The 144,179-nt window shown below is 39.3% G+C and overlaps 7 protein-coding genes across 10 annotated transcripts in view; 5 read left to right on the top strand and 2 right to left on the bottom strand.

The window, feature by feature from the left end:
* The window catches only part of LOC107186282 (putative homeodomain transcription factor), a 4,939-nt gene extending 650 nt beyond the window's left edge, over nt 1-4,289 (top strand). The window contains exons 3-16 of the mRNA XM_015574114.1: nt 1-112; nt 183-369; nt 437-573; nt 651-744; nt 818-1,012; nt 1,248-1,312; nt 1,967-2,136; nt 2,329-2,465; nt 2,592-2,901; nt 3,047-3,275; nt 3,359-3,454; nt 3,527-3,670; nt 3,762-3,857; nt 4,140-4,289. The exon at nt 1-112 is cut by the window's left edge and continues 100 nt beyond it. Of these exons, the coding sequence (XP_015429600.1) occupies nt 1-112; nt 183-369; nt 437-573; nt 651-744; nt 818-1,012; nt 1,248-1,312; nt 1,967-2,136; nt 2,329-2,465; nt 2,592-2,901; nt 3,047-3,275; nt 3,359-3,454; nt 3,527-3,670; nt 3,762-3,857; nt 4,140-4,289 (2,122 nt within the window). The remainder of the gene's footprint in view (nt 113-182; nt 370-436; nt 574-650; nt 745-817; nt 1,013-1,247; nt 1,313-1,966; nt 2,137-2,328; nt 2,466-2,591; nt 2,902-3,046; nt 3,276-3,358; nt 3,455-3,526; nt 3,671-3,761; nt 3,858-4,139) is intronic.
* A 1,606-nt stretch (nt 4,290-5,895) lies between these two features.
* On the top strand, nt 5,896-10,831 carry LOC107186210. The gene is made up of 14 exons (XM_015574031.1): nt 5,896-6,044; nt 6,145-6,405; nt 6,489-6,777; nt 6,856-7,100; nt 7,181-7,311; nt 7,386-7,486; nt 7,562-7,702; nt 7,780-7,925; nt 8,371-8,787; nt 9,031-9,119; nt 9,197-9,333; nt 9,463-9,510; nt 9,662-10,219; nt 10,623-10,831. The coding sequence occupies exons 2-14, from the start codon at nt 6,187-6,189 to the stop codon at nt 10,829-10,831; spliced, it is 2,730 nt and encodes a 909-aa protein (XP_015429517.1). The 5' UTR covers nt 5,896-6,044; nt 6,145-6,186.
* A 1,505-nt stretch (nt 10,832-12,336) lies between these two features.
* Nucleotides 12,337-22,489, top strand: LOC107186208. Its single transcript, XM_015574030.1, has 10 exons — nt 12,337-12,409; nt 14,785-14,943; nt 15,536-15,700; nt 16,220-16,390; nt 17,514-17,622; nt 18,001-18,157; nt 19,520-19,655; nt 19,985-20,158; nt 21,439-21,816; nt 22,215-22,489. The coding sequence occupies exons 1-10, from the start codon at nt 12,337-12,339 to the stop codon at nt 22,487-22,489; spliced, it is 1,797 nt and encodes a 598-aa protein (XP_015429516.1).
* A 12,296-nt stretch (nt 22,490-34,785) lies between these two features.
* Nucleotides 34,786-45,461, bottom strand: LOC107186300. Its single transcript, XM_015574133.1, has 3 exons — nt 44,570-45,461; nt 37,070-37,230; nt 34,786-34,972 (listed from the first exon to the last, which is right to left on the bottom strand). The coding sequence occupies exons 1-3, from the start codon at nt 45,459-45,461 to the stop codon at nt 34,913-34,915; spliced, it is 1,113 nt and encodes a 370-aa protein (XP_015429619.1). The 3' UTR covers nt 34,786-34,912.
* Nucleotides 45,462-77,321: 31,860 nt separating this feature from the next.
* LOC107186307 (apolipophorins) lies at nt 77,322-111,572 on the top strand. The gene is made up of 26 exons (XM_015574139.1): nt 77,322-77,495; nt 91,946-91,972; nt 92,082-92,266; nt 92,489-92,671; nt 93,016-97,569; nt 98,353-98,859; nt 99,058-99,244; nt 99,507-99,723; nt 100,385-100,677; nt 100,959-101,153; nt 101,515-101,741; nt 102,143-102,635; nt 102,735-102,919; nt 103,280-103,500; nt 103,604-104,060; nt 104,525-104,769; nt 105,740-105,983; nt 106,356-106,592; nt 107,189-107,322; nt 107,649-107,806; nt 108,037-108,220; nt 108,595-108,733; nt 108,908-109,123; nt 109,525-109,770; nt 110,338-110,544; nt 110,814-111,572. Exons 1-26 carry the CDS (start codon nt 77,420-77,422, stop codon nt 110,841-110,843), a joined length of 10,047 nt encoding a protein of 3,348 aa, XP_015429625.1. The 5' UTR covers nt 77,322-77,419; the 3' UTR covers nt 110,844-111,572.
* Nucleotides 111,573-117,616: 6,044 nt separating this feature from the next.
* LOC107186318 (BTB/POZ domain-containing protein 7) lies at nt 117,617-139,498 on the bottom strand. The gene is made up of 12 exons (XM_015574159.1): nt 139,369-139,498; nt 137,091-137,185; nt 136,196-136,453; nt 135,627-136,009; nt 134,513-135,063; nt 134,231-134,394; nt 133,776-134,160; nt 133,542-133,694; nt 133,301-133,457; nt 133,037-133,215; nt 118,658-118,870; nt 117,617-117,931 (listed from the first exon to the last, which is right to left on the bottom strand). The coding sequence occupies exons 3-12, from the start codon at nt 136,432-136,434 to the stop codon at nt 117,644-117,646; spliced, it is 2,712 nt and encodes a 903-aa protein (XP_015429645.1). The 5' UTR covers nt 136,435-136,453; nt 137,091-137,185; nt 139,369-139,498; the 3' UTR covers nt 117,617-117,643.
* On the top strand, nt 119,517-131,881 carry LOC107186316. Of its 4 annotated transcripts, none has more exons than XM_015574156.1 (2): nt 119,517-119,574; nt 130,569-131,881. In XM_015574156.1, exon 2 carries the CDS (start codon nt 130,576-130,578, stop codon nt 131,809-131,811), a length of 1,236 nt encoding a protein of 411 aa, XP_015429642.1. In that variant the 5' UTR covers nt 119,517-119,574; nt 130,569-130,575; the 3' UTR covers nt 131,812-131,881. The 4 variants fall into 4 exon arrangements, with proteins under 4 accessions (XP_015429642.1, XP_015429641.1, XP_015429643.1 ...); XM_015574155.1 differs by lacking the exon at nt 119,517-119,574 and adding an exon at nt 119,704-119,787; XM_015574157.1 differs by lacking the exon at nt 119,517-119,574 and adding an exon at nt 123,661-123,720.
* Nucleotides 139,499-144,179: the final 4,681 nt, after the last annotated feature.

Genomic DNA, 144,179 nt, shown 5'->3' with positions numbered 1-144,179 from the left:
GATGCAACAGACTAGTTCAAAAATTTTTACATTATTTTTACTACTGTATAGTTTACAGTTGATCAATATGTGTATATATTTTTATCAGATAACAAAGAATAATGAAAGTGATGTATGAAATCATTTTGTTTATACAAGAACTGTGTATAAACATTTAATAAACAAGATTCATTTCATTGCAGATAGTGACAATGTCAGAAGTATTAATACCTACTATTATGATGTTTATTTTGTGCATTGTTCATTCCCATATTGTATCAACTCATTCTGGTCCAACAATAACTGATGGACATAGCAAACAGAGAGTATTTCGGCGTTCTAGACACACGAGATGTAGATTGGGAAAATCAAGAACAAGACAAAGTTTACGTAAGTTTTGTTTTTTTGAGATCATAAAACTTTCTGAATAGTTAGTAATTTGTTATATGTTTCATAGGTTTGCATGAAGATTCCAAATCATCTCAAGATACTGCTTCTGAGAAAGCTAGTACATTAAGTGGAGAAGTATTAACTTCTGTGCGATTTGCTAAGAAAGTTGAAATTGAAAATTCTGTGCCTGTTAGTCAGTCTAAGGTAATTGTAATTCATTAATTCAAAATTACGCAAGTCTCAGACTCTCAAGTTATTTATACAATAGTTTATTTTGATAGGAATTCATAAATGCTCAAGTATCCAGTAATAAAGAGCTAATGATTGCAAATCCTATTCCTGCGAATGAAGCTTCAACTAGTCATATTCAATCAAGTTAGTCCATTATAATACTGTACATATATTTTTAATCTTAATCATACGTTTATAGTTACATGTATCTTTATAGATGATGTTCCAGATGTAAGAAATGTGCATCTAGATGATGATGGATTTGAAAGTTTAAATGGAAATGTATCAAGCGATAATGATAAAGGAGTTGCACGAGCTTTAGTAGACAAGCTTCAACAGAAGAGAGGTCCATTACACGAAAGTAATGATGATTCTGCTGGTCGACAAATATTATTGCAACCTAAATTTTCAGGTTTGACATGCAATAATTTTTATTCAAATATTAGAAGTCATAAAATATATTATATTTTATTGTAGAGTAATATGTATTTATATTTCAATAATATTTCAATAATATTTTTAATTAAAACTGTAGGATTAATTTTTTTATTTATGATATATATTTGCTTTGAACTGCTAACATTAATCTTTGTTGAAAAGGTAAAATGATGAATTAGCTAAATCATTGTGTTCCACTTTGTACGCAGCACTTGAGTTACCCAAGCTGGAAGACAGTTCTTTGAAAAGTGAAGGAGAAGGTTTCAGTAAAATGGTAAGTAGTTCAAGTTCCATTAAAATGTTATTTCTTCTACCATGACCATTAAATTGCATAAGGAAAGTATAAAAGATTGCACGTATTACTTTATGGATGACTTGTAAAAATCTTATTTAATATATTATACATTGAGATAAGTTAAATTACACCAATTTTAAATTTATGCACCATAATTTATAATTTCTGTTATGTACAACAGTAATTGTAATTTGAATCAGAAGTGTGTAAGTAATCTCGAAACATATCAATGTACGACTATTTGAATAAACTTATAACAATTGAATAACTTTCTGAAATAATTCATACACATATCCCTAATTTTTGTGTAATTTTTTAAGCGGTTTTATATACATATTCAACGTTCACGGATTACTCTTATGAAACCCGCGGTCAGGTTTGCGACGCAGAAAACGATGTAAGCTTCACGTGAAAAATTATTTTTTTTTTTACTACATAACAAGTATTTATATTTTGCGAAATACTTTCAAAATGTTTGTTCATTAAAGAATTCTGAATTTTTTTTATAATGTTATATTTCATCATGTGGGGTAATTAAGTAAGTTTCATAAATACTTATTCACTTTCTAAAAAAACACATCACACGCATATGCTAAGATGCAGTTGAAAAATTTTGAGAATTACTTTTTAAAGGACCAGGAGCACTCTCCTATGGTAATTGGATCAAGAGATGGTCGACAGCAGTGTGAAAGTGAGGAAGAGGGAGAATGCGAAGAAGCTGCTACAAATCATTTAACAGAAGCTACAACATCTGCTACCGAATGGATGGGAGTGACTACAAATAGCGATGAATGTAGCTATAGGTACAATATTAGACATTATTCTATTTAGAATCAATTTCTTGCCATTTGGAAGTCAGATTTTTATTTCACACCGAATGTCCATTATCTTCCGTATAATGAAATTATATAGGCAGTAGTAATATCACAATACAATCAACTTGTATCACTTATATATTGAATGGAATGAATCTCTATGAATGAACATTTTTGCAGTTCAGAACTTGAGGAGTCTGATTTGCATAGTGAGACTAACAAAAATTATGGAGAATTTGTAGAGCATCCCTTTTCATGGGAGTTCGAATTACCGCCTTCCATAATGCTTAGTTCTAGTTGCGCTTCTTATGATCGTGGTAATGTATACAACAATAATAAATCGCAAATTATCACTTTTAATTTGTACTTATCTCGTTAACGCAGAATAACGAACTCTTTGTTCTCGGTTGTTATTCTAATAGTACTCAAATTTCTAATTTCAGTTTCGTGTACTATATGGACAAGGCGTGATATAAAAAAAGCTGAACTATCAGTCTTAGACATTAGTTCAGCGATTATTGGTAGAGTAGAGTCCATGCCTGAGAGTTTGAATTATTTTTATGGAGGGCTAATGCTCAGCGTAGCATTATCGTTAATACCATCCATTAACCGACTGAGTGATCATGTGGGAATGGATAATAGTAGTAATGTAACTAGTTCCTTGATACCAAATGATTTGACTTCTGTCAATTTGGATACATACAGTGATATTTTATGTAAAGTGATAGACTTGACATTTGGAATAACTCCCTGGTAAGTGCGTCTTCCTTATTGAATGATAAAATTCTAGTTTACGATATAATACATAAAATAATGCTAATATAAATTAAGAAAGCATTTGCTATGATAGCAATAATGTTTTATTCAGGAAATTGATAAATGGTTAACTTGATTTCAGGGAACGAATTGTAGTGCTTATATCAGCATTCGAGAGGCTCATATTGTCTTCAATATTATTTTTCTTATTAGCAGTCGCAGAACGTACTTATAAACAGAGGCTCTTATATGCCAAATTGTTTTCACATCTGACGTCTTCGAGACGTGCACGAAAATCGGATTTACCACACTTCCGGTTGAATAAAGTGCGAAACATTAAATTGTGGTTGAGCGTTAGGTCCTATTTAAAAGTAGGTTAACAACATTATATTATCATTTTTTTAAATGTATTGTACATGTAATTGATTGAAACAAATATTATTGTCCATTACAGAGGAGAGGTCCACAACGTTCTGTGGACGTAATAGTATCAGCAGTATTTATAGTTACATTATTATTGTTGTCGTTTGTGAGTTTGGAGTTAATTAAGGTAAAAAGTAAATGAAAGATTAAAGAGTAGTAATATGAGAAGAAGAACATTATAAATATTACAAATTTGCAGGATCTAGAAAGTTTGCATTCCCGATATAACGTCGAAGCATTATTTTGGAGCTTTTCTCTTGGGATATTTATATTACGTTTTATGACGCTGGGCACGAAAATTAACAAAAAATATAGAAATCTCTCCGTCTTAATAACTGAACAGGTAATTACGGTAATGCAAATATCATGTTAAAAATGTGCAACATACTATTTATATTTTATAAATCAAAGTATGTTTTCATTGCTGTGTTTAGATAAATTTATATTTACAAATAGAACAAAAACCGCATAAAAAAGATGAGCTTATGGTAGCGAATAATGTACTCAAATTGGCAGCTGATTTGATAAAGGTAATGCAACTAATTAGTTTTTTATTATCGAGTATTAGGCTGCGGGTGTTTATGCAAATTCAGATTGTTATAGATTAATTTATAAAAATAAAAACTAAATCGAAATTTACGTCATCGATTAATCATTTTGTAATTAAACAATAAAAATAAAACCTGTGTTTATTAAAACGTTCACTTAACTGAATTCTACTCAATTGCATTTACTGTAAGTGCATAACATCCGTAACCTACTGAGAATGTTCGTGAATATTTTCAGAGTCAGGTTATTAATATTATTTACAGGAACTCGAAAGTCCATTTAAAATTTCTGGTTTATCCGCCAATCCGTATCTGTATACAATCACAAAGGTAGTACTATTATCTGCTCTTTCAGGAGTGCTTTCAGAATTACTTGGGTTTAAACTCAAGTTACATAAGATAAAAATCAAATAAGAAAAAGGTGATACTATATTAAATATTACTTTTCGTGTAACTACCTCAGAAATGTTAAATAATTAACAAAGAGAATTCGATTACGTTATCGAATATTCAAAGGTTCTATAATATCGTTCAATGTGAACCAATAAATGAATGTTTAATTTTGTAATAGCTTACCTCATTATGTTATATAGCACTGTTATTTCTTCTAATTGTTAGAGGCTTTATGTTTTAGTTAGAAATTTCACGCATTATAGTGAAAAATGGAACTAGTAAATTATTTTATCATAGTAAGAAGTAATATTATTTTTATTGGGTAATATCATTTTAACAATCCCATGTTATTTCATTATCTCTAAAATATTAGAAATAAGTGACAGTTTCAATGTCAACATACATTTCACAAGTGAGAAAAATTAGTAAGAAAATGTAGATTCTTATTATTTTTTAAATATTAAAATATATTGTACTAGTAGGAACATCTAGAAATGACTGTAAATGATTATGAATCAATTAGATATTTAATTCTTGGTGCTCTGTACAGTTGTAATGTTTAAATACTGTGCGATTGTTACAGTGTAAATACTTATACAGTAAACAGTGCTTTGAATCAAATACACAAAGTATATAAGAGCTGATAGTTATAAGTGTGTACACATATGAATCATTGAAAAGTTACGAATGTTACAAATTGCATGTAAATTACAACAATTTTGATAAGCTAAATTCTCCTAATACACTTGCTAATAAAAATTGAAAACTGTGTGCAATACTTGTGATTATCTTTTAGATGGGTTCAAACAATTTCTATACAAATAGAGTATTATAAAATATATGAGAATAGTACCTGTGCAAGAATTCACATAACTATATCTAAGTTATTTTTAACATGACTTTAAGTGTACCCGTGTGTGTTAATAAATTGAAAAATTAATGAAATATACATTTATTTGTAATGCAAACTAATGTCATTTTTATTAGAGGTAATTATTAAAGTGTGAGTATATGTAAATATATACAAATCATATTTTCATAGAGTATTTTATACAAATCATATTCATGATTTTAGTACTCTGAAATACGAAATCAGATTTAGTGAGTGAAATAGTTCTGAAAACGAAAGAAATATGAACGAAATATAAGTAGTCTTTTTGTTAAGAATGTAAACAACATTTCGTTTTACATTAATTTGTCAGGTTCCATTCTAGCTTACTTCAGGGTAGGTTCACTTAGGTTCACTCCTATAAGAGAACCAAGCGAATGCAAGTGTAAGATAGTGTAAGGGAACTGTTAGTGTTATATAGATCTATTAGACCGCCATTGAACCCATGAACCTAGGAATTAGAAGACGGAGAATAAGGTCCCATTCTTATGTCCATGACTGAACCATAAGACTGTAGTGTCCTCGCTTCGTGGCAAAATTCGAAAGTACACTTGGCGTCTTTAAGGGATCGCCCTCACCACGTTTTAAAAACAGGTTTCTGTCATGCAACTACATAATCCAATATGATTTTCATGCATGTCGAATGAACCGCTAAATTTTCGTAGCAAATATGTATGAATATGTATGCAATGTAAAGAGCAACATTGCGCTTTCTTATCAGAATATTATATTATTTTTACGTTATCGATGAAAATCAAATACTACAGAAATCATCGGTAGAGAATAAAATTGTTTATTGTCAAGATCTGTCATACTACTGAATTGTTGTATTGTCAGAATCTGTCATACTACTGAATTGTAAGATTTGTGGTGACCGCGAATGGCAGGTAGGTGTATTCTCAGATTGTAAATATTAATATGAATTATGTGAATGATGTGATTATTAAAAAATGAAAAAATAAGTTAATAGAAAAGTTTCATTTCCAGTTAACTTAACATATTTATATTGAGCAGTGTAATTGCATCAACATGTTTAAGCGAATAGAAACTAACAGAGAAAATGAGTATTCTGTGCCAGCTAAACGGCCAAAATATGATACGAAAAAAGTGACTGTGGCTGGTGTTCCTACAAATAATAAACAGACAACGAATAAAAAGTTAGGAAAGTCTGATGATGTATGGGGTGATGATTTTTTAGAAGAAGATATAGAAGAGATGGATTTCGTTGCAACTCAAGCTTGTTTACAGGTTTTATTTTGTTTCTTAGATGTATGGACTTAATTTTACTGTGCTATCCTTAATTAATGATTCTATCCTTTCATCATTTTTAGGAAGAAGTTGCTTTAACTCAACCATATACAGAACAAAATGTATCGTTTATGCAAAGATTCAATAGCCTGCCATCTACAAGTAAATGTATTTCTAATGGGAATGTCACAAACAAAACGGCAAAGCCTTCTATATATATGACACAATGTAATAATCAAAGAAGAGAAGTGGAAAGAACAATGGAAACAAGCAACATAGTGTCTGTTGATTACAAGGACTTTGAAGATAAATTAATAAATAAACAAGTTTATAATTCAACATTTAAGTTGCAGGAAAATGTAGTTTTCCCAGGTAAAGATGTAAGATATTACTTCTTAAGGGACTATACAAATTGTCAATATTAATTTAATGTATAATCTGTAATTACAGAATCAAAATACATACAGGAATTGGAAAAATTGAAATTTGAAAATAAAAAATTATTAAACGATTTTATCACCAAAGACGGAGAAGCTGTTTTTTTACGTAATCAATTGCAACAGACTCAGTTAAGAGCGAAGACCGATAAATTGGAGAAGACCCGATTTATCGAGGAACAAGAAAATCGTCACAGAACAGAAATGAATAGCATTTGCAAAGAAAAAGAACAGTTAAAGACCCAACTTGAATTACAAGTCAGTATTCTTTTACTTTCTCAATATAATGATCTTTGAAATTTTGCCCAATTTGTTACAATTCTATTTTTGTCCAACAGACATTCGAAGTAGGCAATCTAATGGAGCGTTGTAAATTATTAGAGACTGGAAATGTTAAATTAAAAGAACCACATACTGTAAATGTAAATTTTTCTATGAATAAAAGCAGATTTAATTCACCTATGAATAGGTAACTGATAAAAGTATTTAAGAAGATTAATTTTCAATTTTGAAGTTTTCATGTAATGACATTATTAATTCCAGGACATCAATTTCAACAGTGAAATCAGTGAAAGTAAGGGAAACTTGTATTCAAGCAACTATACGTGACAGAAATAGTTATTTCCTCAAAACTTGGAGTCCATGTAAGGAGACAGCAATTAAACAAAATATTGGCTTGTGGAATGTTAAAATACTAAGTGTATACATATTTTTTGCAGATTATCCTTTTGCAAACATTCCCAAGTTAATATATGACACGCCACAGCAAGAGAAATCCATAGTCGACATTCAAGTAATAGAAAAAACTGGACGAAGAAATTTGCCAATTTTGCAGGAAGAAAATACATTTCGAATATTTGGTAAGAATTTAATATACTTAAAGCTGTACTGCATTTTTGCAAACAATTCTGTTGATATTTTACATTTTCCGTTACAGAAAACCCGGAACTGGTGAAACCCGTAACAACCATGATAGACGACAAGCGATTAACGGTGGAATTTATTTTACCAGAAATAGCAGCCCTTCAGCGTAAGACGGACTCTGAGCTTGAGTCAGAAAATTCGATATGGACAATGAATAAAGTGAGTCATTCTATTTTCTGCAAGTATTGATCGATTTCTTTGTAACTGGTTCAGTATTCTGGTCTACAGTCGTTTTCTGTGACTTTCCGTTCACGTCATATTGGTTATCATACCCTAACAGAACACATTATAAACATTTAGAGTGTTAACATTTTAATTAACACGTTCACCGCGAAGCTTATTTCGACTGAGTTTCCTCCCTTCACGCCGATTGTATTATTTGACATTTGAATTTGTGTTACGCAACGGTCATCGGTGGACCGGCACGGCGTGAACGGAATGTTTTTTGTCGGTCACCGGTGACCGACCACGCGGTGGTGAATCTATTAATGAAATAGCATGAAGTACAACTTAAGCAAATACTGTTATTATATAAGTAGAATTAATCGTGGACCACCGAGCATAGAACGTGTTAAAAGTATTAATATTAATTATTATGTTTTAGTTGGTTTCTACCGCGAGGGAGTTGATCTTGAACATGATCATTGTTCTCCGGACAATTTTCCAAGCCATGAGAAACGACGATATTCGCGATATGAATGATATTTATTTTTCTGACCTGTATTCGAATTCTGATCTCAATGGGAAATGCGTGTGCGACTCTAATGCGTGGCACGAGTGCGAGCGTGGTGTCGAGACCAGAAGAGTATTTGGCGTGATTTCGTACGTGACCCTCGAATCGACATACCTTAGCAAATACATCGCCGGAAAAACGCCGTTGCTCACCGAAACGGATGAAAGTTATAAAATTTATTCACGTCAGATGGTTCGTTATAATATGTGGCCAGAAAAGGGTCAGGACTTTGAGATGCTTAAGATGATCTTGCAGTTCGTCATTTTAGTTGGATCCACGGTAATCGTAGTTTTCTAAAGTTTTCCAAACTATAGGTCACGCAGAACAATTCGGCAATCTCTAGATAGACAATGAAGGATTTTTCAGTAAACTTCCGGTTAATATTTACGAATTACTAATTGGTATTACCTGTATAGAAACCTTATAAACCATTTATTAATGTTTTTCGAAAATGTCTCATCATTTTGAACAGCGTATACAGATTTAATCGCTGCGATAGTTTTGTTAACATTAGAGTTTTATTCCTTTCAGAGAAGAGCCCATCAATTTAGCGGTCTTATGTGTGCAATCATGATGATTATATGTAATGTCCATAAAAAAGTTGAATATTGTTCTTTGGGGTAGGTGAGAAATGTTTTTTTTTTTGTAAGTGAATTACTTTAGAATTTACGGTTTCACATCGTATCTTATGTTCCAGGATGGATTATATTTATCAGATATTTATAGAAATAGTGTTTTCAAGACCTTTACCGTATTGTTATTCGTTACTCAGTGATATGATGATGATATTTATAAAGACTGTGACGTATTTGAAAAAGCTTTGTGTTAATTCGCGTACGTAATTTTTCGTGCTAATAGAAATCATTTGTAAGAATCTTGTAATTTCGGTATAGGTTTAAATGTTCTTTAATGTTTTTACTGTTTCGTATGAAATCGTATCGAACCAAAGTGTCATTTTTACAGAGTCGATGGCGGTAAACAATTGGAAAGGCTCGCTACATTTTACACCAGGTATAAACAGTCTTTCATCATCACAAACATATTTCTAATTACTAATTAGACATTGGTTTTACAAGAAATCAAACTATTGAATGGCTTTAACAACTTTTATGTGCATTTTGAATTTATAGTTATACTTGAAAATGTATGTATTTAATTTCAGATGCTTGCCCATTACAAATTTTCTTGGCACAGATGGAGAACCACCGTTTCGACACAATAGTTGCCGTAGATATTACAAACGCGTTGTTACAGTTCGTACAACACATATTGCAAACGGATGTGATTCCCATAAGGTCCGAGACCTTGGTGTCTTGTAACTGTTGCATGAAGTTGCTACGATTCACCATCAAAGCTCTGTCTAAGTGCGCAGAGGTGAATCTGAGCGCCATTGGCGACTTCGATACGGAGCATTTTCCTTTGAAACAGAAGGACTATTGTCACTTTAAGAGCATTTGTTTGAAACATTCAACCTTGCCCGTACGAACAAACAGAAAGTGCATACGCGAGATTTATCAAGATCAATTTTCAGACGTAAATACTTTGGCAATAGTGAAGAGGAGACAGATGAAGATACTGAAGGACGGGATTCGATTTCTCGCTCATCTGGCTATATGCGATCCCGATTTTGTTATACGATTGTCAGATATCGAAGACTCCTTTCATCTGTTTATGAGGAACATAAGTAATTTCGACGACTTTGTCCTCCACGAGAATGAACGTAAGTGTGTACACGCGTCTGTGTCACAGGGCCTGATTATACTAATTTTAAAACATCCATACTGATAAGCTCATTCAATTTCTTTTTCCTTCTTCGGCCTCGTGCCACGATACGAGCTTTAAATTTGTTTCACTTTATCGGGCCGTCGGGAATTTTTACATTTCCGCCTGGGGCATTCGTTCGGTGTCGTCATCGGTTTAGTCTAGCCGGACGAATGCTTTGTGGAAATTACTGAATTTTAGTTAAAAACAAAAGAGAATTTGGTTAGCATACGATATAGTTGGTAAAGTAGTTCGGATACTGTTCAATTACTTTAATTACTTTCAATTAATGTTAACTAAAATTTTTGCGAATTTTTTTTAATTGATTATTCCGATTTGATTGTGTTGCTTTTTTTGTATAGAAGAGGCTATGAATCGAATAAAGCAAACGTTCATATTCGAAAAAACATCGCAATCCGAGATTGATGGTTTCAATAGGAGCAATACAAAGCAACTGGACATATTGTCGAATTTTGAAAAGAGATCTATTCAGCCAGCTTCCACAAGCCCTAAGAGGAAAGACATTCATAATAAATTTTTGACCACTATCAAATCCCTGTATGAACAGTAATCCCTGTATCTCCAGAATGGAAATATCTCATTATTAAGATATACTGAAAAGCTAACTATACTGTAAGATAAATTATTCCAAAACGGAAGAGTAACCAGTATATCTGAATTATGATGCCATAATACTCTGTAAATAGTATTTTGTAATGCAATCGACAAGTGTTACCAAACGTCATTTTATAATACAAATAAAACACCCTTCTAATACTTTCACGTGAATGTTCAATTTAGTATTATGTCCTCCACAATTAATTCCATCCAGAAACCGTACATCCAAGTATATAACTGCAATTCCGTGCAAGATCTCAATAATTATTCCCGAGACCCATTTTTTCTATGGATCCAAAAGTTCCTAAAGATCTTTTCTCGATGATTCCTTCAAAGACCCTCCTTTTGAATTCGAGAGTTCCCCAAGGAAGACCTCAAGTTAAAAACTGTGATGACGTTCCTACGAAACACAAATTCACATTTTACCTCACCGAATCTATCGAACAAACAAATAACAATGAAGTTGATCAGTGATATATAAACGTATCTCGAAGGATTTTTGAAAATTTTAAAAATATTTCAAATATAGTATTTATATATACTATTGTGTCAGCTGACGTTGCCTGCAAAATCCAAGCCAAATGCGGAAACAGATGGCTATGATTTTTTAGACAACGTTTGTCATTATTTGCCGGGAATTTCCTCGAAACTTGTACACAACTAATTATCAGGGAATCCACGGGGCAATAAATTGAACAGCAAGTGTTCCGAAAGGACGACTAGGGTCACGAAATCTACACGACAATTCCGGCCAAGAACAGACCAGAAGAATAAAAACGTGAGATCTATCAGAAATCGGCGAATTATGCAAGGACATTTTACGGTGACAGACCAACGGCTGCAACAGATCGAACCCTGGCGCCTTCCAGTCGTATATTTCGTTTCTCTCTTTTTCTATCCTTTTCTCTCGAGGGATTCATTTATCATCGGCGCAAAATGCAATTTGTAGGAATTCTCCTCAAGGCCTGACCAGTGTTCGACGCCGATAACTGGTGGGGACCGGAAGCAGATAGAAGGCTATCTGTGTCGGAGCGCGTCGACGGAAGCGATGTTCCCGCCTTTCGTCCCAACCGGAATAACCTCGAAACACGGCACCATCCCCGTCCCATTCATAGATGCAGAACGATCTCGAGCTGATTTGTACTTTTTATTCGTCGTTCGTGCCGGTTAAGCTTGTCTTCTCTTGCGTTCCATCCGGGCCATTTACTTGGAGAATCGGTTAGCCGTGGAAAAATCAACGTTACTCGCGTGTGTGCCATCTTTCATCGGTTCCGGACACGGTGTTTAACATGCGCGCGTAAAAGTTTCAAACTCGAGGGGGAGAGAGAGACAAAAGCATTCCCGCGAGAAGAAGAAAATCGTATTTTTTTTCTTCGTTCATCGAGTTATGGTGTCGACAGTGAATTAGTTACTAGAAGGTCTGGAAAACGATCAAAGGGACCGTTTAACATCCTCAGGATGAAGATATCCGCCTCGGCGCCGCTTCTTCTGCTGGCGTTCATCGCCCAGTCAGCCACCTCCCCGTTGCCGAGTAAGTGTACGTTGCGTTTTATTCAAATCCCTTCGGACCCACGGCCTGGCAAACGGAAATAAAAAGAACACGAAACTTCGTCAATCAGAGAAGCGAAAGATGATGGATTTCGTTCTACATATCGTCGGTTTAGTTCTTAAGGGGGTATTCTCGTGTGATAGGCCCGAAACAAAACAACAAATTTTTTTTTTACGTAAATCAGAAGTACAACGTGCTAAAAATATGCTCACAAAATTTGAAAGTTGAATTTCAAAAAAACAAAGCAGTTACGACATATCTTTGGAAGCGCTTTTCTCGAATCCTTGTTTTCGAAATTGGCGTACACGATAAGTCAAAAGCTAATTGAGTGACGAATTTTAGTTCATTTTTCATTCAAACGCTATAACTCTTCCAATTTTTCAAGTTTCTTTCTTTGAGTTTGGTTCAGTTCCACCGTTAACTATTTAACTTTAAGAAAATTTGCTGTTTTCTGTAATCAGATGTCTATGACAAGGTGCTATAGTGTACGCCAATAGGGGATACATCGTCGAATCGGATAACAAGCTGCTATATTAATTAATAAAGTGTAAAAACTATCGATATTAAAAGATATTTTCTACAACTGTAAGATGTTCCCTTTCATTCTAAAAAATGTTTAATCCCTTACTAGCAGTAGTTTTCTTACATAAAATTTATGAATATCAGTTACTTTTAGAGCTGTCACACGAGAATTCTCCTTTAAGAGTTCTATCTCCACTAGTTTCTAAACTAAGAAAACGGAGTTTAAAGTTTACGCAGATTCATAGAACCAGGAAATGTACTGAAATAATCAAACGCACTGTAATATCATGTACCGAATAGTTATTTGTTACAATATTCAACAAAATTTTATGTTATTATCAATAAAATTTTTGGTAAATATTTAGAATAGGGGAGGCAGCTCCGATGACCTTGACCTTGACATATGTTGTCAAGGTCACCCTCCTCAGTGACCCTCAGAAGGTTTTAGCAGTCGGCGGAGCCCCACCCCCGCGCATACAAACAGTTAAAAAAAAGCAGATATGTTAATAATAAAATGTTTATACTATTTAGGTGAGATTTAAATTTTGGAGTTAGTCATACACGTTATATTGTGAAATTTAATTGTTAATAATTTTTTAATAAATAAAGAACGACTGTTAAAATTTTCTCATGGTCACTCAGGAAGGTGAGATTTACAATATATGTCAAGGTCAAGGTCATTCAATACTCAAAATAAGGAGCCCTTCAATACTCAAAATAACTGCTACATTTTGCAGACTTCTTTTGTTTATACCGTTTTAATAAAAAACGAGCGACGGCTAAAACTTTCTGAAGGTTACTGAGTTAAGTTAAATTTTCAACAAAATTTCGTTAATCAATTTACGTACGTTTGATTGGTCCAAAGAATACAAATTTATCATAATATAAAGAAAAGTCAACCTAGGAAACAACAAATACTCTTTTAAGTCCTAACTCTGAAACTTTCAAAGTTTTTTTTTAATGGTTATATCTTCAAATACCAACAACAATTAAAACTTTATGTTCATAATAAGGTAAAGTTTTCTTAAATATTGTAACAAATAGCTATTCACTAGATGATATTATAGTGTATTTGATTATTTCACTACTTTCCTGCTGCTATAATATTAAACTTCGTAAACTTTACACTCAGTTATCTCAGTTACGCGAATTGTGGCTTCGTTTCGGAGTCATTAATTGTTTAAAATACTGGCGACATACGATATGTTGATACACGAGTTCGATCGACGACCTAGTTGAACTTACTGAATGAAAGAAAATCAATCAACTGTGTATCCCAATTACTCTACACATTTTGTTACCAAAGGGTGTGGGCCTGTAAATAAATTACTATTATTATTATTAAGAAATGAAAGAAACCAACTTGTGAAATCGTTGAAGAACAAGACTCTTAAGTAGAATAACCCGTCGCGCATCAGACGTAGTTCACGCGTACATCGGCCGTACTTTTTCAACGATTAATGACCTTGAAATGAAGCCGCGAACGTAATTTCATCATTCTTGATATTCTTTCTAGTTCAGCGTGTAGAATCCAACCTGTTAATGTGCCCGATATTTTTATTAACCCCCATATTGTCCCCTTCATTTTCCCGACATAATTTGTCTCGCAGTATCAAATTGACAAAGCTGTGAAATATTAGTACAATGCAGAAAAAAGAAGTTAAATTTTCAAATTCTTTCAAATAAAAATCACGGAATCTCGGCTAAACTTTTAGAGAAAAATACATCCTCCTATAATCGTATTTTCTTGAAATACTCCCACGCGTTTAACAACGAACAAACGTCAAAACCCATGTAATTGCGTGATTTGTGAAAACTTCTTTGTTTCTTGAAAGGGAGCTGTCCCGTGGTGAGGCTGCCGAATGGAAGGGTTCGAGCGAGGGCCAGAGGGAGGATCATAAGGTTCAGTTGCTACGACGGGTTCATTCTCGTGGGCAACAAGTATTCCACTTGCATTCGAGGCCAGTGGGATACACCTACGCCGATATGCGTCAGTAAGCACGAATTTCTAATCACGCCTGATTAAACAAACGATTGGAACAATGTTTCGGCAGTTCCGAAAGAGTTAAACTTCCTAGAGGGTACGCAAACGAAACACAATTAAGGGGCTTATGTTAATTATGGCAAATTACAAATTCTGATACAGAAAGTGACAGAATGTATTGATACTTCCAACGTTTTTTATGCGAAACTAAATACACTTTAATAAACTACAGAAAAAAGTGTAAAGTTATCATTGTTTTTAGAAAAAATGTAATATTTCCCAAAATGCATAATTTACCAAGGTATTTCTAGATGGTATACGTAAACATTCTTTGGTACTACTAGGGTTCATAATTCCGTATAAGTCACTGATCTGCAGTGATCTCCCCCCCCCGGGGGGGGGGGGGGGGGGGGGGCTCCCCTTTTGAAACCAAACAAAACAGGGTAAACAGAAACTAAGCAGAGGCTCGGCTTCGTGCAAAAAAACAAATTTAGAAGGGGCTGAAAATCTCTCCGCCTTGCCATGAATGCTCCGAAGCAAACCCCAGTATGTAGCACTTATCGAGATATTACTGCAATTTTAATTGGAACCCGTTTAAACAGACGCCGAATGCCAACCGCCGCCCACATCACCACATGCGTTAATGGCGCCGAAGTATAACGGCGCAATAATACAGTATTTTTGCGAGCCTGGCTACGCGTTGATCGGCTCAGCGGAGATTTACTGCGACGGAAGACAGTGGAACGGCACACCGCCCCATTGCCGAGGTGAATTTACTATATTTTTTTTTTACCTTTTAATCTTGTTCATCGCGGTATATGAACTGAAAATCGATGCGACAAAATTACTGACTTGAAAACTCGCATTGAGCAAAAACGTATTCATATCGGTCGTAAGTACATTAAAAACTTATGTAAATCGTTATCAAAGCGTATGACGAAAGTTTTACAGAACATGGGAGGACAGACAAGATATTAAAATAATTTTTATATGCTATCATTTTGTTGTACCGATTTTCAGTTATTTTGTTATATACTTAAATAATCGGACTCCTTTCAATTTTTGATACTAATACAGTGTGCTGTATGTGTAATATAGTTCTATATACACAAATATAGATAAATTTATTACGTAAAAATGTCTAAAACATTAAGTTTACACAGGTGTGCTATCTTTTCGTCACAAACTGTAAAATAAATTTTTCAAGTGTCACACATTTTTTATTAACACCCTGGTAGTATTATTGGCTTTGATAGTTAATGAATACTATGCGTTTTCAATCGCAGATACCACCGCGGAGACGCCGATTCAATGCGATTTCGAGAAGCCAGATCTCTGCTGGTGGGAGCAGGATCCCAAGCACGATTTCGATTGGCGACGACACAATTTCGAGACGCCTAGCTCTCATATAGGAACCGGACCTACCCACGATCACACTTTGGGACCGGAAAACGACGGTATATTCATTCTGTCGAATTTATATTTCGAACTTTTATAATTCATTGGAATTCAATTATTATAGCGAATACACAACAGTTGCTGTAAGTAGAGAAAACTGTTAATAGTCAGACACAGTTGGTACCGAGTGAGCGCGAAAAATGTCATTAAACGCTTTCGAAATGTTAAAATGTTTTCTGAAATATTTATATGTCGTGTAATATAGACAAAAATGCAAAAAGAAATATTTTTTCGTAATAGTTAAATAACTTGGGAATGAAAAAGTTGACCTGAAATACATATTTCATTTACCAAAACAGCATTTTTCATTTAAAATGTCATTTTAATATTTTATTACTTCTAATCGCTTCTTAATACTGTTATTATTTTAAATGCTAGGCGCCTACAACAGTAAGTGATCCACCATTTTCCTTGTAATGAACTGATAATAGACTGTTCCAATTCAAAACAACCGTTTGCCTGTTTCCTCTGTAAAAATGATAGCGTTTCGTCTTGAGTAACACGAGCGCACAAGTATACGGAAACATTATACGCTTCTGATTTCTTCGAGAACAGTTATTGAACCGAATTGCTATTAAATTTCACATCTATTGTTACGATGATATTCAAGAACAATTACAGATTTCGTAAAGATAATCCAATCCAGGATATAAAATTACGAACGAAGGGAATATTGTTCCCTTCGTTTTCTGTCGAAGAAAAATCACTACAAACAAAGCAACGTCGTCAGGACTATCCGATTTACCGTACTGTTATTTATTTGTGTTATTATTGAAATAACTAATAATAAAAATAACTTAGTCTATAAATTAAATAACAGAGTCTGCTGGCCGAGCTCTCGTGCTTTGATTGGTCGGGGTTTTTTTGGTAATATCTCGTTAACAAAGCCTTGGATAACATTTTTTCAAAGAAAAAAGTTGTTTCAAATCATCCCAAGAACCCCTCACTTCCGGGAGTCGAAGCTATTTTGGGACACCTGTACATGGAACTGTGAGGTTCGTCTGGGCCAATTATACCCGAGAAATCTGCTAACGAGACGGATTTCTTATGTCTCTGTTCGCCTCGGACAATCAATTGTTTTATTGGGCGTGAAATCACCAATGTTACTTCTTTTTTTTCCAGGATATTATTTGTATATCGAGGCGTCCGGCCGATTGGGGAACGACACGGCAAGAATAATTTCTCCCATATACAAGGCGTCGTACACGGAAGCAGGCTGCTTCTCCTTTTGGTAGTTATGATTCTTTGTTTATTTAATTGATAATTGAAGATATGGCCGATTTCACAAACTCACATCTGTGTACCGTAGTTCACAAGAATATGAAGTATACAGGGTGGACCAAAGATGAGGTTGAAATATCACGGAAGAAGGAAGTTCAACACTATTTTATTGGAGTTCAATTTACATTTAAAAAAAAGACAAAAGTAAAATAGGTTGAAACAAATATTGATACAAGTGTATCATGCAAATCGAAACTTAGAATACGAATCTGTGGGACACATTCTTCCTACGAAGAGAACTGTTAAAATTCGAAAAAAAAAAATTAAAAAAACGCGTGAATACGGTGATTTCGTTTGAATAACTTTTTCCATGGGGTTTGTCACATAGGTACCATATGTACGGAGCGGCAATGGGCATTCTGAACATCTATTTCAAGCTGGAGATGGAGAACACGTCTCGACTGATGTTTACCAAAGAGGGCAATCAGGGGAATAAATGGTTGCACGGTACATTCAATCTTCCGCGATCCGAAAAGAATTTTCAGGTAATGAATTCAAATATAACAAGAACGATTCACTGTCGACACTTCTTTTAGTTGAATAAAGGTGGGCTTAACCGACAAATGAATTCGGACACAGATGTCTTTTCTGTTTGTCTGTTGTTACGCCAACGTTACGGAAGTTCCGTTCTAGCAGTGTGTTTACTATTAATCCGACGCTGACTTTCATAAAAGTTACACTTACGTATTGGAAAATGTAAAACACACACGATTAATCGCAATCGTGCAATCCAAGATATTACTAATAGATGCAAAATCTCGAAATTCATTTCTGACTGTAAAAGATACTAAATATTCACGAACCATTTTTAGAATACATTTCTCATTCAGCAAATACTGTTCATAGCAAATGAATCGCTAATGTTCTTTCAACCGGTATTGTGTCAGTATTGTATTATTAGAAATACCTTCTCAAGAGCATCAAAGAACTGCGAGCATTTAAGATGAACATACACAGCCTAAAATAAACAGTACAGGTGAGGCGCGCGTTTAAAGTCTTTGTCTTTGAATCTGATCAATTCGGCTGGTAATTCAATTGATTCCGTTCGATATAAATATGCCTTGCCACTAAAGGACATTCTAAATATATTCTTGCGGCCAATTTAAATGCATCCTCTGACGCCTATGCTTAGGATCCCTTGACGTCCCAAAATGGGAATTCTATTCGAGGTATAGATTTCAATACACGTTTATATTTAGATACAAACCATATCCCAAAGTAGTCGGATTCCTATATTAAATATATGATTGGCGCCATTAAAGCCTATATTTAAGATTCGAACGTGGCCCGTCAACCCTTTAATTTGTGGAATTACAGTGTTTCGATCGAAATGGTATATCTTCCTGCGACGGGCACGGGTTAATTCTATCAACAAGAATTTTCTAATAATAGAACGATACATACGCTACAAACAATTTATAGTTTCATCGAAACGGAACTCAAAGACTGTACATTCGATAATAATTCGCAACTCGAATTCGTCGCACTCATCGAAACATTACTGTACTTCTAACATCTTTGTGTATGAAAATTTGACAATTTTGTTTTTCACTAATGATTCGGTAATGTCTAATTTAAACGGAAATGGTCCCTACAATGGGAACCATGAAGTTTCACGATTCTATCACAGTACGGCGACCGGTTCTGTAACTTTTCATTTAAACGAAAACTGGCAATTTTTCGAACTTTCTACTTCGAACAATTTAATCCACGAAATTTCACAGGTCTGTCGCATCGTGATTTCCGATCACAAGTGGCACACTTGAAATCCTGTTTCATGGTCCTAACGTTTTCGTATAGAAAATCTCGCCTCATTAATTAAATGTTGATTTCACCGAACGTTTCAGATCATAATCGAAGGCATTCGCGGGAGCAGCTACGTAAGCGACATCGCGATCGACGATGTGGCCATTCTGCAGGGTGACAAATGCCAGAATACGAGCAAATCGGAGAACGAGACCGTGACTACCGAGGGCTACGATGGTAATTAAAAATCCAGTTAATCCTTTAATTAAACGCAAAACAATTTTCGATCGCTCGTGCTAAATAAACCGTACGATCTGCTAAATCTTGATTTCGGCCCACTGCACAGTGGTCAGTTTGAACATCATATACAGGGTGTCCCAAATTAGATTTAAATTCTCGAAAGGGGTGATTTCTGGGCTGATTTGAAACAACTTTCTCGAAGGGAAAGTTCTTCTTCTCCAGGAATCGTCCCTTTCAAGTACTTACAACTATTTTGGGACACCCTGCACACGCGTCCTAGGTATTTACTTGCACAGTGACTGAATTGTTTTTTGTCGATTTTACAGACCAGGTGGAGCACGTGAACGCGCAGCAATCATGTCGCGGAAGATGCAAGAATGCCGTCACGTTCAACGTTACAACCTCACCGTTACCACCGCTGTCCGACACGTGTCTGTGCACTATCGACTGCGCCGAACACTCGATTTGCTGCCCGGATTACGCTGAATACTGTGTCTTAGGTGAATCCTCCGTAACAAGCTGGTCGTCCCCCCGTTACCATCGAATATTACCATCGTGGATTACGCGAAACGTCGGGATAGCAGACGTCCACGATCAATAAAGGAGGAACGCCGTGTCCTCTTTATTGACGGACGCGTAAACGTTCTTTTGTTCTCATCACGGCGAACAAATGTTCCCTCGTGGCGCGTGCTCTTTTTTGTATTAATCCACGGACCACATTTTTGCCCCGAGTCTAGTTTGACCCACGTTTTCGAGAGAGCTTCCAGCGTATATGGACAAATAATTGATATATTTCAAAAATGTAAAAACAGGCTCATAGTACATCGAAAACACTACGACGCAATTACCTAATATAATGCATAATATAATGGTTTGATAAAATAGACATAAAGGTCTCTAGTTTTATTGGCATATGATTAAAAAAATTTTGCGGATATTTTCTTAGGTCGTTATATAAATGATGAAACTGTCTAAGTTCACGTCTTTTAGTATTAATGGAATGCAGACAATATTCGCGTTTAGAAATAATAATTATTGTTTAAAATCATTCATGGTTCATCTTTGCGAAACCTTAAACGACTGAAATTGTACCATTATCACAGCTCCGCTATAAACAAATCAAGAATTATTGTCGCTTCGATCGACGTTCTTATAGCTTCCATCACAGTTCCAACATAAACGTACCCTTAGTCATAGATAGAATGCGGTATTTATGCAATTATGGCCTATAGAGCTCTGTAAAATGCAATGAACGACAAAACTTTCGTCAGATGCAACTAGTTTTTCATGTTCTCTTTAATCCAACAAGATAGTTAAGTAAATAAAAAATTTCTACCTTTGTTTCTGTCATGAATTGCTTTATAAAATGTCAGTTTGCATAAAAATCCGCAATCTAGTTATAGGGAAACGGAACGACCAAATATCTCTGTTGAGATCAAAAGTAGCTGGAATATGTTCAAAGATGCTACAGTAAATTCTCGATGAGTGTTCTTGGAATTCTGAAGCCAATAATATTTGTTTTAGTCGCATATGGCTATTAGTTTATGAAATATTTAATGTTCAGTGCCGAGGAGCCTTTCAACACTCATCGAGGATTTACTGTATTGTTCAAGGTGGAGGGGGCAAAGGTGGTGGTGTAAAGGAACTTTTTCGTCGATGTTACTTTCAAGGTTATTCCGAGGATGATCGATGTTCTCGTAAATGGCATCGTGTAGTATTAACTTCCATAGCGTGATTGTTGAAATTCACATTAATACGAACATCATACGGACCGTTTCAGCTTTCACGGAAGAGCAAACCACAGAGGCCGTGGATGCTACCACCGCGATCCGCGATGCGGTTTCCGTGCTGCCAGCAAAGAAGGGCAATAACGTGACCGATATCGCGACCATACGACCGGCGGACGGCAAAGGTATTTCCATATACCCGAAAGATGAAATCGATCCAATCACCGTGAGACCATGGACGACCACCTCACTCAGCCCGATCACGAACTCAACTGGCCCGAAAACCGAGGGACCATTGAATACCACACGACGGCCGATCACGATCGTTCCAACCGTGAAATCTACCCCCCAGCCGAAAGAGACACCATTTTTGGGGACCACTAGCGCTACCAGGGGTCACGTGCCATTGGACGAGCAATCTGATATACATGGTGAGTTATTCAACGGTAGCCTAAAAGGTTAAACAGTTCAATCACGGTAGTGAATCTAATAGAATAACGTAACAATTTTTACAATTAACCCTGATCTAATAAGGGAACATATTTAATGAAACTTATACGGGCGATAGTTCTCCGAGAAATATTTGAGACATATTTTTTTTTCACCGGTCATCGTATATGTCAACGGGATGACAGCAGTCCCCAATGTTAAGGGATGAAAATATATTTTTTTTTGAATATCTCGAAAACCAGAGGGAGTAGGAAGAAGTTTTTGCTTTTAAACTGTGTGCTTTTGAATGGACAATTTAGTTACGTAAAAAAAATTGAAGAAAAAAATATTTCTTCGATAATTTATACCAAATAAAATTTCACACCTGATTTTATTGTAGATCCAAACGCGAGGCACGGAGACTCTGAGAAAGTGCACCGCGGCGCGTCTACCGCGAAGTTCAGCATGCCTGGTATCATAGGTGCCGTCGTCGGGATTCTGACGGGTGTCACGATTACGCTGATGGTCGCGATCATCATCGTTAGACGGCGGAAAACGTACAAACGCGGAACAAACGGATCTGCGCTCTCAGAGGACAGCGACGTTCGGTTCTTGACGTCCGACGAGATCTTGGACTTCACGTTGGCCAGACCGAGCGAGAACGACGACACGTAGGCGACACACATACACACAATTTAACGGATTGTCCTCGTTGGGTGCCCATTCAACCTAGAGGTGCGATTATCGATAAACTGATTGATAAATGTCGATACTACCGAATTGTTATCGATGTTTCGATATATCGATAATAATAATATAATATATAATATTTATTTATAAACGGGTTATGAACCCTTTGGTACAATATACAAGTATACAGAAGGAGTCTAGAGGACAAACGGAAAGATTAGATGCGTAAGATATACCAGAGCTTACAAAGACTTATAGTGACTGTACGGGGAGTTTATCAAAAATTAACAAAAATAGTATGGGACTGTATGAAGAATTATAAAAATAGGCAACAAAACAAAATGGAAAATATTTGCTGAAGTATTTACAAGAGTATACAGAAAGTTGTGATTATGGCGAGGGAAATGCGTAGTTATCGAAATAGGAACAAATAACGGAATAGAAAATAGAAACAGAGAAGGAAGTATATAAGAATAGATAATGATAATGTATCGATAGTTGCACCTCTACTTCAATCTGTTATTAAGGTCCGTTTACACGTTCAAAGAATTCGCGGAAATGAACTGAGTTGTTGTATGTATTTCTATTGGAGGCTCGTTTACACATACAAATAATTTGCGCAAACTTACATGTAATAATATACAAGTCAGTTCGCGCAAATTACTTGAATGTGTAAACAGGCCTTTAACTGAGGAAAGGGTGGAGGGGAGGCGGTGGGATAGGTGGGGTGGGGGGACGATGACACGGGGAACACTTTCTTGGCAAAATTTTTCTTGAAATATTATTTTTGTGTCGCGGTTGGATCCCGAAAGAATTTCTGTTCGTGACCGATGTTTTTACACTTGGGACACATGAAAAACCGTTCGAAAGTTTGTTCGTCTTCTCGAAACCACATTTTTGTAGAAGGCTGCAAAACTTTACGTACTAATCACAACTTCAAGCTGTTAACAGAACGGAAAACAGATTCCCGGGAGTAAACGTTCGTTAGAAGTATTATAACGTTGTTTAACAAAGAAATAATCCTGTATGATACAGAGACAATTGTGAAAATGATACAAATGAATATGTAAGAAAAAAACATGTAATGAATATCCAACAATTTATTGCCATAGAAGTTATCAACGGAATTAAATGTAAGAACCTTACACTGGGAGATAGAATTTGAAATAAATGTTCGATATAAAGTATTGAAAAGATCCTCTTGAAGCATTCCTCTTTTGTTCCAAAACCAACCACTACTGCAAATGCTACGTATAATGGCTTCGATTGTATACTGAATTAAATTGTGTGGTACACAATCAGAAATGGGAAAACTCTCGAGTAGGGAAGAAAACAAAGGCCATCTTGAAATCCCAGAAGCACCTAGAATCTCTGATTATCGTAAAATGTTCCCATCGAAACAAAGAAAGGTAAAACTTACGTTTACATTATTTACCTCGCATTAACAAATGATTAAAAAAAATTATTTACATGGTTGGATTCCACATTCAAAAATACACAATTAAAAAAAATCTGATGTAGACACCATTAGTCGTTTAGAAGAAAATTCGATGTCTAAGATTTAGCCGTTTCATCCCACTATGGGGCGGAAGTTAATTCAACCAGACCGATCGATAATTAGCCTAAAATAGCAGCTGTGATATTAAAATAAACATTTCCACCCCGTTTCAAACCCCTAAATTTCGGGTTACGTTTCGAGACGGATAACCCTGTACCACTGAGGTGCATGTGTCGGATCGATAAACACGTGCCCTTATCGCAGTTTCCCTGGTTTCACTTTAATCTTGATCTGTGATCCCCCGGATTTACTTCGAACGTGTATTCAAGGTATACGGCCGGCTCGAGGGACGCGTTTAATTAACGATTATACGTTTTCGCTTCCGCGAAACCGATCCGTGTCCAACGGAGCGTGAATTAACAGATTGTCAACTATGTGGTTATTAGGGAAAAATACTGCGTGTCACGTGTCTTCATTTTCTGATGTACTATCATTTTACCACTTTTTGTTATAATAACACCCCCAAAACAATGAGCACGTTTCTACTTGAAGGTGGTATACCTGAGACTGATCCTATTTGAGAAGTGGAAATTTGTATTTAGTGCGAAATGCCTCTGTTTACCTTTCTCACTGAAATAGTACGTTTAATAATAACTTCTTTTACAAACGGCGACCCCCAGCTAAAATCTTCACAACATTTCTCAGGACGATGAGCTTGAAAATATATTGAAAAATCATTGAAATCGGAGATGGCTCCCTTATTGTAAATATTTACTAAAAATTTTGTTAAATATTGTAATAAATAACTATTCAGTAGATGATATTGTAGTGTGTTTGATTATTTTACTACTTTTATGCATCTATAATATTAAACTTCGTAAACTTTGAACTCGGTTTTCGCGGTTGAGAAACTAGTGGAGATAGAACAATTAAGAATTAGAACGACGATATGTAAAATATGTTACGGGGGTAATTACGTACGGGCAGTGGGCCGGATATACTTCTGTGAGTAACTGTGTACTCGTTTAATCAACCTTGGCCTTCATTCTCGAAATATCCCCTGCTACCCCGTAATTTAATTACACTCGTCACATTGAGTCAGGGTTTTTGCTGGTCGAATACAACCCCGATGAACACAATTACGGGATCGTTCAACCCCCTCACCCTCCCACGTCCACTGTTCCGGTTAATTTGACCCGAAAATCGAATGTGTCTGACCTTTAACCCTCCGGAGGTCGCAGTCCTAAAGGTTCCGTGGGAAGTCACGGTGTATCCTAAAGATACAATAATTGATGTTCTATATTTTCAGACAAAAAAAATATCAGACATCTTGAACCTTCTGTACGCAATTCAATAATATAGTTTTCATTGACACTTTCACTTTCAAACTAATCTTTCGCGTTTATCTGTCAGATCAACTGTGACTTCCGGAGGGTTAATTATGCTGTTTATTATGAAAACTGGTAAAATCCATTTGACGTCGACTGCTTGGGCGTGTATTGTAATTCCAGTTGTATCCGTATTATAATAGAAACAATAAATAACTAAGTAAAGATAATAACAAAAACATTTTGGTGCTAAGTCCTGACAGGCACCTGTTTTGTCCCTGTCCCACCTATGTGATCGTCACTTCTCATCTATAGTTATATTACTTATATGTTACTTATTTAGATTGTAATAAATACATTCTACAAAAATGAACGACAATAGGTATCATATTAGAACAATAAAACATCTGGGCTATGGTGATCGATTTTCCTCCGAGACGAAGCGAATGTGTTAAGTGAGTAGAAATTGGGACATTTAACTTACGTGTCGGGTGTCGAGGTTTACCCTGAATTACCAACTTCTCTCCACACTTACATTACACAGCCAGCAGAAAATAACCATTTCGATTGTCAGGTTTGGTCGAGTTTCGAGTCGTCCGTGTCCGATTCGTGTCACTAGCTGGCTCTAAGTAATCCTGTTTCTTCGCCGATTGGACCTTTCACCGAGGCTCTCTCGCTCTTCGTCTCTTCTCTATAGCGACTTTCCACGGTTGGATTCGTGTTGGGGGATATCGCCCTCGAAAGCTCTTCGGGGTTGCACAGTTGCGGACGGAGGTCATCACGCTGAGCAGAATTTCAGAACACTGTGGAGTCCGTACATCGTTTTGGGGCCGTTACCTGAGGAGGGTCGCTTCGAGACCTATTGTAGGGGGGTTAAAGAGGGACCACAGGGGATCGTAAGGGGAAAAATTATCGTGGGGAAATAAATTGGACGTATTTTATTAGAAGGGAAGTTGGTGAACGGTCTTATGAAAAATGGTTCTTTCATTATACTCTGCGATTTATCGACGTGCTGAGTCAGACGGTGAAGATTAAAAAGTCTCGATGTCGGTTTGATGAAACAAGCATCGTACATTTATTCAAGAAGCATGAAGAAAAGAAACAGCCAATTGTTTATAGCCAGTTCTGTCGAGATTCGACGTCGTTCGGTCGCAGAAGAAACAGGAAACCGGCCGCGGCGTACAGCGACGCAGAATGTTTTAAAGTGTGAGCATGTGTGTGTACGTGTGTGTATGTGTATGTACGTGATACATCGTCTAAAAATATATCTTCGAAGCTGGTGCCAATAAAAATGGTACTTAGCTTGGCTTATTTCCTCTGTACAACTGTCTTAATCTGGAATCTGGCTCTGAAATTAAGGCTAGTCGTCGTAATTCGAAAGAAGATTGTTTTGTAATAAAGGTGCATTGTTCTCGATCGCGAGGCATTTTTGCGTGTGCGACATTTATGCGATCGAGGGGTTCGTAATAAAAACAGACCACCTTTAAAAAAAAAAAACAGCTACCATCTCTGGAAAACGAACAAAAAAGGTCTTTCTACTCTCTCGAATATGTATTTTCAATTTCATCGCTATTATCACGTTCGTTTCTTGATCTCCGGTTAATAAGTTAACAGGGCGGAACGGCTGTCGACGTTTTTGGCACCAGGAACGGTGATCGATTGAGATTCTTAAAGAGTGTTTCTTCGTTTTAATAGAAACCTTAAGAGAAAAGTTGTGACGCGTCAAGCGATTATTAAATTGTATTAATAAAGGATCGTTTTTCGTTATGCACCCCTCGATTATCTCTTTGATTTATATTTTATGCTTTGCTCTTCCGCTCCGTTACACATCATTCCGCCATTGTCACGTTACTGCTCAACCGGCCGCCAATTTTTCAGTTAACGCAACTTACTGTGAAGAAACTGAAAAAAAAAGTACGAAAAAGTCTGACTAAACATAAATGAAATAATCATGTTTGTGGTAATCAATTTTCTTCAAGTTAATAAGTCAATGGTTTTGAACTTACATCTGTGTGGTCGTGGCGTCAATTTACTTTGTCTTTCTATTGTTTATCGATTGGAAATTCTACGCCAAAAAGAAAAGTTGAAACCGTAGCAATGGAATTTATTCATACTAGGCTTCGTTGTCGACCGAATCGACGACGATAAACCGGTGAATACAGAGTAGGGCAAATTCGTTATCTAGGTAAAGAGTTTCGAATAACGAATAAAAGATAAAAGAAGTCTTTTTGCAACTTAAATAAAATAATATTTCTTCTCGAATGAGTAAACGCTTGGTAAACAATTCTTTCATCTCATTAATTGTTTCTAACATCGGGATAACGATCTTAGATATATGATGCTTTTCACTATGTATTACTTGAATAAAAGACTGAACAACTCTGGGTGAATATTCTTTGCCTCGCGTTTCTGGCCATTATCGGTCACTTCTACTTACGGGAATGTTCAAAAGAATTGCTAGCCAATTGCGATACTTCTCCTTTTTCCCGTAGTTACAATGGCTCGTGAGTTTGAACTAATCCAGAAGACGCCTATTTTCCAGCTATTTTACGTCTAACGCGTCTTTAAGCCGTCTTCAAGGCGTCATGTGCTATCTGGCCTTAGATTTAAAAAGAGATGCCAAGTCCTCCGAAAGCTATCTATCTCTTTCTAAACTTAGGACGCCTGTTTTCAGAGAGATGGGCAGTCCATTCTTGTGTTTCTACGGTTTCAACTAAAATAAAACGGTTGAAAGCGTTTGTTTTGCGAACCCACGATTATCGAGCCACGGTTCGTCGAGAAACGTTACACGGTGATATACTGGAAAATTTCACGTGACAAGTCACCCTTATGGGGAAAACAGTGCGGGTGGAACGCAGCCGGTTAAGCGTTAACAATGATAACAATCATATCGAAGCGTTCGCGCACACTAAACAACAATAATAGTCTAAAAACACGTGTCGCTGTGCATTCCTGACGAAAGGCTCGCAGGGCGTCGTTCAATGGATATTAAAAATATTCTGTTCCGATGAAAAATACATGTACATCACGTAGATTTTTTTGTTCCCCTCCCCGCTGGAACTGAAAAGCGTCTACACTAGGCTTGGGAATTAACTGTTCTTTTCGGCCGATTTTCAGAAGCAACGCTCCCGTATCAATAGGTTTCCACATCATCCATGGAGTACTATTATCGATGCATTTTTTTTTGTCCGTAGTATTCCCCTTAGGCCTATTCCACTATTTCGCATGATAATCTTTTCTGCCACCCAATTGGTGACAAATCGTGTGAAAAAATAAATTTGGAAAATGCTTTTAAATTTCATTGTCAAAATTTTAATCAAAATACCAATCGCAGCGCGTAGCCATCTCGGTAACAAAGCCTCGGATAACATTTTTTCTAAGGAAAAACATGTTCCAAATCACCTCACCAGTAACCCATTTCAGGAACCTGCGACATTTTTGTTACACCCTCTAAATGTCTATAGCCCCAAACGTTTGGCGGGTGAAAGGAGTTTTTTCTGAAAATCGGCCGAAAAGAACAGTTAATTCTCAAGCGTGGTCTACAGGAACGGATCGGGCGTACTTGACGGAATTGTCGAACTGGTTCCACGATTGGATCCTCGAACGGGATCGTTCTTCGATCACTCACTCGGACGTCCCGTTCGATCGGATCCAGTTTGAGCAAGATATTCGAATCGAGACGTGCTGGGAGGATCGTGTCTTGGCCATCGGTCCTCGACCACGAAACGAAAACTTCACGATACAACACACATTCTGGACAGTTTGGTTAATACTGAAATTGACCTTTGGGTGTGGGATGGGAGGGGGATGGGGTATGATTCTTTCGCTTGACGTGTTCGCAAGTCTCGTCCCAGTTCTCGATCTTCTAACACGTATTGCGTAGTTGAGCCTCGTCGGTGTCCGCCAATTTATTTATCGTCTTTCTTTTTTCTTGTATACCTGAACATTTATTTCTAGCGGATAATTTATTAATCCTAGATTTGTTTTATTTTAATCGCAAAACCTTACGGTCTATATATGTATGTATATATGTATATATATATATATATACATATACATACACACTTATATATACAGTAACGCACAAGTTTGTTCACGGAAGTCTGCCACTTCCAATTGAAAATTACGAAAAAACTTATCACCGAAAAGATGATAAAAGTAACGATGGGGAGAATATATAAATAGAAAAATTACGTAAAAGCTTTTACATCTAATTGTTATTTCAGAGGTCTGTGAACGAATATGTGAGTCACTGTATATAGACGAAACAAGATTATCCAAACCAGCTGAAGGCTGCGCACGCGCACATACTAACATTCTCGCGTACAGCGTGCGTTTTCCATTCGTTGCGCTCAACAAAAAAAAAGAACAAGCAAATACACGGCAGTACAGCGAACCCGGGTTCTCACGCCCCGAGGCGTATCGATCATCGAGAGTCTGAACGTTCAGTCGAGAGGCTCGTCCTCGTTCGGGTGCTTGGAACCTCGGATTCGTCGAGTTTAGCTGATTGAGAGACACACACACACACACATATACACACTACCTTGGAGCGGGATACGTTGAAACTGCGGATCGTGAAGAATTCGATTGTCTATCAAGGTTTATGTAAATGGCCACTTGTACTACTATCACATAGCATGGGACGTGGAAAAAGAAATTATCGTTACATTACAGCGAGATCCATTCCACTTTGTGATCTCTAAAACGAGAAATGAAAATAACTACCTACAGGGTTCGAAGCACGAGTTCACCGACTGTGAAACGAAGTTACTAGAGTTCAAGCGACGCGAGAGCCCGGTCCAAGGTAGAGGTTCTCCGATAAAAAGAAACGACCGCCACGAGAGACCGGGAAACAATAATCTCCGCTCGGAAGTCTCTACTCTCGTAGTCCAAGCACCCATCAAGTGGCGAGAGAGAGAGAAGGGAGGAGGGAGAGGGAGGGGTGGCTCTCTCGACTTTCCACTTCGTTCCGAGCAATTTGCAGGAAACAAAAAAGGGCACGGTGTCTGCTCGAGACACCGTCAAACATTTACCGCTAAAGCTAATATTTATTTTAACCAGGAGGAGAAAGAAGGAACGACGGAGAAGAACAAGGGCTCGGGGAACGCGACGATTCAGCGACGGCGGTGGTGATCTTGGAACGGTGACCAAGGACGGTAGGAGAACTGGGGCCTACCTTACGCTTAATTGCCTCGTTAACGCTTTTCAATTACATTCCGAATCGCTGTATCCAGTGTCTTTATTGCTGGACACCTTGGTGACCATTTCTAAACGTGAATTCCCCGGCACGCTTAAACTCGAGATGCAATTTCGCTTGGGGGAAATTAACCGCGGGGAGACCTAGCTGGCGTCACTGGTGTCCCCAACCGAAGTGGCACAACAAGATAGCGGCCATCACGACAATATGGCGGTCGTTTCGACGGTTTCGCGTGGCACGGAGACCAGCCTGGTCCCCCGAGTAACATAAAACGAGCGGCTCGTTCTCAGTCTTCGATAGTCTTGTAAGCAGCGTTATATCGTGCCGTACGAAAATAAATGCGTCGTATGTGAGTTTAGTCAGGGTCGCGGGAATCGCTCGATTGTTTCAGAAATCGCGGCTGAACGTACACTAGCGGCGCCGTTTTGGGAAACTGGTGACACCACTACTGGTGAAGCGCCGCTGGTTGGCCCGGCTTTGAACGCCGTTTGCGAACGTTACACCCTTGAACGTCCCATTTTGAAACCTCGGTACACACACCCTTAATTTGTACTTTAACAATGAGGATTCCTGGTTGATCCTGGTCCAACGCGTTTACGTGCCGCCGTTTCAAAGGACCGACACTAGTTCGACACCGTGGACATACATTAACCCTTAGTAGGCAAACATATTTTTCGACACTCCGTGGGTTAACTGGGTCGTTTATGTGAAAATTCTATTTCTTTTTTTTTTTACTGTGTTAAGCTTTCGGGAAATCTGAAAACATTTTTGTATACATTTGTGTGACGAAGAGAACGAACGAGACACATCGAGACCGAGTAAGATAACGCGAATCGCAGCGATTACAATGTAACCATTGGCCGGTGGGAGCGTCGCAGGCGGGCTCGCGCAGTCGAATCGAGTGGAAAGAAATGTTTTCTCTTTCTGTTTTTCACTTGCTTGTATTTTTCTATGTCGGAACACTACAAAGGCAAGCTGCCGAGGTTCGAGCTACGAGCAAAAAAACAGATTGACGAGGTGCTGACAACTGTCCGTGCTCACCGTAAGTGTGACTCTGCGGAACCGACGCATTCACACTTATCAGGACATTACTGCACTTATCAAAGTCTCTGCTACGTGGTAAAATTGTTGGTTAAGTCAAGTATTAAAGATTTTTGTCGATAAAAAGAAAAATTCGGAGCAAAGCTCGGGAAAAATGGAAAGTCGCTTGGGTCGTCAACGACCCATATTGCCTACGGAGGGTTAATGGGGACACGGTTTCTTGCTTCTCTATCAAGAATTACGCACTCGACGAACGCTCTGTAACGTTTGTAAAGTATGGTGGCGATAGAGAAGAGTGGAAACCGTTTGGGGGTTGTAGTACTTACTGAAATAAAGAAAGAACGTCTCAATATGAACTTGAAGAATTCCAGACTTGGGAGAAATTGTTTCTTGGGGGTACTGTCTTCGGATGTATAAGTCTTTTGGTTCGTTATATTGATACTAATGAATTGGATTACAGACAAATTGCTTCCGACACCGTCGGGATTAATTTGTACTACACTCTTCCAAATGTCTCCACCCTGTGTCTAGATCACTACATAACGCACAGCTGAGCGTTGAAATTGTTTTCTTTTCTTCTTTTAAACTACGGAACTTGTCGATAAAGACACTCTTGCTTGTTAAAGGTTGACGATCCTCGACATGTTTCAGGTACCAGTGAAATTGACGATAGGTTTTGTGTTTCTTTTTGTATCATAATTCTATATTTACTATGTCTAATTCAGCGATATCGTTTGATCATGTTCCGGTTCTCCTTCCCATAAAGGTTTCAGATATAATTCTTTTCCTGAACATGCGTTCGATACAGCGAATCAATCGTTCGCTTTCCGATTCGGTAATCAGTCCACTAGCGACACACTTCTGACATTGAATCTTTAAAGAAGCTTCAATCTTAAACGTTTACCGTAACGATTTACTTTAGAATTGTAAAACACCTTGTTTAATCATGTATATTGTCATCCTCCTTGCTATTTACGATTTAAAAAAATCAATTATCATCCATTGTCTCCTATATTGAGTCGAGAGTAATTTACAATGTTTCGTCGGAATATTCCACATCGACAAAAATAAATCGACAAACCGTCTGAAAGGAGGACTTTAAAAAACGAATTTTTCTGAAACGTAACTAATGCATCCTGTGTATAAACATTGAAATTTCGAAAACAATAACATGGAAACACGGTGCGTAACAACTAATATATATTCTCTTTTGTTTCTATTCGTAATAACCACACGCTACGAAACTTTCGTGAACAAACCACCGTGTGTAAACTGTCCTCTATAAGCTTTCGAAATGGACAGAAACAATTAGTGTTTTATTAACTGTGCTTCAACGACGGCCATTCGAAAACACATTCGAATCCCTACCGCCAATCAACCAAGATGAACACGAAAGCTTACGAGACAACCTTTGTATCTTCCGTATTGCAAGGAATTCTCGAATCCCTTAACGATATTAAACTATGCAGGAAGCTGTCACTGATTCGCTCCTCGTAACGTCACACAATGGGGCGAAGAATCAAAATTTAGCAGTTCAAACGATCGAAAAAAATTTGTTTTATTTAAAAAAAAAAACTTAACCCCCTGCGTTATTGTTTGCCTCATACGCTTTCGTATTATCAAACTCGGCGAAAAATCGTGAAAAAATCTCGAAAAATTGCATTACCTTCGTGAAGATCCCGAGAATACGAACGTCATCGAATAGGATCCATGAAAATTGATAAAAATTATATCCTTCAAAATTTTTAATCGCTTGCGCCATAAGATCGGCTGGTAATTTTTGATTCTTGACCACGTGTGGCGTCACACACACTCTCTCCCTCTTTTTTTTCCATCCAGATGATGGTATGTTTCGTTTGTTTCCCGTGCGGTTTCGATGTCAGCATGAAACGCGTTGGAACGAGTGCACAGCGGTAATAAATTCGCGCACGTTCGGAGGATCGACCGTTTTTTTTTCAGGCTGAGTGCTGGCTCGAGAGACGATTCATCATTACATTCCCCTGAGTTTGTTTTCAACATCGCTCCCTAATTCTTTCTATCTCTCTTCATTCTCTCTATTTTTCTCTCACTCTGTCTTTATGTATTTACTGTTACGTGGGAGAGAGGGAAAACTTGTTTGCAAAATAGACGACGCGGGAGAAAATAGGGGAGAATGCGAGCTTGGTGTGTCCGTCTTCTCGTCGGCGAATCTTCTTCTTGCAAGCGTTGGACCATCGAAGTGGAAATTTTTTTATAATTTCCTCATTGGAGAAATGTGATCTCCAGTTGCGATTGCGTGCATCAGCAAAAGGATCTTGGAACGTCGAGGCTTCCTTTTTGCGAGATGACATTCAATGTCCTTGAATTATTTCGACGGTTTTCCATTCGTGGATCGAATGCTCGAGGCTTCTCGAGTCCAGATAGTTGTGTCTGTGTCGAACAGAGGAGCTTCGAACGTATATTTTTGTTTAAATACGGTTTCCTTTAGCAGGGCTGCAGTTCCCTGATGTTTCAAGATTATATTTCTTAGGAGTTAGTTTCAAGGTTATATTATATTCCTTGGAGGTACCAAGGTTACTCAGTGGCTCGAAAAGATTTTTATCTGTGTGTGATTTGGAATCGTAAATGAGGAAAATTGAAACATACTTTAAGATTATCCTGCAACTTAAGAATATCCGGGGACGTAACAAAAAATAATGGATTTCCAATGTTCGAAATCGGTAAGAGAAGTTTTGCTTGGAAATCACAAAGGTAAAGAAAACCTACGATATTTCCGGGAGAATTTGAAATAAAAGTTACTAATTTGAATCCCGAAATCCGTAATTTCTTTTTACGTTCAGAACCCCTGTGTCCGTCGTCGCTATATTTCTAAGTGTATATTGATTATTCGTATAATCGTGTTACCACATAAATAATACGAATGGCATTCATATTTTTCCAATTCTTCTATTTCTCTCTCTCCCTCTCTCTCTCAGGCTTGTCGCTTGCAAGAAGAATGCTCGCCAGAAATGAAATGAGCTTTCGTTTTCTTCGTATATGTATAGAGTTCTCTCTTCGTATGTGTGTGTGTACATGAGATCTCGTGTACACGCATTCATACACGGGAATATGTCATATATTATATTTATATTTATATTTGTATTTATATTTATATTTATATTTATATTTATATCTATATTTATATGTATATATACATATATGTCGGTATATATATGTATATACATATATGTGTGTGTGTGTAGCCGTCATATATATATCGGTATATACATATATATATACATATATCGGTGAACGTATAAAGAAGTAAACTCGTCAGACTTATGATCTTATGCATAGGTCAGAGGTTCATCGTCAACAAAAGAGAATTAGCGTCCTCTTGCCCATCGCAAAATTGCGTCCGCCAATACGTCAAGGTGAGCTTTCGTCTGAAACAGATAGAACAATATTTTCTCATTGTTCGTTACGGGTGAAATCATCGGGAGTATTATTATTATAAGACCTAACGTGTCAACAATGATATTCAAATTGTTAAAAAAAATTCTTACACGACGAGAAACCTTGATTATTGGACAACACAATCAAACTTTAAAACATAGAATATATTGTACCAGTTTTTTGAAATAAGACTTTCTTTAAAATCACTCATTTGTTACTCTTGTCCCTTGTCTTTCCTCTTACTTGGAGTCTGGACGTCTCGTATCGTCATTACGTTATTTTCGCGCGAGAGGTTGAAGGGAAAAAAAATAGAAAAAGAAAACAAAGAAACCTCTCTTCTTCCGCCGGTTAAATTAAGCAGACGAGGCTCTTTTCAGAGATTTACGGCTCTTGCCAGACGCGCGGCGTCGGCGGCGTCGGCGGCGTCGGCGGCGTCGGCGGCGTCGGCTGGTTGCGTGAATTGAGATTTTTTCAGAGAGCTCGCGAGGGTTCGCTCCCTGTCGCTTTGTCGAGCAGGGTTGAAAAGAACGCGGGAAGGGGATGATTGCTAGGGGAAAATTAACGCCATAGTAATGATCGGGAGTGTTTCCTTCTTTTCAGAACTCCACTCGGAGAGGATAATCGTGGTTTTAGTGTACGATAAGTTGGGGTAATTTTAACTCACGGTCAGGGTAACATTGTTCCAAACTCAGAAAATTATCACTTTCGATAACTGCAGTTCTTTCGCAGGTATCTTTACGTTGAAATACCGTTTCACGTGAAAATCAGCTTGATTTAATAATTTCCAGAGGTGCAAAGTGATAATTTCCTGACTTTGGAAGGAAGTTACCTTGACTGATTGTGAGTCGATGTTACCTTAACTAACGGTATCGCTTGAAAACACCGCATTAACCCCTTAATGTAAACTTTTTGTTGTATCTTGTTATTTTGAAATAATTTTAAATTTCCCAGATATAAAAGGAGTTTTATTCTTAGGGCAAGTGTAACATGCACTTTAAATCTGAAATATTAATAGAAATGAAACAGTATAATAATTATTAATATAATAATAATAATAATTCATAATTATATTAGAAATAAAAAATATAAATAAATATAATAATAATTATTATTATTGGACGAGCAAAGCGTGTTGTTAATAGGCCACTTGCACTTTTGTGATGAGTACTACTCTTTTCACCTTTGACATTAAGAAATAATATTTCGCCCGTGTATACTATACCACCTGTAGATGTGCAGAATCTATAAATAGGCTCACCCCTTTAAACATAAATTAACCCCTAAATTTCTCACTAGCAACTATGCTTTCCCCGTTCATCTGTAATTTGATCTGGAAAACTATATCGTCTGAACTGGCTGTAACACTGTATCCAAAACGTCACTTTCGCTTTCCGACTAGGGCTGTTGATACCCGGTTACCTGGGTACTCGATCAAGGTGGTTTCCACAAACTTTTAATACTCACAAATTTAGTTAAAAATTAAACAGAACATTCTTAAAAGCTTCAACTTCTGAAAAATTAAAAAAAATTTTTAAGAGAAGAAAAAATTTTCTTTTTCTACTTATTTGTAAATTTGTTTCCATTTAAGTATTTTCAAGTAGTTTAAAATATTAATCATTCGAATCAAATTGGTAGGATTGATAAAAATTATAAAGCGCCATATGGAATCCCAGTTAGATACGATAAGCTACCTTAATCCGTTTATTCGAGTGCTATCTGTTATTCGTATAATACGGGTAATTGACGAAGTACAGTTAAACAAAACATAATAATTAATTAATTAATCATAACGATTTAATCATAATGAAGTGGGAGGTTCAGAACGGGGCCCCCTGGAACATGGGACCTGGTGCTACTAGGAGTACCTGGGTAACCAGTTACCCGGTAAAAATCAAGAGTCCTATTTTAGAATCGAGAAATAAGAAAGTAAGTGGGTCTGCGAATAGCTTGCCTGGGTGTGTGTGGGTGTCTGTGTGTCACACGGGAATTGCAACGGATTACAGGATCTCAGGTTGATTGAGCGACAGCCGAGATGCTGCGACTCGAAATAGATCACCTACTGGGTAAGGGATTGATTAGAGACTTACGGTTTTGTAAAACATGCAGGCCTGCCTGTCCTCATCCTCGCCTGTCGGGCAGTCGATGAAACCGTCGCACAAGGCGTGATCGTCGATGCAATGATATCTGCCTACTCTGTCCGCGGTGGGACAGGCGAACCTCTCCATTCCGTCGTCCGAGATCGGACATTCTGCAAGAAGAAAACGAAATTAAGAGAGAAAAAAAAAAATTATGGGTTTGTCCACACTAGTTACATTTTCAGTGATTTCCATCCATTTTTTATCTTTTTCCCTAGCGTTCCTCCTTCCCTTGTCCCCCCAACCCCTCATTTTATGATCCCTGACGTGGTCGTCGACGCTGGTTGCTGTTGTAACATTATTTCCGTCATCGGTAGGTACGTATAATATTTCTATTACATTGTTCATGCTTATCGATCGCTACTATTTTTATGCGAAATCGACGCGGCCCCCGAAGGATCACCGACGACGTCTCTTCACGCGAAATTCCCGGCGAGGTTGGCCGTTTGAAGAGCCGCAGCAGCGTGGCGCGCGTGCGGAATACAAACCCATCACATATGGGAGAATACCAAGGCTATGTAGTATTGATGCTTTCGTTTTATCGATTTTATAAAGCATTTTTTAGTACGCGCCGTTTCATAATCGCGTTAACACGTTCACTGCCATCAGGTGGTCACCGGCGACGTCGGAAGTAATTCAACTTTCACAATAAAATGAATTTGATTATAAAAAAAAACTGTAACAAATAAATATTGATATATTGTAACATAGGCTGTTAATCATCGGATTGTTCGGAAAGTTGGTAACGTTTTTAACCCTTTAACGCCCAAATCCTTGAAGTGGAACCTTGGTGTAAGCGGGCTAAAAATGAACGAATCTTTGGGAATTTCTTGTGAAGAAATTATTAAACAAATCTCTTTGAAACTTTCAGATTACAATTTAATAGAAGTCTTACGATGGCTCGAATATTCGAGTCGTTCGAGTATTTCAAATAATTCGCAATTTTTTTAAACAATTCGTCGATTTCACGTAGTCCAGGAAATTCAAACGCCTGACATTCGATCAGCTCAGCTTGCAACTTACGGGTAGTCGCGCACCTCTAGTGAACAGTCACGTTTTCGTGATCCGAAAAAGGTTGAGTCGCTGCGTTGAATCGACGCGAATCTGATCGCGTGTCGAATAACAAGATAAACAAAATCACTCGAATACCACGGGCAGTTTTTAGTTTCGTTCCGTCTTCGAACGGAGTGTGTGTTGCTCTGATATTCGAGACAATAAGGGGGATGTGCTCATTGGCGTAACCAGGGGGGGGGGCGTGGCAAAAATATTAACACATCGATTACCACAGTGAAAAAGGCTGTACGTAGTCAGACATATTTTATTTTGTTTTTAAACTCATAAATCGTTGAAAATGTATGGGTTTTGTTAATAGAGGTTGTTGGTCGTGTAGCAAATTATACTGCAATATTATATATTACGCAAAAATTTGATAAGTCTGGGGAGAGAGGGGGGGGGGTAAAATCCAATTTTTTTTCTTGTAGGGTGAGCCAAAGCCACTTTTTTCCGTCCAGGAAAGATAGTGCCCCCCTTGGATACGCCAATGGGTGTGCTAACGGAGCACGTGCACACGGAAATTTGCATTGATTCAAGTCGGCCGATCGTTTCGTAACAAAAGCTTTTGTTCGTCTTCGGGACGATGATCGAACAAAAGACCCGAGCAAGGGAACCGCGTCTTCGACCATCTCGTAAACGTGTTTTCGTGTACGTGCGTGTGGAGCGGGAAATCGACAAATGAAGTACATAGTCTGGATCGGTAATGGTCATTCTTCGGTCTTACTCGATTGAAATTGTCTCGTGTCTTTGACATTAGGTATACACATTTTTCAAATATTTTTCGAGATATCGCGCTTACAAATTTACTAATTTTTTGTGGCACTTGAGGCGCTAACAAGACCACCTCTGATGTTTCCTATTCGAGCAGGTTTTTTTTTGCGTTGAAAATCAGTAAATTTGTAAGCATTATATCTCGAAAACTATTCGAAAATCGGGATATAGATACAAGGTTACTGAATTTGTCTTAAAACACATTATCATGTGATCTAAAAAGAATATATATAATTTCATTAAAAAATCAAATTTGACCTTTAGATCTCACAAAATAATGTCAAAAAAAATCGCCACAGCCTGTTAATTAGCCCTCTCGTGCCATTCAATTTCATCTAAACAAAAACAGGTGAAACCATACATTTCGAACTATTGTTATCGTAAATAATCAAAGGAATTCAAAGGGTTTTTATTAAAGAAAAATTATTTTATCAAATTTTCCAAAACTTAAATGTGTCCGTCCTTCCGTGAGATAATTTCACTCTTTTTAATGTAGTCGCGACGTCCCGTGAATCAGGAATCATCGATCAATGTCTATTAGAAATAAAATGTTGCAGAATCGTTCGTGAAAGGGTAATCGGCCATTCTGTCGGTTTTCCCCGTGTTAATTATGTAATGGCAACGTGTTTGCCATCTTACGACACTGTTATGAGACCGACGAAATGTTGCGAACCGATTCGAACTGATATCACATGGAACACGGAACAGGGAAGAAAGTCAGTCGAGCCTGCATGTAAATAACTCTGTCAATCGGACAGTAAGATAATAGAATGGAAGCTTTCGTTTTCGTTTTATGGCACTGGATCGGACGAGCCAATAATAAATGATGAACATTCGACACGTGAGTGTATTGCGATAATTGAGATTTTAATACCCTAAAATAATAACTAAATTTTCACCGAGAAATTGTCGATCTTTGAACTGTTATAACTTTGCGATGAAGAAAAATCGTACAATAATTTGCCTCGGGTTATTTTGAAGGGCAAAGCCTCTACCTTTCATCTCTTATGTTGATTTTCCATCGATGATACTTCTACTCTAGGCACCGGGTGGGGAAATCAACGTGGTTTTTTCCCCGAAAATTATATCTACAAAAACTGGGGATGACCTTGGAAACTCTAGAAAAAGGAATAGTTGACGAACAATTGGGTACAATCATCTTAAAGCTCTCCTTGAATCATGTTACACTAGCTGAACAAATTTTCCATCGAACAACTAGCAGTAGAATAATCTAAGCTAATCACGTTTCACCCTGTGTGTAACTAACATAAATCTAAAAAATGTATCTTTTAAATTTTCATTACAATCTCAAATAAAATAAAGTTGCTTGTAGCCACCTTTATAATTTTCGTCCCGATTCCAACCAATTGCAACTTTTTCAACAATCTTTTTTTACACTTCATTTAGTAAACTAATCCCTTCAAAAGGGTGTGCGAATTTATTATTATTACCCACCGTGTGTCTGCGTTCTGTTGCGTAATCCTACAGTGAATCATTTCTCTATATTGGAGCAATTATCCTTTTCGGACGTTTACCGTTCATCCCTGTACGAATACCTCTGTCCTTCGCCGTGGTTGCTGCGTTTCACCCTGGTCATCTATTTACATAATGGGACCCGGTGACCTTGATCACGGAACGTTGAGTTTCCTAATTTTCCCCGCAGCCGATCCGCCAGAAGGAGGATATTCGAACATAAATTTCGATCACGTAATGACACGAGGTCACAGGTTTCGTGCGCGAGCCGCAACAGGTGCGAGCATTGTCGAACCGATGATAATACCACGGTAAGTGCCATTATTTCAACACCTCGAGTCGATTACGCCCCCTGTAACCTCGACTGGGCGAACAAGTCAACTGGAATCGAGGCGTCGTCCCCGCCCCCTGCCTTCGTTATACAGCTTTCCCTTTCGGCGGTGCAATCAGAACTGTAGGTACCATTCACGAAACGCGATTATCTACCGAATAATAATCGAGGAAATATTTAATTTTAAATGTAAAATTGTTCAGAGCCAAACAATCGAGCTATTTGGCTATACTTTGGCAGCTATACCCCCTATTTCTGATTTTGTTTTCGATTTTGTATCGGTATTATCGATCAACGTGTACATAGGATATTCCGCACTGGAAGGTTCGCGAATTTTATTTCATTATGCTGCCGCTTATCTGCACGTTATCCTTCGTATCGACACATCGTTCTAGCCTAGCCTTGCATGCTCTCTATATTTATCTGCGTCCGTCGAGCACGCAGTTTATCCCAATCGCTGTACTTTTCCGGGTTTCAAAAAAACGTCTCTCCTAATTAGGCTTCTAATTAAAAATATGTAATCCCACGACAAACACACGGGTCCCCAAGGTTGGGATGTATTCTTCCACTTTTTTTCTAATTACTGTCCATCCTGTCAGGAAGAGGTTCCCCTCGACAGAACAAGAAAAAGAAAACATGAAGGGATGAGTCAATGAAATGAAACATATGAGGCTGTGGTTATTAATACACCGTGACTCATCCACACCGATTCCCCCTCGGTTTTATTTGAATATTATATAATTATTTCACGAATATTATATAATTATTTCATCTTGCACGCCGTACAGTGGGACAAATAGCCTATCTAGGTGGATGACACCCTTTAATTCGATGAACTCGTAATTAAATCATTTTTTTCGAAATATAGATTTTATATGATAGTTAATAAATAAATAACAATCAAACATTTGTATTGAAATAAAAAGATATTCTAGTTCTGAATGTTTCGCATTAAAATAGATAAAATGAGGATTGTAATATAAGAGAAACAATGGAATTACCGTTCTTAAATATATATGTATTATAAATATTTTTGTCGCACAAAATAAGATCGAAGACTTTCACAGCTATAAGTAAAAGACGCGTGTCCCCTAAACCATTAGAATCATGTTTGACAAAAGGATAACCCAATTTACTGGCCAGTTCAAGACCTTCACTCAAGATCTTTCATCAACAATTGTTTCTTAGAATGTGAGTCGATCGTGTTTTATCGCACCAGATTGTGTAAAAAGAGACTGAAATTTTTTTTCTAATTCTTGTTAAATCAAAATCGTGTACAAAAAAAGTTTGTGTGAAAACAGAATTGTGTGTATTGAAAAATGCGCGAAGAAAGAAAAGGAATTTTCGACTTTGGTTTTCTTTTACCGTTACCCTAATCCGACGACCTCTTCGAACGTCGACACTTCATTTATCGGCCGATCACAGACCGAGCTCGACGGATCTGCGGCGACCGTTTCCTAAAGGTCACCCGAGCAAAATTAATCTCGTGACCCCGGGGCTGCTTATCATTCTTGGTTCCGTTTCTTCTGGGAAAAAAAAAGGAAATAGTCTGGTTGCAACGCCAAGGGCTGTGAGAGAAAGAGGGAGCGAGAGAGACCTCCGCGATTAAATTGTCATTTCCTGGTAATCCGTCCAGGAATCAGCGGGGTGTGCCATCGCGATCGCCTAACCCGATAAATGTCATTAAACAAGACGGGGCTAAGTACTTACACCCGCCACTTGAAAAAAGAAAAATCGATACGTGGCGAACATATTCATTTTTAAGTCGTTTTTCTTTTTTTTTACCAAAAAATGAAGCAGGATAGCAGATATTAGCAGCTAAATTTCTCCTAACGTTGATTAAACCCTATCGTTCCCAAATTATTTAAAAATTACCGAAGAAATATTTTTTTCTATTTTTGGCAAATTATCTATGCGTCTATTAACTACGCGTTCACCTATCAAAAAACTATGCACATCAAATTGCTCCTTGATACCACGCGAGGTTTGGTCTGGCACATTTTTTTCGATGACTAATAACAGCCAAGATATTGAGGTAGCCTGTTTTAGGTGCCTCACCCTGTGTAGCATTAGGAACCTGTATACAATCATCTTACAAAACCCCGTTAAAATCGAAGTCGGACAGTTGGGGTCCTTCTTTTGTCAGACCACAGTCCCATGGAACTGCGTTCCATGAGTATATCGAGGACGGGGTAGGGGTAGGGATTGGGGGTGGATCGACGGGGGTGAGGTTCGAAACTGGTGGGGGGCGAGAAGCGTGTGTTGATGCTGGTCATGGACGAGGGAGACGCCACGAAAACGTTTGTATACATGTATACACGCGCGTGTTCATGGAACAGGTGAGAGACGTCAGCTTTAAAATTAGTCCGGTGGGAGGGGCGAGTGGACAAGAAGCACCGATTATTTTCCGCGATTCGCCCCGGGGGCCCAGAAATTCCGAGCGAGTCGAGGGAAAATGGCGGTTACCGGTTCCGGGGGATGCCAGCGGGCGAGCTCTCCCTCCCCTCCAACGCTCGTAAACCCTCGAGTGACGATTGTTCTGTGTTTTGTATGTGCATACTATGTACGACTGCGCAATTAAATGAAAATAAGTTTAGTTCGCTCGGAGAGAACGCTAGCTTTCGCGTGAACACGGAAATTTCCGTTGAACGATATGATACAGAGGCGTTGAAACTGTTACGATGGAATAGAATAGCGTGTGTTTTTGCTTTGAGGAGGTATTATTTATCTTTGGTCGCTGGTTTTTTTTGCTGGTATATTTTTTTCCATCATGTTTCAGAGGAATGGAATCGTGGAACGATGTCGGGTGAATGGGAATCGAAATCGACGTGATTTTGATGACGGGTCTTTCGATGGGATGAATCGGATTTTTAACTTTCCTGTGTGAACCTCTTGAGTCTTTTATGGCACAAGTAACATTTCGGATACAAATAATTCCCAAAACGGAAAGGATTGTTACTAAAAGTATTTTCTAACAGTGAACTGTAAGAAGTATTGTATCCTGTTGTAGACACCTTGGGAAGTATCCCTGAATTTTTTGAGATTTTTTGGGAGCTTGTGGGATACAAAAATAGGTTTAGATATATAATTTCCGGGGGGTGATGGAAGCAGTAAAAATAATGTGGAGCACGGAGAGTTAAATAAGAGTGACTGCTCTGAAAGAAGTATAATTCGAATGCAAAATAAGTCTTGAATGATATTTTATGGAACGCTTTAGGAGAATTTAAGTGCTCTGAAAAATATAATTTGTATGTAAAACCAGTTTTACCATCTTGCCTGTGACATTTAATTTAAAGTTATAGGTTAATATGCTCTGATATTTGAACGTTATAATTCAATATATATTGCGTACTTCCATCAAGGTAATTGAATTGAATTAAAACTTTGGGAAGTTCATCGCGAAGTCCAGTCTTTGTTACAAAATAGAACTAGCGGCAGAATCTCATTAATTTTGCTCACAAATTGGCCCACAAATTCTGAGATGACCCTCGATCAACGCAATCACGAAGATTTTGAAAAGGCGTCTAAAAGACTCCATGTCGCCCCTAATTGAGTAATAAATTCTAAAATCATCCTCGACGAACGCTACCACAAAGATTTCAAAAAGCAGCCAAAAACACTCCATGCAGCCTTCCACATGGGGCACAAATTCCAACGTCGCCCAGCGACGCAGCACTATCACAAAGACTTAAAAGAGAACAATTCTAAAATCCTTATCCACCCGTACTTACCCCGAGAACCCACCCACCCCTAAAGAACGTGGCGATACCGACCGCTTCAAGGATTCGAAAAGCGTCAAACCGAATGAAGCTTTATTCACTCACCGATTTGCGGCACGTCGTATTGTATGCTTCCCCTTGTAGACCTGAGCATCAGCTGAGAAGCGACGCTGATGCCGTTCCCGAGGGGCGACGGTGGTTGAGCTTGATGCGGTGCGGACTCGCCGGTATGATCGACGGTACGACGTCCGCCGACAGCTGGGATCTGGCTCCTCTTGCCGGGCACCTTGTTGGCGCCCTCCAAAACGTACGGTCTGACTGCGAAACCGGGTTTCTGATAGTCACGTGGCCTTTCGCCCCTGGTCAGATCGGCCTTCGGGCTCGCAGCATGGTTGTTCAGATGTTTCGGTTCGTACGGATCGTCGTAACTGAATTGTCTAGTGTCGTGGCCGGTCCTGCGACCGGTCTCGTCGTCGCACACACGGATCGGTAGGCTGACCGTGTTCCTCGAGTGTCTGCAATCGATACGCAGCTTCTTCCCTCGCTGCTGCTGATGCTTCGGTTGATGATCCTCGTGCGGGAACTGTTCGCCAGCTTGTATTGCGGCGGCGGTGGCAGCGGTCACGTAATCCGAGTACAGCGAGTTCAGCATCGACGGGGACAGAGCGAAGAATACCGTTTGCAGTTCACGGGGTTCCTTGATCATGTCGTCGATCAATATACCGGAAGGGGTCCACGAGGAGATTCGGGGCTCGTCGTTCAATAGCAGCCAGTTCGACAGATCGTCCCGTTGCGTCGCCTCCGGCGGATATATCCGAAAATGCAACAGGTTATTGCCGACGATCGAGCCGAGTTCGTTCTTCTTTCTGATCCCGGCCCCGTGCCGGTAGTCCTGATCCTGCGCACCCTGCATGATGATCACCGGACGATTCCCCACGGCCAGATCCAGGCCGTGTCCCACGTACGTGAGCAGCCAGAACATGCACACTGCCATCATATAGGAACGACGACGACGACGACGGGGGATCGACACGACGAGAGCACCGAAGACCACCACAACTACTACCATACGTGGCCTCTTCTGACCACCTGTTTTCCCGGTTTGTCCCCTCTTCTGTCCCCTACACGCGTTCCACTTCGCTGCCAAGTCGAAAGGCACAAACTTCTGTGCTTAGGCCGATGTTTCGTTAGTACAGCGGGAGAGGGGGGCGGGGGAGGGGGTCAGGGGTGGTGGTAGGGGTGGGGAGGGAAGGGTAAGGGAGGGCGAGAGAGTAGGTTGGGGGAAGGGAGTGAGGTGCGTTCGAAGGTAAAAAAAAATACCGCGTACGACGATGCGATGATCGGACGATCAATATCGATACCGTCCCTCGGGCTTCCGTCACATGAAACACGCGATTCTTTTAAAGGCGTTCCGTTACGTTCTCGTCCTCCTCCTCCTCTTACTCCTCTACTCCTCCTCTTTCATTCAAACTTGGTCGCGACGATTGCTGCTTAACCGGATACCGCCCTAGCCTCGCATCTCGACCACGCGCGACACACGTTTTGTGTATCCGGAAACGTTATAAGAGGCTTCGACGGACCGTCGTCCCGGGGGTCTCTTGGCCCTGAAATCAGGTCTGGGTTAGTAAAGGTTGTCGCACGGCACGAAGACTGTGTCATAAGTGCGGTGGAGATGTCAATGGTGCTGCGTGCGTCGTGGATGCTTCAAGGGTGCTCGACAGGTGTGCAGGTAACAAATGATACTCGGATCGACCGGGCACGGCGATTACGTGCTCGTGATCGAACGATCTTTCGCCTGGCACGCCGGGTCACACGATCACCAATCGTCATTCCAGTCGTTCCTCGCATGACGACGACACTCGGTTGCGCCCGATCGTGCCCACGTGGAGAACCACCTTTATCATTCGACGGCTGTTAGGTCCACCAGAATGAGGTTCCTATCCACGGAGGCTCAGAAGCTGGTGTGTGCGTTGTGACAGGCGGTGCGGTTCTACGTGCGATGGACACGGCGTGCAACGGTGACATCGAACTCACCGAACGACTTTAGTGCGCGGAAAAGTGGCTATGTAGGACGAGAGAGATCAACAGGTGCCCGAAAAATTGTGCAAAACCGTGCTCTCGTAGGGCGAGGAGGGACAGCAGGGTGGAGTGGAAGAAATTAATCAGGCTGTGGACAGACGGACTGTGTAATCAAGGGTCGTGAGGGTGCGTCGCGAACACGAAAATATATTAGGGTATGTAGGAGAGAACGAGACAGTACACATCGATATACAGAGGTGGAATAGAAGGCTGGTGAACACGAGACGTCAAGGCTTGTGCATAAAGAAGATATACAATACTTGTGAAAGTTAATCGACGTAGAGAGAGGTGCAGAGCCACGGTGACATTACATCTGTTACGTGCGCGTATGGTACGGAATATATCATACTTGCTTCAGTGTCCGGTCGCCGCGAGACCTTCCCTAGTCCTCTGTCCACGTTCCAACCGTCGGCACCTTACTCGTGCGACACCACCGATCACAGTGACAACTCGCCCCCGTTCAAACCCTCTGTTCCGAGCCGCACATGATCCTCAAAGAGCCCAGTTAGGACAACGAATATACCTCGACCGGCTTCGATGGTACCCTGTCTACAGCCGGCAGAGATCCACTGTGTGTGTGTGTGTGTTTTTTTTCAGGTTCGGTTGGTTTGTACAACTTCTCTACTGTCACTTCCTGACTCACACGACCAGAGTAGGAACCTGACCGGACCCGGACGGGGTTTGGGCGGATGATTAGAAAAAGAAACCTCGTCGTTTTTTCCCGATCACACGAACACAAAATGGTGCGGACGATCGGTTAGCACGTCCCTGACAGTCGGGTCTTCAAGATGCCTGTCATGCAGTCGATGATGATGATGACGCCCGGTGTCGTACTTCTAGTTAAGAGTAGGCTATACGACGGTTCACGCCGCGGACTGATGAACGTTCGGGGGCTGGACGGTGCGCGTCGATTGACGCCGGATTAAAGCCCTGTTCCAGGCGTGTTCGTTCGAGAGGGTGGTGGTGGTTTCGTCGGCTAGGAACATATACACACGCACACCTTACGTAGTCGCGTTATACCGCTGTTCTGCCCTCTTGTCGGCCGCGTACTCTCGGCATGCTCGACCGCGAACGATACCGGATGGTACACACACGGACAGAGACAAGCACACCGACTACAGGCGACGAGCTACTGCTGCTGCTTTCTTCTCTATTACATTCGCCGGGTCTCTGTTGTTTGTTCCTCCTCCGGCTTTCCGTGTTCGGCGGTCAAACACACACGCACACACGGGGCACAACCACAGATTGGAAAGCGACGAAATCGAACCGTACGGCGATCGTAGCTGTCGGTGGAAATGAAAGGAGGTGTTGCGGCCGTGGATGTTGCTTTGTTGGCCGAAGGTCGAGGGATGGAGGATCGAAGGGTTGGGACGGTGGGTTAGTTTAGCGAGTGAGCTGGCTGGCGCCCTCACGAGAACTAACTCCCACGCTGCGCGACAACAGTCACCCGGTTTAATATACCGCGCATCCTTACCCCTCTCCCTCCCCGTTCCCCTCCCTCTCGTTTTACCCAGACGCGTTTCCTTCGCGTCTCAACCCCCATCCCCCGGACCACGACTCCTGGCTAACCCGGCCCCGGCCACCCCCTGCAACGCCACACGCTTCCGTTCCGCATCGAATAGCGCGCGCCACGCAAGCATCGACAACATTGCACGTTTTGCGATGCATTTTCTGGCTTTTTCTTCTTCTTCTTCTTCTTCTTCTCTTCTGTTATAATATTTCCTGTTCAGTATCCACGTGTATTCAGGAGGTGGATTGGGGCAACGGGTGTAGGGGTGGTTATTATCGGAGGGGTTGGATCGATCTGTGATTTTGATCATGTATACCGGTGCGGTGGCCGCCAGAGAGCTTCCGTATTTTTGCCATATTGAACAACCACCGGTCTATTTGGCTGCTGGTAATCAAAAGAAATTCCGGTTCAGTTGTATGTCGAGAGAGGTTAATGTTGTGTATTATTTCTTCGTTTTTCGTTTTATTTTTTGTAGCTGATTGTTCCACATTTTGATCGGTGAATTTTAGGGGAGAATTTATCTCCGTTCGAGTGACGTAGAAATGTTGATCTGTTAATACCCAGTACCTTAAATCATTAGTTCAAAATTATGAGAGTGATAAAAATGGTGTATCTTGTTATTTTGAGGTCCAAAATATCGATATTTTTGGACACGTATTTGTTCGAATAATACATAATGAATATTACGATACAATTTACGTTACAAAAAGTTAACAATCGGCGATTTCAATTATTGCCTTCTATTGCGTATAGTTCGAAGTAATTGACTGATAGAGTTTTCGTAAATTTAATAAATGAGTTTCTTACTTGAAAAACATTTTCCAAGTAAAATTTTACGACAATATCGATATTCAATTTTTTAAATCATATTGTAGGAACAGAACTGAGGTATAAGTGGCGAGAGCTTTCTCGATACATTGTACATTCGACGGATGTCTGCCAGAGACATACGTCATATTTTCTCCAATTTAAAATATTAAATGTACTTCCGTTATTTTTCTACTGCATATACATAAATATAGCATTACGAACACACTGTCTCTTAAAATTATTCTATGTTGTTATGTCCTGTACAATACAACAGTCGAACCTGCTTTTTTTAAAATTGTTACAAATTTCCATCGTTTTACAATTTGTCGAAAATTTTATAATTTTTCTGTCTATGCATGTATGTATATGTATACATATATGTACAATATTGAACTATTACTGTTATTACGAATAAATAGAGCAAGGATGTTCTCACAAGGACCTTCAACGACCACATAGTGTACAGTACCGGATAAAAACTGTGACAACACGAGGATAAAATGTCTTCGATATACAATTTCTGTTGCATTTTCTGTATCAATTAACGAACATGAACCTCTTTGAACGTTATTTTCCTTACATAATTTCCATAAAATCCATACTCGTTCGTTAAGTAGGCGTCTGTAGACTTTCGTTGTGCATTATGACAAGAACTTCGGAAATGAGCATTTTTGAATCAGTCATTGCTTCTTTATAAAATTTATACAAACAATTGCATGTTTTTTTAAAATCACCAGCAAGGAATATCGTGACATACACACCAAGTGTCCTGTTGCCGAGTGGTTCGCAGTCTAAGTGTTAATCACAGTAAATCCTCGATGTGTGTTCGAAGGTTCCTCGGCACTGACAAAAAGGAGTTCCCAGGTGTAACGCTAACTTTTTAACGAGGTTTAGCACAGTGTTAGAGCTTGTAATTTTGAAGCCAATGATATTTGTTTCAGTCGCATATGGCCATTAATTTATGAAATAATTAATGTTCAGTGCCGAGGAGCCTTCGAACATTCATCGAGGATTTAAAATTTTAAAACGAAATTAATCTTTAACGAATTATTACGGTCAAGTTGTTAGAATTTCGTCCGGTATCTCCATGTGACTGCAATCGATGAAGGAACTGCAACGATTCGCTGAAAAAAAAGTCTTTACGCATGATTCGGATTGCTCCTCAAGGAATCAACTCTATCTTGTCTGCCCACAATACGACCTACACCGTTCGTATTCCATGGGAAAATACCAGATCGACTGTCCATTTTACAGTGGAATTTTAACCACCACCTCCACCTCTTCTTCCTCCTCTTCCTCCTCCTTCTCTTCCTCCACACGAACTGTACACAGAAGGATAAATTAACGAACCTTGGTGGATCGCAATCTTTTTCTATTCTTGCCGACCAACAATAACTTTCCCGATCACACGTACCTATCGTCGATTTCGTCGACGGAAACGAAGGACTGATCACAGTGAAGCGATCTTTAAATGATAAATTACAATTATTAAATTACTCCAACGATTCATTTCATGATACATTATGTAGTGCATATAATTTTTTTGTAGGTGGAGGCTTTTCTGTAAATTGACGAATATACCTTTACATAAATCACTGGAGCTGCAAGTGACGAAAATGATACGTTTCAACTTATAGAATAAGATTTCCTTGAGAAATAAAATTTTCTGTTAATTTTTCTATTTAATTTCGTATTTTTGTTGGTACATCTGATATTTAGATGTTCGGTCGTTACCTGAGACCTCCTGTATACTGGATGTTCCACCTAACGTTAGAATCTTCAATATCCCACTTGTCTTTGAATACTATAAGTAAATATTTTTCTCAATGTCATATTTTTTGGATTGTCCAGATCAAGGCCAATCCAATTACCTATAATAGTGTGACTTTCATGTGACCTTGAGAACGAAAAATCCACAAATGTATACGAATAGATTTAAATAATAAAATAACTGCGATAGAGGGATTAGTGCAAAAATGTATCGAAGTTGATGGACATTATTCTTTCGATGAACAGTTTTCTGCAAATCAAAAGCAACCAAGATACTAAACGTGTGCACGTTAGGTGGTACACCCTGTATATGTGTAATACATTTAACACCCTCGACACCTGACAGAATAATTTCCATAATGCGAAACGTGCGTTCTCGACGAACCCTCCCTGCTGCGATCGAACGCGTACTCGATCGGAAGGCAGATTTGTATTGAAAATTATTACGTTATGTACGGTTCATCGTGAATTCATCTCCCGGCAATACAGCATTCAATCCGCCCCTTATAATTTATTCCGCGATAAATTGGAACGCGCATTCCGGGCAGAAATTACCTTTTGGCAGCGAATTATCGTCGTGTCCAATTTGGATTAGTTCGTTCGAACTCGCGCGACAGGCAATATTTTAATGGCAAAATAGACGGTGAAATATACCTGACCTGTTGGAGGAGATGCAGTAGATCATCATCAAGAGGGAGAAGCATGACTCTATCCTGAGACAGCCGCGCTCAATGCTCAAGGATGTGAAGAGGAGGAACGCTGTCTGTAAGCTCAACAAGGCGCTACATGGCCTATGTCAGGCGGGTAGACGATGGCATATGGAGTTGGACAGTGTGCTGCGGGACATCAGACGGACTCCCAGAAGTCTATATGGATCCGAGGAAGCTGACCTTCATCCTCGTGTATGTCGACGACATCTTGATCATTTCCAACGACCAGGAGAAGGAGGATTAGATCAAGAAGAGACTTGCCAGATTTTTCAAAATAAAAGACCCCGGCCCGGCAAGATATTGTCTGGACTTTGACATTCGACTGGACGGAGAGAGCCTTCATCTCTCCCAGCGGGGTTATATCCATGGGATTCTGAAGCGTTTCGGGATGAACGATTGCAAGCCCGTCGACACTTCGCTAGTTGTTAGCGCTAAACTGACGAGGAGTCAGGTCGAGGAGGTTGACGAAGGTGGCACGACTGTCCCTTCAGAGAGCTGGTCGGTGCCCCGATGGACGCCACCAAAGGAACACGCCATGTGGACGGTGTGTGTACGCTTTGTCAGTTTAACTCCTGCTATAAGAAGAGACACTGGATGGCCGCCAAACGCGTGCTGCGATACCTCCAGGGAACACTCGACTCATAAGCTGGTCTTCGGGGAGGATGATCTATCGTTGCGCGGCTTCAACGATGCCGACTGGGGGAATTGTCTCGTCGACAGGCGCTCTTACACCGGGTCGCTATTCATTCTCTGTGGAGGTGTGGTGACTTGGGAGTTGCGCAAGCAGCGAATCGTTGTCCTATCATCAACGTAGGTGGAATACATGGCGATCTGCGATGTCGCCAAGGAGGCCATATACTTGGTTGGCTTCCTACGGGAGCTTGGGTGCTTCGACCTCGCCAGGATTGTCCTTTACAATCACAATCAAGGCGCTGGGCAGCTTGCGGAAAATCCCATTTTCCACTCAAGGTCGAATCAAATCGACTTCGGCCATCAATTCATTCGCCAGGTGCTGCGGGATCATCCGGTGGATCTCCAATACTTGTCGACGGAGAAGATGGTTGCAGATGTCCTCAGATTGCTGGGGATGAGACACTTCGAATGCGTTAGGAGTCTTCGACTCTCGCAGAGCCGTTCGTGGGGGCATGTTGAGGGGGTGTGTTAAAAATGCTGCAACATGTGCTTGCTACATAGGTGGCGCCGTGGGGGCGCTGGTGACGGACCACGTCCATGATTTTTCGGCCGTTGGCAGGCATGTCTATTCAAACTGTTTGATTCGTTTTCTTGTCCTTCTGCCTGTTAGATTCTAGCATTTTCATTCATAGTAATGGAGGTTACACTAAGTATTAATATAGAAATAGCGAAAAGAAATGGTTAATTTCAACTTTACTTATGTAAAAGCGTTTGTTTTCGGTTGAAATGTTATGTTTGTTCTTTTTGTAAAATAAATGTTAAATTTATTTTTGAAATTGATGTGTACGCTTCCTTTAATTAATCCTAAAATCTTACCATATATATATCCTGTCATTGGTATGGAATAATAATAAGAATTCATCAAAACGTATGGTGACTATAGAAATTTTAGCCGGTGTATTTCTCATGGGATCCACCGCTTCATTCGAAAAGAAAAGCACTCGACGAAAAATTACCACGAAGATGGCGAAAAACGCGCAACTTTACAATTTTCTATTCTTCCAATTACATAAATAACATCCTACAATTAAATAATTGTAACACATTTATCAAGCTCCACGACGGGTACACCGTTTTTCACGACATGGAACGTGTGTTAAACAACAAGAAACATCGCCTACAGGTTTCACCTAATCCCGATCCGGCACTTCTTCTTCGAACAATTAATTCCAGAATAGAGAACAAGGGGGGGGTGGAGGGGTAGGATAGGGGTGAGGCATCCGGAATATCCGAGGAAGGTCCGGATCCCAATAAGTTTTCCAGGATTTCAGGATTATTCTAGGGTAAAAGGACCTTACACGGACAAGGATACATACAAGTTTTTTGTTCGGTGTCTCGGTTATCGATTCGGTGCGGCAAGAACTACCCCTCGAACGCTCCGTCTTTGACCCCGAAGAGATATCCGTTTTCACCGGGGAAACAGGCTCCAGCGACGACGACAGGCGTCATCATCATCGTAGGATCCCCTCCAGCCCCCACCCCCTGCTACCGTTTCCTGGATCGCTTGTGCGGGAACGGAAACAAATTTTAAGATTAACAAGAGTGGCCCTGGCAGTTCTCGATCGCGTCATTACAGCCCGGTGGGCGTTTTATGGGAATCGTAATACCTTCGAGCGAGCCACCCTTACGCTTGTCAAGGGCGTTTGGGTGGGTGGGGGAGGTGGCGCATGCACAGGTGAACGTCACGCGCCCACCAGCTCCCCTTCCCTTTCAACCACCATAGGTGTGGAAGAGGTTGGTCGCGAGGAGAAACGTGGATCCGCTAATTAACCGCGGCTGCGACATTTAACCCTTTTGTTGCGGCTGTAAAAGCTGGCGATGCTTCTGTACGTTTCGATATTAAATTATTAAATATGTGTTGCGAAGACTGGTGAACCAATCTGTAAGTGTCACTGTGCAGTAAGGTAAATTGTTGGAATAACACAACTCTAACATGATAATAATGTATTTTTTTAATGTTAAATATTGAGGAAACAAATTTTTTTTATTGAACGTACAAATGATGATAATTATAATATAGTAATAGTATTTTTTAATGGTATGCTATACTTTCCGTCTCTAGTGGAACAGCGAATGTTTCAAACGATTTCAACGATCTATCGTACTGGGTCAGTGGATACAAAGTAATGGAGCAACAGGAGAATTCTAGTGTTATAGAAGGTTCCGGAAGTGGTCTCCGTTTACATCGACGCAACATTGCGATTATCGAATTTCTAAAGCCACTCATGATGCAAAAATCGTTTGTTTTACTCGTTTATTTAACGATTTGAATGACCTTGTAGGGAAGGGTAGGTAGGTTTGGGTCGTGAGAGGTTGGGTCAATTAATATATTTCCATCCTTGTTACGCATACCTTATTCGCATTGCAATTGTTCGCTATTGCAGTAGTAGGAGTATTCATAACTTAAACGAGAAGTTTGTACATTGCGAATTTAGTCTTGTGCAAGTATAAGTGTATTTTCATAGCAAGTTTAATACAAATTGCTAACCGAAATAAATCGTTGCTCATAGGCGTAGCCAGGGGGGTGGCAGAGGGCCACTTGCCTGGACGGAAAAAAGTGGCTTTTGTCCCACCCTACAAAAAAAAGTGGCTTTTGTCCCACCCTACAAAAAAAATTGGATTTTGTCCCCCGCCCTCTCCCTACCCAGAGTTACAAAATTTTTGCGTGATATTTAATATTGCAGTATAATTTGAAACACGACCAACAGTCTCTATTAACAAAACGCATACATTTTCAACGATTTATGACTTTAAAAATAAAATAAAGTGTGTCTGGCTACGTATAGTGTTTTTCACTGGGGAAGTCGATGTGTTAATATTTTTGCCCCTTCCATTCTAAATCATCCTATAAACTCCTCATTTCCGGGAGTTGAAGCTACTTTGGGAGACCCTGTATACATGTTGTTTGCAGTTCGAGTGTTAATTTCGGAGTTACAATTATATTCCGACCATGCGGAACAAGTTGCTGGTAGTTACGAAGCTTCAAATCAATGCCTCGAATTATACCGGTGTATAACCGGCGTATCTGACGAGATGCTCGAGTTAATTAATAACCGTGGCGCGGGATTAATGACGGTCGATAATTTCCTGATTTCGGGAGGAACTTAATCGGGATCGATGCGCATGTCCCCGGAAGTGTCCGCCTTGTCAACGGTAATTTCTGGACATTGAATCAGACATGCGCCGCTGAATAACCGAAGGTCAACGCGAATGTTCCATTGGTTTGTTCGTCGAATCGCAATTTGTATATTTTTTATCCCACTGACGTGACTGAAAGCGTACCAGCACGCCACGTGGTTTATCTGGCATTTTCTGGCACTGCTTTGTTTAAAATATTCACTTCTTCCTCATTTATAGGGGTTGCTTAGAAATAATAACAACACTGTTCAACAAATTTTAACTTTTCTCCTACCTCATAACCGTTTATACGTGTTTCTGATAGATCCTTATGAGATGAATACAAATCTGCAAACCGTTTTTCCTGAATTTACCCTATTACAGAAAGGGATTCCATTTTCAGGAGAACTGAATAATAAAATACCTGAAAATCGTTTTTCTTTTTCGTTTCTGTAACGATCAAAACCGGATTACAGCATCTAAATCGATTAAATACAATACAATTGTATAACGATGGAAAAGTGACAGAATAAAGAGCTAATCGATTGTAATACGTTTCGTTAATTAATTACCGAGCGGAGAACTCAATCACCGATTACTAATTCCCGGTCTCTTCATGAATTTAATCGAGATTAATGAGAACGTCGGTTCCATTGACGCTGGAATATAATTAATTATGGCCGCCGCGTGAATATTAATAACTGGAGTGTTGAAAATTCGGTACAACATGTGGGTGTACTTTAAAATGGATCCTACCACACTCGAGTGTTAAGGTTCACCGTTCACTCTGTCACATACTTTGTCAATCGTTTCAAATGGGTTTTTCGAGACCTCCAAACGTTCGTCGAAACTTTCAAGGTTCTAGAAACCTCCGAGGATTTTCATGAGGTATAAAATGTTTTCGAAGCTTCCCACGGATTTTCAAGGTTTTTGAATCCTTCAGGGACTTTTGAAACCTATAAACTTTTCAAAATCTTATGGATTTTCATTGTTGTTAGAAGTTCGAAGTTGGAAATTATTAGAACTTTCTCAGATGAACGGGAAATCCTATACACTCGTGCTCATAACTGTTAGGACAGTTATCGAATATATAGTGAATATTACAAGGCATTACGAAATTGCTGAATGTCTGAAATAAATATTGTTTAGGTGATACTAAAGCTCGGTGGATAACGCTTACGCTATTGTAAAATAATAAACGTGGTCTGTAATATAGCATTCTTACGAAACAGTACTTTCGGGTCGAAACTTCGAGGGGTGGTTTCACCCCTTAAAGTCACGTCTCAGCTGATAAAAAAAATACGTATCCCTTATTTTTGACTGCTTAACAGACATACGAAGTTTCATCAAAATCGGAGGGGGACACTTCCGTGTCATCCCTTGTGAGTGAGGGTTGCTGCGAAATGGCACGCTTTAACAAGTGGCATCGTTTTGCGCATGTCCACCTCCACGTGACCCTGACGTCAGATTGCACAATTCCACGCGTACGGTGCGAGAGAGGTATTCAATAACCGATGTGGCTCTGCGTTCACCTTGCAACAAGTACAGGGTGTATAAAATGAAAAAGAACCTGTCCGTTATCCCCGATCCAACTCAATGACCGTGGATGGACGAAGATATCTGGTACAGGACGTATTGTTAAATTAATTTTGCTAACACAAAATTTTGGAAAATCGAAAGGAAAAATATATTTTTACCCTCCTTCGTCTTCCAATCACATTTCACAACCAACTACCCACTAGAGAAAAAGATGTTTCTCGCGAAAGATTGATTGTTAAGTTGCACATAAGCGGTAAGTATCCGTAAATGAATACCAGTGAATGAACATTATGTATAAAAACGTGTGAATGAAGTTATTAAAATAAGCAAATGTTTAAGTATTGATTACTTTGAATTGTTTCACATTGAAAAAATTTTCGTGCCATTGATTAGAAATGTTTATTCACTGGTGAAATCTGTATTTGTTCTTCATAATTTAATTAATTAGATTTTTCCAATTTTTTAAACTGAAATCTATAGGTTATAAAATGGTATAGATATTAAAAAATCTAATTTTCACGTGCGAAATATTTATTAATATTTAACGTTTACCCTAATTCGATTTAAATTGCAACGATTGTTTTATATTTCAGTTCTTGTGTTCCTGTTCAAATCTCGAAAATTAGCACGAATCGTGTATTCTTACTCTTTTTCAGCCTTCATGCATATTTTACAAGCACATACCACGAGAAACAAAACAAAAACAATATTTCTCACGAGAGATTTATTGTTAAATTGCATACACAAGCATATACATTCAGAAATTTAATTTGACACCTTGATTTAGATTGCAATGATTGTCTGCGTTACATTTCGAATGTTGTTGGGTTATGAACGAGCCGCGTGTCTGACATATGAGAGGCCAATTCCACTGCGTGTGACGAACCCGTTTATTTTCGCCCGGTTCGCGTTTACACGATCGCGCACGATACGATAGTTTAATCTCGAGAATATGAAATTAACAATCACCCTCGACGAAACGAGTGTACGAACCGTCATGAAAAAACGGTCCTCATTCGTTTTACGTTCTGTTTATTTTTCTTTATTTTCTCGTCGCCACCGTTCACAGAATAACGTGGATTTGTAATTATTAGACTGCGAATTTTATGCATTTATAGCATATAGAAGTATATGAAATATAATAAACGTCAAAACTTGCACCGAGTTTCGTCATATAAATATTTCAGTTTATGTAAAATTGAAACTTTTGATACATAAACAAACATTTAAAAAAATTAATTTATCGTAGTTTATTATTTTTGTCCATATTGAAACAGGTGAATTAATATTTTTCAATTTTTCTTCCCAAAAAGGTGCTCGCTCTCAGTTTTGAGTGTACGATCTAAGTAGTTAACACCGTACTTACAAATACTATTCACCATAATAGTAAGTAGAAGCGGAATGCAATGATCAGACGTGCTAGCCCAGTCCTATTCAATTGCCCTCGTATGTACCAATCTAGCAGATATTCAAAGTCGATTTTCTCGAAAACTAAGCCGTAAATAAAAAAATTTTATTCCATATTTTGTTCTTAATCTTTCGTTAGGAATCACCTCGTACTCAATTGTACATGTTATTTGGTCGCACCCTGTATACAAGAAGCGACAGACCCCCGTCGGTCGCGCGTATCTTTCGAAGAGAGAAAGAAAAAAAAGTAGGAAGAGGTCTGTCTCTTTCTCTCTCTCTTTCTCCGACGGGGCCGATCGAGCAACGTGCACAGGGCCACAGAGAGCCAGGGGCTACAGAGCAGCAACGGCCGCCGATCGATTCAGCTTCCAGAATATTTCGCGGAGAAGCGGCGTCACGACCATAATCCACGAGGGCGTCATTATGCACGGAAACCGTACACCCCCCGACGGAGCTAGCTAGCCTCCTCGTCCCGACACTTTCCGTGCAACAGATTACACCACGCTTACCGGTCGGGGGTATATATCGAGTGCGATGTGCACCGTCCTTGGTTGCGACGGCTGGCTGGCCACGATACACAATGAAATACTATCCCTCTGTGGAACAGATGCAGTACATACAGTGAAAGTCGAAAGTGTCTGTACACTTTGAAAGTATGGGATTTATTCAGATTTATTTCTCTCAATTTACAAGGGAAGGACCCTTGGATTTTCAATATTTCTAATTATATGTGTGAAATATTAACCGTAGTTACTTGGTAGTTTTGAAGGTATTATTAATTAAAGTTACATAACTAGTTATACAGAGGGTAACAAAAGTGTTGTGGGTTCCTGAAATGGGTCACTCGTCGGGTGATTTGGCATAAATTATCCCTTAGCAAAAATTTTATCCAAGGCTTTGTTAACGAGATATTAATGAAAAACACCGACCAATCAGAGCGCGAGTCTACCGGTCGAGCCTTGATTGGTCGGGTTTTTTTTGTTAATATCTCGTTAAGAAAGCGTCGTAGAACACTTTTACTAAGGGAAAACTTGTTCCATATCAGCTCACGAGTGACCCATTGCAGGAACCCACAACACTTTTGTTACATCCTATATGTCTAATGATATGTGTCAAGTATGCACTCTAAAAATAAATAAAAAATGAATAAAAATGTGTCTGTTTAATATGGATCTTTTCGAATTCAAAATAACAAGATACAACATATATGTATATCAGTCTCATAATTGTGAAATAACGATCTAGGGGTCTGGGCGTTCAAAGGTTAAACGTTGTTTGTGTAGAGACACACGTACACACCACTATACGTCAATACGTATAACTCTATACAGTGAAACCGTTGCTAAAACATTATCAGCATGTATGTTGAAAACTATTTCTTCATGGCATATGGCTCATTTTAAACTTTTTCTTTTCTAAAAAAAACAGAACATTTCTACGTAAAACAAAAAATTTAAAATTAATCTTCACTGTTATAAACAATCTTGTGGCAAGCTTCGTAGAGATTCAGTATTTTAGTAAATTCACCCCCCGAGGCCATAGGAGAAATATAATATTTAATAATATTGTTTTTATACATTTCATGGTATGTCTTCTCTATTTCGATACACGAAGGGCAGGTTGTTTCGCGATCTATTCGCAGAATGAGTATTGGAGGGGGCCTGAAAGGAAGAACGTACGTGATCCACGATGATTTATGGAACGCGCACGTGGGTTATCCTGTTCACGAGGAAACGATTAATGAAACGCATCGTGATATCAAAGAGAGTTTCCAGTTTCTTTTTTTTTTAACGAGATTCCCGGTGCCCACGCGACGAGCCACCGTCAGGGCGTGGTTCTGTGTTCGGGGGCCGTTTTTTCAGCCCTGCGTGGTTCCAGCTGCGCCCCGATACACACGCCACCCAGTTGTACGGGGTGTTGGATAAAAGTGTGGTACACTTTCACAGGATGAAATGCATATTGGGTTGAACGGAAAACGGATGAACTCTTAAATGTCAAAGATCGATGACGCACGATGGTTGATTTCGCCGAAATCCTTTCCCAAAAGTGAAGAAATTTTTTTTCTTTATTTAAAACAGCTATGTATTGTATTTCATTTAAGAATTATAATCCTTTTATTTCAGTATGGCAAGTAGCTATCTGTGTGCTACATTATTGTGATCTAAGATTCTATATAATGCACATTTTCAATCATTTTTTCATTAAATTGTACATACCCGGTCTTGTTAGGGGGAAATCGTCCCCCAATGATCTTCCAGAGAATCGGTTTCGCACTTTTCTATTGGTGACTATAAAATCCGTGTATTACGTCGCGATAAAGAATTACTAAGGGTAAAAGCGTGGAGAGAAAACATTTCGACGGTATCCCTTGGATCCCTCTTCTGCGGTAAACTTTCCTTCAAATTTTCAAGTTTCCCTTTCTGTCTTCCCTTCCCGACTCCGAAACACCCCGCCCCCTCTGCATTATTGTGGTAATAATGAGTAATAGTCTTAGTGAAACTGGGCGCGGACGAAATACACTACCGGCCAAAAGTATGGGGCCAGGTGTGATAATTAAAGGAAGAGAAATAATATTATGCTGCAAAGATTTGATAAAAGTAAGGTGCTAAAATTGATTTGTGTAAATATAGGGTGGTTCAATAAGAATTAGCACTGCATATCTTCGTTGCTTTTAGAGATATGAAACAACTTTATTAACAAATGTTGTTCAGTACAGACAGGGCATAATTTTTCATACGTGACAGTGATCATTTTTCTGTAGATGAAGGAGTTTCGGAAATTTCAATGTTACCTCTACTTTTTTAAACGAAATCATATTTTTTTACGCATGAATTGATACCATTGGACAGTCTCCATAAAGAAGTATTAACCTATGTACGTCGCAAAAATGCTTAGTTTAGGATTTAGGTCATCGAAAGGCGTACGATCGTCTTGTACATACTAATATTACAATCTTATTCTTCACATGATAACTTGCTACGATTCTCATCATAATTCCAATAGAAAAGGCGTTAAAGAGCAAGTAAATATTTATTATGTCTTTGCAAGTCTAACGTTGCAGATTAAACGCCCTACATCTCAATTTAGTTGCTAGTAACTAAGTTGATAATGTAATCGTCTTTCCATGACCTATCTCTTAAATTAATAATTTTGCGACATACATAGATTAATACTTTTTTATAGAGAGAATGTCGAGCTGCAACAACTAATGTATAAAAAAAATATACAATTTCATTTAAAAAAAGTTATGGTGACCTTGAAATCTCCGAAACTCCTCCAGCTGTAAGCAAATTATTAACTTATGTAAATAAAACTTTTGTAAATGAAATTCTGAAGCCAATGATATGTTTCAGCTGCATATGGTCATTAATTTATAAAATATTTAATGTTCAAGGCCGAGGACGCTTTGAACACTCATCGAGGATTTATTGTATATTATACTGATTCTGTAACTGTTTTTTATTTTTATATCGTAACAGATTAATCAGTTACTATTCCACCAATCATGAACTCTGGTCCCATACTTTTGGCCGGTAGTGTACATACATCTGGGACGTTCACAAGCGAAGAGAGAGGGGGCCATTTTTTTCATTTCGAACGCGTGCCCGCGGTGTTCGTAACACGTAGATAATTTTTACTTTAGCAAATGAAATACCACAGCCGCCCCGCTGTCGGATCTTAAATCATCGCTTAAGCTGACAACCTTTACTTCCGTAATGGAGCGTCACGTAACGCATGCGTGTTACCACAAGAGATTGCAGGTCGGAATGAGAGCGATCGTGGAGCCGATGATGCACGGGGTGGAAGTAAGGAAGCTCTACTCGTTTTCCCTGTCACTCGGAATTACCGAGGCCCGTGTTTGCTTTGAATTTTCGCCAGCGAATAAAGCGAGGCACGATTTATGAAACATACCTCAGCGTTGTCTAGATCGTCGAACAGGAAGCTTCTCTGCCGGAGGCGTTGTTCGCTTCTGGAACGAGTGTTTCAATGATGTCTTTGAATTATTAAAATTCAACCTCATCGGAATGCTCGTTCCAAATTATTCAGTAATTCAAAATCATCCAGAATGTTCTTTAGAAATGATTTAATAGCTTAAATTTATCCGGAATGTTCGTTCCACAAATCCATAAATATCTATACTTTCCTCTTTACTTAACACTACAACTACCGTACCCGTCAAAATGACGAATTTCAGATATTTTATTTTACAATTACTAGAGATACTTTCATCGGAATTTATGTTAACCTCTAAGTTCTCATGTTTATACCTCAATTATTTATGTTCAACATACGTGTAAAACGGATGAAATAAACATGATTTAAACAAGTTCCTATGTTAAAATGGCCTACGACGAAAAGCAAGGACGACACAAAGAAATTTATAAAACTTCATTTTTCTCATATGTCTGAATATGCCAGTTAGGACAATTAAGCTAAGCAGGGTAGTATAGAACGAGCACACATTCACGTTGATCCGGTCTCAACAAAGAACGTTCTGGTTCTGATGGAGGTAATCGGATCTATCGCGTCCAGACACGAGCTTCGCGGTAATAAACCCGCTAGAAAATCCGCCGGAAAGCGCAGAAAATCCGCCTGCGTCTGTGACCGTTCCGGAACAGGAAAAAAAAAGAAGAAAAAAGAAAGCAGAGAAAAAAGGTCGGAAAGGAGCTTGCGTTTCAAGGTGTAGGAAATAGACTACTCGGAAAAGGTATTCCAGGGATTCATCGAAGGATACTCGGTTAATTCTCGGTCGGAGGACCTTGGAGCTTTCCTTATCTTCCACAAATATCCCGGATGAGCAGGTGGAGTCCTCGCGATCGTAGTTCCAAAGGACGACGGAACATCCTTACGGGCAGTTCTCTCTTGTTTTCGCGGCGATTCTCCGTAAATTGAAACCAGTCTAGAATGTCCTGGAACGTGTTCTATTCGAGATCGTTTTTAACCAGTGTGTGACTTGCCAGCAACCATCGTTACAGTGATAAATAGATCCGGTCCGTGTTCTCCCATTACGTATAATCCTTTCGATGTTGCTTAACTCTAGGATGCATAACGAGGGTATTTAACGCTATAACTACCGACGATAAACATATATCTATTTTGATGGGTCAATAAACGTGACAAGCTTTCGAAAATTCACGAATTTTTAAATTGACTAATTTCTTCACTTTCATGTCGTAATGAAAATTGCAAAAGGCTTCTACATACTATTATCTAGTTATTGCCGCAGGATTTTTCTTCTAAACATTGTAGTTTATTTTTTATAAATCAACGAACATTGTTTTTTTTGTAAGTTCATAAAAATCCCGTATTTTTCGATCGTTTTGATTGGAGACTACCTTTAACACGTCTGCGTTCTGTGATAATGCGAATAAGAAATTCGTGAAATTATATTCCTCGCAGAACACACACACGTTTGTCAGTTTCATTGTTACCCGTAACGTTGAAAATCAATTTCTTCCAACGCTGTGCCGCGAGCTGAAAACAAACTCAATTTTCCGTGTGTTTGACGAGCCTTCGCCACGCGGTTTTGCCCGCACACCATGGGGATAAATGATCGAGTTGGTCCACGGGGCACGTCCTTTAATGGTAAAGTTCGTTCCGATTTCGACGAGAGATTCTCGGGGATTACATCGACCCCTTTCATATCAGACGTATTTCGTTTATTGCGTCAGAAGACTTCAGCGCGATCCCCCTTAGACTTTTATTACCTCAGACGCCGATTTGACTTTGTGTGAGTAGTTATGCCAAACAGAGCAGATACTTGGTGAACAATAGTAATTATCGCGAAACAACAAGACTCTGATCCCCCGAGTCTATCGAAACCGAAGCAGGTGTCACACGAAAAAGCTGATCGCAGCAGTAAAGGTGGGAGGCTGGCCGGTAACGATCGACTTCTACGGTCGTCGAATTTTTAAATTATTCCACGTAGCTGTTTAAAGTAGTGCTCGATACCATACTTCTCTTACACGTTATAAAGACACACGGTATGGTGTGGTGTGGCCTCGTAATTCTTATGCAGTGGCGGATAAAAGACAGTTAAAAAAATCGGCTTGACTATACAGGGTGTCCACGTGTATCGTTTTCTCTGCCCACATTGAGTATATGAGGTTGGTTTGTTCTGTATTTTGTGTTGAGGTCTCATTTAGGTTCAATGGTGTATATAATTTATCAGCTCCAGTTTTTGTACGATGTAGTGACGTGCTGTTTTCCTTACTGTGAAAATAGCTCTGAAGGTTCTGGATTGTTTTTCGTGTAGTTCAGAATTATTAACATTGTTATTACAGCTTAAATAGTGTTTCTTTCAGTGATACGTTAAACTGCGTTCCAGTCAAAGGATTAATTTTGATTCGATCTCGATTCGATTTCAATGCGATTTCGATTCGATTACAATGCGATTTCGATTCGGTTTCAATGCCAGTTTGATACGAGTCCGATTCGATTTCCATTCGATTTCGATTCGATTTCGATACGATTTCGATTCGTCGACGTCCGGACGTTCCATGCAACGGCGGAGATATACTCCGGAAGGAAATTTTCCGAGCTTCAACAATAGTAATAAACAAGCGGCACACGTGTACCGATAAATGACGACCGACCGTAACGCTCATTGATAAACGCCACCCTCGCTTTGTAACAGTACTCTCTCTCTCTCTCTCCTCCTCTTACGTTCGATTACATTAACCCCGTTCCCATATACAGGGTGTAACCGTTAATCATGGTAGAACCAAAAGGGGGGTGATTGCACATTGAGTTTTCCATAAATAATTCGGAAAATACACTCCTTTTCAGAGTGTACCACTGTCTTGACAACCTTTGGAATAAATACAAGTTCAATGAAAATACAAATTCAACGAAATTTATAACTATAGTGCGAATTGTATGCATTTATAGCCAAAGAAGTATGTGAATAAAGGATAAAAATTCGATCTAATTTAATAAATTGTTCAGTTTAATTTTTTCCATTAAAAATCCTGGGAGATGAAAGAATTTTCTGTTTATATAAATCATTTCGTAAAATCACATTCTGTTTTTTTCATTGCATAGAATCCTTAATAGGAAAGCCTCTTGTCCTTTAGTCTGTCGTTGGAAAAAGTCTTGGAATAAAATCCTCCTGTTTCTACTCCTCCGTTTCCGCGGATACTCAACAGGTGGAGAAACGTTCTCCTTGCACAGCGCTATTTCAACGTATGTACATACAGCTGTGTGAAACGGCTATTCCATTCCAGTGTGGTTCAATATACAAAAAGCTCAGAAATTTCTCTCCCTCAGCGTTTAAATTGTTTTTGGTAACCTTCTGGAAACCCTGTTAGATTGTACGATAACACGGATTTCACAGATCGACAGGATCTTATTGTTAGTCTAGTCGGTTACTGGGGATCGACACTGACAAGGAACGTCGTTCAAGTGTTCTAGCAGGATAAGTATGATTAATCGGCCCCTGTGCCAATTTTTATTTTAGATATTTGCTACAAATTTAACATAATAGTTAATGAGAAGTTTACAAAATAATTTTTAATACGTACTTACTATCTGGGAGCTATAGGGAATATAATCTATCTTTTTCTGGAGAAACATTGTTGCTCAACACACTTTCAGACGTGGCATACTTGGTTCGCTTTTATTTTAACTGCGATACATAAGAAATTAAAATTTTAGGGTGTTTTTATAAGAATGCCACGCAGTGTACTTCTATACCAAACGGCACTAAAATCGGTGTGTTACACTTGAATCATGTCCCTTGTGAGCCTTCCATTTACATTCCTACTATGGCCACGGATAACTCTAGAACCATTTTACACGTTCTCTGTTCGAATCTGCAATCCAAATGCAGCTTGATAGTCAGTTTTCTGGCACGTGTATATGGGGAACATTTAATATTTCACGTAAATATTCGGATCACGTATGGTCGATTACGTCACTGCTCGATATCGTTTGCGCAGATTTATGTGGGCGGTGACGTCAGTCACAGATGTATCGTGATCCGAATACCGTATTCGAATACTCCCGCCACATCGTGTAACGTTGCTGGACTGTTTAAAAAAAGGGTGACCACAAATGTGTAAAACATTTTATGATCGGGTTAGTCTCTTTCGAACTGGTGTAGAAATCGTCTGGGAGAGTACGATACACGACCGATACCTTCGACGAATGGCTAACAATTAGAGATGGGGTGCAAAATCACCAACAGTGATTTATCACAACTGTGATCATGATTTTTTTATGTTGAGTGAATTTGCTCACTGTGGTCGTAACACCTGATCCTTGAAAAGGAAAATATTTTTAATACGATTTGAAAATGAATTCTACATTACTATTTGCGTTTTTAAAAATAAGTAAAAAAAATGGAGTTCAATACAGATGAGTGTCACATTGTAAAATTTCCCAGAAGCAGTAGTCCCCCCATTTTTTGAAGAGGTTAATTAATCCGTGAACGGTGCGCGCACGACACCGTCGTGATAGTTAATCAAGTATAAACGAAAAAAAAGGGGGGGTGGGTATTATATTGCACAGGTTTAACGCTGTGAACAACAGACGAGGGCGATGAAAACTGTCGGCGTTCCCGGATGTTATTCGATCAATATAAATTGCTGACTGGAAATGTCGCGACACATTACCTAAAGTTCAATGATTCACCGCGATACCGTCCACATGTGACCTCCCTTTTTCTCTCTCTCTCTCTCTGTCTCTTTTTTCCCCTCACATCTCTCGTTTAAACAGAGACGGCCGCGAACATACCGGGGAGAATGATGTTCCGCGAAATAACAGGGGAATTAAGCCGCGGTTACGTTTGACAATAGAAAAGCTTCATGGGGATTAACGCCGAGACTGTGAATAAAACGCATTAAATTCAATTATACATATACTCGTTCAGTTGGTTCATGTCGATAAAAAGTACTGTATATTCCATTCAGAAATAGACACTAGTATAAAAAATGGGGAATTTTCTTCTTTTTTTTCCTTTGTCTTAAAGTATTTACAAACAGTACCTTCTACGGAATTATAAGCGAATTTGTTGACATTGTGGCGTGTGAAGTAAATTATAGTGTTCATAGTAAATCGGAAATTTGAAAAGTATAAATAATAAAATTGAAATGTGAACGGGGCTCATTTGGAATTTAAGAAATATCGACAGGATTCGTTGGTAAATGGTCGAATTTGTGAACCGGTGTGGTAGAATTTGTAAAACTGTAATATGCAAAAGATCCGTGAATTATTTTCGGTAGTTCGAAATATACATCAATCAAGCTTTTTCAGGGAATTTGTTATGCCATTTCTTCTGTTGATAGATATATAGCTCAATTTTTCAGTAAATACTAAGGAAATAACATATAATAAGATATATACGTTGAATTTTTAATAAATAATAATTCTGCATATACAACAAATTTTTTAATTTTCTCTCTTATTTAAGAGCTCAAAGGTATTTAACCTTCCATCATCTATTAAAAGCATATGGTTGCCAGGAGCCGATAATTGCAGTTGATGCATCACGTAATCACTATTTAAAAAAAAAACGAAAAAAAGGAAACGAGCGAACAAAAATTACAGTGAAATCGATATTTATGAAACGAGAATCATGGACTTCGTTCGTTTTAACTTCTGAGTCATTTGTTTATACACCACGCGTTTATCGATAGTAAAAGGACTCCGATTAAATTAGACTAGTGAACACATTCTTGTTTTGTTTAGTGGCTACTTATCGAATCGACTCGATGCATGTATTTGCGTCCTAATTGGTGCTACGAAGACAACACGGCAAAAGCTACATTGAAATAGAGCAAAAATTATTTTCCTATCTATACTAGGTTCGGTTCAAATAACATCTTTATTGCTCTCACAATTTATTGAATAGTCAAAATTTGTTTGTTCGGAATATTAGATATATCGTGAAAAAATGTAAATAAATAGAGTATTATTAAAATATTATGAAACTCTATTATACTTCTCCAAAATGGAAATTGAACGATTCCATCAATTAATATAATATGACGATTTTAAGTACACTTCACAGGTGTTTCAAGTTAACCATTTTAAAGAACGATTATCTAGTGAATTTGTATCTCCTATAAATTGTATTGTTACGCACGATCAAGAAAGGGTCTTTGAATTATTCGATGAAATGAATTATATAATATTGTGAAATTCTGCATAATTTGCCCGGGAACTTGTCGCGGTGCAATAACTTCCTCTGATTACGGTTGAAAAAATGTCGACCGATAAGAATTTTTCAGAAAGTAGCACGTCGTGCAGCAACATTTCTAGAAGTTTTACACGGAAGTTGCTTATTGCTCGCAGATTTCAGCGCGTGATATAGCCATATCAAGTGCTTTGCATTTAACAAAATTGTAATGGACGATATTGTGTATTAGACAATATTGTGCAGGTTGCGTATATGTTCAGGCAAATAACAAAACTTCTATCGGCAATTTCCTTTGTTGATAATATTGTCACAATGAAACGATTGTTTAACGCTCGTTACTAAAGAGTTCCAAGGCTATCTGCAAATTGCCAAGTTTAATTCTTTATCGTGTATAAGAATACAATTTCTAGGAGATACAAATTTACATTTTTAGTTCTTTAAACTGGTTAACTTGAAAAATATTAACTGGTGGATTAGTTAAATTTCTATTTGGCAAAAGTATGAAAGAATTTTATAATATTTTAATAATACTGGAACCGAACCTAAATACATATCTGATATCTATAGGTAAATGTAAGTAAGAACCCATTTATGTTATTCATATCGGATACATATTTTTTAATAGTTTCGTTAAGACTGACCGTAAAAATATCTTCGTTAGAAGCAGAAGAGATTAAGCACGAATAACTGCATTAGGTCATTAATTATTTTGTCGCTATCAGTTATTACCTAACCGTTTCGTAATATTTGCTACAATGTTTATAACGATTCGTAACCTGCAGCAGATAACGTGCTAGAGAAAGAAATACACGCAGAGTGGTAATTCTGCGAAGAATGACAGCGCAGAAGTGTGACACTCGTCGATGACCGACGATATCTTAACTTTTAAGTAAAGATAACGAGAAAGTTTGCAGTAAACGCAAAACACAGCCTCGATTTCATTCAATGTCCCCCACTCGATTAATTTCTCATTATTAAGTGGAATGTTAATGTTCAATAATTTATATGATCGATTCCAGGCAAACAACTGCAATCAATCAAGTCAATTAAGACGATTCTTTAAAGTAAGTAACGTCGTTCCAACGCGTCGAAATAATAAAACGAGCTCCCAGTTCTTAATAGAGCCATTACATTAGCGATGAATGTCATCGAGAACTGACAGAAAGCCATAAACTAAATGAAATCAAGCAGTCTCACTAAGAAAATTTCGTATTCAACCATCATTCATATTCTCATCCCAAACTGTATCATGCCATTCTCCTACAACGAAAAATAGCCTTTCATTTTTTGATAATGCAATTTGAAATAATGAAAAATACCACCAATAGTGGAGAGATAGCGTTATTAAAAGTATTAAAACACTTTCCACGGATCCCTTCAAACTGTCTCATGCTGTTTCTTTGTCTCGAAGTAATAAACATGAGCTCTAAATTTTCTCATAATGCAATTACAACGAAAAATGTCTTCAAGAATTGACATGAAGCATAAATAACCGACGTGAAAGTATCTCATAATGAAAATCGAGTATTCCCAACACTCCTTACAATACCTTCAAACAGTAACATACCATTTCTCTGTGTCAAACTACTGAATACGAACCCCACTGATACTGCAATTACAGCAACGAAAAATGTCGTCAAGTATTAATAGAAAGCACAAGTACGTAACAGAAGTGAAGCAACCTTATAAGAAAGTCGCGTATTCATTCAAACAGTTTCATACCGTTCCTCCGCGTCTAAATCGGTAAAACACACTCGCAAAGAAACCTGCACGGTCGTTCATACGGTACTCTAACACCGCCCACGGATCACCGTAAACTGTTTCAAAGGTGTCTTCATCCCCGTGAAAACAATCACCACGCCTGTCCTCGTCACCGCCCAACATCCTCAAGGACGCCCACGCATTTTCTTTCGCCTTTTAAAGCCCGGTCGTCGCAAGGATAACTAGGTTCCACGCGTCCTGTCCACCTGCGAGTAACCAAAGGTATACGTATACAAAGGGGCTGTTTGTTTGTTGTCCCCTTGAAAATGTGTCAGCGTACGGGGGCCCCAGCAACGCGATTTCCAACGATACAACACCGACGATATGTACTTCCTTTGATCTCCGGGGACAAGCGCGCCTAGCCCGTCGCGGAAATCCGGAAAACGTGCTCCACAACACACCCCACGAAGAAGGACACGGCCCAGGGGCTAGTGCTGCTGCTCTCGTCCAGGATCGATCCTCGAGATTGAATAACCACGACCAGGATACATAACCGCCATCGAAACATCCCTGATATGAAAACTTTCTTCTCGTTTTTAATCCTTCTTCGATTTTCTTCTGCCTCTTTTTTCTTCCTTAATTTTCCTTCGATTTTCTCCTAGCTCTTTTTCTTTCTTAATCCTTCTTCGATTTCCTTTTGCCTCCTTTTTCTTTCTTAATTTCTCTTCGATTTTCTTCTGCCTCTTTTTTCTTTTTTTAATTTTTCTTAAATTTTCTTTTTTAACACACTGGGTGTCGCGCCGATATTACATGACTTCCCCGAGGGGCCGGTATGAATTATATTACTATGCATGCATAATATTTAGGTACACGTATTGTATGTATAAATAAAACTATTTTTATATGTTTTATGGTGTATTAATTTCTTCATACCATTGTAGTAACACAACCTGAAGTAGAAGCTCGTCTATTGTTGTAGGGGATGATACTTTGTTTTTGTTAATAATTTTGAAAACAAAATATCGTGTTATTGACTTCAGTGCATCGAAATCGGTATGCAGGCCAAACTTCTAAATAATAATCTACCTAAACTTTTTTACAAACGGCGACCCTCAACTGAAACCTTCGCAACACTACTCAGGGTGATGACCTTGACTACATATAGAAAAATCACCGAAATCGGAGGTGGCTGGTTTATTGTAAATACTTATCGATCTATTTTCAATTTCCTTTTACCTTTCACTTTCCTTTTTGATCTTTCTTCGAGTTCCTTCTTCTTCTTCTTCAATGATATTCCTCGGTGGGAAAACGTTTCCCGCGGTTTCGTCTACGAACGAACGGATTCACGATTGGTGAATACTGGACTCTCAACTCCAATATTTTTCTCTATTATTTTTCCGCCGGAGCAACGGTCACGGTGTTATCAGTTCCGAGCCGCGTGGATACATGAGTCGAACCGTAAACGGCCTGGCTGACGAGCTTTGATTGGATTTTCAGCGAGCCTCCCGACATACGGGGAGACTTTTTGAAGTCGATGTTCTCCTTTATTCGGGGAAAGGGATGAGGGCAGTTTTATTGGGGTTGATTCGAGCATGTACGAGTAGTTCTGTGGTTACGGACAGGAATTGAAGAGTGGAGGTAGGAAACACTGAACGTGCCAAAAAATTCTATACAGCACTATTCATAAAGTCACACAAAAATCACCCAGTTTTTAAGCAACTACGTATCCTAGACGAAAAATTGATCGTTTTTCATAATGTTGTAGGAAAAAGACATTGGTGTAGGTCAGGACAAATTTAAACTTTAACTTTTTAACGCCCAGACCCTTAAATCGTTATTTTAAAATTATGAAACTGATATATGTATATGTTGTATCTTGTTATTTTGAAGTCGAAAATATCGATATTGAACAGATCTATCTTTTTTCTTCGTTATTATTGAAGGGGAAACATGAATTTCTGAACTAAAAACGTGGAGATCAACTTCACATATCAGTGAACACAACCTATTATCTATACGTTATAATTACCAACACGCTATACTAATTTACCGAATGCTCATGTAACCAGATTGCAAATTGCAAACAAGAGAATGAAGAAGAAAAAACGTGCAACGTGCACGCGGTCGAGACAATATTCCAACCGAGATGGGTCGTGTGCGCGTCACAAAGTGTGGCATACAATCCATTTCCGGTAGGGGGCCCCATCCGGTAGCCGGAATATGTTAATAACGCGTCAACCGGCAAAAGAATGCACAGATTATATACATGGTGTTGTTCTTCGAGCGGTCGAAAAAAAACAAGAAAAAAATGGAAGAAAAACCAGCTGACTCGATACGCGTTCCAATCGGTGAATTGTTGTATCGGTGAACAACCGTCACTTTTAGACTACGTGCCACGCAAAGGAAGTGACAATAGAGCAGATCTGGGCATATTTGAAATGAAAGTAAGAAATAATTATTTGAAATAATTAATGTGGGAACTTTATTTCCTAATACTGTTATTTGAAAAATAACATATAACAAGATGTATGTGTTGAATTTTTCATAAACAATTATACTGCATATCCAAAAAATTGTTCACTTTTTCCTCTTATTTAACAGCTCAAGGGTATGTAAGCACTTAATGCCCCAGGATTATATTCAGATAGTTAAAGAACTCAAAATCCAAAAGTGAAATTTTTGCACGGTTTGTCCCACTGTACGGTGCTGGGGATAGCAGAGTCGCCATTTTGAATTTTCAGTGTCGAGCAGGAAGGATGCAAAAGATAAGGACTCGTGAAGAATTCGTTCGCGTTCTTGCGTTTCCTCGCCATTTAAAGTCGGTGTTAAATTCCGCGCTGGCGATGATTAATCCTCTGACCCGACAATTTTCCATTCAAATCCCATATCTGCGTTGCCGAATTATCGGCCGGACACGTGTTTACGTTAAAGATTACCCACACACAAACACATACATATAATAAAGATTACCCCCAGCTCGTAATCTCGTTTCCTAGAAGATCGAGAGCGCACGCGTAATTGATCTACAGCCGATTCCCTACTAGTTAGACGTTTGAATCTGAATTTCGAAGCGATTCGAAGTGTTTCCAATAGCGTGAAATTCATTCGAATCATTGACGAGCATGATTCAATACCCGAAACTCATGAAAATTTTGATAAGTCTTGAATCTTGAGGCTTTAAGGGGTCATGGCCACTGTGAAGCTTTAAAAAATTGCCAACTTTTGGGCATTTTTTTTCAGCAAACAAAATATTCAACATAAATGAAGTGTTGTCTATTTATTAATACACTTATTGGGAGTAATAAAAAAATTCGATAAGCCCTGAAAGTCTTGGAAATCTTGATAGTTCTCAATCTCTTGAATGTTTCGATATAGGTTTTGAAAGCTGGGCGAGCATTCAGTATCTCACAAAATTAGTTCTGAATGCTTTGAATGCTTCTGCAAGATATCGAATTTGTATGCACGCCAAGTTTTCAAGATTTATCGAAATTTTCGAGATTTTGCAAAACACCCAAGGCTTTCAGAACCTATCGAATCTTTAAGACTAATCGAGACTCAAGATTCAAGACTTATCATCACTTCAAAGAGTTTTATGTAACGAATCAAGGTTCGAAATTATTCGAATTTTTCGCCTGATGTATGCACAGTCAGTCAAAAAAGTCATCGCACATCTTTTAAAACAGAACGACTTTTTTAAAAGTTGACCAAGTGACTTGAGCTTTTTTGTGAAGTTAGAAGACTTTACTAAATGATGTGTCACAACATTTTTTTAATAATTTTCAGTTGGTTGGAATTGCGAAGAAAATATTAAAGATTAAGACTGTGGGCACATATTCGAAGCGATTCGAAATGCTTTCGAGCCCACCACTACCCACACGAGCCCTCGAGACTCTCGGACTTCAATCGAAAAAATCGGTGCCGGAATAACGGAACGTCCGCGAACATGCGCAAACATTTTCAATATCTGCACGGGATGATTGTTTATTAGAAACACGGGGGTTATCGGAGGCGCACGTTCGTCGTATTTACAAGGTATTTTTGGATTCATGTCACGCACTTCGTCGATCTCGGGTCGAATAATCGTTTAGAACGAGGTTTCGGTGATTTTCACTCGATCCTTATTTCACTTCAAAATTATTTTAACGATCACAAAGAAATAGATTTTTTTTGTATTTCCATCTGCCACATAACATATACTGCCATCTTTAATTAAAATGTCCAGTCTAACAAATTATGGTAATTATTCACAATAAGGGAGCCACCTCCGATTTCAATGACCTAGAAATGTGCTGTTCCCATATTTTGAATAATTATCCAAATTGTCGTTTTTCAAGATTCTTCGAAATATTTGGAACGCCATATGCTTTCCACTTTTTAGTTAAAGTCAGAATGTCCTGTGTGCTTTGTAGGGCTCTAGAAACAGCAAACGTTGCGGTCATAACTGGGAAATTCAAATAAATTTAAAAGATTTACTTATTTTGTGTTTTAGTGAATTCTAATTTTCTAAATTGTAATGCACGTGAATATAATTAACTTTACATATAAGAATATTGAGTATTGACTATACACGGGAAAACTGAACACGCAGACACGTATACTCATACTACTTACCAAAATATATTTTTTAATTATAATATAATGGCGAATGATAATTGGAAATGTCGTTGAAATTCATAGATATAATTTTTATACGCTATTAAAATGTATTAGTGGGTGTTTAATACCAATTAGTAATATGATGCTTTATTGACTAGATGAATCACCTTAAAGCTAAACGTGAGCAACGGCAGGCTGCTCTCGCCTCGGAAAACAGCGTGTGAGCAGCGAGAGAAGAGGACAAAAAAAAAGGTGAACCGCGGGATCGCGATAAGCCACGGGAGACGGAAGAGAGAAATAGAGAGAGGGAGAGAGAGAAAAAAAGAATTGTGATTGCACGTGACACAGGACTATCGTAAATCGATTTATCTCCGACTCGACTAAACGTTAAACTCGCGATATTACCGTCCCCACAGGAATGAATCTGAATAAAAATCGACCCCGATGTTTCGGGTCGGGGACGCTCGGTGACTTTCCTGATACAGCCGTTTTTGTTGGTTGTTATCCTATAAGGCTCTCGGAAGTATCCATTTTGGGACCTTAAACCTAGGGTGCATAACGTGAGTATGTTATATCCATTTGAATATTAATTCTTAGATTTCTTTCTGGTATAATGAAATAATTGCATGTGGCTTTGTGTATTCCATCCTTCCGAATTTATATGTATATATACAATATATATGTATATATATTATTAGTTCGAAACTGTTCAAGAAAAAAAATAATTCAGAGTTGGTTAGAAACAGTTCAAGAACAAAGTTAAAAGGTATAATTGTTCTCTTAATAACTTTTTAATAAACAACATTTAATAATTGAAACTTTCAACTTAAAAACATCATCGAAATCGGAGGTAGCTCCCTTATTGTAAATATTTACCCAATTGGTTTTACCCCATAGCCCTGTATAGATTTGGTTTACACATCCAGTGGACTCTAATGTTTATTAATTGAAAAAACATAAAAATAAAATTAAATATAAAACATATAATATAATACAAAGTAAATTTCTACAGTTTAAAGCATCCTTAATAAATTTCAAAGCTCTCATTCAATTATCTGTCGTAGTTTTCCATATTTTAATTGCCAAAAACAAATAACCTATTTTTGTGGGCTCCCTCTGAAATCGAATTTGAATTTCACCGGAAATCGAATTCTCGTATCCAATTCCTCGTCCCGAGTTCACCGTGGAATGAATTGCTGCTTTCGGAGCATTACAATTGCACCGGACCAGGGACAATTTCGTCTGGAAAAAAAGGAGAAAGAAATAGGAAGAGACCACGGCCGAAATTAACCGAACTTGAACTGTACACGTGTAAAAAGAACGTTCTACTGGACTTTCTCGCCGGGAAGACAGGAGGTTCTCTCTTTAACGATTGTTCCCAGCCGGTGAAAATGCAATTACGTTTGAAACGGTGAACCACGCCGGAAATTACCTCGGACTCCAATGTCTTATTCAACGGCCCTGCGGGCGTTACAACGTTTTCGTTTTCCTTTGGAAAAATCCTATAGAGCGTGCGGAACACGAGAACCGGCACTACAGAACATTCGTCAAGGAGATCCCCCCCCCCCCACTGCCTCTCGTTAGAATGTTGTACAATCTGCACAATGTTGACCCTTTCATTTAGAAATTATTTAAAAATTACCGAAGAAATATATTGTTGTATTTTTGTATGTATTACATGACATATAAACGATTTGCAAGAACATTTTAACATTTTGAAATCGTCTGTCCACTTTCTGATCTTTAACTGTATGTAAATCTTGCGGAAATTCTTATCGACGAAAATACAACAGCGGTGACCATTGACAATCGAGCTATCGTTCGCAAATAGAGATAGGTCGGGTACGTTTGGTACATAGCGTGTAAACCCCAAGTTTAAGTAACTTCAAAAGACCATTGAAACTCTACATTACTCTACATTTTCGACGGAGAAACAATCACTACCTTCGAATTATTGAATAGACTTAAGAAACGGTAAACATTGCATTAACTCCTCTATGTTTGCAGTTTTGCTCGGAACAAGATAAAGACTTAATATCACATTAAAAATATTATATTAAAACATACACAACTTAGAACAAAATAATCTTTACCATCGGAAAGAATGAAAAATTTGATACAGGAAATATGAAATGTCAGTTTAAAAAAAAAAATGTTACTAAGGCATATACATATAAAAAGACTTAATACACTTTGACTCAGGGGTCCAGATATGAAATTCTTTCTCAAAAATCTTTCCCCAAAGAGAAGTTATTAAATTTTGTCCATTTTCCTATATCCATCGAGCACTGTGTGCACTGTCCGTTTGAGAAAAGCCACCGTGATCTTAGCTCCATGGGCCTGGTGCACAATGAGTACGACGGACGACACGTAACGAGTGACGAATCGAACACGACCTATGACGTGTGAACAACCACCAACAATAACAAAGCAGGCCCCTTTGATACCAATAGCACAAACACAACACAAAGGGTTCTGTAATCTCGCGACAGCTGGTTTAGGAAAAATGTTTCAAGGGAACCGTCTCTCTCGACCGATTGACTCTCGTTTTCCTTCTGTGGGGGGGTTCTCTCTCTCTCTCTCTTTTTCTCTCACTCTTTCTCTCGTTATCTCAGTGTCAGCAATGATGAATCGGGTACACACACGGGCCGTATGCCAATGTCCAGCAGCCATGGGGACACCGGCGATGACCGTTTGCCCGCGGTGTCGAAAAGTGGGGGCCCGCGAGAGCATAAAAGCACGGACGTAGAAAACCGTCGACGCTTTTGTGGTGTTTCACTCGCGTGGCCGCCTCGTGTCCGTAAGCTGAAGATATTCGTGTGACAAAAGTGTGCGACGAGACGAACCGCGACAGAGACTTCTACATTACACACGGGGACGCCATGGGGCATCCACCAAGACGCGCGGGGACGATCCTCGCATGCTTGTTCCTGGTGTTCGCCGCCGCGGAATCGGCCGGTAAGCTGATCGAGAAGATACGATTCTTACGAATTCACCCGAATCCGCTGCTGCGGGCCTAGTATGCCGTTAGAGACACACCATAGGGTATTAGATATGCTTCGAAGAGTTTTGGATTGAAATCTTTGTACAATTTTGCGATCTGGACCCCAGAGTGTATTAGGTCCACTTTAAAAAAAAAATGACATTTCACCTGTTTCCTGTATCAAATATTTTCCCCTTTCCGATGGTAGATTTTATTTCGATCTAAGACATTTAGTTTTTAATATAATAGTCTGAAAATGATGGAAAGTCCATCACGTAGGGGAATTAAAGCAAAGTTCACCATTTCTACATATAGAGACTTGTCTTGAATCTCTTCAATAGTTCAAAGGTAGTGATTGTTTTCCCCTTAATTCTTAGTGAACGGTTCCAAAGTTATAAAGGCTTTCGCACCACTGATTTGCTCTCCGCTAAAGTTTGAAAAGTGTGACTTAATACACTCTGGCTCTGAGGTTCAGAATCTGCTTAACAATACGATTACACATTTACATATCGTGGATGTAAAAGACTTGCAGCAGCGTATATAGTATAAAACGAATGTTTGCATTCATAAATCAGCACTACTATAAAAATAAAGATAATATTAGTATGAAAACATACTAATTACATTTTGTATACATCTAAATTGTATGTTCTGTACATATCGAATCTTGATAGTTGAGACAACGTCTATTTTTTCTACATTTTCTGTTCCCTTTGGTTCGGCACATAAAGCAACGTTTTTTGTGTGGGAATCAAACACGTAGAAATTTTCTTTCTTCTCCAAAGTGGGGGTTAACAGTAACGTGGAATTGTTAGAATGACTGAAATACATTAAAGGAGAAAATTTCCTTTTTTCGAGTAACAGAAAGAAAGGGCCAGAATTTAATATCAGTTACGGAATGTCGTGATCTTCGGGAACAATGTTGGAAGATTCATGTTCGCAGCACAGTGACGGGAAATGGCTGTAAATATATTTGACTTAAAGCCTGGCGGTTTTCAGAACCAAGAAACACGCAAAACGACTGCTTTTCCTTCGTATAAACGAACGCAAAGTTCATTTTCTCTTATGAAATATGCCCCTAGCCGTTTTGTTGAACAACGTAGATATTTAAGTTTCTGAAAACACGGACAAAGCCTTCTTAGGGTTCGTCCAATATTTACGAATTCCATTCAGTGTGAGCAAACCATCAAATATCTCGTCGCAAGGAAAACGAATATGGACTTTCGCCCACGTTCAAAAGTAAACGGCTCGATACAGTAACTGGAAATATTTATCGCATCGATCTCGAGATTCACGTGGTACCGCGCAATTTTCACATCGATATACAAGATGGATCGCCGTAAGCACTTCACCTAGAATAACTTTTAAAGTGGGCATCCTACGAAAAAAGTGTTTTATATCAAAATCGCACGGTATCGAGAACATGTATGATGCTGAAACGGTTTTCTTTAAATAATCCATTTGTTTATGAGATGTCAAGGTGACCTTGATAAATTATTAGGTTTAGAACAAATAAAGCTTGATACTCTTTTACAGAAAATTTGTTATTCTTTGACATTTTTACAGAGAACAGTTGACGTTTCATTTAAAAAATTCAAGGTCATCTTTGCTATCCCGTAAACAAATGGATTATTTAAATACGTTCTCTTCGACAGCGTAGGCAATTTCTATATAAAACACTTTTTTGTAGTACCTACACATATTTTAGAAGTCACTTGGGGGCGGACAAGTTATACCACTCCACCCTGTACGATCGATAAAATGACTCGGCTTATCTTTTGTCCAAGATGGTGAGCCACACATTTGTCCAACAAATATGTGTTTCGATTAATAATTTCCCTCGTGTACTAATAACAAGCGATAACGTGTTTAAACTTTTAATTACGGCTGTCGTCAACAGACGACAAAGCAAGAAACATTCTCGTATAATGTTTACGAATAGTGAAAGTGATGGTAGTGAAGTAGACGATGACTCAAATAGTGTTGACAGTGATCAGGAAACTATTTATTATTTCCTATTTGTAACTTTCATTATTATCACTTATTGACCCATTTTATTTTTTACGTTTGAATGGCCAGTCTCATAAATAAAGGGTTAATACGTTCTGGACGGCAGCATTGAATTGTTGCCAATAAAGAACCCCTAACCTGCGAACTGTGCAAAGTTCACCTGACAGTGGAGCACATCATCACTCGAAAAATGTATTCCAATGTTTATTCGAAACATTTATTCGTATTTTTGTTCGAATAATACCAAACTTTACCAATGACCCACTCCGGTTTGTCATGTCGTCTTTAATATTCCTGTGATGAGATTAATATCTCCAGTACCGTATACGTCTTCCTTTGGGAGTAGTCCTCCAGGTCTGGGTAGCGAAGTTACCCTCCCATCGTGGAGAAAATTAGGGAAAACAATGATATATGTGCCTCCTCGAAGAGAATAAATACTAGGAAGGTCCTGGCGAGTTTTAGATGGAGGAGATCCGGAACAGCACAGTTGTGTGTCTGGTCAGAAAAATGATGATCCCGTGAGAACGACGCGACAGACGATAACACACGTTCCCACTCGCAGGCTCTATATAATACACTACACGGTGATCGTCGATCCGACGTTCGTTCGTTCGTCGACGGGATAGAGGATCGTTCTTTTACGATGGAATTACGAGAAAAATGACGCTCGGCCCCTTTCGAAGCAAAAATTTTCGGTCCTGGCCGGCTCGTAAACGGAAAGCAAATGGCGTCCTTTCCCTTCTTTCTTTTTTTTTGTCGTCCGTCTTTTAGGGAAAACTGCCGGATTTTCGCCGCCCCGGGAAAACATTTTCTTGGCTGTTTTTCTTTTCTCTTCGTCGCGGGAAGAAGACGTGGACGAAAAAAGGGGGCGAATTGGCGGGGAGAAAGAGAAAGAGCAAACGATCCAGTGTGTAAAAAAAGCCCGTATACTTGCGCGTGTTAAAGGGCAAATGATAGGACGTGGAATCATTTATGAGTTGAGAAAAGGGTACATTATGGAGATGGGCAAATTTCAGACTGTTAAATGTTTGTTTTTTTTTCTCTCTTTTTTTCTTAACGAATCTCTCCGCCTCTGCTTTTTTTCTCTATGGTTCGTCTGGCATTGCGAAAGGTTCAGAAGTGCATGGGAACGCTTCCAGCTGGTCCTTTTCGAGAAACTCTTCTTTCTCAATTGGCCACAGTTTCGCAATGACAAATTCTAGACTTATTTCTGCTCTTAATCCTTTAACGCCCAGTGTTGTACCGGCGCAACATTCATTTTAAAAGAGCGACAAACTCTGTCGCCGGTTAATATCTAACTTTTGTCAGCAAGGATCCGTAGTTTCACTAATATAAAGTAGATCTCCACGATTTCAGTTGAGAAATTCAAGTATTCCGTCCAAGAATAAATAAAAAAAAAGGAAAAAATGAGAAGAAAATAGATCTGTTTAATATGGATATTTTTGATTTCAAAATAACAAGATACAACATTTATATCAGTCTTATTATTTGGAAGTACCGCTTCAAGGGTCGGAGTGTTGAAGGGTTGAATTACAGGGACAGGACTGTTTAGCTATAATCATAATTATCGAATTATGGGAGCTACTATACTTATAGTATGAACGATCCATCGAACGATTGATTGAAGTTAACACTTCGACTGCCACAGTGATATAGGCCGCATGTAGCCAGACACGGTTTATTTCGACTTTTAAGTCATAAATCGTCGAATATATATGCGTTTAGTTAATAAAGGCTTTTGGTCTTGTTTTAAATTATACTGCGATATTAATTTTACGAAAAAATTTTGTAATGGTATTTAAATAATCTAGCCTCTTGGTGATTAAAAATTAGGTACCAACACCTTCGAGAACTTAAAAATTAGGTACCAACACACCTTTAATTTTATTTTACCTCTTTTCTTTTTTTATTTCAACTGTGTTCCTTTCGAGGTTCTCTGGTCTCATTCTCTGGAATTCGTGAGAACCGTCGAAAATGGATTTTCAAGTTTTCCGTTTTCTTACCCCTTTCGCGCCCGTTGAAACGAACGAAAGTAAATGAAATGACTGCAATTTTAGAGAGAATCGTATAACTCGCGTTTAATATAGAATATAATGTTTTAAAGTAATGTTAATCGTCTCCATGCAACTTTTATCGCAGTATAGGACGGCGCACTACATACGTTATCGAAATGTTTGGACATCGTTTCGACACTCGAGCAAAGTGTTACAATATCTTAATTATTTCTGCTTGCGAAATAATTCACGGAAACACACGCTGTCGTAATCCCTTCTGTTCGAGGACGATTCAGTTGTATTTGCAGAGCTCCTCACCGTTTTCCGGGGAACAAACGAAATGGATTAATGGTATTCATTCTGGTACGCCGCTCTCGACCCGTTATCAAATGAATCTCGATGCTTTTGTAATCGTTCGTGACGCAGACCGCTTTGGGTCGGACTATTATTTGCTATTCGCACACCTAAAATTATTCGGAATTTCCACATGGAAAATTCTCTGTGTTCTTAAATGTGCAAAAGGAAAATGGAAATCCATTACTAATTAATCCTGTCGTTGTGTTTCGAGAATATTAATCATCTGTGTCTTATAGGTATTGTATAGTATTTGAAGTTCTAATTTAGAAAAACCTGACATGTTTGATCATATTTTCCCATAAAACAAAAATTTCCCTGGACACTTCTATCGAAGTCCCCCTAGCAAACCTGTAAAATTTCCAGAAAATAAAAGAATATTCGAATCTTCGATACGTCGACGGTCTCCAAAAATTTCGCCTATTTCTCTCCAGTCATTCGGTTCATGACGCACAGAAACACATTTTTCTTTTCCATGTTGACATCTTCAATGGTGGATTCAATTTACGCGGGAAGAGCCATCAACCGTGCCACAATTGGCCGAGAAACCACCCTCACACGCAGCAACAAATTCTCATTCAAGTTTGTTCAGGGGGCGGGGGGGGGGGGGTCCGTTCGAAGAGTTCGGTGTGTACGCGTCGCCTCTCTAAAATGCATGGAAATAACCCCTTTGGAAAGGTGTGCGTCTCCGAGGAGTTCCGTGTGGACCCAAGTAAATAAATTCCACCCCCGCAGAGACACGTATCCCGAATAAAAAGTTTTTTTGTCCGTTCCCGTGAACGATGACGTTGGCTATTTGGTGTGCTGGCCAGAGACGAGGACGGGGATTCGGCTGAGATCAGGAGAATGTTTCGACTCGCTTCAGCAGGAGAGAACCTATTTAGATGTTACAGGGGTTGGTTGTTACGGTCAGGGTTCGACATTATTTCAATCAATTTTCATTCAAACGATCATTTGTTGGCAATTTTCATTGGACGTTATTTGATAACCCTTTCATTCTCAGATTATTGAAAAATTACCAAAGAAACATTTTGTTGTATTTTTCTATATACTACATAACATATAAATGGTTTATAAGAACATTTTAACATTTTGAAACAGTCTAATACTAATTTTCATTTGTTGCCATTTGTCAACTTTTTTATTTTTATCACAATTGTATCCAATAATTGTCATTATAATGTTGTTAAACATAATAAAACCCAATTTTTCATACTGTTGATCAATACGCCCTTCTGAAATATTTGAAAAAATTAGAGTTTTGCTACTATTGTATTTATAATAATATTCGACACTTGAATTCTTTGGAAATTGGACCAATAATGTCTTATTTTACCGATAAGCTTTTAAATGCACATTTTGTGTTAACACTTTTATAATCTACAAGTCTGCATATCACATACAGTTACAAATTTACTATCACTACACGAAATGTAATTCGATCGAAATTGTTTTCAAGTACGTGTTTCATTAACATACGTAATTTAATTTTCAAAATTAACATTAAAGAAATGTTTTAAATGAAAATTAAGACTAAGATTAAATTTATTATACGGAACGCGACACCAGTTCACAGAAGTACATCTCGATCTCTTGGTGGCCGTTTACGCTTCGATCGGTCGCCGGTGATGCGAAATTTTTCGATTAACAAGCCACCACGATAAGGAAATGTCGACCAGCTATGTTCGACGTGTCAAAAGGTTATTCCGTTGTGTCAAGGATGGAGAGATTAAGCCAGACAGACGGATGTTGAAAACGGCAAGATTAAGTCGGAACAGATAGGATTACAAGAGATTATCCAGCTGGGCGCGAGAAATTGCACCGAAGATTGCTGGGGCTTTCTTTGCAATTAACCGAGGCGAGGTGGAGCGCAGTAGGCTTCTAGGCGGTCCCCTTTGCATTATTCCGACTCAATGCAATTTTTTTTTCTTCTACCATTTAAATGTTCGTCCCGTTCTGCTTAGACGGCCAGAAGTCCCCGAAACGAACGTATCTCGGCTTGTTGTGACATTGTGAAAATAACACGAGAATATAATATAATTTTTGTCCTGGTGCACGAAGTAGTTAACCCTTTTCAAGGAGGAATTTATTAAGACCAGAAAGAATATTTTTGTTTATCCTTCGGCTAGTCAACACAGAGACCACTCTTATTATTTTATACGTTTCAAGTTTAAATTCCAAGCACTTTCCCGCACTTACTCTTCGTAAAAATGGCATAAAATAACGTTGCACACGACCAGACGAGGAATACTTATTAAAAGTTCAAAGAATTGGGAAAACCTATCCTTACCTGCTTCATCATTTTAAATAGCTGTTTCCTAACATTTTCCTGATACAATTCTCAAAATAAAGCTCTTTGGAGAGCTGTGCGACATTGATCGCAACTGCCCATGGCTTTCATGGAGATTAATCGCTCCATGTACTGATGCATCCACTGATTGTTAATTGATTAGATTCTGTTTCTTTCCGCTCCTCGATATTTCAATACCATGGACACGTTCGATGTCGTTCAAAACGGGGCAAGAAATAAATTAATAGATACTCGAATATTGAACGACCACGAACACACGATTGGAGTTACACGCATTGATTTTCAAAGCGACGATACAGCCGATCGCCATTCGTCTAATTATCTCTGACCTCCGTCCGCTAGCGATTTTTTGTTTTTTGTTCATCGTTCTCGGGCAACTATCATCGACATCATTCCGTGAACTTTGAGACGGCTCTTCGCGATCTTACGCCAAACGAAAATCTGCTCGGAACAACAACGCTCGGTTCTATTGAGATCGACAAAACGATCGTCAGGAATTTTAACGAGGAAAAATTTATTTGCAATCTTTCCTTTCTTTTTTCGACCTCTATTCCTGAGTACGCGAAACTAGAGTAAATATTTTAATTAAATAGAGTACTCCAGCTTGAATTTCATAAGGTGCTGATTTTATGGATAAATACTTTGGTCACGAGTAATATTAAATTTTGTACTCAATTACAAAATTAATCATCTGTATTTCAACCAAAGAAGGATTTAAATGTTTAGTTTATTTTTGTGATTTTATACTATTGTAAATATTCTAGATAAAAATATGATAATCTATCTATTGAATACTGCGTACTTTAGTAGTTATTATTATTATTAAATTACGTTCTGGACTAATTTTTTGGTCAGGGACTGTAATAATATTTGTATGCAGTCCTGAATCATTATGATTTCGAAGCAACTCGTTTCTGTCGCTTGTTCTCTTATACGCATTTCAAATACGTACGTGAAAAGAACTGTTTAATAAACGTATCGTAATCATTTCACGAGCAAACAGCCGCTATAAAGAAAGAAACGAACGAAATATTGGATAGGTCGAGTTTTGAATAAATTTTTCAAAGTGCCATCTCGAAAATGGAATCCCGCAAAGAGGAGATGGATCGTGCGTGAGGGTGTGTGTGTCTCTAAGGACCAGTTCGCCTAACATCGGCGTTTGATGGAAGCAGATGGATCCTTCTATATATCGAGAAGGGAGAATCTTCCACAAAAACCTGGCGTGCTTGATAATAATTAGGAAAGAAACCGTTTTTTCGAAGAGCTGTCGGTTTTTTCGTTAATTGTTCGTGCACACGTGGCAGAAGGGGCCACGATAGGAGTTCAACGATCCAGAAGAACTTTCTTCGTCGTTTTACGTGATCCTATTGTCGACGGAGTTAGGTGGACGATGATGGACAGTGATTAAGCCGCGAGTTCTTTGAAACATTATGAACGATCAATTGTCCCTTATTGTTGCACCACTTCCGCGCGCGAAGCAATTTACGGTTAATCTTTAAGTTCATTGCGCGTGGTTTTGAGATCCAAGATCTATTGAGATCAAGAAAATTTTATTATTTTTCTTCACCCGATAGATTAACTGCCTCGAGCAGTGTATGTTTGAATAACTTTTTTCGTAATCTACATAATTAAATGATTTAAGTTTAAGTTACAATCGGAATGTAGAAGGAAATTAATTTAATGTTATAAGTCTTTAAATCAAGAATTTTATGAAAATAAAATAATAATTTTCCAAAATTTACATATGGCGGGTACCAGATAACTTGCTTAAACGTTGGAACTGCAGAGCACCATATTCAACTAATCAGAATTTTAGCTTCCTCTGAGGTGTAATGGCGGAAAATTGGAGAGATCACTTTGAAACTAATTCTGGCGAAATGACCACCAAGGTGGGGATTAATTTACGGTATTGAATTGAATCATAAGTAATTTGTGCGCTATCCACTTTTCACTTAAGTCCGGTGCTAAAAGACTTCATACATAAAATTAATCTCTTATACACTTTCTGTCATTTTTAAATTTACCAGTTATATCATATATACATATATATATATATATTTATTTTTATTTAATATTCTTGGGATACACATATTATTCAATTACATAATTCTCGTCGCCTATGATGAATGTCACTTCTGACAATAGAAAATGAGTCCACGTTCGAGAAAAGCCAAAACGAACTACGAGACAATTTGAAATTATAATAGTATTGTTGGCGGAAATTATACGTTACGTTTTTGTCGGCGAACGTAACGATAATTATCGAACAAGTACGAAACAAATTTATAATTTTCAAGGGGTTAATTGTTTCTACACATTTCGTAAAGGAAAATGGCTAGTATCAAGAAATATTGTGCAGCCATTTTCTCGGTGATACTCATATTACCCAACGCACCGTTAATAATAAACTTGAATCGCTTCGTCAATTACGCCACGGTTGGTATATTAGCGACTTGTTAACTTTTCCATGGTAATCCTACAAGTTATATACGTCTCAACAAAATAGTTACTATCGGCCATAAGGGGGGGGGGGACAGATACACGGGCAAGGAACACAGCTTGGAAAACAATATTCCTGAAGTTTGCGCGAATTGTCGCCGATCTGTTTACGCCTCGACAACTATCGCGCGGACCGAACCCTCCCCCTTGAGAGTTAGTCATCCTTCCCCCCCGATGATGGAATTAGTTTCTGTTTGCCAAGGAAATTCCATTTGGAACGTATTACACGCTGAAAAGCTTAAACGGAATTATGGAAAGTCCGATAACTCGTGGACCAGATAACAAGCCAACTTTACCAATCACTAACGACAAGGATTTCGTTCAAAACGAAGTAATTAATCATGCTGATATTTTTTGCGATTCGAACTTCCTCCAGTTGGTTATCTAGGTTTCAGTTGCTAGAAAATAGGGCTGAAACATCTACACACACATACACCTCATTCCTTACTTAAGGCCCATTCCTTCTTCAGCAGCCCGAAAAAAGTATATATTTCGGAATTTAAAAAAAAAATTCACAACACATTTCTTAAAATAAAACCGTTTTGTTGCATATTATTGTGGGTATTATTTCTTTGGTCAAATTTGAAATACAAAAATAACAAAATAATTCATCATTTGAAATCGCTATTATTTCAAATGAATCGATAATGAAAATAATGTTAAAAATAAATTATTTCAAATAATTATTTATTTTCATTTCAAATAAAATTTGCCTAGGTCTGCATGCGGCAAGTATATTCTGTTTCGCTCTTTTTGAACCAGTTTATATTCTGTCGTCACGATCGTACATCGAAATAGAAAAGAACAAAAAAAAGCGCCGAATCGCTTCAGATAATTACACCTGTATCGACAATTCGTATTTACATCGAAACAATCGAGTGTCCGGTGACTTATGATCGCCGTTTGACGCGCATCTCTTTCTTTCTCTCTCTCTATCTCTGTATGTGAGCGTGTTGTGTGTGAGTGTCTGTTTGTGTACCTCGGAACCATATAACCGGCTGGAACGAGGTCTGTATCATTGAAACGATTACAGGTCCCCCGTATTCGACCGGACATTTGATAAATTGATCCTCCTGAACCGTCCCTACTTCCCAATAAAATAGATCCGATACGATACGCCGCGCTTTTTATGCATGCTGGCATCGGTATTTCTGTGTACAGATAACAATCGGAAACGTCAAAATGTACAGATCTCAATCATAGATAGTACGAACCTAAGGGGTTACATACCTTTGAGCTGGTAAATACGAGGGAAAATTAAAAATTTTTGTTGTATATGGAAAATTATTGTGAATTAAAAATACAATATGTACATATTGAGAATAGCTGGCCCGGCTCGACCGCGAACAATTTTCCCGTGTAACATATCCCCGATCGAGCGCGTCGAAGGAACGAAGAAACCGCGCTGATAATCGGGATAATGGAAGTGTCGCGAACCTACAATTACGGCGCCGATCCGATTAATTTCGCGTCCCGTTCGCCAGAGTCCTTTGAATCGCGATCACCGGCGGGAAACAGAAAGAACCTTTCCCTTTCCAATATGCACAGTTCTCACAGTTTAAAATTAAAATCTAGCAGCTCGTACACGCTTATTTAAAAACAATATTTGATTACACGTTTTAACTTGGTAGACTGTTTAGATGATATTTTGTGTAAAAAAAATATTTATATGTTTTTACGTTGTTATGTACCAATGTTATTCATTTCTGGATGTACTAGGCTTACTAAAAACATTCAGAACATGCAAAAATTCAAATTTATAAGAAAAATATGGATCTTCAACACAATGTACCTAAGGATTTGTGTGAAATGTGACCATCAAGTCTAACATACTTCTTTGTTTTCATATAAACCGGAATTTCAATTAAACATTTTTTATTCACAATTCTTTATATGTATCAATTTTATTAAGTAAAATAAATAAAGTGAACATATTAGGGACACTGGCAGTAATTGGGACATTTACCCTAGTTGCCAGTGAGAAATTAAGGGGTCAATTTTTTTTACAGGGGTGAGCTTATTTATAGATTGTGCAGACCTACAGGTGGTGTAGAATACACGGGCGAAATATTATATCTTAATGTCAAAGGTGATTGGAGTAGTATTCATCGTAAAAGTACAAGAAGTGGCCTATTGAGGACTCGCTTCGCTCGACCAATGAGACGAAGTTTTTTTTATCGATTTTAAGGATTCTCTTCGATTGCGTCATTATTGCGCGAAAAGAATTGTTCGAATTTCTTTTTTCCTCCATCGTTTATACACGTTGTCTGACCTCCTTAATCCCAATTTTCTACGACCACCGTGGCTCCGTCCCGGTTCAAACCAATCTGGATCGAGTAAAAGGGGAAAAATGGCGACGGTGGCGGTACGTGACAGGAAACGCGCGGCGACTCCGACGACGACTTTTTATTGTAATTTATCATGACCTTTTCCTACGAAAGAGCGTGGACGTTGCTTTATTTGCTCTCTGCGGAACACACCGGGGGCATTCCAGTCCGGAAGGATCGCGGAAAATCGTTCGTGTTGCGACAGATTGCGGCCACGTTCGCGAAGGATCGTACAGTCTCTCTCTGTTTCTCTTTCGTTTCCGGCGAAGTACATTTCGCAAACCGTCGTGTAATTTGTCACGAAATAATAGGGTTCCTCACGACCCTATTTAAATATATATAGAAATATGTAAGAAAGAGATCGTAAGCACAACGATAAGTCGAGTAACGACAGAAGTGAATTAGGGGAATTCGTAGGATAGACTTCAGTTTCGTATGTAGTGTTCGGTTAAGGGGTTATATACCTTTGAGTTGTTAAATTTCAAACGTTAAATTTCAACAGTTTCGATCATTTTGTCAATCGCAGCCAATTTAGCTAAAACGATGAGGTAATGTGAAATGAAGATCCTTAAGTACTCTGAAACCGATCTTAAATCCCTGGCATGGAGAAACAATTTCTTTTGTCCCCCAGTGTAATAATAATCACATGATCATAATATGACCGAATGAAATTCTATAACGATTTTGTCCAGAAAATATTCCGCGGAACACCATATTTGGTTCGATTACGTTTCACAGGTCTCGTAGAATATATCTTAAGCGCGAATTTCGCGTCGGAGAAGCTGTTAGCCAACTAAAAATAAACGTTTCAAGATCGTGGGTCAACGATGTCGCCGATTATCGCGTTATCGGGGCGACCTTACTAAGTTCACCCGTATATCTATGCACAAATATCGCCCCTCCCCCCTTTTCAGGACTAATCAGCGCTCCACTGCGAAAAGAAACGTTATCGATCATGAAACGAGTCAATAAGATTTTTTTTATCCGGGCTCGATTCTTCCCGTATTGTGCGCCGCGAGCGCATAAATCAATCGCGCGAGCGCACACGTTTATCGACGATTCGACGACGGTTTGTCTGAACAAGCTACACCAGCGAATCGTTTCTTGTACAACAGTAAACTAATGTAATCGGAAATACGTACAAACTAATTTCGTTTTTTTGTTTACTTTCAATTTTAACGATGCGCTCTTCAATACCCGTTGAAACTGACCGATCTCCAGTGAGCTCGAGAAAATTCGAAACGATCTATAATACAGGGTGTTCACACTATTACTAGCTGGTGTTTTTCTGGCAAAATTGTAAGTAGTAGAAAGAAATGAAATAGGAAAAAGTTTTGCAGCATTCTATGATCAATGTAATTACCTTTATCAATTTTTTTAGAATTTTACACTATTACATTAGATTTTAGAGTTTTAGAATTTTACACTATTACATTAAAAACTATTAAAACATCGCGCTTCGAACTCCACGAAAGAGCAACAGGCTATTTTTCTTCTTTATGTTTATGTCGGTCCAAGACGCCTCGCCGTTAATCGTAATTGATCGTATACTCTCAAACGGTATTAAATTTAACGGGGTCGTAATTCCGTTATAGTTCAGTTACATTCCTTTTTTCGTGTACATCGAATCGTTATCTTGCATTAAAGTTTACATTAATCGAAAGTTTAGTTATCATGTACATACAATTTTCATTGATGAGAATTTTAAGGCTTGCGTTTAAAAAAAAATATCTTGAAATAGACAATTGGGAGAGTACGAATACTTCTGCGATTTATCATATTGTGAATTGAATTTGGTAACGATTCACTTGGACACGTTGCACGGAATATTTCTCGTATAAATAAAACAAAAACATAAAAGGGAGACATCAAATTCTGTTCCACACGTGGGCTACCGCTTCGTGGGTGCGTCCTCTACCTCCCCCCCCCCCGCCCCTTCTTTGTCGTCGGGGCACGTTTTTACGTGTTGCCAATTCATCAGGGCTCGTCGAGCCGCTCGTCAAGGTTTCGGGTCACGTTTCAGAATCCGTCAGCAACGCGAAACTTTCGACTTCAGCCGTTCGGACACGGGTAAAAAAGGGCGATCTAGGGATCGTCTGTGACCAGGCACGATTAATAACGAACAGGCAGGGGGGTGGGGTGGGGAGGGGACCTGGGGGGCCTGATTAATTCTCGGAACCGCGACCAACACCGTTTCAAGCTTCGTTGTCTTCGTTACGGCCCCAGATTACTACACGATTATCGGGGCTTATTATCCAGTTGTCCGGCTTATTGACGTGATTATACCTGGTTATTATTCTGTTACACATTTATTACCGGGACGGCTGACGGGCCAGCGCGACCGTTCGAAACAAATCTCGGCGATGTAAAGCGTAGGGCCCCTAATAATGACTGGAGGGGCGACAGTTGTCAAATGGCTGGTTCGTAAGGACCGGCCCTGTCTCGAGTTCATTGCAACTTTATATACGCCGCTATTGACCGGGAACACACGATTACCAAAATGGACGACAAAATACAGGGTGGACAATTCGAATCGATCACCCTCGAGTAGGGTATATGTCCCTATAACTGTCACCTCAAAAATTCATGTAATTATTATGTACTTTAACAATCTATTTTATACGGTAGATATATTTTGCACAATAAAAATAAATTCTTTCTTAAAAAACCATTCTAAATTTTCATTCCTTTTAGATATATAAGAATTGAAAAAGGCGGTTTTATAGATATACTACGCAGTGTATACCTTCAATTAAGATGTATTCGTTTGAGAAATTATACAGAAAAATACTATCGTTATCAATGGAACTGGTAAAGAAACCCACACAACCGCCCAAAATCATGAAAATTAGATTTTCTTCTATCGAATATATTCTCTTCGAAATAATGAACAAAATTTGTTTACGCGTGTAATTTTCCTATTGTTGCAGGTAAATGTACCACTGGCTGCCATGGAAGTAAGTAATCAATTCGAAGTATCTTCTCTGACGAGGCTGGTAGATTTACAGGATTGTTCGGTAATATCATTAATGCTTTTATTCTTCTTACCTTTCTCGAATACCACAGTGCACCCAAGCAAAGCGTATCAGGAAGGGCACACGTATGTATATAATCTGAACGGATTGTCGGTGACATCGGTCACTGAAGCACAAGGAGACTCGACCCTCAAATTGTCAGCGACCGTCGAATTGTCAGTGAAACCGAACTGCATTCATCAGCTACGGTTGAAGAACGTCCAGCTAAATGGAGCGGTAATCACGATTAAATTATTACGAAATTGTAGATACATATCCCGTGGACTCGTTTAGATTAATTTCCACCAAGCTTGGTAAAAATTGCATCAAATTTTCATATAGTCATACTCACGTTCGTTTCAGGCTAGATATTGTTTTCCATTCGTTCGTAAGTTCACGCCAAAATGTTTTCCCGGTTTCTTGGATCAACTAAAACGATTCGTTAAATTTATTCTTCAGCCTCCATCCACGCCGGACGTTGAACAATACGCGGTCCAGTTCAACTACCATGATGGACACATCGACACGGAAATCTGCGCCGAGCCTGACGACAGCCAAGCCTCCTTGAACATCAAGAGAGCCGTTGTCTCCATGTTCCAATCGGCTGTTATGCAAGACAACGGCGGAACGACACACCACGAGGTTGGTAACCTGGAACAGCTTGTGTTACGTGGAAAATATTATTTGAACGTGATATTGATTATCTGGGTGAATCATAAATGGACTTCCTCCGGGAAAAATTATCAAACGATACTTAAAGGGTACTTAAAGTACTTAAGTACTGAAAGTACTGTGACACGCGAATTTTTCAACTTATTTTGTAAACAATTTTGAAACCAGCAAAATGATGAATATATACACATGAAGTATAACATATTTCAATTTGAACAAAATCCCAAGCATTCCGTACAAAAGTGATCCGTTTAGCATACAATGACTCATACAGAAAAACAACTCATTCTCGATTTCATCGATTTTCATTTCAGACCGACGTGATGGGTGCCTGCCCGACGGACTTTACGTTCCGCAAAGACGGCGATATGCTGACGATACACAAGAGCAGGGACCTGGCAAGGTGCGCCTATCGCGAGAACGTGAACCAAGGACTGGTGTCGGCGAGTGCCGATGTTGCCGCGGGCTTGCAATCCGCCCCGCTTCTGGCATCGCAACAGGAGACGGAACAACGCTTCAAACGAGGTGTTCTGAACAAGGCGGTGTCCAAAGAGACCTACAAACTGATACCGTTCAGCAATGGGAACGCTGGCGCGAACACCGTGGTGGAGACCACGTTGACCTTGAAGAGCGAGAAATCCGATAATCCGACGGCCCCGGTATCCCTGCCCAAGTCCTTGATCTTCGAACCACCTCATCCGGTCGTGAAATCATCCGTGGACGCCATCAACAACGCGTTGAAGGCCGCCAAGGACGAGGTCGCCGGTGGCGTGAAACCGGAAGCAGCGAGCAAGTTCGCTGATCTCGTGAAGGTGCTCCGGCTGAGCAGCAAGAACGACATACTCTCCGTGTATCAGAAGGTCCGTGCCGGTGCTGGTTTCGACAAAGAGGACCAAAAACTCCTGCTAGACGGTCTGTTCCGGGCGGGAAGTGGCGAAGCTGCTGAGGTCGGCGTCGAACTCGTGAAAAATAAAGAAATCTCCGGCGTTGAGACTATTCTCTTCTACACAAGTCTCGCTTTGGTGCGTCACGTGAATCTACCGTCGGTGACGGCCGTGACCAGTCTTCTAGACCAGCCTAATCTACCCAGAATCGGTTATCTCGGTGTCGGTCAAGTGGTCGGGAAGTACTGCCAGCATCATTCCTGCGAGAACGTGGCCGAGGTGAAGGAGGCCGTGCACAAAATCAGAGAGAAAGTGGGCAACGGTAAGGCCAAGACCAGGCAACAGGAGAACCAGGTGATCGCCGCGTTGAAAGCGTTGGGAAACACACAATTCCTGGACGACGCCACGCTCCAGAAGCTGGCGAACATCGCGGCTGATAAGCACGTCAGGAATCGTGTACGAGTGGCCGCCATCGAGGCGTTGCCCACCAGATGCTCGATGAAGTGGAAGAACATCATGTTCAAGGTCTTGGCCGACAAAGAGGAGGACAGCGAGGTCCGTATCAAGACGTACCTGTCGTTGGTCGCATGCGCCTGTCCTCACGTCGCTAACAACGTGAAAGAGGTGCTGGACAAGGAGACCGTGAATCAGGTTGGTTCGTTCATGCAAGGCCACTTGAGGAACCTGCGAGCATCCACCGATCCTAACAAGCTCCAGGCCAAGAATCACCTAAGCCAAATCAAACCCCGCACAAAATTCCCCGAAGACTTCAGGAAATTCTCCTACAACAACGAGCTGTCATACAAACTCGACTCGCTCGGCTTGGGCTCCAGCATGGAGCAGAACATGATCTACAGCCAGAACAGCTTTGTGCCCCGTTCCGCTAATCTAAACGTGACCATGGAGCTATTCGGACGGAACTTCAACTTCCTCGACCTGAACGCACGCGCGGAGAATCTCGACAGAGTGATCGAACACTGGTTCGGACCGAAAGGCAAGGTTTGGGGACACGATCTGGAGGAGCTGAAGGAAGAAGGCGCGAGCGCTGCCGAGAGCATCGGCAATTACATCAAAGAACGATACCAAAAGTCGATTCGTGGAAAGCGCGAGGTCAAGCAAGGGGACCTGGACCGTTTCGCGAAGAACGTACACCTGAGAGACAACGAGGTCGATCAGAACCTGGATCTCGACCTATCCGTGAAATTGTTCGGCGTCGAGCTTGCCTACCTGAGCTACGAGGGCGACAGCAACAAACTGAACCCCGAAGCCATCGTGGATAAGATCTTCGACAATCTCGACAAAGGATTCGACCTAGCCAAGAACTTGAACTACGACATCGAGAATTATATCCACTTCCTGGAGGCTGAACTTGTCTACCCGACCAGTTTGGGTAGCGCGCTGACTCTCGGTTTGACCGGCACAAGCGCAGTTCGTGTCAAGACCAACGGCAAACTCGACATTCCGGCTATTCTGAAGGATCCTCAGAACGCAGCCTTCAAGATCGCCGTAGAACCCAGTGTATCCGTTAGAATCGCTGGTAACATGATCGTCCAGGGATTGGGCGCCGAATCCGGTATGAAAATCGTGACCACTCTTCACACAGCCACCAGCACCGACATGTCTGTCGCCGTTCTCGATGGCAACGGTGTCGACGTGAACTTCGGCATCGCCAAGAAGAAGCAGGAGCTGATCAATGTGAACAGCGAGGTACTCTTCAGCAGTGGGTCGAAAGGCAACGAATACGTGGCCCCGAAATTCGGCAAGGGCACAGAGTACGCTGATTGTTTCGAACAGTTCTCCACCATCCTTGGTCTGACCGTATGCGGAAAGATCTCGTTCCCCTATCAAGACATCGCAACCATTCAGCAGAAACCTTTATTCCCTCTAAGCGGACCAGCGAAATTCGCGGTGTCCCTCGAGAACAACGATGTCTCCAGTTATCATTTCAAGGTCTATCTGAACACTCAGGACCCCAAGAAACGCTCTTTCGAGATCGTGCTGGACACACCCAAGAGCAAGACCAACAGACACGTATCCCTGACCGCGGAAGTCGGCACAGAGCCGAACATGTACGCCAAAGTGTCCCTTGACTCACCGATCAAGAAAGCCTCTGTGGAGGCTGCACTGAAGAACACCGCTGAAGAACGCACACTGACGATCATCGCTCTCCACGATTCGTCGGAATACTACGGACGCGTCGGTGTTCTCGCCAGCGGAGGCAAATACAAGCCGGTTCTAGAGTACAAGGTTCCGGAACACATCGAGAAACTGGCCAGCGCGAAGACTGGACTGAAGGCAGGCCAACAGTACAACGTCCAAGGTACCGTTGACGTTTCCGACTACCAAGGTGGCCAAAAGTACGTCCTGGATAAAGTTGCTCTGGTGATCAGTGGTCAGAAACTCGTCGTCATTGACGGTACCCTAATTTGGACACCTACCAGCGTAAGTGTGGACACCAATCTCGGTTACACCGAGAAGAGTCTGGCTTTAAAACTGGACGGAAGAAAAATATCCGATCAGAACTACGCGCTCACAGTGTCCGCGATGCCATCGACGGATCCACACATCGGCTTCAAACTGAACTGGGAGTTCAAGCGAGAGAAGACCTCTATGGAGAACAAACTGGTCTTCGTTCACGGGCCCGATGAAGATTCCAAGGTGAATCGTTTAACCCTGGAACAGAGCGCTGTTTACAACTTGGACCCCAAAGACCTGGCTCTGTCCGCGTCCAACGAGCTAGAGTATCCCGCCATGAAGCTGAAGCTGAAGCTCGACGGTAAGCTCACCCGCAATTCGATGAGCGGCGACGTCGAGGTGAAATACGAGAAGTTCAAGCTCGGTGGTGAACTGTCCGGGAAGACGAACATAGAAAAACCAGGTGACTACGAGGCAGAACTGGAGGCCGAACTGATGGAGAACAGTATCAAAGTGAAGTCGAAACGCGTCATCCTGGACGCTCACAAGAGCAAGTACGTGAACTCGCTGGTGTTGTCGCCAGGTGGTAAATACGATGCCGAGGGTACAGTCACCTACGACGTGACCAAGAACAACGTTAACGTACATTTGGACGGGGACATGAATCTGAATGGGAAAAAGGTCAAGGTAGATACAGGTTTAGAAGCGAACCAACAAGCGGTGAACTCCCGTGTCTTCGTGAAAGTAGACGGTATCAAGTACATCGAATTCCTATTGAGGACCCGACGATCACCGAACCCTAGCGGCAGCCTGACCCTAAACCTGAAGAACTATCTTACCGCCGACGGCAAGTACACCTACCAGAACGGCAAAGGAAACGGAAATCTGAACATCGACGTGCCAAAGATCAACCGAAAGATCAAGGCGACCGGAAACCTAGCCGTGTCCGGATCCGAGCACACCGGTAACTTCGAGCTCCTCTACGACGCCGAAAAGGATCCCAGCAAACGGATCAAGCTGTCCACCGTTTCCGACATCACGAAGACATCGTTGAACACGAAGAACGTGCTGGAGGTGCTCGACCAGAAGCTCGAAGTGAACGCGAATGGTAAACGCGACGGTACTATCGACGAAGGTAGCCTGCAGCTGGACGCTGACGTCACGTTGCCAAACAAACGCTACTTGACGTACAAGATGAAACGGAATTCCGCGAAGAAGGACAACAAGTTCAATGTCGATGTGGATATCGAGTTGACGGACAGCGATTCGAAGGGTGGGCCAACCAGGAAACTCTCGTACGTCGATAATATGAAGGACCTCGACACGAAGGCGATGACATTCCAAAATGATGCTCAGCTGAAGCTTGTCGACACAGCTGGAAAGGACATCGTGATTGGATGCAAAGCGAAACGACTCGCGCAAGACAATAAGAAGGGGCACAGTATCAACCTTGAACTTGGCGGATCGAAGGTTCCGAAGAAATTCCAACTTCAGGTTGATTCCGATGTGGGAGAAAAGGGTGGATCGTACAACGCTAAAACATCCTGGGGCGATGACCTCATAATAACGGTATGTATCTGGTTGATAAACAATTAAAGCACTCGACACCTTACGAACCGGGTACCCTATTAAGGCCCCTTTCCCCTTTGGCAATTAGAATAGAATGGCAACACTTGAGAAATTTTTTCTGAAGAAAGTAAAGAAGATATGGTATAAAGGTTTCCTGGACTTTATTTATTATACATTTAGGTAAATAAAAGAAAAATTTGTTTCAAGATTCCTGCACTGTAGGTGGCGCTAATCGCGTTGATCCGAAATTGCACTGTATACAAACGATGTCCATCACAACGTAAAAAGATAGCCGATTTTTTAAATTCTTTTGGCATTCTTTTTGTAATTGAATCAGCTATCGCATGATCCACATTGCACGAATACTGAAACAAATTTTTGTTTATCTACTTGAATGTATAATAAATAAAGGCCAGAAAGTTTCTATATGATATCCTCTTTATATTCTCTAAAAAAATTTCTAAATATCGCCATTCTTTCGGGACTCTAAAGGGGAAGGGACCCTTAGGATGAATAGAATTCTTGATATCAGTACGATTATAACTCACTACTGTCTCTCAAACTATTTATTAATAAATCCTTGACTGTTGGATCGTTAAGTCTATAAGAAACTTATCGAATGGGTAATTGGGGGTAATCCGTTGAGCGTTCACTATCGGGTGGGTCTCTTTCGAAACCTGAAACTGGTGTCAAATCATTCTTTTCGGATTACCACCGAAAAAAAACGACTACGTCAAAGATCCCAGTCCTGTTCAGAGCGTCATGTTTATCGTATGCTTGTAGAGCTCGGGAACAGCCGAATCTGGAGACAACGTTGACAAGCCGTGCAAGTTGAACGGGGCATTGGAGATGAAGCTGCCGAGCGAAAAGCTCAGCAACCTGAAACTCGAGATCACGCAGGATCTGCTGGAACCGTCACAGGAGAGCAGTCGCCTGCATTGGTTGAACGCTATGAAACTAACGTACAACAACGACAAAACGATCAAGACCGAGTCGTACTTGAATGTGCAGGGACTGAAGTTGCCCGAGGAGGCGAGCGAGGGAAAGGGAAAGCTAACCCTGACCATTCTTCAATTGCCGCCGTTGAATGTGGATACAAGCTACAAATACAAGCCAACCGACGAGAAAAAGACAGCCGTAATGGATCTGAACGTTGACTACGGTGAGAAGAAATTCTCGTTGAAGTCCGACAACGAGTACCTGCCGGACTTGGCCAGCGTCAAAGCGAACCTCAAGTCTGTACTGCCTATTGAGAAGTTCCGCAATGTCGACATGCAGATGAACTACAAGGTACTTTCGTTGAAATTGCTCGCATAAGACAACAGATTCGACGATTCGGTGGCGTAGGACAGATAAAAAAAAAATAAAAAAATAAAGACATCCATTTCATATAACCTAAATCAAATGAATTTTTCCAAATGTTTTGCAACAGGCTGCAAGAGCCTGTGGATTAGAGCAAGAATTATTCGAAGATTTTGATCTTTTCAGAGATTCAAGATCGATAATAAGATGCTCGTGGATGTGGTCCTTATGGCCGATGGCGTTAAATATACCCTAAACAGCGAGATGCAGCAGCAAGACACGAACTCTTTGTTCAACGTGGTGGCCACTTGCCCCGACGGCAAAACGGAAATTCTCTCCAAGATCCAGAAACTCGGGCCGAAAGAATACAAAGGTAATGTCGGAAGGGTGCAGATAGAATAAAGGAGATATATGGAATAGAGTGAATCACAGAAATATTTGTCTTACACCACCCTATGCATCGTTGATTTCGAATGACTAATATACTTTATTTAGACCACTTATAAACGACGAATTACGAAGAGATTATATTTTTTTTTTTCGAATTCGATTCTCGAAGGGCAATTTAATAGTATTCGATGATTTTCGCCCGAATCAGTTCGCTAGAAATGAATCGGATTGATCTCGTTTCGCAGGTGAATGGAAGGTCGACACCCCTAAAGGATTTGTTGTCTCGGACGTTCACGTTGATCTAGAGAGCATCGACGATTTCGTGATCGACGCGAACTTCGACAGCGACAAGATCAAGCACCGCAAGATCCACGCCGAGATTGCCAACAAACCGACCGCGAAAACCGGAAAGAGAATCATCATCACCGTCACCAGCGACGGCAAAAATATTGTGACTGGAAGGTATGACTACACGTCATTTAGATCAAATTACTGGGAGTAACGTTCAGAAACACGCACGTGTCAACGTTAGTTTTCCTATTTTTTCGACTGACCGTCGAACAGAGACTTGTACAGCGAGGGTAAAAGTATATCGGTACGGATACAATTTGGACGTAAATAAGAAAAATATTACCTAGAGAAAAATATTATTTAAAAATACCAATATTATTAATAGGTGAATATAATATTGAACATTTACCCTGTTTCAAGATTTAGTGCTGTTTCGTTGCAAGTACCGTAAATCATCGATGAGTGTTCGGAAGCTCCTCGGCACTGGGTGTTCAGACGCCATCCCCACCACTAGTATATCCTAGTATATCCTATCCCCACAGTGGGGATGTCGTCTGACCACTCAGTGCCGAGAAGCCTTCGAACACTTATCCATGATTTGCTGTAGTTTTGCTTTCTTTTGTTTATGATTGGGCCACGCCACGCATTAATGGTATCACATGCAGGGAAATATCATTGAACACTCATAGCTGAGGGTGCGCTTTCGACTCGCCGAAGAGACAGGTTTCGGTGGGTTTAAAGCGGGCCCGAATTATTGCAGCTTATCCACGAGTAAACGTATATTCAACCGTTCCGAATGTATTTGGGGACTAAGATTGCACTGTCTATCCAGCACGAGCTACAAGAAACGCGACGAGGACGGAAAGATCGTGGTCGAGGGGAACGGGAGCCTGAAAGTCGGCGACAACACCAGAAGCTCGTCGTTCAAGTACACACGTCAACAGCTAACCCACGAGAAGGATGGTGAGGTCGGCGTCGCGATGGTTCTGAACGCGAACTTTGGACCCTCCGCGGTCGTCGGCGAGCTTAAGCTCTCGAACAAGGAGGTTCACGTGTTCAACAGCTACTGCGAGCAGAGCAAGGACTGCGCTCACTTCAAGCTCCAGTCGATGCTCGACGTTGAACGTAAGTAGAAGAAAAAATAGAGAACGTGGCGAACACGTATGCACAGCCTGTTTCACAAGAGCGTTGGAATGATATCTGGAAAAATAATTTATATGACTCAAAAATTCCAAAACAAGCTTTTAGTATATCTAAAATAGTACTAGAACCCTATTATGGGTCTTCTGGTCAGATCTACGCTACCGTCCGTGATAGTGTCCGGAACATACAATTCTTTTTACTTCTCCATTATTTCCACTCGAATTAAAGGACACAATTATTAATTACATTTGTGGAATCATCAGATAAACCAACGCTGAAGCACCAATTGACGGTGGAGGTCGACCTGAAGAAGTTCAACGTACCGGCCGAGTTTGGATTGAAGACCAGCACCGAACTCAAAGCCCCCGTCTACGATCACACCACGAACCTCTACCTGCACTCGACGAAAGACAAGTCCGAGTACACGTACCGAATTTACGTTCATCCTAAGGAATCAGGTGAATCTAACGCAGACAATCGTCATAAAATGAATAAATACTGTTCGATTACACTCGAGTTCGGACTTATTTTCACCAGGAGAATCTCCTCAATTTGTCCATGACACTTTCATGAAAGTATACTAAAAAATGGAAAAGTTACAATTTTCAATTTATGTGTGATTTCTCATTTGCTTACATTCTATGTCGATGAATGAACGAATAACGAATAAACGATTAAGGAATTCTAGTCGAATAACGAATAAAATTTTATTCGTATTCGTTATACGAATCAAAATTTATTCGAATAACGTCCAACACTGCTCCGGGCTACTTTTCGTTCCCGGAATCATCCGAAAATGTCTATGATTCTCGGCCGTAGCTACCGTTCTCACCCTGCCGTCCCGCGAAATGGCTGTTGTGCTGACTTACGATCTGCCGAAAACGAAGCACACCGGGGCGTACAAACTGGACCTGTCGCTTTACCTCGACAGAAAGAACAAACCGTCCGACAAGACCAGCCTCAGTGCCACCGGGGACATAAACATCGAGAAGAACGCTCTGTCCCTTAACGGAGAGACGAAATTCACGTACCCAACACAACCGAAGGTAAGCTGTTTCGAATGTTCGTCAGTTCTATAAGCTTTCGTTAACGTATGTTCGAAATATTAGTCGGAAGAAAATCAGTAGATTTTCGGTTTTTATTTAAAACTGTGAATGGTTGCTTGCCTAGAATTACAACTCATCATCTGTTTCATGTTCAATATCAGAAAGGCTGTTTAGTCTCATACATCCTCCTTCAAGACAGCACACATTCTAAAAACCTTATCATATATTCTCCGAAGGCAAAACGACGCCAGGCTCGTATGCTGTCGAGCCTTGAAAGCCTCAAATCCCAACTGTATCTATGTTCTCCTTTGTCCAATCCGATCGTACTCCCGAGTCATTGAATCCTCGATTAACGCCTTCGATGTTCAACGCCTCAGCCTCATTTCGTCTTTCTCTTAAAGGATATGTCGGTGAAAGGAAGAGTTCACTACGGCGGCGAACAGCTGTTGGACGCGAATCTGGACATCGACGTGTTCGCGAAGAAGTCACAGAAAATTTCGATCGTGGCTAATCTGAAGAGACAGGGTGTCCCTGACGGGAACAACGTGACTGGCTTGGTCGAGGTGAACAGCCGTGGCCAGCAGCTGAAGCTCGACCTGAAAACGTCGTTGGCGCTCACCAAGAACGAGATCGGGCTCGGTGGCTTCTTCACGTACAACGACGTGAACCAGAAACCGAAAACGATGGGCGTGCTTTTCTCCGCGGACGTGAACCATATCGATCTGCTGGTCACGCTGCCCGACAAGGTGTTGATCAAGGACGAATGGAAGATGCAGATCTCGAAGAACACACAAAAGATCGACCGGGAGCTGACATTGTTAGACGAGCCAACAAACGTGATGAACTTCGAGGGCAACGATCTGAATCGCTTCAAGCTCGTCACCTACCGGAAAGGTAAGGCTGTGCGAAAAATATCGGGAAAATCCTTGTAATCGATACTCCGTGCGAATAAAAGGTGTCGGAACGATGAATATTGGTGAACGGTGTTCGCAGATAAACCAAACAACAAGCTGAGCGTTAACGGGCAGATCGTGCTCGGACAGTTGGCCGAAATCCACGCGAACGGATACAAAGACGGAGCCAAGAAGAAACTGTTCCACGTCCTGGTCCATCTCGACGAGAAGCAATTCCTGAAACCAGATATCAGTTATGAGAAAGAAAACGTGGCTGATGTTTTTGTAAGTAGGACATACATCCTAACTCTGAAAAGGGATAAAATGTGTTTCTATGTATATCTCAATAATTCTTAATTCAGATATGATGTTTCAATGCTTTTTGCTTCGAAATGATACTTTTCAAATGCTTGAAAATTAATTTCTAGTTTTTTTGAAGTTACATCTCCAGGGGGCGAAAAGTGGACCAAATAAACGGGAATAAACTTAATAATATAATATATATATCGATTTTTCTTATTTTCTCTTTTACAATTCAATTAAAAAATGATTTTGCCAAACTAAGATAATCACAGTTATTAAAATTAAAACCGATAGCAATAATTCTACAAGAGCTATTGATCACAGATATCTCGAATCTTTCAGAACGTCGTTAAGAACAGACAAATTGAACTTGCAAAGAAACTGAAGGAAGTCCAAGATTACGTTGTGGAGCAAACGAAAGCGGAGGTTGGCGATCTTTTGGATCATTTGAAGAAGGCGCAGCCGAACATCAAACCACTTTTGGACTATTATCAGACGGAACTGCACAAACTTAAGGAAGAGCTCAACGCCGATGAGACTATTAAAAAGATCACAACAATTCTGTGAGTAAATGACACTTGCACTATATCAGGGAACAACTGTTGGAACAACAAAGGGAAGTATTAGATAACACGAATAAAAAACACCGACTGGTTTTGCTTAAAGGAACAAATATTTCGGCGCCGTTGTCCTCGCCGTTACGAATACTATGAAGGAGGTCGCGGAGGGTGTACAGAAGCTGCAGAAACAGTTGAACCAATTGCTGACCGACTTGAAAGAGGTGATCAACTCGGTTTATCCGAAGCTGAAGGAGTCCTACGAGAAAATATTGCACGAGTGCCTGGAGATCCTAAATGCGGCCGCGAAACTTGGTGTCGAGCAGTTGAAACGCGAGATCGAGGAGTTCGGTGCGCTGTTGATCAATCAGCTGAAGGCTCTTCCGGTCTACGAGTACCTGAAAGAGAGATACCAGGGACTGACGGACTTTGAGACACCGGCATTCATCGTGACCTCCGTCTCAGAGGTCTGCAATTTACTGAAAAACTCTCTGCCCACCCAGGAGCTACGACAGTTCGTCGAGGTCACCTGCCAGTACATTACCAAACACATCACCCACGAGAAGGTACGTTCGAGCCTCGGTATTGTGCTTCGCCACTACAGTAAATCCTCGATGAGTGTTCGAAGACTCCTCGGCACTGAACATTAAATATTTCACAAACTAATGGCCATATGCGGCTGAAACAAATATCATTGGCTTCAGAATTCCAAGCTCTAGGCCGGATCGGAGCTATAGCTTCCATTAAAAAGATGCGATGAAAAAACATTTTCTATTATTAAATGTTTCTTAGAATACTAATGACATATTGACACTGAAAACATAAGAAAAGAAAAATTCATTTCTCCAGGCCATGAGTTTGGAAAAACAATCCGTTCGGAATGTGATAATAGTAGCTATCGAAAAAACATGGAAATGTTACAGACCCCCTTGATTCAAGTGTTTCGATTTTAATGTCGACAAGGTGGTAGGTCATCTTCGGAACGATGATCGGATCCATTGATCATCATCACGTTTATTTGGGTTTCCAGGTGGACGAGTCAGTCGAGCTGAAGAACATCTACACGCACGCCGTGTCCGCGTTCCAATCCGTCCTCGGCCTGCTCCAGAAACAGGTGACGCTCGACAACGTATTGGGCTTCGTCCAGATCCAGTCGCCCATTGATTTCAGCCTTTTGTCCAAGCTCCCAGGCATCTCAGTGCTCCGTGTTTCTGTCTTGAATCTGTTGCGCAACAGAGAGCTGCCGACGCCTTTGGACCTCTACTACACCTACAGGTAAAACCGTTCGCGAGCGCGCGTCCCCGGTAAATTGGGAGGAGAGCTTCCCTTTGTCCGGACCCTATCTAGCCATGACGAAGCCAGGACCAATTTCCCGTCCCTCGTCTGCTATTAATTATTAACGCCGCACAAAGCCGGTTAAATTCGAGTGACAGACGCAAATTGTGTTATACAAACGAATACATTATCCCACGTAGTTTTGAAAGATGATAACGGGATGGTTAAGGAGAGCTTACAATTCGTATTTTTGTACGCACAAGGTGAATCGATAACTGATTGTTGTTTAGATATAACTCGTCATTCTATTAACCGTTGGAATAGACATGGTGTCCTTCGTGATAATAGCGAACAGCTTGTTCTCTAGTCGATAGTTGGAGTATTTTCGACGACAGTTTCGAAGCGTAACGGGGACGAGCGTGAGAAACTTCGAGAGGTTGGGTCTCGTCTCCCCGCAAGCCCAGTTATCGAGTAGAAATGATCTACTGTTAAATATTCAGGAAGTTTCTCGGAATTTCCGGTAGTCTTCGTGCTGGCAGTACGAAACGGTGAACTTTCAAGGGGTAGGTTTCACCCCTAGAGGTTGAGTTATCACGGTCGAGTTATCAAACAGAAATGATCTGGTTCTAAATGTTCAAGGGAACTTCCTTGAATTTCTGATAGTCTTCGAGTTCGTACGGAAAGTGAAACTTCGGGGAGGGGGGTCTCGCCTCCTGAAATTAATTTATCACGGCTAGCTTATCGAATAGGAACGATCTAATTCGAAACGCTGGGAAAGGGTACACGGACATTTGATTATCTCCAGAATATACCCTTAACCCTACGATGCATGAATCTGGCGTTCGTCAGATTTACGTATCGTGGCTGCAAAAGACCCACAGCAGCTTACACGAAGTCTGTGTTTAATATCTTGAATATGACGTAAAACATTTTAAAAAAATGAAAAAAATGTCGGTCGATCACGTTTCAGACCAACCCGTTACCCAACCGACATCATTCCGCCGTTCCGCAAGTCCGGGGTCGTCGCCGACGGAGGACACTTCTTCACGTTCGACGGACGTCATCTGACGATGTCTGGCACCTGCACATATATACTCGCGCAGGACATGCAAGACGGCAACTTCTCGGTCGTGGCTAACTTCAACAATGGCGTTCTGATCAGCATCACCCTCACCGAGCCTAAAGAAAGCATCACCCTCAAGAACAATGGAAACGTGAGTACATACTGTCCTTTGTTCCCAATCACTTTCACGTGTACGTATCAGCAAAAAGGACGAAACGCTCTTACCAAGCTCTAATGAGTCATTTTTACACGACCACTGACCCCAGTATTATTTTAAGTACACAACAAACACCTTATCTCAATTAGATATTATCAAAATCTAACTCTATTCATGTGCCATTCCAAATTTGTAAAGCCTCGAAGACGAAAATAATAACCAGTACTTAAAAAAAGAAAAGGACGAAATGTCCTTATTAAGCGCTAATGATTAATGTTGACTTGACCTTGAATGCCCACAACGAATATGGACGTCGGAGGGTGATCGACGCAACACGTCCACGTAATCTCGTCTCTACGATTCCAGATCCTGGTGAACAACAAACCGGCTGATTTCCCGACAAGCACGAAGAACCTGCACGCTTACCTGGTACCACCATTCGCCAATGTCAAGTCCGCTTACGGTGCTCGCGTCAGCTGCACGAGCTCGACGCCCATGGTCTGCGCCGTCCATGTTTCCGGGTTCTACCTGGGCAAGCTGCGTGGTCTCCTCGGAGACGGCAACAATGAGCCGTACGACGACTTCACCTTGCCATCTGGAAAGGTATTATGGCCATGAGTAACGACAGACTCTGAAGTAGGGCTGTTACGAATGTTCGAATACTCGAATATTCTAATAGCAATAGAATTCGAATTTGATATTCGATGTATTCAGAGTACTCGACATATTCGAATATTTGAAGTGATTGAATTTTGGATTGTACTGAATTGGAATCTGAACATAATATATTTTTTCACACTTTAACGTGAAATTCTCTTCACATTGGCTTTTACAACTTTCTGTTTTTCAAATTCCTATTCGGTACAATCCAAAATTGGATCATTTCTATTATTCGAACATTCAAGTAATACGAATACTTCATACTATTCGAATCTCTGTACTATTCAACTTATTCGAAGTATTCGAATAGTTTGAATAAATTAAGATTTTAAAAAAATTAAGATTTTTCAAATTCAAATAAATGAATTTTATTCGGTTTTGATTTATCTTTCGATTGTCGCATTCGTCTCAATGTATATATAGCGTATAAAGAGCTCGCTAAACTTACTTACACATAAAAAATAGGACAAGGTTGTTGGAATAACCAAACTAGAAAAATATATCGATCTTATTCCAACGAGTTGTTTAACGTTTCTTAGATCACCGAGAGCAGCAGCGAATTTGGCAACGCGTACAAACTGAAAGGCGACTGTCCAGCCGCGACCGCTGTCGAACACGAAGCACGCGCTCAGGTCTGCACGGACTACTTCGTCAGCCAAAAGTCTACTCTGAAGTAAGCGAAACTATTCAGATGAATTATTTATAAATAGAAACTGATCAAATGATGATTTGAGTCATCTTGAGAGTAACATAAAGAAATATTTAATATTCTTCTAATACATACGGTATAGGTGAGAGATAAAACTCGACGAAGCTCTCTGTAATCGTTGGATCAAAAGAACGCATGGTAGCAGTGTCTTTTTTAGGGTAATGGGGAGCATTTTGCTAAAACTTTTAACAAAAATTCTCTCTCCTCGAAACTACGGTACAGAGGATGGATGGAGGATGGAGAAGGTTGTAAGGTTCATATACCTAATGGTTAATAAAACGTGATTACAGGTCCTGCTTCAGCCGTGTCAACCCAGCCCAATATCGCGACGCCTGCGACCACGCGGTCGCCGCTAAGACGCCCGAAGGAGCTTGCGTGATCGCCACGGCTTACCACTATTCTTGTTACGAGGCTGGCATAATGAGCACCAACATACCTCCATCTTGCAGTAAGTGTCCACCACGCTCTTGAAACTCCAACTGATTCCAGCGAAACCGAGAAAGTGACACGGTGATCACCGAACATATGTAAAACTGAAATGTGTATGAAAGATTTAAAATACTTAACAATTAGAGAGAAAAAAATTATCAATTAAAAAACGTGACAGCCATTCCCGTTCTCCCCTACTAATGTTCTATGTATGCACTTGTAACACCGTGAACCTTTAACAAATTCCAGCGAACTGCAAAGTCGGCCCGTCGACAGTCGAGATCGGCGACACTTTCAGCGTGAAGACTCCCAAGAAAGAGGCCGACATTGTGATCGTGGTTGAGCAACAAACACCGAACGAGAAGGTCTTCAAGGATATGGTCACGCCATTGATTTCAGAGCTCCGAGAAGAACTGAAACACCAAGGAATAACGTGAGTGTACCTTTCGCTTGATCCGATCCGAAAGAAGATTAAACACGCGAACAACCGTGTCCTATTAAGGTGGTGGGAAAAGCCTGCCCCCACAGCACCAGATTCCTATAAATAAATGATGATCTTGCGTTTTCTATTTGCCCTCGAATCATCCCTGACAACATGAAAAATATATTTTTTTGTTCCCCAGTGTAATATTAAACTTCGTAAACTTTAAACTCCGTTTTCTCAGTTTAGAAATTAATGGATATAGAACAATTAAGAACTAGAGAGACGAAGTGTATCCATTGATAATGAAGGAAACATGATCCCACAGCGCTGAGTCCTTTAAATAAATGATCACCTTGTACTTTCATTTGTATTCTTAACGACAGGGATGTGCACATCGGTCTGATTGGATTCGGCGAGAAAATGAAATGGCCCCAGCACTACACACTGAACGGGGACACCAACATAGACGGCGAAGTGAAGAACATGAAGTTCTTCGAGAGGACAGCACCCGTCTCCCTCAAGGTAACTTTGTTTTCATGGTTTAATGCTTCCTTCACAATAAATTTCTAAAAATTCGTTAATTTTCAGCAGTTTACATCAGGTTCCCCCTTAACTTACCAGAACCAGTCGCCGGGTGTTTTTGTGTGTGTGCTTTTTCCATCGTCGTCATGATTCATAGAGAACAATTTATTTCAGGAGGTAAAAGAAGGAAAGACGGACAAAAAGATGTCATTCGTGCGCGCTTTCTTGCCGCTTCTGTTCCTCCGGCAACGATTGGACGTTGAATTGGGCAACATGAAACTAACCGACGCCTACGAGGAGGCGATTCGCTATCCATTCCGAGCAAGCGCTGCCAAGGCCGTGATCGGTGTTCACTCGAGCATTTGCGAGAAGAGCCTGCTTCCATTCTCTGTAAGCACGATATTGTACCCTTTTTATGTTTTATTTCTTTCGAAAATTAACCCTTGCATCACGGTAAGTAGGTGCACCTAATTTAAAGGGATACAGGACTGTTGAAGCTTCAGAAAATGTTTTTTTTTATTATTGATTCTAAAAGCCTCATCATTTGTAAATATTTACGAAAAAGTTTCATGAGGAAATTCGATTTATTACGGAGGTTGTAGCACTGAATGTAACTGAATGGACAGTCGAGTAACAGATTCGCGAAACGGTAGAAGCTATTTATCTCGAAACAGACATTTTCAGTCTGGGCGTAACTTAACACCTAGGGCCAATTGATCAGCTTTCTGATTCTCGATATTCACTTCAACGATTTCGTAACGCAACAATGAAATTCATGTTCACGGTTGCAGCTGCAGCAAATCAGGCTCCTGTTGGGACAGAAGACTTATCGAGATCTCGGCCTCACCTATTACCACGTGTCCCACCCCAACCAGCTCCTTGTGTCGGGCACGCCCCAAAAGAATATCGTCGGCTACGACCAAGATAGCGCGTACACGTTCGCTGACAGCAAAAAGAAGCCACTCACCGGTAGCACCGACATCAAGAGCAACCTCGCACCCGCGACCACCGACGTCTGCGCTGACTTCGCGGTTTCCGTAAGTGTTTTCAACAAGTGACCCCTTCGTCTGATCATTCATACGCTCGAACCACCACCAAACAAGCCCGTCGAGACTAGAACTGTAAGCATTCGGATATTCAAATATACGAGTATTCGAATAATTTCGAATACGAATGATTTATTCGAAGAATTCGAATATTTTGAATATTCATAGCAGTCCTAGTCGAGACGACCGATTGCGAATTTTTCTTATTTTACAATTACTGAACTTGTATTAGTTTTTTCGATGGAACTTACGTTCGGCTTTTAATTCACGATACTGTGTCGCAATAACGAGATTACTCAAAAATCACGATTTTAGGGAAAACTAGTTTAAATGTTTTTTAAAAGACATATTACTACGTCATCCGTCATCAAAGTGTTAATATATACCGTTGAAGTATCAAAGAGACATTGTTTCTGTACAGTACTTGTTTAGTTTAGTATCGCTTCAAGGAGTATCGGTATCCAAAATTGATACCAAGTGCCTCACATTTCATATACCTTTCGATACTTGGGTATCATCAATATATGTCTGACTGATCGTTACCCGAACTTGTTACAGTCTGGCGGAGCGACGTTCAGCTCGGACAACTTCTTGGACGCTAAACCGAATCAGAAGAAGCAGTTCATCCAAGTGGTGGCCAAGAGGGTCGCCGACGGCCTGGTTAATTTAGAGCTGGAGAAAGATTGCCTGTGCGAGTACCAGTACGGAATGTTCGGGCGTTCGCAGTGCAAAATCGTCGGCCGTAAAGAAAAGGAACCTCTCGCGGTAAGGATCACTTCCGTTGACTTGTTTCTCTTTAAAAAAAAAAGTCTCATAAACTAATGGCCAAATGTGGCTGAAGCAAGTATCATTGGCTTCGGAATTCCAAGCTCTATCATTATGCTAAACTTCATTAAAAAGCCAATGTACCTGGGGACCTCTCCTTATCAGTGACGAGGAGCCCTCGAACACTCATCGAGCATTTACTGTACATACTATCGTCTTTTATTTAATGGGCCGATTGCCCATTGACGACCATCTTTTTCCCGTTTCAGAAACACACTAAGGCCGGAGTGAAGGGTTAAGGCTTATTTTTAAGTCCATCGCGGCCCAGCTGTCGCTACTAAAATTAATTTTAGCTGTACTGTATTTTGTTACTTCGTTTATAATTACGTCAGGCGTCGTTTTTTTTTTTTTTTTTTTTAAATACTTCTAAGCGGCCAGATCCTTCGAGCCCCCCAGCGTCTGGGGGAGGGGGGCTCGTTCTCTGTCACCCATCCAGAGGACGCACGAGGGAACAAAAACCTTCGAATCTCTTCGTATAAAACGTGCAACGCGAATCGTGGCGAGTCCTACCACCCCCCTCCCCTCCTCGTCGCGTTCTCTCCGTCGATTATCGAACGCGGCCAGGTGAACTCGACGCGGTTTAGATTATTAAGTTGTTTTACTACCACCCACCATCCACCTACCCCCGTCATGAGCCGGTATTAATTAAATTGTTCGATCCGTGATAATAAATATCCATACGGGAGAGACCAACGAGAGCCAGCACAGCCTGTACACGCGTAATACCGGGGACACGTCCGTCGATTCGATTCACACGATGATTTGTACGGCTTTACTATTATTAAATTAGTATACCGATGCTGGCATACACTCGGACACGACTAACAGCAGCTAATCTGAATTCAATACCGACCCCGCAACCCTTTGCCCAACCCTCGTAACGTTTTATCGTCGCACATCGCGATCACACGCGCCTCTGTACGCTATGGTTTTGAGAAGGAAATATACGTACATTGTTCATACATGAGGATCAAAATTGTTTCTTTGCTTTCACACACCAGTCCACCTCCCACTGTCCCCCATTACCGATCTGAATGAGATCGCGGTTTTTCCCCACCTGAACGGTGGAAATTCTACTCGTGGTAGGGGCGGCTAGGGACAAACGTAACTGTTTGTCTTTCTGAGGCTGTAACTGTTAAATTCGATAGGATTTTTAAAAAGTTCGTACACGATGAGAAACCTTAATTAACTTCTTTAAAATGACTCATTAAGTTACTTGTGTCCTTACACCTACAGATTATTGTAACACTGTATTTAGTTTGAAGAAAAAAAACAATTAATAGAAAAGATACTTTAAATGATATTTTATTTATTCTATTAAATAATAACCAAGAGATAGCCAGGCGACTTTCTTGGTTACGTACTCCAGTGACCTGTTAAGCGATCGCACACGGTCACAAGTCGCCAAACGTGTTTTCCGCTATTGAAAAGTGGTCGTCGTTAGCGGAATCGTGTTGTACACTTGGAAAAATCTCAGCTATTCGTATCACTCGCCCCCACCCCACAGTCAATACTACCCAAATCCATGAGCGTTTTAGGACCGATCAGTTCAGATTTTGCTCTGTGACAGTGCTCCCAACGTGTGTGTTTATAAAAAGAAAGATTCTATTACATGAACACGTGTGTTTGGGCGAAACCGAGGAACATAGGTGAGTAAGTGAATACACTTCCAGTTACTTTATACCAGGGATGGGAAAATTCATTATCCAGAGTTTCGAATAAGGGTCATTCCACGTGAAATCGAACACTTTTTGGTGTAACATTTCGGATTTTGTTGACACTTGGATATGTTTTAGTGTTCCGTGATATATAAATGTATCTTGAAGGATTTTTGGAGATTTAAAACATTGGTGATTCTGCAGCTGTTTGAAATACAGTGTCAAGCTTTTTTCAATAAATCATAATTGTGAACTAAGAAACTGATCGAAATAAGCTTCGTGGGTGCTTATAGTAGAGGCATTACGTTGTTTTGCCTAATACGTATGAATTAAGTACTGTACTTCGTTTAAATTGCGTTATTTTTTCGAACATATAAAATTGTGTTTTCGTGCATTTTTCCTGATAAATATATAAACCCTATATCATACAGTTCAATTAATGTATAAACTAAGACAAGACACTCGGCGTTTTTCCTTACAACCACAGACATACTTAGTGTGCATTCTAGTCCTAAAACATTTCCGTTGTTGCTGTTTCACGTGTCATTTTGGGAAATTTTAATAGAGAATTTGTGCATTATCAATCAGCCCTAGGACGACCAGAACAGAATCTCAGGGATGAATATTTATGAGAACCCAGAGGTCGAGAAAGCGTGATTGTTCGCGGTTTCAGGGGAAATTCACCCAGCGAAACGACATGTCGTTTATCATTGATTGTTATCTGCTAAACGCAATCGTCCCCCTTTTCTACCGAGAAGTATACAATTACCGTCACGCCTTTAATGCAGAATACTTTGTCCCCTGGAGTGCCCCCTACCTCCCAGGTGCTTTTTCTTTCCCCAAGAAAGTAAAAACTCTCTCTCTGTCTCTCTCTTACCACCTCGATTTCCTTCGTTCTTGACATAATTCAGGGGCTTAGTGGAAAATGGACACATACCAGAAAACTAAGTTTGCACAACTACTTTTAGGAAAACTAATTTTCTCAGGAAATTCGATATTACACCGCGGCTATTTTAATTGGTAATTGAAGTAGATGGTAAATGGGAATTACTGTCAAATTTTGACTCGAAAATTCATATTATGTAACACCTTTTTTTAACAATCTAACAAAAAGATTATGGCTATTCGGACAAACTATTTTTTATAGAAATTATGATTATGCTTTTTTTATTCTATGAAGCAAATAATGCAGAAATAAGAAGTAAGAAGCATTCTCGTTAATGGTGCGAAAAACTAAAAATCGACGTAGATGTGCTCCTTTTCCACTGAACCCTTCTCAATTATTAACGATTCCTCGATCGTAAGGCGGGATCGACCATTAATTTTTTAGCCGCGTTCAGTCACGTGACACCGAAGCGCGGGGGTTTTTCTTTTCTCGAAACATCCCTCCTCTGCCCTCCGTATCGCGATGGTGACGTTAATGCTCACGAGTATAACGTCGCGTCGCGGTCACGTCAGTGAAATTTGCATGCACACACCGTTCACGGTTGCCACACCACGTTGGTGGTGTTGTACTAGGTATCTGTGTTTGAAATCGAAATTTCTTGCCACGTTAATGAGGGAGGTTCATCAGATAACCGGAGGCCGCCCAAGAGTATTTTTAAAATGTTTACGTTAATTATCTGTAAATTGCTCTCTGGGCGACGCACGGAGGCGCCGGAATGTTTTCCGACGAGGTCAAGGGGCTACACACAGTAAGGTGGGTAAAAAAAAATCGATTTTTAAAAATTATTTGAATTCGACAGTAGTATTGTTTCGTCTACCTTCAGAATAATTAGGATTAGTATTGTTTCATCTACTTTAAGAATAATTGTTTCTTTTTTGTTTCTAATAAAAGACCACGAAAATATCATGGAAACAGCTACTATGACGTTTCTTTTTCGAATGTTATGATGAAAATTTCACATTATATAAACAAAAGTGTGCCATTTCCAATGTAGTTAATGTTTTTTTTATAAATGTTTCCCTGAAAAAGAATTCTTGAAATCTATCCTACTTTTTTCCCTCATAGATGTATGATGTATGTAGACCCCTTATCCGTCACAATATAAAGCGGAAAAAGTTTCTTTCTCTTTTTACCTGAAAATGTTCTTTCGAGAAGATCGAAAGCCGGGAAAATCGTTGAATTCCGAAGACAGAAATTACGATTACGAAACGAAGAAATCGGATCGACGGGAAACGATCCGTCCACAGTGCACGATAAGTCGTATCAGTGAACGTAAGAATTACAATAGAGAATTGGAGCGTAACTAGACTCCGCAATTGAACGCACGAAACCTTACATTCGATTGTCTAGGGTAAATCGAATTATTTCCATTTCTTCGTTACATTTTCACTCTCGGCTGTACACGTTCCCATCGTTGAACAATTCCATCGTTGGAATTGTTATTTGTATTGTTATTTTATTTATTTATTTTATTTTAATTGTTATTTTAATTGTTAATTGTTATTGTTATTGTTATTTATTTAATCTTGTAGCTTGAATTAAACATAAAGTATGACTAACTTAAATTAATTATCGAAAACTATTGGGTTGGATGAAATTCTCGAAAGTTCGAGTCAAAATGACCCAGTCACCGTAGTCCGAAGCTCCTAGTTGAACGAAAATCAAAATTTCGTCAACATCTCTCTACTGAATTTTCATCCGTCAGGCGTCCGACTGGTGTCTCGTTGTTTTGCTTATAATGAAATTCCTTCGTTATTATAAACTCGTGTTCTGGCATGTGTGATTCGTTTCGCCGTGCAGCAAGTGTCTTGACACTTTCATGGCGACACTGAGTGTTACGTAAATTAGAGGCTCACCTTTTAAAACCGAGCGCACTCGTACCGTTGACGACGACGCACGTCATGCTGAGTGTCATCTACAAAGTTGCAGAAGTCGTATCGCCCCGTAACTGAAACAGGAATTGAATGATGTACAGTCATGTCCATAGTCATATATAATCGGACAAGATACGTGTAGACTGTGAAATGGAAAGTCAAAGCGTTAGCCTCAGAAAAACATTAACGTATTATTGCACAAGACAGTGACAGTCGAAAGTGAGTATACACTTTGAAAGTATAGGAATTATGCATATTTATTTCTCTCACTTTAAATTCTAATATTTCGCATAGATGCTCTATTACTTTGAGATCTGGTGACTATGGAGGAGAACTGAACTGATTGAAAGTGTTTTCCAATAAGCAATTTTTAACCACCTTCGGTGTATATTTTTGGTCACGATCATACTAAAAAACCCTTGAATGCACTTGCAGCTGAATTTGACTTTAAAATATTTAGTCATCCAAATTTGTCCTCGGTACTATGAATAAAAACCAACTGACTTACACCAGAGGTTGCCATGCTGCCCCAAACCATATTTTTTGAAAATCCAGCAATTGTAGCCACTTTTGCGCAACAAAGATTCCGCGAGGTTTATTTTTTCGAGTTTGAATGGAAATTTTCAAGCGCAAGTACAGAGACAGGTTTCAGTCGAGTTTCATTTTTATCCGCAAACAAATGGAAACACAGAAAGAAACAGAGTCTCGTGAAAAGTACAGACCTAGCTCTACTTCAAAACATGCAACTACTGTTAATAGTTCTCATTCACAAAAGTGTGACCAAATGTTCTATCCAAATCGATAAAAATGACATTTCATACGCAACGACTTGAAATAATCAAGTAATGTTCTCTATTATCGAAAAGAAAGGATAACAGAATCCAGTTACTTCACTCTTACATTGCTCGCCATTTTGTATCCTCGATTTATGTCACGAAAAGGTCACGCATAAACTCTTCCTCGATACATGCACGGTTTTACTTGAAGCTGTCAAAGAGAATCTCTACGAAAGATCGTTTTACGAAGAAAAAACTTTTTAATACCTTCCAGACGCCTATTAGTGTTTCCAATATGGCCACCGGCAATTGCACACCAGACAATAAAGAACGGAAGTCGTGTGGTCACCGCCCGATCTGCAAATTAACGCACAGCCAACGTCTCTTCTTCACCAAGAGAAAAAAACACACACACACACACGGATCTAGATAGAAGTGCGTGTAGTAATATTTAAATAATTTTTATTGAATATCATAGGTAATATGAATTAGCAAAGATCATACCCACAGCGGCGTTTTTTTTTTTAAATAAAGAACAATACTGTTCATAAAACACTGATCATATATACCTGTGCACATTTTGTATGGCCCTCACTCTATTCCTCTTCCTCTCTCAGTCTCACTCGTAATCTCTCTATTCGTCCTCTTCGTTTCGCGCGAGTTTACATTCATTCTTGTATATATCTATATATATCTCTCTCCCCACTTTTGTTTTTAAACATCAGCAACATCGTCTAATTAACACTTTATATGGTACTTAGAGAGCACGCGCATTCGTGTAACGTACACTCACACGCAAATAATCCACGCATATATCTGAACCACAGCTGCACACATACACACACATACACACACGCGTATGGACCTAGAGGTTACATCTATTAATGTGATTGTACCTAATAAGCATGAACTTTCGACGAGGTGCGCCCTCGGATCCGTCGCACGATTACAAATACATCCTGGAAACCATGGGTTCTCTACTTTCGTTAAGCTGCTTCAAATGAAATTTACAACCACGAGGAGCGTGTGCCCGTGGAATTTGTACCCGCGAGGAAGTTTTACCCTACGCCCAGAAGACTCCGTTCAGTGTATCCCCATACATCAATTTCCTCCTCCGTGTACCAGGGCGGCTTTGGCGACATGGAAAGAACAGGCTGATCGTCGGAGAGGCCATTGGCGATTCGGTGATCCGGGCGCAGATTTTACATGATCGATCGGTGGCAGTGGTATTCTACAGACCCTACAGAACAACGTCGCACTTACAAACTCCCTTAACGCATACACGTAGACGACGACTTCGTTGACAACGTATGTACAATAAAGAAATTCGTTCAGGCGTGAATAATATCGTAAAGGTAATCGCTAATATAAATATACTCTTGTCCCGGAGGAGGGGAGGGGTGGTTCCAATTGTGTCGAAGTATCCATCGCCAATCGCGGGGAAACTCCTAAATGCCAATCGTCGGTCGCTAGCAGACAAAGAAATAGCCAATAAAATGTTGTTGCGAACACGTTACGGGGCGTACTCTTCTCCACACCACAGTAAGCCAAAACCAAACGCTTCGTGCAAGGTGTACACACACGCGCGCGTTTTTTTTCTTTACACACACGCGAACTGAAGAGTATTTTCCCACAACTCTAAAGGGGTACTTACAGAGCGACCCTGGCGGGTACACGAATAGTACACACCTGGACGCGTCTACTTTCATTCAGGAAAAAGAACTCCTATTCAGGGATCCGAAGTCGGTTTGCTATACACATTGTTCTTAAGGTTCGATAGAAATCTTAAATATATCTTGGTAAGGCAGTGCCAGCACGGTGGTACATGTACGGTGGTGGAGGCGGCCCGGAGAAGTGCCTCTGATGCTGATGGGGGAGCGAGGACCTGTGCGAGCCCATGGTCCCACTGGATGGCGACACATGCTGGAGAAGATGGGAGGTCCCATCGCCAAGGTCCAGCTCCAGCTCCTGCTCCTCTATTAACTGCAAAGCTCCGAACGAGGCTGTCGCCATCGCCACATCCGGCATCACGCCTGACAACTGTCCGTCGCTACAGGAATTACTCTCTTGTTGCTGGAACAAATAGGAACAGGCGAAATGTATTTGGATTCGTCGAAATCTGCTGTTTAAGTCGACTGACATAGCTAAGTGGATGCCAGCAGTTTGCTACACGTTTGAGTTTTCGAAACTCGGAAGATCTGTGAAATTTCTCGCATTCTGTAACGAAGATTGTGGTTAATCTTTACCTTGCCTGATAAAAAATTAGTTACCTTTTTTATACCTACTGATAGTATTCAATGCGTGGAATCTAAAAATGCAAGTTTTAAGTTTATGTGTTTTTTAAACCAAGTGTTTTTAGCGTACATTACAGGTCAGTTTAACACCATATTTGACTTCTATCTATAATCTGATTGTGCGACAACCTGTATATCGCCCTGCTTGTTACCAGACATTACGACCAACACACCACCCTTTCCTTGTATCGTAACGTCTCCTACCGCTGAGAATTAATAAAAATAAACGTTAAAATTCTAACGTGGGTTTGCAACGAATGGTTTTCAAACTAAATGTCGCCGGGCGAACCTGTTAAATGCGAAAGGATCTCAGATGCAAAACAATCATATCGCCATGCAATCAGTTCCAACAGGAAAAGGATTTCTGCCGTTGACAACGCAAAATGAATGGAACCCCCACTCGTCCTTGCTTGGAAATTTTCGAATCAATTTACGTTCGTTGCGCTATCTCCACCATTATAGGGGGGCAGTCCAATTAACGGGCGACAAGGGTGTTTTTCCTTACCTCTGCGAGAAGCCTGCAGCTTTCACCCTCGGTGACTATGGCCGGAAGCTCGTGTCTGTGGGCGCAGGATGAGGCAGGCCGCGGGAACGTCATGTTCCTTCCGTAGCACAACGGCGGTGCCGTTCTCACGTTGATCCCGATTCCCGGCGAATCCATGTCCTCGATGTCCGTCAGTCTCTCGTTCTGCTCCTTGACGTTGTACGTGGCTGTGTTCTGCGCGTCAAAAAGAAAAAGAAATATTAATCAAACGATCTCACGGTAGAATTCACCCTGATAACAATGTTCAACACGTAAAATATCTCATACCCGTTAATAGGCGTTTCTGATAGATCTTTATGAGCTGAATACGAATCTGCAAACCGTTTTTTCCCAGCACGTCTAGTTTTTGAAGAAATCAATTTTATACAAAAATGCAAGTTTCCATTCTTTGGAGACGCGTTGTGCTTTTATAATAGCTATTCAGTTGCTTTTGACACGAAATAATTCTCTGGACTCTTCAGAACAAAATGATGTAAATTGTTATTATATTATTGACATCTAAATGTTTACATAATGATCAAGGTGAAAAGGACACCGAAACGCACGTTTTATTTAAATACTTAATAATAAGAGTGGAAAAAATTGTCACTTAAAGAACGTGGCAACTATCCCCGGTCTCTCCCCTATATCCCTTCGAAATCGCGGGTGTTTGGCGCGATTTCGTTCATGCTTAATCCGTATCGATGCTGAAAGATGGAGATACCATCAATGAGCGTCGAAAAGAGGGAGAATAGGGGTCAAAGTCAAACGGTAACGAAGCTCCCGCTCAGTTGTCACGGCTTCGCTGCACTAGGCAGCCGCGCGGTGCGAGTGCATTCGACTCACTTTGCCGATTGCGATTCTTCTGAAACGCGCCTTTGGACACGCGGTTGCAACAGGTATTTTCTCGTCAACACACACATATACGTTTCGTTTAACACGGCGGGATTCTTCCCGTGAAGGATCGTCTTTTCGACTGGGGGGAGGGAAGGAGGCAACAACTTCTTTTAGGTTCCATATTAGCTCGCTGCTAATTGTCTTTTTAACCTGGCAAATCTGTTTCGATCGAAAACGATCCTCAGCTGGGCAGTGACGAATCTTGACTGTGTCAGGTATGAATACGTCCTAATGTTATAATTTCCAATTTGAATATTCCGTCGTTGCGCATGAAATGGAACGAATTTACCGATTGATAGACACTACCAGAAGTATCCGGACACTTATATGATGATGCAGATCTGCGAAATATTCTACGGATTTTTATAAATATTTTTTATACGAAATGTCTGTATTAATTTTTATAACAAATAATGTCGATACAAGTACTATGACCAAAGTTGAATGAAAAGGTGTACGTAAAATATGCATACACACAAGGGACAAGTTTTAGCTTCCTTTTTCTAACTTTTGTTGTATTTTTATGTATTTAGACAAGGACCAGATATGTAAAAGAAAGAAGCATTTCAATAAGACGATGCAGCCGTTTGGTTAGAATTAATTTAAGTTTGATGAGAGACTGCGATCTCGAGTTCTGAAGTAGAGTTAACGATCAGAGATCCTGGTACTGTTGTAAAATTAACCAAACAGAGCTATTCAGCTCGGTAAACAGCAGCAGAAATGATAGTCTTATTTATTGAAGAATAGTATTATTCTAATGTCGACAGTGTATTTGTATCCGGAATTGACTTTATCTTTTTAAATTAAGCTTACTCAGAATCATATTTCTGCTAAAATTGTACGTAAATACATACATTCATTAGTAACTGTATACATTTACTAAAATGTATTTTTCCTTGAAATACTTATCTTGTCTTATCTTATCTTGATCCCTGTATATTTACTAACAGTTTCACAATGTTGAAGTAACGATTTAAAGATCTGGGCGTTAAAGGGTTAAGTCCATTACTTTGAGTGTTTCTTTCATTAATTTTTATTTCGAAAATGGCAAAAAAGTGAATATGACTTGCAAAAAGTTGAATTTTTAGTGGAAGAACTGTGTAATAACTCAACCCAACCTCCCTGGATCTGTGTCCATTAAGAAGTTTCACTCTCGAGGGTAGCGTGTTTCAGGTGAACGCATAGCACAACTGCACTGGCGTTAGGTCGACAGGTAGAGAGCACAACAGACCGTATCGTTCCCCGTTCATTGACGCAACCAGATCGCCGGTTCGATCGCGTAACCGTGTGTACGTCCGCGATCTACGTAATTGCGAAATTAACGAGAATAGGTGGCCGATCGACTGGAAAACTACCGGCGATCTACGTGGCTGCCGGACAGATTTCCGCATTTCGGTCGGTGACAATGCGACATCTTTATCTCACGCGCAGCAGCGATGTTCTATCATGCAAATGACAGTGTCAAGGCGAATGATAGGCAAAATCTTGACTTACGAGCTGTTTACTTGTTTACCGTAGAACCGTCGTGAAGAGCAACCAGACAGATTTTTCTTTCCTGGTAGCAGTACTACTCATAATAGAAGCAATATAAATATATCAGTAATAATCGATAAAAATTATCGGCATATTTTACCAATCAAAATTATATATATATAAGAATAAATGCTTCACGAGTAACAAATTCGTATTATAGTTTCTATGTTACAGATACTAAAATAATGTTATTCTTGCAATATTCATAATATTGATAAGGTAACAGTAAGGTATAATGAAATATAACAATGATAAATGTAATTTACACCGATTAAAATTTTTTCGCGAGCTATCACGGGACTAACATTATTTGATGTCCTAATCTCTAAACAAAATACTTGTGTATGTTCAAATATATGGTATTTAGAGTCAGACGAGAGCAACAGTGAAATAGTACTCTTTCGTGTGACCTAGTTTTCACAGGAGCAAATATTTAATGTTTGATAGCGAATATCTTCCTCAAATATTAATGAATAGCGTAGATTTTATGGCTTTAATTCAAACGCAGCGCAAACATAAGATTAACAGAATTGTACATTGGCAACGGTATGAGCCTAATTTTGGATCACTAAATTCTATCCAAACTGAGTTTTTATAATTCTTGAGGTAATATTTTTAATATCTCGTAATGTCAAGGAAATAGTACACTGTCCTTGTTTTATTTAAAAATATATGACGTATCAATATTTCGATTGAATTTTAAGTTTCGTGTAGATAAATAAGTCGATAAATAATCATTTTTTATTTCCAATAATATTAAATATAACGTTGATTAATGTTTAAATTGAACTTCAAGTACCTTGCTCATACATGAGTCACTAAATTCAATACAGTCCTCTGTGCGATTAAGATTAAACCGAGTTGAAGGAAACGCACACACATGACTGTTGTAGATGTCCGTAAAAATGTGATCTTAAATATCGCCTTAATACCCCGGTATATTGGGTCTTTGGTTCATTTAAAATTCTACCGAGGTCAGCAAATTGACCTTACATGTTAAAGGTAGCAGCAAATGAATTCTACCAGTGGCCACGGTCTGATGTTGATTTCCATTAAAATTCCTCTCGAGTCCAAAAACTATCATCAAACATCGAAGGAAACGAGGACATTGCATTTAGTGGCTCCACCGAGGTCAGACAAAGTGTCACCAAACAAAACTGTGAATTTACAACTGACTGTAGCACTTCGTATAAAAAAAAAATAATTAATTAGAATTCTGATGTTAAGATACTTTCATATCGTTAACAGTATCGAACAAGAGCGAACAGTTTCCGTCAGAACTTTACAGAGATCGGAAAATTGTCTGTAAACAAAAAGTTCTATTACGATAATTATACTGAATTTAAAATTCTACCTAGGCCAAAAGACCATCGGGACAAGTAAATGAATAACTATAGATAAAAATTGTACTAAATTCGATCGAGACACTCCTAAAAAAAAATGTTAAATTGAAATATATATCTTCACTTTAATTTAGGGCTTTCCTGAAGTCGGAAGATTATCATGAGATAGTTTCTATTATAGATACTTGGAAACTGTTCAAATATGGTTTTCTGTAATTTTTCTAATTTTTTATTCAACGACTGTGACCTCTCTCCTTGTAAGTTTTTTTTTTCAAATAATTGGATACTTCAATTTGAAAATCTGACTTTAAATTCATAATCTCAAACCAAAAATGCCCCCAGACACAGATCGATAGAGAAATGAATTACAAAGAATTAAAAAAAAAAATTGTCGAGTTCACTAAAAAATGACGACCTGTAGTCCGATTGGAAAACATGTCATTATATACCACTGTGCGACTGGGGGACAGAAACGTCTAAACGCAGAAAACCGTCCAGGGATTCGTAGCGGCCCAGAGTCGGTGGAACAGATGAATATCAATCCGACCTCGCAAAAAGTGTCCGTTACGATTCTAGGTTTCCAATACTTTCTCCTGGCCTAATGTCTTGGTAATTGGCGAATTGCACCGGGGGAAAGGAAGCCAGTGTGTCGGTTTTTGCGCGCTCGTGTGCGTGTGTACGTGTATAGTCAGCTGCCCCGAAAGAAACGGGCTGCATTTTGTCGATTATATTTTGCTCCCGGTTGTGTGTTTCGTCACGGACATTTCACTTCTATTAAATTGGTGCATATCAAATCTCCCCTGTTATCTTGGGTCTCCGAATCCCAGACCCAACACGCTGTACGCGATAGTGTTTCTTTTCTTTTCGATTTTCTTTCAAACTTCTTTTTCGATTACATATCGCACCTTTGCGATTCGACGTTGGATGATTGTGTTTTTTTTTTTTCGTTTAATCCGTCTCCCCCTCAGAAACACGATCGACAGAAAACGAGTCCGCGGGTCAAGCAGAATTCCCCGCCATGTGCGCGACACTTATCGCGTTACGTTAGATTCCCTCGATGCGCTACGCAAACTATAAATAGAGTCCGCTTCGAAGCGGCCTTAATGGCGTCGAAACGACGGCATGTTTAACAGTGTTTTTTCAACAATCGTCGCGACCACGACACATTTTGCAGTTCGGTCCCCGTGGAGATCGGATCCATCGAGAGGCTAACACGACACGAGGGAACGTTCGGGTGACATCCAGAGAGAGAGGGAGACAGGGAGAAAAAAGGTACTTTTGTCGACAGGTGACCGTTTTCGTCGTGGTCTAATTGGTCCGGCCTACTGATTGACGATCCGAAAATTTGAATTGGTTATGTTATAACCTTGTTCTATTTCTGTTTTGTCTGAATTTTGTATTCCACTGTCACAACAACTTAGTGGAGAATTTTGAAAGCTCCTGCGGTGCTCCAGAGACACTACCGTAGAACTGTCAATATTAGAATGTTACTGTTTCTTTTTTTATAAGGAATATCATTTCTGCTCTTGTTTACCGAATTTGAATAATTTTCTTTGGGTAATTTCACAATAATATCGGAGGTTCTCTTATCATTAATTCTTCTTCAGAGCTCGAGCTCATAGTCGACTGCACTGTTATAACTCAAACGAATTCTAACCAAGTCTGCCATCCTTCTGTTTGTGTTTCACACAAGTAATGTATTCGTCTAAATGCATAGACGTACAACAGAAATTAGAAAAAGGCGACTAAACTAACTTGTTCCTCTCGTACATATTCTACGTAGGTGTACACCTTTTCATTCGACTTAATAAATATTGATAAATACCACTTATATTCGTCTGTTAGAAGTTAGTAAATTCACTTTTGTGCAAGATAGAAAATATTACAAGTGTAAGAAATTTTTGTAAACGTTCGTAGAATATTACAGAGGTTTACATCATCGTGTAAGTGTCCTCTGGATACTTCTGGACGGTAATTTACGTTCAATTGACAGTGAGTGGTGTACTATTTCCATGACAATAAACGAATGATAACTAATTTAGTGGATTATTAAAAGTCTTACAAAATAGTTGTTGTCGGATTATTCATCTCTGAGACGAGTGCTCTGTGGTTAACCCTTTCATTTATGTCTTCCCGTAATTCAATGTTAAATTCGGTCGAGAATTCATTTCACAGAGTATTAATTATAATGATTGCCTGAACAGTGCAGAAAGGTTAAGCGGAAAAATCGGTTCGATTCGATGACGTTGACACTTCATCGCGATCGACCAACAGCGTGTGTCACATACATATGTGTGCCGCTCTAATTTCTCATGGGAGATCGTAGTCACGTATGACAGTGATTGTTTTACAGTTCGCATTAGAAAAACCAAATTCAGTCGGAAAACATTCTCTTACTGTATTATTTATATTATTCGTCATTAAATACTTAAGCAGGACGGAAACTATAATGTATTTAAAAGAACAATGAAAATCTAGCAGTGTAGTCCACGACAAACGGTGTTCGAATGGCGGGTAGCGAATACGTCCCATCATAGTAAATTGGCTGTATCTTTTACCAATGTAGTCATTTATTCTTTCTTCCTCTTTAAAATATAACTGATTGTGAGTGCCAATGATTAAGTAACGTTCTTGGGTTCGTTTAAGTTCGCACCTTTTATGTATTCTGCGCCAAGCATTTCGTTCAAAAAAACGTTCATTTTAATGAATCACCAACCTTACGACGGCTCTGTAATTAACTCTTAGACCCAACAATTAACGACCAAGGATCTATTAATATACAGTGCAAGTACAGCAGAAAATAACAATCGTCAAACATCGACAACGCTAACAATATAATTGTATCAATTACTTCTATGATCCTAACTTAAGAGCAAATCAACAGACTTCCCGAAACAGGATTTTAAGCTTCTTTTTTTGTTTACGATATTGAATATTGCGTTAAATTTTAAATTGTTCAAAACGAAACTGACCATATTCCCTGATTCTAAACGAACGAGGTGACACGATGAAACTACGGGTAACAGTGATCGCGACGTGTTCCCTGTCAGAAGCGATGAATTAATCGTTCTTGCTGTTAAAGGGGAATTGAAATACCACTTGGCGAGAATAAATATGTATGAGGGAGATGCAATTAAAACAATAGGAAATGGGTATATGATAGGAATGGAATATGATTGCCGGTCACACTCCTTTTCACGATGTTGTTCTTTTATCTAATCGGAACAGTAACACATTGCTCCAAGGTAACGGAACGAGGCCCGCCAAGGTTAAAAACTGTAACCAATCTAAATCAATTACCTCTTGCATCGAACAGACAGATGACTAGAAACATGACGGTATCACTGTTAACGCGTTTCCTAGCAGTAAAATTACGGTAGGATTAAAAATAAGTGTAATACAACATATTGGTATCTACTAATACAGATTAATCAACTGTTACAGATTGGTTTCCGCATGGCTCGATTTTGCGAAACGTATTCTTTCACGCAGAGATAACTAAATGAAAATTTAAACTATTTGTCGGGAACGCTTACACGCGAGCGATGTAATATATCATAACATGGAAATTGAATCTGAACATGTCAGAAAAATGCCTGAATGCAATTGTTTCATTACCGAAGAAAAAAGATGATATCTGTTTTAAACTGTTCATTTCCGCGACGTTATTTCTCGTCGCGACTGCCATCGTAATTAAAAACGAATCTAAATTCATTGTTCACCTGGGACACTAAGTACGATACAATAATTAGTTTGGCGTTTGTGCAGGAAAATTATCGTAAACATTTTCAAGGTTTCGGATTGACAGATTAGACACCAATTTACTGTGCCGTTCATATACATAAGTGATACAAATGCATTAAGTAAAAAAAAAAACATTGTTTTAGGACGACAGAAATTAATATTATCAATGTTTCAAACGTGAATATATATGTACCTGATATTTAGTCTTTATCTTTGGGAAAACGAATAATAACGAAGATAAAGTAGAAATAACAAGGCGTCCTACCAAAATAGGGTCGAAGTTACATATTTAGTATAATAAATATTAAAGGAATTTTTTTTACTATTTGAAGTATAAAAATGTCCACGTTACTAGCGTTAAATTCTTTGTTTTCTTTTTCGTAATACATAGAGTAAATGTACTGCAAGAAACGCGGTCAATCACAGTTTTTCCAACGTATCAGGCTTTGCATAACATGGCCACATTAAAAATGGCAGACACCGAAGACTTTCGTGGTTTCTTTTACAAGAAATTCCGCAAATGAAATTTCTGGTAATTGGTCTACAATAATTTTTATGTAATAAGAAATGTTACTTTTTCGATCGTGTACACCGATATTACGTGAAACTGAAACCGCGTGTAAAGAAGTACCATGTAAATCGATCGATAAATTAACCGTGTGAAAATGAAATCACGTATAGAAAGTACCGTATAAATAATGACATGACTGTACTTGGCTAAAAAAGTATTCGTACTTTACTTTTATGTCCTGACTAGAGATGGTGTGCGAAATCACATATGTTCTCCACCAATCAGAAAGGATCATAAAAAATCACGAATCACTGTGAAAATTCACCACTTATATTAGAATATAAAGCTACTATGAACCAATAAGCTTAGAACCCAGCTAGGACATGTAATAAAAAAAAATTAAAAAAAAAAACCCTATTTGAACAGTTTTCAAGTATCTAGCATAAATACTGCGGTAAAAAATATAACAATAACATAATTCATGCCTTAAAGCGTTAAATAATATAATATAATTTATTTGTATCATCAATAATGATAATATTATTATGAAACAAATCAGTTCCCTCCCATATTTTGTAATAAACGGAACAAAGTTAGTTTGGGTTTTTACAGTGGATAATTTATTGGTATATCTAATGTAAGGTGTAGACTCCTGTCAAGTTAATATCATATACGGCTGAAATTCTTATTATTGATGAATGGTGATCGCAATAATTACTTTAGATGAACGTTTGTTTATTTTCCTTACGGGTCTACATATAAATGTCTCTCAATCGAATGGCTTCGACTTCGAAGTCTCGATACTTTCTGCTCTGAATCGATCGCTGCTGGAGACGTTTTAATTAGCATGTGAAGCCTATCTCCCGGTCGTAAAATCGACGACGACATGGTTTATCCCATAAATCAGAATGACTTATAACAGACAACTGAATAGATAATTACATATGCATCGGGAAATAACATTAACGATTCCCGACGCATTGCTTCCATACCATTGCAGCGTAAAAGCATTCGGCATCTAGAAACGCGTTGTTTCAACTGGTTTATTACAAGTCCATTTAACAAAATGCAAATGCAACTTCAAAGAGAGTATACGCTTCAACTTGACAACAATAAGATTATGTCATTTTGTTACTATCTGCACAAAATTCAAATGCATTATGTATTTGATTTTACACTTTTATGCTTTTATACTTTTCGGAAACTTTAAATGAGATAAAGAATTAAAAACTTGTATGGTCGAAAAACAACGGTTACTTAAGATTTTAAAGACTTCTAGATTGATTTTTAATAGAAAATCTTACACCATACCTAAAAGAATAAAATAAATATATTAAAAGGATTGTGTGCTACCTAATCAATGATTTTGGTTTCAAAAAAATCGAAAAAATGTTACGTAAATTGAGATTATGCGATTATACAAATAGACTATGCGAAGTAGTTAAACTCGTATATAAGCCTCCGAAAACGGTGCGCGGATTTGTCAAACAATACTTCATACTATTCAAATATTCGAATACTCCGTACTTCGAATGAATTATGCGTATTCGAAATTATTCAAGTAGTTCGAATATCCGAATACTTATAATTCGAATACAGAGTTTTAGCAAAAAATACGCTCACGAACGGATGCATCGCACCCGCGTCAAATCAGTCGGTATATCTGCAAATTTCAACGCGTCTTCGCTAATATTTTCGCGTGACTAGGCGAATATTTTTAAACGATCGCAAATTGTTCGAGCATCCTGTCGACTCTTGACGCGTCCCTGCTCGTTTTTCGTCGTTACACAATCGACTCTCAATGCAATTAGAAATATGGAAGATTCTATTTATCGACCAGACGTCGTCGCCACGCTAACCGCGCGTTTTCTTATGATAATTCGATGATGCAAGTTTTTTAAAAATTGCCAGCAACTGTAACGCCCCTATATATCCTTTATCTGTCTAGATCGCAAAAGTTGAACAATTAACATGATTTACATACACCAACAAGCACACGCTCGTGTACCCACATCTACACAGATAAAGGCGAACGTAATAAATCATCGGTATTTTAATCGATCGGTCGGATTTCTCGGAAATTAAAATACTACAGCTAGTATTCAAATAAGCGAATGAATCAGCATTTTGATCGTATTCGATTGTTTATGTCCTTTCACTGGCAACGAAAGTTACCCAGATACGTTGAATCAGCTTAGAAAAAAAGTAATTGCTGGAAATTAGAGGACAGGGACGATCCTTTGATAACATACTTCGTCGACTGAGTTCTTAATTGTTCTAACTCCGTTTTTCAACAAAATTTAGTTAATCAACCCACGTGTGTCTTAATTGCCCAAAGAATACAAATTCGCCATAATATAAAGAAAATTCAACCTAGAAAACAATAAATATTAATTATAGCCGTGGGTGTTTCACAGTTCACTATACGAGGGTTAAAAAAGTACACAGTAACGTCTATATCCTCGAGAAAAAAATGCAGATAAAGTTCTAATTCACGAAAGTTTTGCACACATATAAATACAACCGATCTTTTGTTTAACACAATTTTTCGTGAAGTTTCAGGAATGTCCTGAAATTTCGCAGCGACGCTTATCGTCTTTCGTGGCCATCTTCCTGTAGAACTGAGCTATTATAGCGCCGTTTGGTCTTAAAAAATGACCGCACGGGAAGTCAATATATGGCACGTAGTGGCTAAGAAAAGGGATGGGGATAATGGAGAAAATTTTACAGTGGAATACGATACGCCGATAGAGTTCTAATCAGTGACTGTCGCGCGCATAACGAAAAAAAAGGCAAATAGTACTGATAAATGTTATCGTTAGTTGGTCGTCTGCCTCCGGACGCGTACAATAACGCATTCTTGTAATCACGTTTCTGGTGCAAGGTAGTGTACTGGGCTTTTATATTTCCGTAAGTGTAAAATATTTAAACGCTGGTTTTTATACCCGAATATAATTTGAGACTCTTGAGTAACGCGGGATAATTTTCTTCAGTTGTGCACACATTCGATCGTGAAATCGAATCAGTGTTATTAGCCATATGCGATACAAGTTTCTTGGACGATCTATCGTAAACTCGGATAATCGGTGGCCAGATGAAATTTCAAATCCCAGCACGAAGAGATGATACTCTATGATAATTGATGTTACGCAATGCCTGAACGCAACACGTCGAGAACAATCAACAAAGGAGGATGACTAATGTCGTGTGGCGTTGTTTATAAATAGTTCTTATTTGATTATGGTTTTCTGTGTAGTCGTTCGTGACACGGAAAGAAAACAGCTTTAGAATTCCTCGTTGAGAGACTCGAGAATAATATGTATTTCTCGGATTTAAATCGAGATCAGACAGATAAATTATAGAAATTATTATTCTTAAAGTATTGTGTTCGGAGTTGAAACGGAAACTATTCACTCGAATCATCGAATATTAGCAAAAACATAAACAATTGCCCGATACTTCTATCGAGGTCCCCCACAAACCTGAGGAGTGTAAAAAATAAAACCCTTCCGATGAATTAAAGAAATTTCTAAAACCACGTGAAGTTATCGACACCTCGTTCCAAGAACCTTTCAAATGACCCTCGTACAAATACAATAAATATATGTACATAATACCGTAAATCATCAATGAGTGTTCGAAGGCTCCTCGGCACTGACAAGAAGAGGTCCTCAGGTGTAACGCCGAATTTTTAATTTGGTTAAACACAGTGATAGGGCTTAGAATTTTGAAGCCAAACATATTTGTTTCAGCCGCATATAATCATTAGTTTATGAAATATTTAATCTTCAGTGCCGAGGAGCTTTCGAACACTCATCAATAATTTATTCTACCGCCAAGAATTGAATAAATATCCAATTTCCAGGTAAACAATGACTCCATCCGTCGAACGACCCTCGATACAGGACCTGGAAGCGCTGCTGGCCGAAAGTCTCGGCGCAGACTTTCAGATAAAGAGCCTAGAATGGAAACCGCTGACCGCCCCGGGCGAGAACTTCGGAAGCGTTATGTTGGCCATGAACGTGACACTGACCCGGGCCAACAGAACAGAGACCTTGAATCTTGTCGCAAAACTGCCGCCTACTTCGGCATACCTGCTGGAGTTGTTCAACAGTCCGGTCACTTTCCGAAAGGAGCTGAAATTTTACAGCATAATGACCAGAGAGTTCGAGAAGCTTCAATTGGAGAGCGGCGTGAAGAAGCAAGACATCTGCGTCCTAGCGCCGAAATTCTACGGTGGAAGACTCGGGCTTTGTGACCCAGAGAAATTCGACGAGCACGCTGTCATCATTCTAGAGAACCTGAAATACAATGGTTATGACACCCAAGACAGGATACACGGACTGGACAGAAAGCACACAGACTTCGCGCTCGAGGAACTGGCCAAATTACATGCGCACACCGTGGCACTAAAGCTCAAGAAACCGGAAATCTTTCGGGAAATCGTGTCGGAAGTGTTAACAGAGGTTCTAAACGACACGACGGAGAAGTGTGTGATCGACATGGTGAGAAAAGCGGAAGCGGACCTGAAGGAGATCGAAGAGGCCAAACCATATTTGGATCGTGTCAGCAGAACCATCGAGTTTGGCATTCAGTTGAACAAGAACAGCCGAAAGCCGGAAGAACCGTGGGCAACATTGGTCCATAATGATTTCTGGGTGAACAACATGATGTTCAGACACGACGCACGGGGTGAATTGATCGGCATGAAGATCGTGGACTTTCAATTATGCCTGTACGATCACGGCGTCTACGATCTTCTCTTTTTCCTCGTGTCGAGTGTGAAGAAAGACGTGCTAGACCATAAACTGAGCGACATGATCGACTACTACTATCGTTGCTTCATAAAATCGTTGAAGACACTGAAGGTCGACACGGAGAAGTTCACCAAACGGAGCTTCGATGAGCTGGTCAATTACTGTGGACCAGCCAAGTTCAATCAGTGCCTGATGATGGCGCAGGTCATTCAGGCGCCTAAAGAATCCGCTCCGGAGATGAAGGACCTGAAGGGAGACATGTTCTTGAATCGAGGAGTTGACGATGTGTACAGAGAAAAATTATTACAGATAGTGAAGTTGTTCGACGAACGAGGATGGTTGATCGAATAGTATTTAATTCGGTTGTTATTGTATTTTTAGAGAAATTGTTATAAATTGAATGATTATTTTTATATGAGAATATGTTTAAAGTACAAATTCAATGGCACCTAAATCATGTGTGTGTATATATATATATATATATATATATATATATATATCTATGTATATTGTATATGATACTATTGAAATTTATAAATTATATTTATATGAAAGTTAGTGTACATATGTAGAGAATATTAGAGATAAACAACGTGTATCGAAAAATTATACAATCTCACGGAAAGGCCAGGTGATGATTATGTACACGTGGTCATAAAAAAATATTTCTATTCTTTCCAAGGATTTACACATTGCTTTGTATGGTCCGACAGAAATATTTTATTGTAATTAGAAAAGCATCTTGTGAATAATAAAAGGTTTCGAAAGAACATATTTTACCAAAAGAAAAAGTGAACTTACATGATCCGTAAAACTGGCTGAGGTAACATAATTGTTGGGCAATCAACTACCTTATGTAAATGCAAAGGTATCTGTAATTATTTAAACGTTTATTACCGCATACTTATTACGTATCTTCGCTTAATGCGACGGTCACATTTTCAAACTGTTTTGCGGTCAAGTAAAATAGAGACGTCACAAATAAAGTCTTGTTTTGAATCAAAGTGTAATCCGATAGTAGCACGTACCTTTATGTAACACGACATTGAAGTACGATAATCAGTACTACTTTTTATCGTCGATTTAAATAATAAATAGTCAATTACGACACAACGGACTTCCTAGTTACACGTATGTACAATATATCGACGTGACGACGTGTGCCGACATATTAAATTATCAATTGTTTCTCAACATAATTAAAAAATCAGTGACAGAAGAAAAGACTAATCATAAAACACTGTAATTAGAGCTAAATGCATAATTTTGTTTGTTTCTGACTATTTATGTAACTTAGTTTCTCACTATGTATTTTAAAAGACCATAAAATAAATACAAATCACGTAGTTGTTGGATAAAGTCAGTGCAAAGTGAATTTATATTAATTGACAACGTAATTGTCTTCCTTTCTGAAAAATCAGGTGTTTGTAGTTTTGCAATTTTATCATTAAAACGACGATGTTGAATACTTTTCTAAGCGAAATAATTTCAGAGTAAATAATCCTGTAAGTATTCCGAGAAGAAAAATCTAAGGAAAATCATTTTGCCTACAGAAATAAAAAAATCAAACACCAACCTCTAAAAGATCCGCCACAGTATCAGGTAAGTTGAACTCCCTCACGACACGTAGCCGCACCTGCCTGTTGATTTCGTGACGCGACGAAAGTGGTAAACTGATAGCCCTCTGACAACTAGGGGACTGCCTCAACTTCTGTTCTCGTTTCATCATAGCTGCCAGAGTTACGGAATCTGGAACTTCGATAGAATATAAACTGAACGAGTCCCTTTTAAGAGAAACAAAACAACCAAAAATACAATTGAGACGTAATTATTAAAATACCTGGAAACGCAGCGGCAAGCACATCCACACCAGCTGTGCCTATTGGTCTCGGTTTCTCGTCAACCATGTACAAGGCATCAGGAATATCGGCAACGTACCGTGGCCTTCGTAATCTCACTAAATCTGCTTCTTGGACCATTTGTTCCTCAACTAAAGACTGCAAAAAGACGACCAACGATGTCATGGTACATACTAGTAAACATATATTCAGACTGTGCAATTGACTGAAATTTACGTTTACCTTTATTTCTTCGTAGTACGGCATAAATAGTCGTGGCCTTACAAAAAATCCATTCTTCTTTCCTCCCCTTATCCAAGCGTTCATACGTAGATTCTCCCTTTCATCCCCTATCATGTGACTCGGTGGAGTCGATACCAACCCTCTTCTAATAGCCTAAATATGTAATAACAATTCTATTGTACTCTACACAGAAATAAACGTCGAGATTCGTCGAAAGGACTCAGAGCTTCTTACCTGAGCGAGTGCTTCACTGTTAGGCGGTAATATGTGATCCATTCTAACAAGAGGCAATAGTTCACTGAGTATCTCTCGTAATTCTATATCGCTTAGGTCCCTTTTCTTCAGCCCCTTTCTTGTCACAGAATGTACCGTATGACTGAGTAAATTAGGCTCTCTGTCTTCCATACGGCGCACCAATTCTTGTTCCCCCCACTTGAGTACCGCCTGCAGTATTTCAAGTTCGCTCGCTTGCAAAAAATGACTTTGCAAAACATTCGCCAGATGCGTGTGATCCAATTGATGAAGAATAGAAGAAGAAGCGACTGGCTGGAATTCCTCTCTCAAGTAATGCAACGCTTGTCTGTGCACCCATGCAGATCCATGAGGTTGGCTACCCCATCTGGTGATAAGTAATTACACAACAATAAGAGAATAATTTTGATAAAATCATTTTACAACAAGAAACTGACTTCAATACAGCTGGAAGCGATTCCAATGTAAGGTACTCTAAAATAAGATCTTCACAACCCTGTGACAGTATATCTAACTCCAAAAATCTGCCAATTTGGTACAATTCCATCGCTTCCTCCAAGGGGCTTGGTCGAACGCGTCCAGTATGAGTGAGAGCTTGAACCTAAGGGAGTACATATACATGAGACAGTGTACAAATTATTGCAATGACTCATTAAAAAATAGTATGTAATAATACAGAAGATTAGACGATTAAAGTTATTCGAATACAACATAATTACCTCCCCAAGACTACCGGCGCTGTTTCCGCAACCATTACCTCTCATTATTAACGATAAATCAACCGTATCTAAATACACTGCATGTAATAATACTCTGGCGTATCGTTTAGGTATCACACTCTCGTCCAAAACTATTCTAGTAGGTATGTGAAGCGCCCTTTCTGTGTGATCTTCCCCCGATCTAGTCCGTCTTTGTATTAAGTTCCTGAAGAACGGGGATCTCGCAGAAAGTATCGCTTTATGACATGGCAGTTCTAACTTTGGCCGGAATCCGTATTCTGAACTTCCACTGTCTGGTCTCTGATAATCACTGTCTGACGTGAACACTAATGCTGCGTCCGCGTAATCACCGGTATCCAGCAAGTATCTGAGATCGTGTTCTAACGGGTTCGGTGTGCCGAATTCTTCTCCTAATCGTCGCAGAAGATTCGCTTCTAGGGCCGCATCGTGTGGACAAATATCACCGGTGTAGAGGTAGCGCAACAGCGCCGAAAACATTTGAACCTCGAGATTCGGTGTTCTCAGCTCCAAACATATCCTTGCGCCGTATCCTAAAATATTCATACAGCAGCGTTGTGATATACGAAAACAGTACACAATAATCATTCAGAATCACTACTTTACGTCAAAAGAGACTTTATGGGAGCAAAAATTATTGGCAAGAATCAATGTGCATCGGAATATATTGTAAAATGTCACTACTTATACGGGAACTTTGTTAATCCAAGCATTTCGATTTTCTTGAAACTCTGCAGATTTGTTACAGGAGAGGTCAATAAAAGTATCAAGCTCAAATTGTTTTGCCTAGTCTTTCTATTGAGGTCACCTACAAACCTGCATAGTTTCAAAAAAATCAGAATTCTCTGAGAACATTCAAATATAAAAACAACTAGGGACTTAAATCCAATGTCAGGGTCTTTTTTCAGTTTAAATAAATTTTATTACTGCTTTAATAATTTAAGATATAACTAAATATTACTGCAGCGCTTAGTCTGAAGTGGGTAACAACGTTTACATTTTGATAATTTCTAAAGGTGATGTCATTAACGTAACACGAGTGTACCTTGAATTGTAATCTCGAGAACGTTTCAGAAAGAAGCAAATATTTATGTACCTGGACATCCAGCTAACAAGTCCCTGAAGTATGAACAACGCGCAGACAACAGAGCCCTATGAACGGGAAAACACGCTCCTCGGTAAACGAGATCTACATCGGAGCAGTGTTTATAATCATAAAGTATCGACAAGTCTTGCTTGTACGTTGCAGCTGGTGGTCTGGCTAGTTCGGCTTGCACATGGAGATCCTTTAATGCAGCCAACGCCTCGTACTCTTCCAGTAGAGCCGTTGCCTCCAGGTGACTCCATGTCGACACTAAATCTCTGATTATTCTACCATGATCACAGGCCTTCGAGGACCTGCGTCTTCGAATGAACTTCTTCCTTAATGTCGCAAACCCCGTCATTTTCTTCTTCTTCTCCCTAAAAATAGAAAGGACATATAGGGTTTTTGTTCAATCATGTTTGTCTACTTTTGTGATAACTAATTTGGAACTCAATGCATTTCATTAAGATTCTTGGGGTATCAACAGATGTGGATGATTACATGGAACTTTATCAGCAGCAATTGGGGCTATAAAATGCAAACTGTAAAGAAGATAATGAAAAGAGTAAATGTTTGCATACCTGATAGCAATGCCATGTTGATCAGGATTACCAGAAGATGAGAGTCTAGCTGCTTGGACTGAATCTCCACCTACACTGGTGATGCTTGACGATGCAGAAGCACCCATTCTATGTATCATGTAAGAAGCATCTCCCCGCCGTCTTTTAACAAACCAGCAATCCCTTTTATCGGAATTATCTACCTCCTTTGGTCGTCTGCGTTGCAATACACATGGAGTCAAAATTCGGAATACATTCATTGCTCACCCAGACAACAGCCTGAAATCATTGGTGCACCTGAGTACTATAAACATGTCTCTTATAATTTTTTTTAATCTAACATTAAAAGCATTTAAACCTTGAACTGTTCCAGTAAAGAAAGCTTGTTCTGTTGTAAAACACTATATGACTTTACAAGAACAAGAATTGTTTAGTTACATTTTGATCTGAACATACTTAAAAACAGACCGATTATCTGAATTATTAATTATAAGATAAATTAAACCATGTTATCGATTGGTGATTTATTAAAAAATATACATCAATCTTTCATACAGATATATATTGATGCATTTTCAATGCCAACCTTTTACAGGCCAAATATAAGTACACTGGATATAAAAAATGCGATTCCTATTTTTCAATGAATAACTATCATGCATTATCTTTAATTCTATTTATAAATTAAAACAAAATGAATAATTCTGCATTATTTACATAAAATTTATGAAATAATATTTTACTAATAACTGCATCAGTTATCTAAATTTTGTTTTTAATATAACGTAAATTGAAACATTTCTAACCAATTTTTTAAACAAGCTTCTATAAGCGTTCAAGTGGTTTACGTAAAAATAACGAAAGTCACCGATCGCATCTGAAACTTTCACTTTGTTAGCGAACATACGATATTTACCTAGAAAGTGCACTGCATTGATTCGGAAGCGCCTTTTAAATGGATATCTCAATGCCCGAAAATCTTTTCATCCATTTCCGACGAAATTATCGAAGCTTGAAAGGAATAAATTTTTTAAGGTCACCACATATTTAAACACTGATCTATAATTTTTGTTATAATGATTATCTTATCAAACTGTTTTAGCAATGAACTGTTTTCTTATGTATGCAGAGTTTGTAAATGCTGTAAGTACTATTTCTATTAAAAGTAACTTTTTGTAAATGTGGACTGTGATATAATCTTAAAACCCCCAGTTACTGTTTAAATAGCTCTTCCATTTACAACATTGCTAAGAATATAATTTCTAAATTGTAAATGTTACAACAGATGATCTACTTGATCCATGGCACATTTTACAGAAGAACCAAAAATCTTTTGAGAAAAGTTGTTGCAGCAATTAATAATACACAACTTTAGCCTTCTAAGTGTTAGAAAAATCTGTAAATATAATCTTCCAAATCAATATACCGAAAATAAACATTTTAAATAACAAACTTAAGTTTATGAAAAAAGGTAATTGAATGTAAAGAGAAACATTACCAAATCTGAAATAAACAGAATTCCAAGAATATTGTTCTTATCAGTGTTTATTACTGTGCAGATGACCTTTAGTATTCCATACATATTAAGAGCAAAGATTAATGTATAAGATAACAAGAAGTGAACTACAACTAATACTTAACATTATTCACTTCAGGGTATACAATAATGTACATAGTAAATAAATAATTTCCCTTAATGCAGTTTAAAAGAAATGTTTCTTATATTCTTCCCTTCCAACATAAAACGACAAAATACCAAAGAGGAGCACACGTCTTATTACTTATTCAGTTATTAATATATAACAAATACACTTTCTGATTTTTGATCCTTACATAGGTACACAAATTATTTTCTCAAAAAATTCTGATTTACTGCATTCTGTTCTAGCTATACTACATGCCTCTAAATCATATAAATTATTAAAAATAATACAATCATAAATATTTTCAAACGTGTGTGTGCATAAAATAATAACGAGTTAATGTAAATATGCACATTTATAAACACATGACACACATAAATGCATTGCTTTGAATGCACTGTTGCAAAATGCAGTACTCACAATTGGAGGCACTAAAATTCAATATCACTGACACATTATTCAAAACAAACACAAAAACGGCACCACACGCAAGAAACGATTGTTTTAGCAGCAAAGAATACCACGGTAAAATAAATAAAAACTTGAGTCGTCAAGCAGTTCTATTTCAAAACAGTTATGAAAGCTTCCCACTGACAGCAACATACCAATAGGGTCAATAGTAATCAGCTGAGCTATGATTGCGATCGCGTTACGTGGTTAACAATGCGTATGACGTATTGCACGCCTGGTGAGGTTCAGTCACCTTCGCGCGATCACGTAAAAAAAATTAAACGGAACAAAAGAACAAAAAAAAAAGGGAAAAAAGAAAAAGAAATGAAACAAACTGTATCTAATATACGAATGTGCAGATTTATACAAGGTGTCCCAGCTTCCAAGGAGTCCGAGCGCATCCCAAAATATTTTAGTTACATCCAATAATTCGAAAGAATGGTTAAGGAAAAAGTCGTAGAGTTCAGGAGGTTCAATATTGTCATTCAAAAAATAATTTGGTCAAAATCATGTATTCCTAAATTTCAAGGTCAATATTAAATTTTTAATTAAACTATGAATTTCTTAATTCCGCCATGTAATGACAGATCTTGAGACTAATTCAACAATGGCATTTGCACGACCTTGAAAAAAAAAAAATTTTATGTTAGGTCAAGTGTCGCATATCTCCAAGGACATACCAGTAAATCTTTCGATATCATTGAAAACATATCACTTTTACATTATCGCATAACTTTAAACTCAACCGATGATCATGTTGTCATACACAGCTGAATTTGCCTCGAAGTCTATTGAAACTTGAGACAATTAAAACTAAATGACCTAGTTCGACAAAAAGTAATGACACTGAAATAGACGAAAATATGACCATGACCTAATTATTTTGCAAACTACAGCAGTAAGTCCCGTGAGCCTTATACCTTTTTTCCTCAAATGTTTTCTCATATTATTAAAAATGGTATAGATATATTGGATATTCAAGTTAGCTGGGACACCCTATACGTTAGATAAATACCGAGGATGCACAGAATCAACGTAAGCGAGTCGTAACAGAGGGTCGAGGGTGAGGGACGTTCTAAAGCACGGAAGCGTGTCGTTTACCTGGTTATCTCGGGTGCATGCGTTCTGTCCATTATTTCCATTTTGGCTGGGTTTTCTCGACCTCAGACTGACACAAGTAATCATCACAAAGCTCGACGGCCATGTTTATACTCGTCGACTTAGTCTGCATGTAAATAAAAGTTCATCGCAGCACAATGCGTACCTATCCATGATCCGTTCCTCCTCCATATCATCAGGCGAAATTGACGGCAATATTTACGAGAGACGAGGACTCAGCCGCGCGAAATGAACACGACCGTACAGTCGACGACGCATTATTGCGAGCACAGGGAACTGTCCCGTCGCACGAAAACAAACCCTGACGGTGGTGATCATTGCTAGCCACGGCCACTCGAAGATAGCGAAACGAAAATAACGCGGAACTTTGGGAATAGCATGCTCGCGAATAGTTTTGTTTACGCTCACGAAGCTTCCACAGATAACAAGTGTATCGTTTTAAGGCATACGCACAGCGACTGAATTTTTCTGACACAGAAAAGATTCATTCCCGTCTGATCATGCGCGAGTACGAGATTCGACACGATCCCAGACACCATAACCGATCGTACGGGACCTCTCGAGACGGTGAGGTTAGATGGATCGGTTCAACGACAAAACGATAGTGTTCTATAATACAGAAAAACAACGCAGTGTTCAGCAGTGTTTTTGTTGAAATAAATTCCGTGGTCGGAACACGGTTGTTGCAAACTGCTATGTATTGTACGTTTCCATGGAACTAATGAATTTTTCATCCTAAAGGTGGAGCCACAATGAAGGCGTACAGTCCGTTTGTGGCAACGTTTACCGAGTTCTCCACTAGGCGGCTTCGAATAGCAACTGATTCTCGTAAGTACATATCTACATAATTGAATTCGCACTTACGTTAGAAAATTTGTTTAATTACAACATCCTAGCACTGACGAGGTATGTATAAGAATAGATTTTTCATCTTATGGGAGTTCGTGGTCCACCTGAACTGTAGTACCGACATCTTAAAAAGCCTGTCATTTTAGTGACCCCTACCACAGACGAGATAGAAAATAGACTTATCATCTGATGGGATTTTGTGTCTCATGTTCTAAAATACCGATCGTGCAAACAGAGATTTTTTGCTGCCCTCTACGTTATGAGAACGGTGAATTCGTGAATTACAGTAGAAGCCCAATAATTGAGTGTCCGTTAATTGATCACTAGCAACGCCACTCGCTCCAACGTATCACTCGACAAGTTGAAAATTTGAACAGAAATATAGCCACATTCCTTAAAATTTCCTTTACAAAATACGAATCTTCGAGCATGGTTTTTTTTATCAGTCATGCCTCGTCTATGGTGGTGCGAACAGATTATATGTATACAGAACAAGAAATTCTTGCCACTTACATCTAGCCAGTAAAGAAACTAACAACAAAAATGAATTAATCAAAATGAGCAAAAGCTCGCAGCCAATTGGCTCATATTATTTGCTATATAGTTCGCCAATTTGTAGGTGATTATAGTTGCCAATTATATACCAAATAATAATGATTGCCCAGGTCTCACCACGTGGAGGTTGCTGCGAATGGAGACCCAAGGAGGATAGATGGAATCACATGCGTTACACATCTATCCCCCTTTTACAATAACGTTTGAACATTTAACAACTTAAACTAAACACAACGCAGAAAGTAAAACTAACATGGACGTAGCCAGGAGGGGCACTTGCCCCCACCCCCATGGATGAAAAAAAATTGCATTGCTTCCCTCTGACTGATAACCTGGCTATGCTCATGGAAACTAATGTTCAAATAACGCAGTTATTTTTTAAACCCGTTCGGCTTTATGACAATCCTCGGTTGATGAGAAACCTTCAAATACTGATCTTTGTTTTATGTTTTATGTCACTTTGACGCAAAAATCTACCCGTCGCGAAACGCCTTCTTGTACATGCCTGTCATGTCTCATACATCAGTCAGAATACACTACTCAATTTTTATTTCTGTCATCGAGTAACGTGGTAGTACGCATTTGTGATATAATTTGGTACAAATTGTTAATGTACAATTGTAGATACAGTATTAAAAATATTAATGAAGACAAATATTAATCTTAAAGTACTTCACAGTAAACTGGCACATTATATATTGTATTCAAATAGTAAATAAATTTACGTTATATTAATTTCGTTATTTATCTACAAATGATGGTATAGCTGTTGAAAATAATAATTAAGACACTAATGGGTGAAATAAAATTTTAATAACAGACTAACTATCATAAAAATTAACTCTAATACCAAAGGTGTCCAAATGCCACCCACGAGCTACAAGCAATTACAGGTTTCCCCTCGTAGGTATCCCCGACTACCGACCTCAGATTGACTCGAGCGAGTCGATCCAAGTCCCATAGTGAGGGTTCCTCCGGAGGGCAAGAATGCTGCGCATAAGTAGTAGATGGACAACTCTGGGCCTGCCCTTTTTAATGGACAGAATACAAATACTCAATCCCTCTGAGTATATACGTCTACCATACAAATATGTTTATACACAATACATGCTGGTGAAACACAGTAGTACCTTCCCTGCATTTAACGCTCACACTCCATTAAAGTGGTCGTGAGTACACGCCAGTACGTCTCGATACTCTACCCGTGTACGTAACCGTATGCGTTCTTCGCCAGTGGCAACGAAAACACCGGCCACGATAACTGGAAATCGCAATGCACTTTTCAATGGTCATACATGCACAACGTGTTAAATTATTCCATAACACGCGGTTTTTCACTAGGGCGTGCATATCGATGCACAGGTGACATAACTTAATACGTCTTCTTTTTATGCACCGATACTTTATTGCGATTCCCAGTACACGTGTTCCACTATTTCATGGAACTTGCAAATACGAATGATACCTTTGTGTCTCGCGACACTGGTTCCGGGATTGAAACGTGCTGTCGCGTCTCGTGGTATTGCTCTAACTGCTACACATGCCTATCCAGGAAGGCACCACCACGTTTTCTTCTCTATCATAAACATACCGGTGTGGTTTTCGTTCTTTCTACTCTGTATTAGAATCTACCGACGATACTTATTTGCACACATTAATGATTCGAATATTATTTTTTTTATCAGCTGACCATTATTTATAGGCCATTGCGAATTTTCTTATATATTTCTATTTATGTTATTCTAGTTATGTTATTGTATTATTTAACTTTTTTTATATACTTCATTCTATATTCATAAATGATATCTGACTAATGTATTGAAATGAGAATACTGAAGTGACTACTATAAAATTATTGTACACATTGTCTCCAAATTACTGCAATTTGTGAAATGAATAACGTACCACCACGATATATACTCAATTAATAAAGAAATAATAATTGTTTAAATAATAAAAAATTACATTGCCTCCCCCCTGACTGATAACCTAGCTACGCCCATGAATAACGCAGTTATTTTTTAAACCCGTTCGGCTCCATGACAATCCTCGGGTGATGAGAAATCTTCATAAAATGATCTTCGGGTGAAGAGAAATCTTCATATAATGTCTTCTGAAACAGAAACTGGGAGGATCATAACAAAACGTTTAACAGATTATAAATAATTCACTCAGATGAACTTGTAGATTGATTCTAGAATGATCCCTGGAAGAGAAACTCAGTGAATAATATCATATCAGTGGACAGTTAATAATTTAGAATAATTTAGCGAGCATTAATTCGATCCTAGGATTCTTTCAGAAACAGAAATTGAAGAGAACATACATATATAACGTATAATAAGAATAGAAGAATATAAAAATACGTTTTTATCAACATTTCAATTCAATAATTTAAAATTTGATCCCACGAGGATTCCTGAAACAGAAATTGAAGAGAACATAGATATATAACGTACAATAAGAATAGAAGAATATAACAATACATTTTTATCAACATTTCAATTCAATAATTTAAAATTTGATCCCACGAGGATTCCTGAAACAGAAATTAAAACGATTAGAAACATAATATCAAATTTCTTGAGATTGTTGACTCTTCATTTTGGCAAATAGAGATTCAGTGTACAAAATTTCTGCAAATAACCTGAAACAAAAAATGATTCCTTGGATTAAAAGCTGAAAAAGAAGGGGTTAGTAGACATAAAGGATAAGAAAGTGTCAGACATTTTTATCGAGTATACAAAAAATAAAAAAATGAATTTACTAGAAAAGTTATTAAACGACTGAATTTAAAATTCAATACGTCTCTGTGCAAAAATCGAACAAGAGTAAATTTTGGAGAATACAAACATACTAACTTTTTATACAATTAACTTTTATCGACTAACTGATGACTATATCTTTTTCGTGTGTCAAAGTACAAATCAAGAAACAATCGTATTTTACTGTATCGAAATTTAAATTGTTTTCGTACAGAGACAGTATCAGCAAACTGAGAGCGACTCTAGTTGAAAATTTGCTATCAATATGAAGGATCGAATTGCATTTGCATATTTTTGCAGTTGCAAGCTTTTCATTAGTATCACATTCAGCAACAGTCCCGAGGAAACTTTGATTTTCGCAGAGACATTCCAAAAATTTACAAAAATGTACACTATTTTGATATCAATGGCTTTTGCAAATTACGTATAACGATTCAAGAATTGATATATCACCAACTCTAACAACGAATAGTCACTTCTAAGGACTCTAATTACAAATTTATTTTAATTTTTACGTGTCAATAATTGATCAAAACTATCATCATTGTCGATGCATAGATTTTTTAATGTGTATTACAAATTGTAACGAACATTTTCAGAATTATTAAAAATAGAACATTTTGT

The sequence above is a fragment of the Dufourea novaeangliae genome, unplaced genomic scaffold (genome assembly GCF_001272555.1).
Source record: "Dufourea novaeangliae isolate 0120121106 unplaced genomic scaffold, ASM127255v1 scaffold64, whole genome shotgun sequence".
Lineage (NCBI taxonomy): Eukaryota > Metazoa > Arthropoda > Insecta > Hymenoptera > Halictidae > Dufourea > Dufourea novaeangliae.
This window is presented reverse-complemented; position numbering and strand designations above follow the sequence as displayed.

Coding starts and splice junctions, on each gene's coding strand:
- LOC107186300 (XM_015574133.1), bottom strand. CDS start 45,461: ATGATGGCAGTGTGCATGTTCTGGCTGCTCACGTACGTGGGACACGGC. Junction 37,231..44,569: donor ATACGACGTGCCGCAAATCG/GTGAGTGAATAA, acceptor TTCTTCTTGCAG/AATGTCCGATCTCGGACGAC. Junction 34,973..37,069: donor CCTGCATGTTTTACAAAACC/GTAAGTCTCTAA, acceptor TATCTGTTTCAG/ACGAAAGCTCACCTTGACGT.
- LOC107186316 (XM_015574156.1), top strand. CDS start 130,576: ATGACTCCATCCGTCGAACGACCCTCGATACAGGACCTGGAAGCGCTG.
- LOC107186307 (XM_015574139.1), top strand. CDS start 77,420: ATGGGGCATCCACCAAGACGCGCGGGGACGATCCTCGCATGCTTGTTC. Junction 92,267..92,488: donor ACGTCCAGCTAAATGGAGCG/GTAATCACGATT, acceptor TTTATTCTTCAG/CCTCCATCCACGCCGGACGT. Junction 101,742..102,142: donor CGTACCCAACACAACCGAAG/GTAAGCTGTTTC, acceptor TTTCTCTTAAAG/GATATGTCGGTGAAAGGAAG.
- LOC107186208 (XM_015574030.1), top strand. CDS start 12,337: ATGAAGATATCCGCCTCGGCGCCGCTTCTTCTGCTGGCGTTCATCGCC. Junction 16,391..17,513: donor TTTGGGACCGGAAAACGACG/GTATATTCATTC, acceptor TTTTTTTTCCAG/GATATTATTTGTATATCGAG. Junction 21,817..22,214: donor CGAGCAATCTGATATACATG/GTGAGTTATTCA, acceptor ATTTTATTGTAG/ATCCAAACGCGAGGCACGGA.
- LOC107186210 (XM_015574031.1), top strand. CDS start 6,187: ATGTTTAAGCGAATAGAAACTAACAGAGAAAATGAGTATTCTGTGCCA. Junction 6,406..6,488: donor CAACTCAAGCTTGTTTACAG/GTTTTATTTTGT, acceptor CATCATTTTTAG/GAAGAAGTTGCTTTAACTCA. Junction 9,334..9,462: donor AAAGCTTTGTGTTAATTCGC/GTACGTAATTTT, acceptor TCATTTTTACAG/AGTCGATGGCGGTAAACAAT.
- LOC107186318 (XM_015574159.1), bottom strand. CDS start 136,434: ATGAATGTATTCCGAATTTTGACTCCATGTGTATTGCAACGCAGACGA. Junction 135,064..135,626: donor CTTGTTAGCTGGATGTCCAG/GTACATAAATAT, acceptor TGAATATTTTAG/GATACGGCGCAAGGATATGT. Junction 117,932..118,657: donor GCTGCAGGCTTCTCGCAGAG/GTAAGGAAAAAC, acceptor TATTTGTTCCAG/CAACAAGAGAGTAATTCCTG.